We start from the raw sequence: 123,352 nt of genomic DNA on the forward strand, positions 1-123,352 counted from the left end.
GAGATTTTCGCGATCGTATGTTTGATTTTGGTGTCGATGCTGGTACTAAATTGTCTTAGGAGAACAGTTTAACCGATCGGTTAAAGGTTTAACACTCATGCTTGATATTCCACATTAAGTCCAATCAACATTTTATTCTGATGAATACACAATTCACTTAAACACAGGAACTTTTAACGGCATTTGGAGTGACATGGCCACCGAAAAACAAAAATAACTATGCAGTATGGGTTTTGCTTGTTGTTGAAGGTCGTATGGTGACCTATATTTGTTAACTTCTACGTCATTTGGTCTCTGGAACAGAGTTGTTTCATTGGCAATCATACCACATCTTCTTATTTTTATATTAGGTACAATTTTAATATCTAAATTCTTAGGTCACGACGACAACTTTCCGTTCATAGATCTTGGGCAGGATGTGATAATCGAAAATATTAGGCAATGATGTCACGTAACATTGCAGCAATGTCACGTTTTCATGTCCATTCGCTTCAATTTAATCAATGAAATGGACGGGACTTTATCCATACATCAGAAAAGCTATCGCAACATTTTATAGGCGTAAAAATAGTTTTACTAACTATCTAATCTTCAATTTTAAGGTGTTAGTGAATGGTATGAATTTGAATAAAATAATTAATATGCCTAAATTTTATTTGAAAATGAATGAACAAATATTTAAAGAAAAATATAAGTTAAAATTACACTTCAAATTGTTGTTTTTATGACTCATTAAAAAAGTATTTCACTTTTCATTTATTTGGTACTGTGAATTTTTAATGTTATTATATCAACATGTAGCCTACATGTATCAAAATAATGGAAACTGAAGTGAGGATGCGTCAAATATTTTTGCTTTGTACGTTTTCAGGACACAACAGTGAGCTCAAATACGCCTGAACGTAAAAAGGTGAACCCGACTTTCTTTTTCTATAAGATTATTGCCAATTTGAAGGATTTTGTACACAAAAACTATTGTAGGTGGTAGAGATGCAAATTAATGCTTTAAAAAGATCAATCTGTTATCTTTTTATGGAACTATTTTCAAATGGTATTTGCACCTACCATAATCCACTGTTTTCTGAAAAATTGTCTTTAATTTATAAAGCTTACAAATATCTCTTAGATCCATACTATAATTTGAGTATAAGCACGTATATAAGATGCAAAAAATCCTAAAGCAGTCATCTACATTTAGCCTTTTAAGGGCCGCCGAAACAGGTGTAAACAATTAAAATATACCAACTTTGCCATGTTTTGTCTTCTCAAATATAGAGTTCATTTCTTTTGTTTATTTTCAACTGGCTATCAGCCTGAGTCATATTACGATATTAATAAATATATTCACAAATAAAAAGATCAGTTGATAACTATATATGAATTAAAAGTAATATTAAATCCAGTCGACGTCGATAAACTATTCAATACCTTTTGGGGTTGTAATAGAAATAAGCATCCGTCAATGTGATTGCTTATTTATTATTAATTAATTACTCAAAGTAATACGCAAAAATGATAAATTAGAGTCAGAGTTTGGCACTTTTTCAATTAGATATTCTGTATTGGGAGAGTGTTGCGCTATCTGCACGTTAGTAACCTTTTGTGGTCGAAATGTGACCTTGTTCAAGGCCATGATTCTGAGCTTCTTTTGTTTAAACCCGAAATTTTCTTCGGAAAATGCCAGTGACAAGTCAGGAATATGACAGTTGTTTCCTGCTTGTTTCGTTGATTGATTGCGTTTATTTTATCAGTTTTTATTGACTTCCCTTTTTTGGATTCTACCTTGGAGTTTTTGTTATTTTTTTTTTGTATATCGGTAGTATATTACAAATATCTCGATCTCCATCCTGATTGATCAATTTTGTAGAACTTATGCTTTTGTATTATCCAAATTGATTTGTTTTTTAATTCTTCCTCGATCTGCATACATATATGCATAAGATGTTAAGCAGACACAAATAAAGACTTATGTCTCTACTGAATAAAAAATGTATTATCACAAATCCTGAACTCGAATGATAATTCAAAAAGGGGAAGTCCATAAAATCAGACAGAACCAAATGATCGACTATATCAACCAATTGAACGAATGGAAAACAACTGTCATATTCCTTACTTGGTACAGGCATTGTCCGAAGAAAATAGTGGGTTCAACCTGTTTGTATTGCTAGCTAAACCTCCCACTTGTATGACAGTCGTATATTGTTGAGATGACTTGAGAATTGTACACTTCATACGCGGGTGAAGTTGGTGTAGCGCTGCTAAGGTGAGAAAAATTTATAATTTCAAAATGGAAATCGTCTCGTTTGTCATAGATTCTGGTACTGAGATGACCGCCGGAGTCAAATTCGAGGTAAATGTCTTAAATTGAGGAGGATGAAGCTGTGTCTGTGGTTTCTTAAATCTCTAGTTCTGGAAGATATATTAATGGGACTCAATCTGAAAAGTTTTGATTGATAATGGAGAGAACATCATCAATATGTATATACATGTATGTGAATGAACTCATCATACATAACAGGCTTAAAATTTTGAACGCCAGACCCGAGTTTCGTCTACAAAAGACTCATCTGTGACGCTCGAATTAAAAAAGTTTAAAAAAAAGGTGAAATAAAGTACGATGTTGAAGAGCATTGAGGACCCAAAGTTCCGAAAGGTTTTGTCAAAGACAGTTAAGGTAATCTATTCCTGGGGTAGAAAATCCTTAGTATTTCGAAAAATTAAAAGTTTTGTAAACAGAGAATTTGTTATTATGACCAGATCAATGATACTTCATGTCAACTCAAAAATGTTAACTATTGGGGTGATAATACCCCCAGGCAGGAAACCTCCACCAGCAGTGGCATCGACCCAGTGGTTGTAGAAAAACTCATCATAGACACCAGGCTACACGCTACACGCGCGTTTTTGTCTACAGAAGACCCATAAGTGACGCTCGAATCAAAAAAGTTTAAAAGGCCAAATAAAGTACGATATTGAATACCATGCAGGACCCAAAATTCCGAAAGGTTTTGCAAAATACAGCTAATGTAATCTATTTCTGGGGCAGATAATCCTTAGCATTTCAAAGATTCAAAGTTAATTAAATGATCTAGCTTCTCTGAGATATTCTTGTTTTTACAACGTCACTATCTTAAAGATGTTCATAAGACATTAGTCTGTCTGATATTAGTATACGTTTACAAAGATGTTTATGTGTTTAAATATATCTTTTCGTAAGGCCTTCAATTGTATCTATTTCGCCAAAACAAAATAGGCGTGAAATCGTCATTTTAGATTAATAACGTTATTTTTCTACATATGTATGACGTCATAGTGACATTTCTGAGTTTACTTTTGTATGAAATTAACCTGTAAAAAGTATCCACACACTTCATTATAAATGTGTGTCCGCTTATACAACGAAACCACAAATCTAAATTTTAGAAAACTTTCTCGGAATATATATGTGTTTTGTGTACTATTGTTTGTCTGTTGTTCTTTTTCTTTTTTAGCCATAGCGTTATCTTTTTTTTTTAAACTTATGAGTTTGAATGTCCCTTTGGTATCTTTCGCCTCTCTTTCACCATATAATACCATTGTACACCTCTTATTTTTTTTAACTGAATTATTTTGGATCGAACTGTTCCCTTAGACATTGATGAATTTTGTCATTGCTTTATCTGTGAGACCCATTTTATATACGCAACTTCTCCTTTCTTGTGCTTTACGTTAGCATATTATGGATTTTGACATTGCTTTCCTGAAGGGTATATGCATTTTGTATCCGCACTTCCTCCTTAACCCTTATTAGAATTTATTGAAACTTTCTCAGAAACTTCACTGTATAATGCTTTTATTCGTCTCTTATTTTGTTTTCCTTTATCCGAATTCAAGCAAATGATAAGACATTGCTTTATTTAGGGGTAGGGTATCATTTTGTGAGTTATGTTCTCATAAATTGTAGTTATAGTGTCCTTAAGTTTGTCATATTGCTGGTACCTGGGCTGTGCAGGTTTATTGTGTTTTACATTTATGACATGTGATCTGGATAGGCAAAATAAAGTTTTACCTCGCCATTTGCTGTACCTGTACCAAGTCAGGATATCTGGTTCCCCTATTGTTCGATGTGTTTTTCTAATTTTGCGGGAGGAGGAGGGGGTAAATGTTGGTGGTTGTTGTGGCCTGGTTAACTTTCAAATACTTTTTCATTCTGGTTATCCTTTTAATGTATAATTCTATGTGCATAATAATTAAGACCACGAGACCATGCGTGAAATATTTTAATTATAAGGTTCTGGACAAATATAAAAGAAAGTTACTATTTTTTGTCTAGTCGTCGGGTTTCAACAAACCATTTTGTACGCTGCTTGCTCATTCTACAAAATAAAAGACAAGTTATTATGTTTTGATCGATATGTATAAATATAAGTGTAACCCAAGGCTACAGAAAATTGCATGTGTGATATAATCATTTGATCTTTATTTCAGTGTATATTACTTCCAGGATTAAACATATATTATATCAAATAGTGTATACTTATTTCAAATAAGGAATTAGGTCATATAGTATAAATGCCTTATAGGTACAATTTTATCGAGACAACGTTTTCATTGGTTTGTCTTTTCCTATATTTATATTGTACTGTATGTTTAATAAAATGAATTATGACATGACTCTTGTTCGTTTTTCTCGAATTATTTTTATGTATATGAAGATAAAGAGATGTGGTATGATTGCCAATGAGACAATTATCCACCCACAAAGTTGAAATGAAGAGGTTGTGTGTATATTTTAATTTTAACTTCTTTGTAAAAGAGAGACGAAAGATACCAAAGGGACAGTCAAATTCATAGATCGAAAACAAACTGACAACGCCATGGCCAAAAATAAAAAGACAAACAGACAAATAATAGTACAGATGACACAACATAGAAAAGTAAAGACTAAGCAACACGAACCCCACCAAAAACTGGAGGTGGTCTCAGGTGCTCCGGAAGGGTAAGCAGATCCTGCTCCACATGTGGCACCCGTCATGTTGCTTATATTATAACAAATCCGGTAAATAGTCTAATTCGGTAGGTCACATTCGTGAAAAGGGAAGGGTATTGTAGTTACAACATAAGGAACATATCCGATATCATCTGTGAAACGGTTATTCCATAACGGTCAACTAACTCGTGATGGCGTCCGTAAACGAAGGGATGATTTCAAGTTCACCATTTGGAACTCTTTGTTCTTGCAAGGTTTTGTTGGAATAAACTATCTAAAAGGTCAAATTTTATACCTTGTTCCACCAGTGTTCTTCAAAGGTTTATTTAGCGTCGTATTATGTTATTTTATATGTTTACTCAATCATATTTACTCTGTTGAACCTTATATTTTATTAGATGAAGACTGATTTATCTTACATATTCAAAAAATAATATATTTCAAAGTTAAATGATATCATATGCAGTGATTAACAACTGTGGTTAACATAGTCACATTTGAAATAAACTCAATAACATAGAAATTGAAATAAAAGTGTTTAGAACATTTGAAAGGATTTTTTTCACTTTGGTTTCGGGAGTTAATATAAAAACTCATATAGGATGAACATTAGTAGTCAGCTTGTAAAAGTAAAAGCTGGAAGCTGCAACAACTACTTGAAAAGCTCAAATTACCTATCTACTTGCAGCCGCCGGATGTTCCTGCTGATCCATTGTCATTGCTTGCTGTGCCTTGTTCATAAGGTTTCACACCATTGTAATTACCACTGCAAAATTAAGGGAGTGTATTTTTAAATTCGTTTGAACTATATGATTCAGAAGTCGATCAAGAAAAATCCATTTACATTATATGCACATGCGTTTATTAAGTTACTTGTGAAATGACTGGAATAAAATTGAGAATGGAAATGGGGAATGTGTCAAAGAGACAACAACCCGACCACAGAACAGACAACAGCAGAAGGCCACCAACAGGTCTTCAATGCAGCGAGAAATTCCCGCACCCGGAGGCGTCCTTCAGCTGGCCCCTAAAGTCTATTTGTATAGCAAGACAGTATCCAGTTTAGCTCTTACAAAATATTCGTATCCTGCTAATGCCAATCTAATGACCTCATCAACTGGTGTCCATAGCAAGACCTGCTTATAAAGTCACATTATAGAACTGAACGTTCTCGACTTTCATTTGATTGAGAACGTGTCATGTTTAACGTCAAAAATTTGTTTGACATGGTACATAATCTGAAATAAGTTCTTGAAACAAACATATTAAAATGTTATTACTCACAAATATATACCATATTTCAATCCAAGGTAAAGATCAACAAATCTTTCAAATGAAATGATGGATGGTAGTTACTGTGAATAGAAATATTGTGCAGAAATTAAATGAAAGAAATAATAAAACTCCATTCGGAGTACAGTCCCAATTTCATGACCCTCTGTCAACGTTCTAACTGATACCGTACTCCTATTGGAAGTGGTAAATATGGCAAATGTTAAGTGATGCAAATTTTGTAACTAATGTAATATAACAAAGTTCCGCTATTGAAAAGTCTTACTTTCTTGTAATCAGAAACAGACAAAATAGTTTTAAAGAAAGAAAACAAAATACAACTATTACAGATCTTTTTTTATGTTTTTTAACACTTAATGTAATGTAAAAGATATTAATTATATATCTATGTAAATTATTAGCTTATTTGAACGTAAAAACTCACCCTGGTCCATAGTTGCATACTAAGAATTTGACATTCAGTTCTTAAAGTAAGATGGTAAATTATTCATAGTAGCACAACTTCCTACGGCACATCCAAGCTTGGTACTGTCAGCCCAGACAACCTGTTGACGAAATATTATAAAAAGATATTATGAAAAGATTGATCGAATCAATTAGCGCAACATAGTAGCCCCATATATGCCCTTTTGAGGGCGAGACGAAATTGATAAGCTTTTGATATGCGATGCCTAAAAAAAAATGGCATAACCTGCCGATTGCAGCACTCTCATAAAACATGTCTGGAATTTAACATCATATTTGACTTATCATGTAAAATCAAACCAAAGATAGCCCGTTAATTTCTCTGCATGGGCATGTATGGTACTAATACCTTTTGGAATTCTGTGTCCGAAACGATTTTCTGATTTGGCCGTCCTCGGTGGACAAAGTATGGTACAAGAAAAGAAGCGTGACATTTTCTTACACTTTGTAATGATACACTTGAAGTCTCGAATTAAAAAGATAGTTAGAGTTTTTATGATTAACCATGGCTGAATTCCTTTACAGCATGCCTTCTGACCTTCTTTTATGCAAATTCAACATTTTTTAACCGTAATGTTATTTATCTGAAGAAGTCAATAGCACCTAGGTTGTGTCTGAAAAAGTAATGATTCGGTGAATGTCTTTTTTTTATACTTTCAAAGAAATGGAGCAGCAAATCCCGACGAAGACGCAACAGGCAATAGATATCAGCAACTAAAACAATAACTTTTCTTGTGATTGTCACATATTTCTAAAAGAGAGGCGAAATATACTAGAGGGATATTCAAACTCATAAGTCGAATATAAACTGACAACGCCATGGCAAAAAAAGAAAAAGACCAACAGACAAACAATAGTACACAAAACATAACATAGAAAACTAAAGACGAACCCCACCAAAGACTGGGGGTAAGTCTTTAATCTTTACCTATTAGTTCAATAGTAAAACCCAGTTCAATGCCTTTAACGTGCAACATAATATCACAATTGCTTCGTTCCTTGAATGGTAGGAATACAAATTTATTGATACTTAATATTCTCACCTGTGTATAGTGTCCACACACTCCACTGCATGAATTAGACGCATAATCGTAGTCTTTCTTTTCATTGACCCATGATGCAACACCGCTGTCCAAATATCCATAAGAACCTATCAAAACATTTATTAATATATTAAACTGATGAATATGAATCTGTTTACTGTTGGCAACTGTATGTTACCCATTGTATGTTACCCTCTGTATGTTACCCTCTGTGTTTTGGTTATTTGTGTCTTTGGGTTACTGTCTAATAAATGTATACTCGTGAGGAGGATACAGAAGTGTTATGAGGATGATCCGTCAGGTATTGAGAGTCTACTTTCAGGGACACATGTTCGGTGGTATTAATATAGAATTTTACTCCGATTTCATTTAGCACGACACGGGTTTCTCTTATATTTTTTTTTTCAACGGTCACTCTCGACTACATCAATCGAATCAGACAGTGTTTTGATTGTTTGCAGCAATATTAACCGCACATCATTTGTCATAAACTTTAATTTCATAAAGTTCTGTCTTTGAATTTTGAATTTCCGATTGATAAATAAAAGCATTGATTCAAATATGACAGATAAGTCACATACCTTCATAAATAAGTTTTCAATAAAGAAGAATGTATCATTATAAGGCGACGATTTTACCCCTTGAATATAAATATCAAAATGTGATATAAATCTTACTATCAAGTAACAATATTCTTAATATGTTAACAAGATATATGCTTGTCAAATATTTGTATTCATATTTTAATATTTGATTTAATGCTGGAAACTTCTGGCTTTCTGGTTTAACTCAAAAATGCCAAAACGTTCTCATTTTGAGATATAGTCATTAATTCTTATACAACTATACTTTGAAAATGTCGACATAATAATAGTTTAAGTGCGAGACACAGTGGATAAGCGTTTGTACGATGATAATTGACTTACTTGTTGTAACGTAAATATTTTCACCGACGTAGTAGAAACTGCTTGCCTGTGATGACCTTGCACTGTTGTGACTCCAGACGCATTTATTAGCGTAAGTCTGAGCTACAGAAGCTAATTCATTGCTCCAGGTCTACAGAGAAAATGTTAAAAGGTAAAACAACCAATGTTTAATACAAATTAATTATTATAAAAAAATCAACGAAAATACTGGTGGAATGAAGTTATTGGTATACACATGCCTATATCAGGCTTTTATGTATGTAGATAAAGAATTGCACAATTTGTGCAAGTATGAATAAAATAAAATGTGGGGATAACATTAAGTTAAAAGTGAGTTCCTCTTTGGTTTGAGCATTTCCTAAACGTAAGTATTAGGTTTTGGATTTTAAATAGTTCTGTGTTAATTTCTACTTAATGCTACTAATTCTGTTTGTTCCTCCTGAAAGTTAAATTTGCATTTTAAATTTTAATGTAACTTTTGGATTAGTATTCATGTGAAAACAAACTTTGTTATTTACCTATTTCAATTAAACATCATATAGAAATAGGACCACAATAAACAATTTCCAGTCGTAATTTAATATGTTCCCGAATTTTGTGCGCATGACATGTGTTCTGTGGTCATCTAAATCAGGTATTCCACTAAAACCAATACTGAAAAGTCAAAATATAAAACACTTATGAACACCAAAACCAAAAATACTAATTTAAAACATCTAATGCCAACTGGAGATATCATATGGCAAAATCAAAGGTACTTTTATTTAAATCATTTGCACCACGTGACTTTGTCCCTTTTGATCAAATTACTTCCCTTAGCCCAAGATTGAAAATATAATTTATTATAGATTTGCGGATAATCCAGTCCTTTTCCGTCATATATCTAAAACTAATGTATCTTTAAAAACTTTCTTTGGCGGATATTTACAAAAATGCTGTGTAATTCTAAGGGAAAATGCTTAAAATTTGACTTTTTACGAAATGGGAAGGTTGAAATCATCATGTTTTTAAAAGAATTTGGCCGAAAACTTAAGAAAGCAGGTAAGTTAAAAGTTATTTAACTTTAAAATTCAACCTACAAGGTGTTTCCCTATAAAAGGCTATATGCGAACAAATCATGAACAATATCTTCTTGCATGTGTATTTCTGTTTCGAATCTTGATATTTCACGATTTAACGTCATTTTATTTGATCTTATATAGCAATTACACAATGGTTACGCTTCCGATTTTTAAACTAAAAAGGCCGAAAGATTTCAGAGTAGACAATGTCCATTTGTACACGGACAGAAGCCTAAAACATGTACAATTCACCTATATGCGAACAAATTGTTCATTCGACATAGGTACTTGCATATTGGCATTTTTATAAAAAGGGCTTATATAATCCTATTGTAATGGCTGCCGTCATGATAAGGCAAAATGGCCGCTATGCAAATTAGCAAATAACCCCAAATTTTGCCATATGTTCAGCCTTAGTAAGATTATGCAGTCAAAGTGTACTGAAGCACTGACTTCTTGTATCCGCGTGGACTGACATTCAACAAGCAGCGGTAAAGACCACGTGGTAGTAATATAAACGTGCGATACTTTTTTTTCTAGCGGTTATTGATTATTTATAATGAAGATTACATTTCTCATGTCAATTTCTAAAAAAAAGTAATTAAAAATTCTAAACTTCACAGGCACCAATTTATATTGTTTTATTATTATTTTCTTACCAATCACAATGTAAGGAAAAAGTCCTTTATATTATCATTGTCTGAAATTTGCTTTGTTAAGCCTGTAATGAAAGTCCTGGAAGTAACATAATGGGGATCCTATGTTCAAACGTCAGTGTCATCAAAATTAAGGTTCTGTCTGTATAGTAAGTATTCAATATACATCAACAACTTTGTCAAACCTTCATGGAAGTTTAAGAAACTTGGGCAGAAGATTTTATTTGATTAAAAGACTGTATCCAGAGTTTTTTCTTCATCATTATTAAGTATTTTACTGATAAGTGGACTATAATAGTTTTTCTTGGCAGTTGACATTTAGATACAGTGTAAGGTTTTTTGACATCAATAACTTTATCAAACCTTCATAGAATTCTTAAAAACTTCGAAAGATATCTCTTCGTGATAAAAATACATTTTCCAGAGCAAAAGCAGACTTAATTTATTTTTCAGTTAAAATTTACACATATATGTCTGGATTTAATTTTAACTGCATCAAAAACTTTATATCATGGAATTTTTACAAAACTTAAACAGAATTTTTTTTACTGATAAATGAACTTATTTTTTGGCAGTCAGTATTAGACTTTTACGTTTACAGTAGCAATCACAGACGATATACAGGGTTCTGTGGAGCCCACTCCAAATATTTTTGGTTTAATTTTTCAGCCAAAAATCGAGACATACCAAAAAATTTTAGTTTTTATTAATTTGGGCAATATACATCCAGGCTCCTTAAGTCTCTAGTTATCCTCAGTAGGAACTGATTACCCTTCAGGAGCACCTGAGTTCATCCCTAAATTTTTGTCTATTCTGAGACTATTGCAGAATGAGGGACACTAGGATTACTATCTGGCGCATTAATTATTTGTATAAAGCTTTATATATCAGAAGGAAGAAGACCTGGATGCTTCATACCTTGAATGCAGATACAAAGTTTCTGTATGTCAAATGTCTATTCTCCTTGACCTCATTTTCATCGTTCAGCAACTGCTTGAAAAAACCCAACTTTATTATGAGTAACAGGATAACTATATTTGGTATATAGGGTCCTTGCAAGGTCAACATGTCCGTCAGACAGGGTTCATGGATCAGTGATGAAGGTTAAGTTTTCATGGTCAAGTCTGCATCTCATATATTATAAGCAATAGGTCAACTATTTAGGGTATAGAATGATTGTAATGTATGCTTGGCTGACTGCCAGGTTTCATCTGACCTTGAACTCATATTCATGGTTCATTTGCCAATTTCAAATTTTTGTAGTTTGGTCGGTTTCTCAGACACTATAAGCAAAAGGTCAACTACATTTGGTGTATGGAAAGACAGCAAGGTGTACATGTCTGTCTGGCAGGGTTCATCTAACCTTGACCTCATTTTATGGTTCATAAGTCAATGTTAATATTTAAGGGTTATGGCTGTTTTTCAGATACTATAAGCTATATGTCAACTATATTTGATGTATGGAACAATTTCATGTGTACATGTTGTCTGGTGTGTTTCATCTAACCTTGACCTCATTTTTATGGTTCATTGGTTCAATGTATTAAATCCATTCTCAGGAACTTCCTGAAATTTGGTATCGGATAGCAAGTGAGCATGCTATACTGTGTGATGCCTTTTCGTATTCATCCCTCATCACAACCAAATACTTATTAATTTATTTCTAATATATTCTTGCACATAATAGCCATGTATGAAATTTTTTTCATCACATTTTTCTCTTGAACTAAGAATCAGAGTAACATAAAATCTAATATCAAGCTTTGTTTGAGTATGGTATACTGTGTGATGTGTTTTCACATCCATCACCCATCAAATTAGTGTTATCGTCTTGAATATGCATGAAATATTTGCCACTGGACGTTAAGCAACCAACAATCAATCAATCAATCAAATTAGTGTTAACAGAATTCTTATAGCGGGGATATCATTTGTGAGCAATAGCTCATAGTTCAACTTGTATATCCTTAAATGAAAAATTTAAATTAGTTTAATAAGAGTGCACAAGCTGAAATGTCTCAGCTATTTAACTGATCCTGATTGAATTGATGTTGAAAGTCTTTAAGATAAAGGCTTTACTACAAGTATCACATAAACTTAACATTATCAATGATCAATGTAAATAAGGTCAAGGTAAGATGAAACCTGCCAATCAAACATGTACCCCTTACAATCCTTTAATACACCAAATCCAAATATAGATTACCTATAGCTTTTAGTAACTGAGAAACAGACCAAACATGAAAACTTAACATTGACCAATGAATCATGAAAATGAGGCCAAGGTCAGATAAAATCTGCAAGTTGGATTTGCAGTTGTACACCTTACAATCATTCAATAAACCAAATACAGTTGATCTATTGCTTATAGTATCAAAGATCAGGAAACAGTATTAAGATCTTTGAATATTGTTTTTATCAGTAGTAACATTGATTTTGTTTCTGTTAAATTGACACATAACTAAATATGTATTGCTATACAATTATGCAAACTTATGGTTCTTCATCCTGTCGGTATTTTTTTATTTTGGCATTGCACAAGGTTATGTTTTTTCTCAGACTGTTTATGATCTCATTACACTATATCTGTTGGTTGTGTTGTGTACTGATTCATACTTTGGTCTGGGAGAACATGAGTTATTTATTAGTTGTTATTAATTTGAAAAAGCTTTCAATAACTGTGAGTACTTTGAGATCAGTACTCTGTGTCTTTTGTCTTTATACTAGTTGTTTTTTTTGTGCTTCCAACTGATTTTTACAGTTTATTCTTATGTTCTGTTATACCACTGTCCCAGGTTAGCATATGGTTGAGAGATCACAAACATGATTAACCTCACATCATTCAATATGTGCCTGTAATTCAGTGGTTGTCTTTAAAATATTGTATTTTTCTTATTGTTTTTTCATAAATCAGGTCCTTGGTTGTTTCACATTTTTTCATTTTGGGGCTTTTGATAGCTGACTAAACAGTATGGGTTTTGATAGCTGACTAAACAGTATGGGTTTTGATAGCTGACTAAACAGTATGGGTTTTGATCATTGTTGAAGTTGTACAGTTACCTATAGTTACTTGCTGAAATCCATACCATTTTAGCTCTTGTGGATAGTTGTCTCATTCACAATCATACAACATCTCCTTATTTTATCATATAATATAAAAAAAAAAAAAAACACCATTTACCATGCAAACGATTAAAAATAAATATTAAAACATTTAATGATCAAATAATTTATGTTTTAACAATTAAAATTAACATGCAACAGTCAGTATAAGTTGAACTGTAAACAATGTCAACTATTCATAACCATTTTTGTCTGGTGGTGGCTAACGTTTTCTATTTCACTGAAATCTGAACAAGTGCTTCATATTCTTTGCATATAAGAATGGTTCAGATAAAGAAACAAAACAGCTTGTCCTTTAATATTAGGCTGTTTATAAATTTTAAACCACTGGTGTAAATTTGGAACCATGTGGAACATTTCAAAAATTGATAACTGTCAAAACTAATCACTGTGTATTGATTTGAATCTTAACTTTTTTCTGTATACTGAAATCACATTCAGAGTCACTACTAGATGTTTCAGAATCACTTGTATCATTATCATAAGCACCGAGTCCTGGTAAAACACCAATAATTTTGGCCCTTTGATTCAACAACTGCTCCCTTGCAATGGTATTTATTGCCCCTGTATTGCTACTGGATTCAGGTTCTTTATCTGAAATAATAAGATAAATAGTAATGATAAATGGCATTTAATAGAAAAGCTACAGTGAACTTAAGCATGTTTCCCTTACTCAATACAGCACATGGATACAGGAATTTGATGATGGAAGTAAACGAAGATAGACAATTTTTATCCATTGTGAAAACAGTATTTAAAATAAAATGCTCCGCTGGGCGCAGCTTGATACGACCGCAGAGGTCGAAACCCTGAACAGTTGGGGCAAGTATGGACACAACATTCAAGTTTGATACAGCTCTGAATTTGGATTGTGATTAAATATTTGACACAACATAGGTTTCTGACACAGAATGAATGTGGTCTAAGAGCTTAAAATTTTTTAATTTACCTATTATGGTCCAATATCCAAAATCTAAATACATGGTTAGATTCAGCAGATCAAAGAATCCAAAGAATCCAATTTTTGATGAAATTAAACAAAGTTTAATTTTGGGGACACTTTTGACCTCAATGTGGACCAATTTGATAATGGGGCCCAAAAATCAAAATACATGGTTAGATTCAGCATATCAAAGAACCCCATATATTCAATTTTTGTTGAAATCAAACAAAGTTTCATTTTGGACCCCAATTTGAACCAACTTGAAAACTGGGCCCATAATCAAAAATCTAAATACATGTTTAGATTCAGCATATCAAAGAACCCCCATATATTCAATTTTTGTTAAAATCAAACTAAGTTTAATTTTGGACCCTTTGGACCTTAATGTAGACCAATTTGAAAACTGGACCCAAAATTAAAAATCTAAATACAGGGTTAGATTTGGCATATCAAAGAACCCCAATAATTCAATTTTTGATGAAATAAAACAAATTTAATTTTAGACCCTTTTGTCCTCAATATGAACCAATTTGATAGCGGGGCCCACAAATAAAAAATCTAAATACATGGTTAGATTCAGCATATCAAAGAACCCCATATATTCAATTTTTGTTGAAATCAAACAAAGTTTAATTTTGACCCCAATTTGGACCAACTTGAAAACTGGGCCCCAAAATCAAAAATCTAAATACATGTTTAGATTCAGCATATCAAAGAACCCCATATATTCAATTTTTGTTAAAATCAAACTAAGTTTAATTTTGGACCCTTTGGACCTTAATTTAGACCAATTTGAAAACTGGACCCAAAATTAAAAATCTAAATACAGGGTTAGATTTGGCATATCAAAGAACCCCAATAATTCAATTTTTGATGAAATAAAACAAAGTTTAATTTTGGACCCTTTTGACCTCAATATGAACAAATTTGATAGCGGGGCCCACAAATAAAAAATCTAAATACATGGTTAGATTCAGCATATCAAAGAACCCCATATATTCAATTTTGGTTGAAATCAAACAAAGTTTAATTTTGGACCCCAATTTGGACCAACTTGAAAACTGGGCCCGAAATCAAAAATCTAAATACATGTTTAGATTCAGCATATCAAAGAACCCCATATATTCAATTTTTGTTAAAATCAAACTAAGTTTAATTTTGGACCCTTTGGATCTTAATGTAGATCAATTTGAAAACTGGACCCAAAATTAAAAATCAAAATACACAGTCAGATTTGGCATAACAAATAAATAAATGTGGTCAAAGATTTTACAAATCTAATGGGCCATACTGTGGAATTAAAGATTACTTCTTGAAATTTTTCAATATTTGAAATTTGAAAAAAAAATAATATTTGAAGAATAATTCTTTTTAATTTCTGAAAACTGAAATGAGAAACAAGAGGCTCTCAAGAGCCTGAATCGCTCACCTGTATTTCAGAGGAGAAGATTTTTAAATGTTAGCAAACTTGATGAACAAATTGTGTAAAATTGTCTTTAAAGGGCAATAACTCCTAAAGGGGTCAATTGACAATTTTGGTCATATTAACTTTTTTGTAGATCTTACTTTGCTGAACATTATTGCGGCTTACAGTTTACATATATCTATAGTAATATTCAAAATAATAACAAAAAACTGCAAAACTTTGTTAAAACTACCAATTCGGTGGCAGCAACCCAACAATGGGTTGTTCGATTGTCTGATAATTTCAGGGTCGATTGATCATGACCAATTAAACAATTTTACCCCATGTCACATTTGCTCTAAAAGATTTAGTTTTTGAGATATAATCCAAAAACTGCATTTGACCCTTATGTTCTATTTTTAGCCATTATGGCCATGTTTGTCAATGGATACAAACTTCGGATACAATTTATAAACAAGATATCCTAAGGAACATTTAGTTAAAGTTTGAAGGTAATTGGCCCAGTAGTTTCAGAGGAGAAGATTTTTAAATGTAAGCAAACTTGATGAACAAATTGTGTAAAATTGTCTTTAAAGGGCAATAACTCCTTAAGGGGTCAATTGACAATTATGGTCATATTAACTTTTTTGTAGATCTTACTTTGCTGAACATTATTGCTGCTTACAGTTTTTATATATCTATAATAATATTCAAAATAATAACAAAAAACTGCAAAATTTTGTTAAAACTACCAATTCAGTGGCAGCAACCCAACAATGGGTTGTTCGATTCGTCTGAAAATTTCAGAACTGATAGGTCTTGACCAATTGAAAAATTTTACCCCATGTCAGATTTGCTCTAAAAGCTTTAGTTTTTGAGATATAAGCCAAAAACTGCATTTGACCCCTATGTTCTATTTTTACCCATGGCGGCCATGTTTGTCGATGGATCAAAACTTCGGATACAATTTATAAACTAGATACCCTAAGGAACATTTAGTTAAAGTTTGAAGGTATTTGGCCCAGTAGTTTTAGAGGAGAAGATTTTTGAAATAGTTTACGACGACGACGACGGACGCCAAGTGATGGCATAAGCTCACATGGGGCCCGAAGCCCGGTGAGCTAAAAATTGACCCCCACAATTTCTTTTTACCCCCCCCCCCCCCCCCCCCCCCTTCCCCCAAAAAATTCTTTCCCTCAAGATATGGTCATAATCTCAATTCAAATTTCCAATGGAATTTGCAACCATAATTACCCATTTAAATTTACCATATAGCTAACTTTATCTATTTTATAATAGAATTTAAAATATGGTGTCAAATCTTTCATATGTATTTTTTTGTAAAAAAAAAAGATGCAACATTTGCAGATATTTTTACTGGTCTTCCTTTATAAATATGCATTTCTTTAAACATAATTTAAAAGCAGTGTAAGGGAAGTAATCAAAACGTTGTATGTGGATTACCTCCCTTACACTGTTTTAAATTGTCTTAATTGTTCATTAACCATTACTTTATACATAATTTAAAAGCAGTGTAAGGGAGGTAATTCAAATGATGTATTTGATTTATCTCCCTTACACTGCTTTAAATTATGTTTTGTACTAAAGTATTTGTCCATATAAAAATGCTTGTTTTTTGCCCCTTTTTTTGCCCCTAATTCCTAAAATTTTGAGGTAATTACCCCCAAAATCAATCCCAGCATTCCCTTTGTCATATGGAACCTTGTGGTACAATGTCAGAGAGATCCATACACTAACACACAAGTTATGTCTGGAAGTTACAAAAATGCTTATTTTTGGCCCCTTTTTGGCCCCTAATTCCTTAACTGTTGGTACCATAACCCCTAAAATCAAGCCCAACCTTCCTTTTGTGGTATTGAACCTTATGGTAAAATTTCATAGAGATCCATTGACTTAAACTAAAGTTAGAGTGCGAAAACCAATGTGTCTTCGGACAACGACGACGACGACGACCAACGTCATGCTAATATACGATCGCAAAATTTTTTTGCGGTCGTATAAAAAAATCATTTATATTGTCTTTTTGACTTTGTATCATACCCACACACATCTTTATTTTGGTGTAAAATACATGAATGGCAAGGTCATGGTTTGCTGTGTGTGATGGTGTATCAATAATCGAAATTGAAATGAGAGGAAATTGCACAAATACTTTATGATCAATGCCTAAAGTGCCAAGAAAATGTTGTGTCATTGTCATGTTATGATGTGAATATAGTTGTAGTAAATTTACATTTAATTTATTGATCTTCACAATAGAGTTATGCACCTAAAAAAAGGTCATTCATGCTTTGGGTGGAAGCCTTTCCAAATGTAGTTATGTTTGTTTATGACTAATTTGTGTTTTTAGAACATGGCTTTATAGCAGCATACAGATATATCAGTGTAATAAATTGCACAATTTCTACTATTAATGTAAATAGTAATTTAATCAATTAACAGAAACCAGGCATGTCCTTGAGCGGACACCAAACATACTCTTGTTTTCGTGTGTTAGTCATAGGAAAGTAAACAATGTCTGGGCCTTTCAAAGCGTAGTATGCAGTATGGATTTTTCTCATAGTTGAAGGCTGTACAATGACAAATAATTGCTAATGTCAATGTAATATGAATTCTGGTGGATAGTTGTCTCATTGGCAGTAATACCACATCTTCTTTTTTTATATCCATTTACATTAAATTAAAAACATGATAATGATAAATGATTAAAGCATTAACTTTTCATTTAGTTATGTTATATCTGCATACGTCTGTACCTCTATATGTAGCTGATTTCTTCAAATGAGGCAAAGACATGATAGATTTAAAAAAAAAAACTTTTAGCCTATGTCACATTATTACTGTAGCTTGGTCTAAACAATACTCACTGTCAATACTTTTTCTTTTGTTACTATCTTCATTTTCACTTGTTCTGTAAAACATAAAAAGTTTTTTTCTATATAATTCAATAGTTAATATTTCACTGAATAAGTCATTCACTGTCTACCAGTATATTACTGAAATAAGCTGTTTACATATTATCTGCAATTTATGATTCCAGCATTAAACTAGTATAACAACAGGAACTATTATTACACAATATAAATACTAGCAAAAGTTTTAATACAGCATTGCCTTTTTTACAGGTTTCTAAACTGTATAATATAGCACAATAATGTGCATATGTGTACAATCATTCACATCATCACACACCTTCATTTTTAAATATCTAATTACAATATATATAATTATTGTATTGTTTGCATGCATGCGTTGTAAATATTCTACTGTTATAAATAGTCCATGGGAAAAGACTTTATAAGCATAAATCGTGTCTCATCCCTTTTGCATATCTAACCAAATATAATATATTTAAACTACTGCTTTTTTACCAGCGAGCCACTTGGTTTTGATTAAAACAAGTTCAGTTCTCCCATCTCTTTTTCTTTTCAATAAAGAGCTTCGCCATGAGCGCATGATATGCCTGTCACTTTTTCAATGAATAAAGTTCCATAACTCCTAAATGTCATATCAGAAACTTATAAAAACTAAAGGGAGCTTATTTAAAAACATATAAACCAGTCACCAAAGTTTCATGAAAACTGCTCAAAGCATTTTTGAGTTATTGTCTGAAAACTGGAAAAACTCCACTTTTTTATGAATTAAAGCCCAATACTCAAAAATGTAAAATCAGAAATTTTAAAAAATAGAACGGGAACTTATTCAATAGATATAAGCAATTCACCAAAGTTTAATAAAAATTATTTAAAGCATTTTTGAATTACTGGTATAGTAAAAAAACTGGAAAATCACCCATTTTATGAATAAAATCCCATAACTCGGGAACATAAAAACTTATATTGATAAAAATCGAAAGGGAGCTTAAATCAATAGAAAGAAGAATGTATACATAGAACACGGATGCCCATCTCGCACTTTCATTTTCTATGTTCAGTGGACCGTAAAATTGGGGTCTAAACTCTAATTTGGCATTAAAATTAGGAAGATCATATCATAGGGAACATGTGTACTAAGTTTCAAGTTGATTGGAATTCAACTTCATCAAAAACTACCTTGACCAAAAACTTTAACCTGAAGCGGGACAGACGGATGAACAGACAGATGAATAAACTGACGCACAGACCAAAAAACATAATGCCCCTAAGTGGGGCATAAAAACAATTCACCAAGGTTTCATGAAAATTGGTTAAAGTGTTTTTTTAGTAATTTAAAAATTGCATATTCATATGACCCCCTCTCCTTCCTTCAGGAACAGTGCATGGCTACTTCATTCTATTATAAATGATAATTTTTAATATAGTGCTGATGAAGTTTGTACCCCTTTCTCTTGACTGCCCCTGCCAAAAGTGATGTTTGTGATCTTTTATTTGTTTGTACAGCAGCTTTGGTAGACTTTTTCTCCTGTGATGATGAGGGTTGTACTGCAGATACTGAAGATTCCTGTAAAACAATGCAACTGATTTAGATTAAGCAAATACACAGTACAAAAATATCACTGATACCATCGTCTATGTAGAGAGGTAGTAACATATGTATGAATAAATGTGGATAGTGTCCACATGTGGAAACAGATGATGCCCCTGCTTGCATATCATAAAGTAATAAAGGGACATAACTGAAGAAAGGTCAAGTGACACTATGCTGTGTGTAAGTCTCATAACACTTGGTTGAGGCTAACTTAAGTAGAGAACAGAAACTAAAAATTCAGCAATTTTTCTATTTGTAAACACGCATAACTCTAGAACGGTTGTGTTTAAGTTTTTTAACATTTGGTTGATACAAACTAAAGTTAGAGAAAGGAAACGAAAAATTCAGCAATTTTTATGTTTATAAAGGGACATAACTCAAGAATGGTAAAAGTGTCGCCACCAAATTTCGTACTTAATCTGTATTATGTAGTAATAAGCATTGTGTATAAGTTTCATAACATTTGGTTGAGGCAAACTAAAGTTAGAAAACGGAAACAAAAAATGTGTACTTGATCTTAGTTTTGTGGTAATGAATATTGTGTATAGGTTTCATAATGTTTGGTTGGGGCAAACTTAAGTTACAGAATGGAAACTAAAAATTTTGCAATCTTTCGATTTATAAAGGGGCATAACTCAATACTGGTTAAAGTGACACTACCCAAATTCAACTTGATCTGTGTTTTATCAGTGGAAGTCAAAATTATACATTGCATTGTATAAAGCATTGATTGTAGTTGATTCAACTATAATCATGGACAAAGGAAGATAACTCCAATTTTAAAAATTAATTGATATTTAGAAGAAAATAAAATTCAGCAATTTTTCCATTTGTAAAGGGGCAAAACTCTAGAACGGTAAAAGTGACGCCACCAAAATTCAAACTTGATCTGTGTTTTGTGGTAATAAGCATTGTGTATAAGTTTCATAAAATTTGGTTGAGGCAAACTAAAGTTAGAGAACGGAAACCAATTTTGGGACGTACGTACGTACATACATACAGACGGACAAGGGTAAAACTTAATGCCCCCTCCGCTACAGCGGGGGCATAAAAATAGATTTTGCTTTATTTTCCTGAAACAAAAAAACATGTTGCAATACTTACATTTACATGAAACATGAATTTCAAACTTCGTTTATTGGTAAAATTAATCATTGTACATTTTAATGTCTACTAGTTTTAAATAATCAATAAAATGCTCCGCTCGGCGCAGCTTGATACAACCTCAGAGGTCGAACCCTGAACAGTTGGGGCAAGTATGGACACAAGATTCAAGCTTGATACAGCACTGAATTTGGATTGTGATTAAATATTTGACACAGCATAGGTCTCTGACTCAGAATGAATGTGGTCTAAGAACTTAAAAAATTTTAATTTACCTATTCAAACCATATCATTATTATTTGCTTTTATATATAAATCAGAAATAACCAATTTAAAATGGAAAATTTTAAAGGAAAAAAAATGAAAAAAAAATCCCCCCAAATTTTTTGAACCCCCTTATGATTCATCACCCCCAGACTCAATCCCAGCCTTCCCTTTGTGGTATGGTACCTTGCAGTACAATTTCAGAGAGATCCATACACTTGAATACAAGTTATTGTCTGGAAACTAGAAAAATGCTTGTTTTTTGGCCCCAAATTCCTAAACATTTAGGGCAATTACCCCCAATCTCAATTCAAGCTTTCCCTTTGTGATATGGAACCTTGTAGTACAATTTCAAAAAAGATCCATATACTTACACACAAGTTATTGTCTTGAAACTAGAAAAATGCTTGTGTTTTGCCCCTTTTTGGCCCCTTATTCCTAAAATTTTGAGGCAATTACCCCCAAAATCAATTCCAGCCTTCCCTTTGTGGTATGGTACCTTGCAGTACAATTTCAGAGAGATCCATACACTTGAACACAAGTAATTGTCTGGAAACTAGAAATATGCTTAATTTTGGCCACTTATTCCTAAACGTTTTGGGCAATTACCCCAAACTCAATTCCACAGCTTTCCATTTGTGATATGAAACCTTGTAGTACAATTTCAGAAAGATCCATACACTTACACACAAGTTATTGTCATGAAACTAGAAAAATGCTTGTGTTTTGCCCCTAATTCCTAAAATTTTGAGGCAATTACCCCCAAAATCAATCCCAGCATTCCCTTTGTGATATGGAACCTTGTGGTACAATGTCAGAGAGATCCATACACTAACATACAAGTTATGTCTGGAGGTTACAAAAATGCTTATTTTTGGCCCCTAATTCCTTAACTGTTGGTACCATAACCCCCAAAATCAATCCCAACCTTCCTTTTGTGGTATTGAACCTTTTGGTAAAATTTCATAGAGATCCATTCACTTAAACTAAAGTTAGAGTGCGAAAACTAATGTGTCTTCGGACGACAACAATGCCAACATCATACCAATATACGACCGCAAAATTTTTTTGCAGTCGTATAAAAAGGAAAATGTAGTTACTCCTCCTTGTTTTCTAAATACTTCATTAAAAAAATGTACATTTAGTGACATATGCTCAAAACCAGTTAAATTATCTCCCCTAAATTGAGCAACTTAAACCAAGTTATCTCCTCCTGACCAAGTTATTCATGAATAGTCCGTATTTCATTTTATTAATTAACTACACTGTTATTGGACTTAATACTTAATATGATGAAAACTGCCTATGCATTATAAAGGTGTCAACTCGGCCAATACAGAATAACTCGGCCAATATAGATTTTTTTTCTGTATTGGCCGAGTTCTGATCCGGCCAATACAGGATTTCGGAACGTCTCTAGTTTTTAGATCGAAAGTCACGATAAACACAAACTGAAAGTAAACAGTTGTTTGGAAGACGCAGTTTTCATTTACTCACCATAAACATGCTGAAACGTTCAGTATGGCAATATATTTCAGGCTAAAGACGGTCACATTCATTTAAAAAGCATTTTGAAAGCAGACGATGGAATTATTTCAGGTTTGGGGAACGAGTAGATTATCACAAAGTTCATTTCTTGTCGACCTCATAATTTCACGATGGTACAAATCGATTTAATGTTTACTTTCGCTTCTCATGTTTTGTAAACTGTCATTTATTTTTAAACCCGAACCAGGCATATGCATTCTGGAGGGGTGACCTGTAATTGTGCAAATCTTCGTTCTTTGGTCAGTTGGCTTATGGATAGTTGTATCATTTTCAACTCCAACATTATTTTTTTTTAAATATATTCAATTTGTTTCTACATAACACATGCAATGGCAGTACCTTTCCAATTACTATTTATGTGTTGTGTCTAAATTTAAATTATAACACTTTATAGTGACTGGAAAGGGTAGAAAAATTCATCAGATGAGAAAATGCTGAAGACACCTGGAAACGGCACCAGATCATTAGATATTGCATCTTATAAAAAGAAACTGAGATTTTGATAGTTCCACTTCAAGATAAAAATGTTTATCTCTTGTGAAATGAAATAAAAAAAATATTGTAACACTGTAGTTAATTAATAAAGATACTATTACGTGTATTTCTGTATTGGCCTTGTTATTGGTCCTCGGCCAGCTGTATTGGCCGTCAGCTTCGCCTCAGGCCAATACAGCAAGCCTCGGACCAATAACAAGGCCAATACAGAAATACTCACGTAATAATATCATAGAAATGTGTTGTGCATAAATGCTGACATTTAAATAAAGATTTATAAAAAATTGCCAATGAGACAACTCTCCACAAGAGACCAAATGACACAGAAATTAACAACTATAGGTCGCCGTACGGCCTTCATGCAATTATATTTTTAAGAAATAATAATAAATTCTCAGTTGTATCCCACTTACATATTATATGATCATATACTGTCAATTCAGAAATTTTTGCAATTTTTTATTATTGTGAAAATTGCCATGGGATAGGTTTAACAAACTGTAAATTAAGAAATTATTGCATGCGTTTATTATTGCAATTTGTGAAGTATGGTAAAAATAAAATGAGAGATTAATTAGTTTTCTGACACAGAATGAATGTCGTCCAAGCACTTAATAATTTGAAATAGGACATTTACCTATTAAAGACCAATATCCAAAGTCTAAATACACAGTTAGATTTGGCATATCAAAGAACCCCAATAATTCAATGTTTGATGAAATTAAACAAACTTCAATTTTGGACCCTTTGGACCTTAATGTTAACCAATTCAAAAATGGGGCCCAAATTCCAAAAATCTAAATACACGGTAAGATTCAGCATATTAAAGAACCACAAGAATTCAAGACTTTGAATTAAAACCCATTGAAATTGGTCAAGAAATAAGCAATTTATACAAGATATTAGAAAAGTATTGTTTTTGGTCCGTAATTCCTAAACGGTTAGGGCCATAACCCCCCATATGAATCCCAACCTTCTTTTTTTGGTTTGAAACCATGTGGTACAATTTCATACAGATTCATAGATTTATACTCAAGTTATTGTCTAGATACCAGAAAATCCTTGTTTTTGTCCCCTTTTTTGTCCCTATTTCCTAAATGGTTTAGGCCATAACCCCAAAATCAATTCCAACCTTCCTTTCGGGATAAAGAACCTTGTTGTACAATTGCATATAGATTCATATACTTATACAGAAGGTAATGTCCTGAAACAAGTAAAATGCTTGTTCTTTACCCCTTTTTGGCCCCTTGTTCCTAAACAGTTTTGACAATAACCCGTAAAATCAACCTCAACCTTCCTTTTGTGGTATGGAACCTTGTGGTACAATTTCAACAAGATCCATACACTTATACTCAAGTTATTGTCTGGAAACCAAATGTCTTTGGATGAGGACGAAGAGGCCATCACATTATACAGCCACAAAAACTGATCCCATAGATACTGAGATACAAACCTTTATTTCTTTGAATATAGATTTCTCTTCTTCAGACCTAGCCTTTTCTATCTCAATTTGTTTGTTTGACACAAATTCTAGGAAATGAGCTTCATCTTCATTTAACCCCTTTACACTGTTTTCTGCATGAAACAAATATAAAATGAACAAATTGAAAAACAAATGTGAAATTTCTTTTTTTAACAATTCAATATTTTAATGGAAAGAGCACAATATAGGCGTGATCCAATTACAGACAATAATATATTCAACAATAACATCTACTACAAATGAAACAAGCTTTCTGAGAGTATTGCATGGCAATACATAGTCCCCTACCGGGTAAAAATTCATTATACTGGAACAAAATGCTAATTTGTTATATAATTTGCCATGGTGTAAACAAAAAGTAAATATCATGTCAATATCTTCAAGCATGACTAAAAACAGTGTGGAAAACTGATTATATGAGTGATTTTTTCAAGTCAAAGGACCATAACTCTGCACAAAATTATTAGACCGAAACAAAAATTTGAACTTGATCTGTAACTTGTCATGATAAAACTATATACCAATCAATATCGTATAAGCATGATGAAAAAAACATTAGATATGATTAATAGTTCTCTAAAATTAGATATGATGTAATACAGTGTATATCTATTTTCAAATTATAATCAAATATAATTAATAGTTCCAAATATTTTTTCTTTCATTTGTAACAAATTAATATAGATTTGTAACTTATCTATAAAATGTCAACAACTTTTATCTACACAATGTAATGTATTGAAATATATACATAATAAAAATAGATTATTATCTAATTAAAGGATTTCTCTTCATAATTTTTTTTTTATATATATAGCATTCAGAAAATTAGTTTATACTAAATAACTAACAAACCTGCCAAAAAATTCTTCAAATAATTGAACAAAGAATGTCTTTTAAAAAATTAGTTATCTCCCTTTGTACAGAAATATGGTTTAACATAGTACTCTAACATTAGATGTGGTCCAGAGTTATGGTCCATAACTCTGGATTAAATCATCAGACCGGAACAAAATTTGAACTTGATCTATAACTTGTCATGATAATACTACCGGTATATACTATTGATGTTGTAATGTTTATGCCCTTTGGGGCCCATAATTGGAAATAAAAAAAAAAATATCTATATCTTATACTAAATATCAAATCAATATCTTCAAGAACGAAGAAAAAAGTGTGGAAAGCTGATTTGCCGGACTGACAGAAGGACAGACAGACAGACGGACGGAGTGCAAACCTAAAGTCCCCTTCTACTCCGTCGGTAGGGGACTAATAAAGATCAATGTTTTAACAAAACACAAACAAAACTACTAATGCATGGGGGGTTATTGTATTAACCTCAAGGACTCAAAGTATTATGATAAGGTACTTTTAAAACCTGCAATGTGTGGATGTAGCAAAACTACAGTGTTTTATCTAGACTACCGGTAATTTAGAATTGACTTACTGCTAGACTTTAAAAGTAATGCTTTGATTAAACACACTCTTTCTACTGTGTAAAAATTACTGCTGTGTATATTTATCATAGAAATTGTAAACAGAAATTAGCAATTGGCAAATGTGTTGTAAATTGACCAGACAACACTGATCAGATGCTGGACATTTTACTTCACAAGTGGAGGAAAAATTTGACTTCAGTTTGAACAAAGAAATCATTAATGAAAAATAATGTAAAAAATTCTTACATATCTAAAGAACAACTTTGATAGTGGGATCCCACGAAGCAACTAAGGGATAGTAATATAAGCCATCATGGAGAACCACTGCATCTAAACAAGTGAACTGTAACGCAAGTTTAGAAGCAATCAAACGACAAAGTTGTTTCATTTAAACAACAAAAGGTAGAAACTTAACTAATTCATCCCAAAACTCTAATAGGTTTTAAAGTTAGAGACCAGAATGAATTTTAGGGTTGATTTAGTTGAATGAAGTTTTTGACCATGTCCTTCAATGTATGGCATTCTTCCTTTATGCAACACATTTTCTAGTGGTGGTGAATAATGCTGCTTGGTTTCACTACCAATTTGAGAGTGGAAATAGTATTTGTACATATATATACACAGGGATGACTAACATGATTAAGTTGAACTAAGTTTGTGACCATAACTTACAATGTATGATTTTATTCCTTGCATGCAACACATTCTAGTATCTAACCTGATGATTTCAGATGATCTTACTTAGTGTCATTTAGTTAATTTTTTTTCAGATGATCTGAATTATTTCAGATTTCAGATAATCTTACTAAGTTTGTGTTGTTCTTCATATTCTTCATCCTTCTTCATCTTCTGTTCCTGAAGTTTATCATACAGAGACCTGTTATCTGCTTCTGGACATTCTGTTCAAAAATAACACAGATTAACAGACACAAATATTTCTCATGTTTGACGACAATTTTCCTAGATGCTTAATACTAGAGAGGGGTGTTTTCCAATGTAGAAATCAACACTTTATACTGTGAATTCAGAAATTATTGCGAGGTTTTTATTAATGCGAATAATGCGACTGAGTGAATATCGCAATAATAAGAACTTGCATTCTTTAATCTGATTCATAGATGTGTATAAAGATTTTCCGAAAATCGCAATAATTAATCTCACATTTTTGTCAGCTTTTGAAAAATCGCAATAATAAATGCACGCAAAAATTTCTGAATTTACAGTATTCAGGATTATGATCTATTTTTAAGTTATAGCTGCCATGTATGTTGATCAGAAGGAACATCTGACATAATTTTGAAACTAGACAACTTTGGTCCAGTAGTTCCATAGAATAGCTACCACCAGACCAGAGATGGTAAATGATGGACACAAAATAACCTTACACTGAGATAGGTGAAATGAAAAAAGAGATGTCGGGGTGATCTGTCAGTATACAACACAACAAAACAAAAATTAAAACATCATTATTTTTCTTCAAAAAGATTATATTTGACAAGATGGAAATAAAATAATATACCTATAGGATCGTCTGGTCTTCGTTTTTGTTCCCATTCTTCTTGTCTTTTTTTTCTTTTATCATCAACTTCAGATTGAGTGATAAACTTATTTGATAAATCAGACATTTTTTATTCTGAAATAAAAGAAATTTGTCACTTTTCAATAACACTAAAACCAGTAGTTCCCAAGGCTTTGAGAAATCAACTGGACGTTTGGTCCAATAAAACATTCGTCTTAACTGGACCAGCCTCTTTTTTACAGGACATTTACACATATGATTTGGACAAAATTGAAAATTTTACTGGTCATTTGGTCCAGTAATGCATATCACTTAACTGGACCAAACCAATTCTTACTGGCCTTTGTACAACATGTACAATGTCCAGCGACCTTGGGAATGACTGCTAAAAGATTAATGTCGGTGTACATTGTATTACAAAGATAATATGCTTTCCATCAAAATCAAAAAAAAATTCTAAGTACCGGGGTAGTTTTTATCATGGGCATGACTGCTGGAGGGAGTATTGAATATCTTTCAAACTTGATGGCATATCATTTTTTATAGTATAGTCTGTTAAATTTATTTGCAACCTTTTTGGAATCTGATTCATTTAAAGCTTGACATTTTGTTAAGATGTACCTATTCATTCATGCTATTGTTGATAAGGCTTATTCCTCTTTTGCATTGGCTGCCAATTTATAAAGAGACAAATATTCCTTTTTCATCTTAGAGCAAATTTCCAAGTTGCCAGGCAATATACAATTAACCTGTAGCTTGAAAAACTCTGTTATCCATACTTTTTTTCATGTGATTATACTTTTGAAAAAAAACCCATGATATACATCTGTCAGATGAGTACATTTTTGTCAAGAATAATTGCAAATAAGAGTTATCTACCTTATATCACTAAAATGAGTAAGTAAAATTCACTTGTTTGGGTAGTATTATATATATGGTAAATTTCTGCTAAAAAATAAATCTTTACTTAGTTTTATTTCTTCATTTGACCCTTTTTATTTTCAGCAACTGAGAACACTAAAATTTTGACCAAGAACAATTCTTTTTTATTGCATAACCTAAAAGTTGAAATATTGAAGTTTTCAGGAATAAAACTGCTCCTGTCTGGGAAATTCTAGTAAACTTGTATAAAGCATTTAAAATTGCATAAGCTCAGTCAAAATTTGGATATAATACAAAAATTCTATAAAAAAGGAGCTCAACATAAACACACTGTGTCCTATTTCTAGCTAAACCATGACATGATTATTCCTTTTCAACAATATTTATTTTTTTAAATATGCAACGTGTTTACAATTGCCAATAGATGTCCTATAGGAATAAAAAATGCTTCTTAAACAAGTAATTAATAAACGGGGAATGTGTCCATAGGACACAGATGATGCCCCTGCTTGCATATCATGTAAAATTATAAAGGGACATAATTGAAGAACGGTAAAAGTGACGCTACCCAAATCTGTACTTCATCTGAGTTTTGTGGTAATAAGTATTGTGTATAAGTTTTGGTTGAGGCAAACTTAAGTTAGAGAAAGGAAACTAAAAATTCAGCAATTTTTTCATTGTAAAGGGCATAAATCTAGAATAGTAACAGTGACGCCACCAAAATTCAAACATGATCTGTATTTTGTGGTAAAAAGCATTGTGTATAAGTTTCATAACATTTAATTGAGGTAAACTTAAGTTGGAGAAAAGAAACGAAAAATTCAGCAATTTTTCCATTTGTAAATGGGCATAACTCTGGAACAATTAAAGTGACACCACCAAAATTCACACTTGATCTGTTTTTTTTGTGGTAGTAAGCATTGTGTATAAGTTTAATTTCATAACATTTGGTTGAGGCAAACTAAAGTTAGAGAACGGAAACCAACTACGGACGGACAGACTGACGGATGTTCAGATGGACAAGGGTAAAACTTAATGCCCCCTCCACTACGGCGGGGGCATAAATCAAAGCATCGTCGATGTTGTGATCCAGCCATATTCATAGCTAGTCTGATATTCTTTCTGACCATATTTTTTCAATATTTTTTTCTCTTTTCATTTCCAATCTTACTGTTAAATTTTTATGTTATTGCCCACAGGTAGGGAATTTCGCAATATTGATGCAAATAATGATATATAATTGATATTTCAATTTTAGACTCTGTCAGATTTTTTTTTTATAAATATTTGCAATTTAATGGTATTGACATGAATGGAAAGGGAAATCGTCAAACAAGTAATATATTTTTTTATATGCCATCAATAATAACTGGCTTAATAATTTCCAGAAAGAGGCCTTGGAAATGCACTTTCTCAACAACAACAATGAAAAAAAATAATGACTATTTTTTATCTAAATTGGTGTTCATTTTTCATTAAGAAAAAAATACATTTCCTGTATTCAAATTCAAATGTACAAATACCTAATGCTGAGATATTTCCAATTACTGTTAAATGCAGTACAAACAAATAAATTTTATTACAGAAAATGCTCAGGTAAGAGTTATGCAATTTTGTTTATTGTTTCAACCAAATTTCTGATAATTGTAACTAATTAATTAGATCTTGATTATTGACTTATGTCAGATGATGACAATGATTTTACAAGTGAAATAAAATTTGCTTGCATTTTTATACATATTTTTACATTTTTTGTCTTTTCTTTGAAAAAAAACCATGCCTGATTAATCATTCAGCTAGCTAGCAAAATTAACAGAATATTTTAATGTAGTGTAGATCAAAATAAATAATACATTTGTAGGTTTACTATTGAGGTCAAGAACGTGTGTATTCAGTTAGGTGTGTAATAAATTGTGCCTATTTAATTATGTGACAGGTCAGAAGATATTAAATGTGGTGAATTAAGACTGGGGTTGTTTCCAATTAATACTTACACCTTTGAGTGTAATTATTTGAAAATCATGACAGTTTATAATCATACTGACTCTTACTTGCCTATGGAAAGAATTAGAGTACATTGTAATACCATTTCAAAAAATTGTGGGAATCAACTTAGATATATTAACACACATGTTGACCTAAATTTCATAGAACAAAAACTTACACAAGCATAAGATAATAATATAATACTTTCAAAATTGTTATCAACTGATTCAATTGATGTAAAAATACTTTTTCAAATTAATTCATAAATAGTAAATCATTATAAATTTTGATTTACAAAGGAACTATATGCAAGTGTATATCTAAAATAAAAGGGTTGTTCGACCAATCTTTTCTTAATTTAAGGGCAAATAACATGTCAAAAGTTGGCAGTTGATTATTAAAATGGTGTAGAAAGTTTCTGCAAGTCATAAAAACACATAATTAGTTTCATGACATGTCTTCAACTTAGTATTCTGCACCATCTCCAAAAACAGAGTGATCGCATAGATCCAGCATGGCTGAATTAATAAAATGCTCCGTTGCGGCGCAGCTTGATACGACCGCAGAGGTCGAACCCTGAACAGTTGGGGCAAGTATGGACACAACATTCAAGCTTGATACAGCACTGAATTTGGATTGTGATTAAATATTTGACACAGCATAGGTTTCTGACACAGAATGAATGTGGTCTAAGAACTTAAAAAATTTTAATTTACCTATTCAAACATTTTGTCAAACCATATCATTATTATTTGCTTTTATATATAAATCAGAAAAAACCAATTTAAAATGGAAAATTTTAAAGAAAAAAAAGGGGGAAAAAAAATCCCCCCCAATTTTTTGAACCCCCTTATGATTCATCACCCCCAAACTCAATCCCAGCCTTCCCTTTGTGGTATGGTACCTTGCAGTACAATTTCAGAGAGATCCATACAGTTGAACACAATTTATTGTCTGGAAACTAGAAAAATGCTTATTTTTGGCCCATTTTTGGCCCCTTATTCCTAAACGTTTTGGGCAATTACCCCCAAACTCAATCCCAGCTTTCCCTTTGTGATATGGAACCTTGTAGTACAATTTCAGAAAGATCCATACACTTACACACAAGTTATTGTCATGAAACTAGAAAAATCCTTGTTTTTTGCCCCTTTTTGGCCCCTAATTCCTAAACATTTTGAGGCAATTACCCCCAAAATCAATCCCAGCCTTCCCTTTGTGGTATGGTACCTTGCAGTACAATTTCAGAGAGATCCATACACTTGAACACAAGTTATTGTCTGGAAACTAGAAAAATGCTTATTTTTGGCCCCTTTTCGGCCCCTTATTCCTATACATTTTGGGCAATTACCCCCAAACTCAATCCCAGCTTTCACTTTGTGATATGGAACCTTGTAGTACAATTTCAGAAGATCCATACACTTACACACAAGTTATTGTCATTAAACTAGAAAAATCCTTGTTTTTTGCCCCTTTTTGGCCCCTAATTCCTAAAATTTTGAGGCAATTAACCCCAAAATCAATCCCAGCCTTCCCTTTGTGGTATGGTACCTTGCAGTACAATTTCAGAGAGATCCATACACTTGAACACAAGTTATTGTCTGGAAACTAGAAAAATGCTTATTTTTGGCCCCTTATTCCTAAACGTTTTGGGCAATTACCCCCAAACTCAATCCCAGCTTTCCCTTTGTGATATGGAACCTTGTAGTACAATTTCAGAAAGATCCATATTCTTACACACAAGTTATTGTCATGAAACTAGAAAAATCCTTGTTTTTTGCCCCTTTTTGGCCCCTAATTCCAAAAATTTTGAGGCAATTACCCCCAAAATCAATCCCAGCCTTCCCTTTGTGGTATGGTACCTTGCAGTACAATTTCAGAGAGATCCATACACTTGAACACAAGTAATTGTCTGGAAACTAGACAAATGCTTATTTTTGGCCCCTTTTGGGCCCCTTATTCCTAAACATTTTGGGCAATTACCCCCAAACTCAATTCCAGCTCTCCTTTAGTGATATGGAACCTTGTAGAACAATTTCAAAAAGATCCATACACTTACACACAAGTTATTATCATGAAACTAGAAAAATGCTTGTGTTTTGCCCCTTTTTTGGCCCCTAATTCCTAAACATTTTGAGGCAATTACCCCCAATCAATCCAAGCATTCCCTTTGTGATATGGAACCTTGTGGTACAATGTCAGAGAGATCCATACACTAACACACAAGTTATGTCTGGAAGTTACAAAAATGCTTATTTTTGGCCCCTTTTGGGCCCCTAATTCCTTAACTGTTGGTACCATAACCCCCAAAATCAATCCCAACCTTCCTTTTGTGGTATTGAACCTTATGGTAAAATTTCATAGAGATCCATTCACTTAAACTAAAGTTAGAGTGCGAAAACCAATGTGTCTTCGGACGACGACGCCGGACGACAACGACGACGAAGACGACGACGACAACGACGACGCCAACGTCATACCAATATACGACCACAAAATTTTGTTTGCGGTCGTATAAAAATCTCTTGTTTAAGTTATTCCACTGACTGTATATGTGAACTAAATTTTGACTATTTTTTGTTTTATCTTTTTTAAGCAATTATATATAACCACTGTTTTGTTTTATCATAACAGTGGCTATACTTAAAAAAGATATATCCCATTCAGTCAGGGTTAATACTTATTCAGTGTTTTTTTTTTATTTACTGGTACAGGTAAATTATTTTTGGAGGTAAAGTTATATCCCTTAGACATTCAGATTTTGTTTTACTTAAACAAGTAAATATAGTCTTATTTTCTTCTATTCTGGAATTTCTCTCTACTACTTTGCTCTAGTAGGCTGTGTATTTGTCTGTCATTAATCAGTCAGGGGTACTACTTAAACAAGTGATTTGAGAATCACTTCTTCAAGTGATTTTGGCTTTGAAATATTAAAAATGTTCACAAAATAGACACAGACTTTTTAAAATCACTGAAACAAGTAATTTGAGAAGTTAAAATGTAATCACTTCAACAAGTGTTTATAACATTTTCTTGATATTTTTCCCACAAGCTTGACTTTTTTATTGGTAAAAAGACAAGAATTCCATTGAAAAAAACAACTATGTACATGCAGAAATTGTCTTTTGCTTGATTAGCCTGTCCGTTTTTACAGTTTATTTAAAATATGCAAAAACTGGAATAATTTGTAGATCAGGACATAACCTTGAAGTAGATCATTATAACTCTAAAGAAAACCAATCAGGTTACCTAATATTGTTGACCTTTGTCTGATAGTAAAAGTAGTTAATGAATATTTGATTATAGAGAAATTCCCAAGGGTACTTTTAAAAGCTTTAGCACACTAACTCATGTCCAAGCGCACTGGTGAAACTGATATACAAAAGAAAGGGATAATTAGTTCTATGTAGGAAAATTATAGAAAAGTTTGTCACAATATGGAAAATCAATGAAATTAGCATTTGAAGATCAAAAGAAACACCAAAATCACTTAAATAGGTGAAAACAGAATTTATCAAATCACTGAAATAGGTGATAATGAAATCACCTCTTTAAATAGCACCCCTGACTGTTAATAGTTGTCTTTAATATTCTTACAAGCACAATTTCATGGACAATGAAAATCTCATTTGTCTAGATCTGCTATCTTTAAAATACTGTTCATTTACATGTACAAGCCTCAAGGGAGCAATTTTTTAAGGCCTTGCACAGTTACTTAATATTTGTGTGCAAAAGATTTCTTTTAGTTTTTGCAATAAAAAGTTGAACTCAAATTGAAAAATAATTAGCAAACCTGAAACCAGAAAAATATTGTTTAGGCATGTTTTGACCTCACAAAACTTCTGAATTTGAGGGGCTGTAAAAAAACATTATTTGTACATGTATAAGTAAAGGGTCCTCTTATTTTCAATAATAAAGAAGATTGAAGTCCATGAATATTCCAAAATTCATGGTTATGTTTTGTCAATATAATACCAGATAGACGTATTGTTCTCTGAGAAAAGTTTCTGCAAATAATGTAAATATGTGCCCTTATGTACTTAAAAGTTGTTTTAAAAAAAAAAATTGTTTATCACTTGAAATTTACACCTCATACATTGTCATAAAAAGGGATGGTCATTACTTTGAGGGGTTATCCCTTATTTGAGGGGTTGTTCTTAACCTGTAAAATGATAGGTGACGGTAACTGGCGTGATAATTATTTTTCACATGCCAAGCAACTTATTTTTTGGATTGCAAACGACTACTTGTCTTCCTTCAGAGCTTATTTAAGGTTCATCATAACCTTTTGGCTAATACATGTAATATGGCCGTATTTACACCAAAAAATTTAACTCTGAGTACAGACAAACCTGTGCACCTGGAAAAGTTTTAAGGCATGGCAGGAACTAGCTAATTTAACTTTAAATGCATTTTATGTTTCAGAAAACAATACATTTTTCTGGATTTTGCTTTTCATTTTTTTTAGTTCCTGCAGAGTAGCAGAAGGTGCCAAAAATATAAACTAAGTTTGGAAAGAGGTTTGAGAAGCTCCCCTCATATAATTGTTGTGAGTAGTAATGATTTAAATGGACAATACATGTAGATGGACAATAGACATCTTCAAACAATAGGTGATTTAAATATTTAAACTGTGTAACTGAGTGGACCGTTTTAAATACACCTTATCGCTATTTGTCCGCCATTACTGGACATCACAAAAGTTCCCGTATAATTTTGACGTCATAATAGAAAATATCTGACGCCACAATGGAAAAGTGATTGTTGTATGACGTCAAAAGTTCAAGCGGGACTGATTCTAGGGTCAAGCGGGACAGATTTCCAAATAGCGATAAGGTGTATTCAAATGAAACTTTGTGTGTTTGTTTATTTTGCTATCTTCTGCAGACTGGAAAAAAATGCACATCAAATACCAGGTAAGTTTTAAATTTTCTGAACCATAGACTTTATATATCTAGGTCCTGCCATGCCTTAAAACTTTCCTAGATGCATCAGTTTGTCTGTACCCATAGGCATAGTAGATTTTCTGGTGTAAAAACGGCCATATTTTTCAGTTCCTTTTGATGAACCTTAATTTTTCTCATACAAATACCAGTAATTATGCAATCTGTTATTCGCAATTGTATGAATATATTCTGCTTTCAACAAGTATGGGACCTTCTGCAAAAATAAGAGTCTCAAAATAATGTTGCTTTCTGTTCAGTGTCAATTTGTGTCTGATAAATATATTCCAATTTTACCCTGTTTAAAACGCTTATGTGACTTAAAAGAAATGTCTAAAATAATTGCTAAAATCCGATATCAAAAATTCTCCTCGTCTCATGCTTATTCATTTATAGTAGAATGTTTTGCTGAATGTCAGTTATACTGAAAATTTGGATTTTTATTTTATTATGTATTTTCTGATATGATTAGTTTTGGCATCATGAGAAAAAGCTGATGATTTGAAATCGGAACATACAACCAATGTTTTCTGCCTTTTGATAACATGGCAGAATGTGACACGAAAAACGATCCATTGGAGCCAAACGACTTCAGCGAAGATGGGAAGAATCGGACTAAAGTGTTTTGTGAAAGATGCTCATCTTTAGTTCTTTTACCAAAGAGTGCAATTTTCTGCAAATCTGAGGTATTGTTGACCTGTCATTGCCTGTTATTGTTAATACTAATAGTAACAGCATGAATAGTTAGCCAAATTCATTAACAGTGACACCCGGTTTGTTCGGTACCCGATAAAGATTAGATAACTAGGCCCATAACAAACTCGCCCTAAAACAAATTCGGCCTCACAAACTCGACCAATAGCTATCTCAGACTATAACCAAGTTTGTTCCTACATATTGCCATTATTGGGGATTATCTGCCAAATGGGTCATAATTTCCAATCTTTGTTTGGTTACACGCCATTATTCCGACAGCTCATTAGTCCGACAGCTCATTAGTCCGAAGCCCATTGTTCCCACAGCCCATTGGTCCGACCCATTAGTTCGACAATCTAATAATCTGACAGCCCAATAATCGACAACCCATTGCTCCGACCCATCAGTTCGACAATCTAATAATCTGACAGCCCAATAATCGACAACCCATTGCTCCGACATCCCAATAATCCTACAACCCATTAGTCAGACACTTAATAATAATTATTGCGCAGTATCAGGGTAAAAAATTTGTGTGTAGTAGTGTAGAGGTGTATTATTCAATTATGTATTTTTTGCCTTTTCGAATAGACAAAAATCGTTTATGTATTTACAGAATTCAAAAAAAGGATATACAGAACTATTTCCGTATGGATAGACTTTGAATTCCGTATATATATATACGGAATTATGACGTAACAATCCTTTGCATACGCACATACATGCTATACAGAATTTTGATTATGTATATATATGCAGAATTTGATTTGCTTTACACAGGGAATTATTTATACAGATTCTCATCAAACTATTTATTAACAAATTACACGGGGTCAGAATATGATTTGCTTTATAAAATACATCCCATTATTCCGACAGCTGACTAGTCCGATGGCAATATAATATATATTCTGCAGTGTACTCGTTAGCCCAAAATAGAAGGGTGCCTTGCCATTGGTGCCCTCAGCCGCGCCTTCTGCCCTGCCGCCTTGTTCCAAAACGCCCTTGTGCCGTTTCGGCAATGTACTATAAAACGTCATCAATCTTAACTTGTGAGTGACAAGCAGAAAGTCGCATAGACAAACTCGTCTATCAGATCGTTCTTCAACAAAGACTCAACTCGGTATATACATGATATACGTACTTGCCAATTTTTATACGACTGCAAAAATTAAAAATTTTTTGGTCGTATATTGGTATGACGTTGGCGTCGTCGTCGTCGTCCGGCGTCGTCGTCCGAAGACACATTGGTTTTCGCACTCTAACTTTAGTTTAAGTGAATGGATCTCTATGAAATTTTACCATAAGGTTCAATACCACGAAAGGAAGGTTGGGATTGATTTTGGGGGTTATGGTACCAACAGTTAAGGAATTAGGGGCCAAAAAGGGGCCAAAAATAAGCATTTTTGTAACTTCCAGACAATAACTTGTATGTAAGTGTATGGATCTCTCTGACATTGTACCACAAGGTTCCATATCACAAAGGGAAGGCTGTAATTGATTTTGGGGGTAATTGCCTCAAAATTTTAGGAATTAGGGGCCAAAAAAGGGGCAAAAAACAAGCATTTTTCTAGTTTCATGACAATAACTTGTGTGTAAGTGTTTGGATATTTCTGAAATTGTACTGCAAGGTTCCATATCACAAAGGGAAAGCTGGAATTGAGTTTGGGGGTAATTGCCCGAAACGTTTAGGAATTGGGGGCCAAAAAGGGGCCAAAAATAAGCATTTTTCTAGTTTCCAGACAATAACTTGTGTTCAAGTGTATGGATCTCTCTGAAATTGTACTGCAAGGTACCATACCACAAAGGGAAGGCTGGGATTGAGTTTGGGGGTGATGAATCATAAGGGGGTTCAAAAAATTTGGGGGGGGGATTTTTTTTTTTTCTTTTAAAATTTTCCATTTTAAGTTGGTTATTTCTGATTAATATTTAAAAGCAAATAATAATGATATGGTAGGAGATACACACCAAACAGGATGTGTAAATTATTATATAATAAGTATTGTGCAATAGCAAGAAATTTTCAATTGCACAGTATTGCACAATAGCAAGAAATCTTCAATTGCACAGTATTGCGCAATAGCAAGAAATCTTCAATTGCACAGTATTGTGCAATAGCAAGAAATATCCAATAGCACAATATTGCGCAATAGCAAGAAATTGTCAATTGTACAGTATTGCACAATAGCAAGAAATATTCAATTGCACAGTATTGTGCAAAAGAAGATACTTCGTATAAATTGCTTATTTCTTGATCAATTTCAATGGGGTTTTATTCTTGAATTCTTGGGGTTCTTTAATATGCTGAATCTAACTGTGTATTAAGTTTTTGGATTTTGGGCCCCGTTTTTAAATTGGTCCACATTGAGGTCCAAAGGGTCCAAAATTTAATTTTGTTTGATTTCATCAAAAATTGAATTATTGGGGTTCTTTGATATGCTGAATCTAACCGTGTATTAAGATTCTTAATTTTTGGTTCCGTCTTCAAATTGGTCTACATTAAGGTCCAAAGGGTCCAAAATTAAACTTAGTTTGATTTTAACAAAAATTGAATTTTTAGGGTTCTTTGATATGATGAATCTAAACATGTATTTAGATTTTTGATTATGGGCCCAGTTTTCAAGTTGGTCCAAATCGGGGTCCAAAATTAAACTTTGTTTGATTTCAACAAAAATTGAATATATGGGGTTCTTTGATATGCTGAATCTAACCATGTATTTAGATTTTTGATTTTTGGGCCCCGTTATCAACTTTGTCCACATTGAGGTCAAAAGGGTCCGAAATTAAACTTTGTTTGATTTCATCAAAAATTGAATTCTTGGGGTTCTTTGATATGCTGAATCTAACCATGTATTTAGATTTTCGATATTGGACCATAATAGGTGAATGTCCAATTTAAAATCTTTAAGTTCTTAGACCACATTCATTCTGTGTCAGAAACCTATGCTGTGTCAAATATTTAATCACAATCCAAATTCAGAGCTGTATCAAGCTTGAATGTTGTGTCCATACTTGCCCCAACTGTTCAGGGTTCGACCTCTGCGGTCGTATCAAGCTGTGCCCTGCGGAGCATTTTATTTAACTATTAAAATATAATATTTTTACCACTGACTGTTATTCGACGATCTTCTATTTTTTGGAAAGTATAATTACGTATTATGTGACCATTGGGATCATGACCTTTGACAGAACTAAACATAGCTACAAGAGCTTAAGATAACTTGATGTAGCTGTGGGACAACTCAATTTTGCATTTGTTGTGTCCATTTATATCCCAGATTCAGTACAATGTCATCACCTGACATGACTGGTCATCCTATAATCACAGATGTTGGTTCTGATAATTTTAGCAATATATTTAGTCCCTGGATCATTATTATTGTATATTTAAAGCTACGATAAGATTAAATCACTTAGTCTAGTGATTTATTTGTACTACTTAAATAGGTGATTATTAAAGAAAGACAACTCTTACTTCCAACATTTGTGAACAAATTTTACTTGAATCAGTGATTTAAAATCATTCATTTAAGTAAGTCCCCTGACTGCTGACCCATTTGGTAATGGCATCCAGAAGAGCCTTAAAGACCCAACCACACTGAGATCCTTGTTGCTACTTGCAGACACCCTACACACATATCTGCTCTTTCACTGGTCTTTCAACGTGGGATGTGAACCTTGCATTGGCATGGTAAAAACTACAGTAGACAAAACCATCAGGATGCTGGAAACCAGACAAACTCAAGATGGACCATGGAAGCTTAAGTACTCCTGATGTCATCAGATTTACAACTGACAACTTCATCAAGTTCCGACTTCAACACCCAAGTCAAAGAGCCATTCCTGACCAAATTGATCAACAACATCCAAGACAGATTTGTTGACACAGACGTCATTGACCAGCTTTCAGTCCTTGATTTGAGTGGTACACCTGATGAACTCCCAGCACTTTATGGGTCCAACGAGATGTTCAGCTTAGCAGACCACTTCTCCATGGACCCAGAAGAACTACAGACACAATGGCAAGACTTCATTCAACTACTGAACACCATGACAGCACAGGACAGGTGAGTGACTTAACTACTACAACTTCTTCACAATTCTACAGACACAGGACTCAAAGACATCTATCACTTGGTATACAGACTTCTAAGTGTGGCCACCATACTTCCACTTAGTACAGCAGAGGTGGAGATGGTATTCTCACAGGTGAAGCTTATTAAGACCAGTCACAAAAACAGCATGAAGACCAGTACATTAAACCAACTACTAAATGTAAAACTGGACTGCGATGACACAATGTTTGCTAGCATACTTCAACCTACAGTTACCCAGTTCTTTTAGGCCAAAGACAGAAGAATCAAATCTCTGTGTTAGGAAATTTATGAACAATGGCTTGACTTTTAATTAATTATTATGTTATATTGATGAAATGTTTGCATAGATAATTGTGTTTCATTGAACATTAGAACTTTAGAAATATAATGCATTAGAATATCTGAGATTTAAATGTATGTCTGGATGAGTGTCTAAGAGTGAAAGTTGCTTAAGTGTTAGTGCAATTGTTTAATAGTGCTGTATCTACATTCTGATTCATGTTTGATTATTTTTATTTGGTTATGTTTTTATTATTCATATGTTTTGATTCTAAAATGTTTGTGAGTTTTTAGTTTGATAGTAAGTTTATTTTGCCTCTTTTAGTTAACAATGATGTGATGTATGGATGTGTATTGCCATGTATTATGACAATGTATGAATGATTTATCTAATGCAAATGTTATAGAATAAATAATCAAAATAACAACTTATGCATCTTTATTGTCAACATATACAGTAAAAAAGCAATGTTAACTTGAGATAAAAAGCCAAGATGGATACACACAGAAATGTGGACAAAAAAAAAATGAGCAGTGCCTTTTCCTAACCTAAAAATGTGCCCTGCCCTCCATTGTCATCCATGAAACAGATATTCCGTAACCATATATTCTATATTAACAAGATGTTTTGCAAGTGATATATTGTGGTCTTTCCATACTCTCTTAAATAATCACCAGGTTGGGACCAATTTCACAAATAAATGGAATATATAGACATGATAGATTACCATCCAAAAATTAAAATTTTTGAAATATTAGCGAAAACATGAAAAATACTGAAAGGTATGTGCCTTCCTACGAAGTCCAAATAATTATGACATCTTGTAAAGCTATTTTTTATGCCCCCGCCGTAGCGGAGGGGGCATTAAGTTTTACCCTTGTCCGTCTGTACGTACGTCCCAAAATTGGTTTCCGTTCTCTAACTTTAGTTTGCCTCAACCAAATGTTATGAAACGTATACAACATGCTTATTACCACAAAACACAGATCCAGTTTGAATTTTGGTGGCGTCACTTAAACGTTCTAGAGTTATGCCCCTTTATAAATGGAAAAATTGCAAAATGTTTAGTTTCTTCTAAATATCAAGTAATTTTTTTTTAAAGGCAGTGCTTTAATGCCTTTCTAGTTGCCAGGTTAATCCTTCCTTCCGCGATATCCAACTTATCTACGTGGGGGGTCGTTAGGCTCCAAGTAGATCCGGAAATGTTGAATTCTCTCCTCTTCTTATTGTGATATAAAATGTTTTTTGTTTCATTTCATTTACATTGGGAAATAGAGAAACGATCATTGTGTTTTGTTAGTTTTAAAAACTTTTGATATATTTGTATTTTGCATTATAAGCAGTCAACCGATTGACAAACTAGAATTATTTGAATTCCGTGTGGAAAGAGCTCGGGTTGATTTCGAGTGTTATCTGCAATCTATATGTTTATAAATCATTTCAGTCGTTGATATAATAATTAAAGGTCGACTGAACATGAATTATATTGTACAATTTAAAGCGCATTTCTGTTTATGCACGTGAAACCCGTCTAACGTTATTGTTATTTCGCAGTTATATAAAGTAGCAAATTATCGTTCCTGAATAGGTGGCGCCGTGGTAGCCGATCCTGTTCCTCAACTTCCGGTTTCTGCACTGTGCAACTATTTCAGTTACATTTTTTAATTAACGATGCCAAGTACTTGTTGTTGTGTACCTGGATGTCATTTAAGAGGAGGACATGCATTTCCAAATGACTTAAAAAGAAGGAAAAGTTGGATCAACGCCATGGCCCATACGCAGATTGGACGAGAACACGATGAAATCGTGGAGTCCATCTCAATCAGCTGTTGTTTGCAAGGCACATTTTACTGAAAAAGACTACGTGCAGGAAACTATTCATGGTAAAACTCTATTTTCTTTCTGAAATATATAGTTATATATGTAATCGCCATGCGAATGAACCAAAGTCTGTTTACAACCGCAATTATCGTTTTAGAATAAAAGGGGGTGGTTAATTCAAGACGTCATAATTTTTTGGATTACGATTCAATGTGATCTGTTTGAGATTTTTTGGTGATTGCTACAATTATAATGATTTCTTACAAGAGGTATATCATACTGAGAATTATTTTAGCAGTAATTATGCTAATGTAGTAATGACAGGAATGCATAAGCTATGCCTCATAGACTTTCTTGAATAATATCAATGACAATGTTAACAGGAACAAAACAATGACATGCTCTCATCTATATTATAGTTATTTAGGTACAAACAATGTACGTTTGTTGCATAAGTCTCTCATTGTTTGTCCTTTGGATTTACATAACATACATTGAATCAGGCAAACATAGTTTTATCCAGATTGTAATGAATAAATCTAGTTAATATTTCGCCAGGTAATACAAAGTATACATTGCTAATGGAAGTTCATTTAATTATCAAAAAACTAATGTTTTATAACCTTTTTCAGGGCGCAAACCCACCATTCAGAGACTTAAGTCTACTGCCATTCCCAGCCTATTTTCCTGGACCAAGCAAGAGACTGAATCGTCCGCAAAAAGAAAAATCAGGGCAGTTTCCTGTGAAAACAAAAGAACTAAACTTGATGAATATTGTAGTAGAAATCTAGAGGAAAGTTTTGATTGTAAAGTTGGTTTTCCTGAAGAAGTCATTCATACTGCAGAAAGGATTTATGACTGTCCACCACCAACTGCCGAGCTAATGTTGAGCTTCACAGATGGAATTATGCAAACACCATCAATGCCTATGTTTTCAGCAGAGAATTTTGAAATGAAGACACGTGACACAGCCATGCATTTTTATACCGGTTTAGAGTTGTATACTAAATTTTTATTTGTTTTGACCACACTTGGTCCAGCAGCACATTGTTTGAGATACATATATTTTCAAATTGATAGGGTGTCAGTTGAAAATCAGTTTTTTTATGACTTTGATGAAATTGAGGCATTATACAACCAACTTTGAACTTTCTAGATTCTAGATTGAATCTAGTGTCAAGAATATTGTGTATACATGGATTGTTTTTATGTCTAAACAGTGGTGTGAGGCTAACACTTGGCCATCTAGTGGTTTAGTCAGGTATTTTTCACCATCCAACTTCAAATTAAAGTTTCCTACGACTTGGATTATTATTGACAGCACAGAATATCCCGTGATAAAACCTAAAGCTCCTAGAGCTCAGGCAACCTTTTCATCATATAAAAACAGAAACACTGAAAGTACTTGTATGTTCGACACCTGGTGGTTTAGTCAACTATGTCTCTAATGCATATGTTGGTTCTACCAGTGACTATGAAATAGTTGAAAGATGTAGAATAGTTCAATTATGTGATCCAGGTGACAGTGTGATGGCAGACAAAGGTTTAAATGTGCAAGATTTGTTTGCTAACTTTTTTCAAAAAAAGAAACCGAATTAGTTCCAAAACTCTTATACGGGATAGAAAAGTCTCCAATTAACATGTGCACATAGAGCGAATTATTGGACTTGGCAAAACATACAAAATTCTAATAATCCTATGAATGGAACTGAAACAAAACTTTCATCTGAAATAACATTTAGTTGTACTATGTTGTGTAATTTTAGAACTTGTATTGTGCCAAAGGATGCATAAATAAAAGTGACGCAATGAATTTTGTTCTGATATATATATATATTTATAATTACATGCACATGTAAATTGTAATGCATATAAAATAAGGAGATGTGGTATGATATTCAGTGAGTTTATCGAACTAAAGTGCATAAGAAATGGGTTTAAGCAGTTACAGGTGTTACTGTCACCGTACAATCTCCAACAATGAGAAAAACTTGTACCGTGTAAAACATTTCAGAGATCTTACCACTAAGTTTTGTTGTCTCACCTTGACTTTGGTGAATTGTTTATATCTGTTGATGTAAATATAAAAAAGAAGATGTGGTATGATTGCCAATGAGACAACTCTCCACAAGAGACCAAATGACACAGAAATTAACAGCTATAGGTCACAGTACGGCCTTCAACAATGAACAAAGCCCATACCGCACAATCAGGGCTCTATAAAAAGCCCCGAAATGACAATGTAAAACAATTTAAACAAGAAAACTAACGGCCTAATTTATGTACAAAAAATGTATGAATATAACAAATATGCAACACATAAACAAACAACAACCACTGAATTACAGGCTCCTGACTTGGGACAGGCACATACATGTACATACAGAATGTGTCGGGGTTAAACATGTTAGCGGGATCCCAACCCTCCCCCTAACCTGTGACAGTGGTGTAACAGTACAATATAAGAAAGAACTATAAAAATCAGTTGAAAGAGGCTTAACTCATCAGATGGATAAATACAAATACAAGTGGACGTGGTCGGGTAGTTGTACATCCAAACAACAAAAAGACACTAAGTACAGATCTGAGAGTACTCAAGTTACTGACAGCTAGTTCAAAGCCACTAACAACTGATAACAAAATCTTGCATCTAAGACTAAATTATCAATCCGTAAGCTCCCTTTAGAATTTTATAAATTTTAGATTTTACATTTCTGAGTTATGGGGTTTTATTCATTAAAAAAGGGGTGATTTTCCAGTTTTTGTCGAGCCTGCGACTTTTGTCGCAGAAAGCTCGACATAGGGATAGGGATGTGGCGACGGCGTTAGCTAACTTCTTAAAAGCTTTATATTTTAGAAGGTGGAAGACCTGGATGCTTCATACTTTGTATATGGATGCTTCATGTTACGAAGTTTCCGTCAGCCACATGTCCAATGTCCTTGACCTCATTTTCATGGTTCAGTGACTACTTGAAAAAAAAGTTAACATTTTTTGTAATGTTAAATTCTCTCTTATTATAAGTAGTAGGATAACTATATTTGGTATGTGCGTACCTTGCAAGGTCCTCATGCCCGTCAGACAGTTTTCACTTGACCTCGACCTCATTTCATGGATCAGTGAACAAGGTTAAGTTTTGGTGGTCAAGTCCATATCTCAGATACTATAAGCAATAGGTCAAGTATATTCGGTGTATGGAAGGACTGTAAGGCGTACATGTCCAACTGGCAGGTGTCATCTGACCTTGACCTCATTTTCATGGTTCAGTGGTTATAGTTAATTTTTTAGTGTTTTGGTCTGTTTTTCTTATACTGTATGCAATAGGTCTATTATATTTGGTGTATGGAATGATTGTAAGGTGTACATGTCTAGCTGGCAGGTCTCATTTGACCTTGACCTCATTTTCATGGTTCAGTGGTCAAAGTTAAGATTCATGAGTTTTGGTCTTTTTTTCTAATACTATATGCAATAGGTCAACTATATTTGGTGTATGGAAATATTTTATGATCTATATGTCAGTCGCGCAGGTTTTTTTTGACCTTGACTTCATTTTCACAGTTCATTGCTCAGTGTTAAGTTTTTGTGTTTTGGTCTGTTTTTCTTAAACTATAAGCAATAGGTCAACTATATTTGTTGTATGGAAGAATTGTTAGCTGTACATGCCTGCCTGGCATGGTTCATCTGACCTTGACCTCATTTTCATGGTTCATTGGTCAATGTTTAGTTTTCTTGGTTAATGTTAAGTTTATGTGACAGTTGTAATAAAGCTTTATATTTAGGACTATCAACATAATATCAGTGATTAGTAAAGAAGGCGAGACATTTCAGTGTGTGCACTCTTGTTGGACAACAACTCAAAAATGCTTTAAGCAGTTCGCATGAAACTTTGGTGAATTATTTATAGCTATTGATGTAATCTCCCTATAGATTTTCATAAATTTCAAATATGACATCGAGAAGAAATTGAACTTTATTTGTTTATAGTCTGGCAACAGATTTATTAAGTATTGCGCAACAGCACAGTGTATTGCACAACAGCAAGAAATCTTTAATTGAATATAAATTCAATTCATATAACCGATTTCAAGTTCTTTGACTACATTTATTCAGAAACTATAATATGTCAAATATTTAATTACAATCCAAATTCAGACCTGTATCAAGCTTGAATATTGTGTCCATTTTTGCCCCAACTGTTCAGGGTTGGACCTCTGCGGTTGTATCCAGCTGCGCTCGGCGAATCAGTTTATTTCTTAATTAAGAACTCCTTTTTTCATTCATAAATTACTTTAAACTTGGAAATATAATTTTGCTTGGAGTTATAGTTTCTTAAAAAAGTATTGTCATTGAAAGAGTTGACATGTTGCAATGTACATTTATTCTACATAGTTCTATGGTACCAAATCAAAAGTTTATATAAAAGAAAGAAGTCAAAGGTTTCCCATCATAGTTAAGTTACATGCATTTTTTTTGTACCTGAGGTCTTTGAATATAGATCATTATATAAATAAGGAGATGTGTTATGATTGCCAATGAAACAACTATCATCCATACTTAACAGTAACAAACCACATTTGCAGAGTTGAATAAAATACAGTTGATAACATTTACTTATTACTATAAAGAAAATGCCTAACTATTTTAAACAGTATTTGAATATCAATTATATGGTCATTTTTATAAACTTCCTGTTACAAAACTTTGAATTTTTCGAAAAACTAAGGATTTCTTATCCAAGGAATAGATTACCTTAGCCGTATTTGGCACAACTTTTTGGAATTTGGGGTCCTCAATGCTCTTCAACTTTGTACTTGTTTGGCTTTATAACTATTTTGATCTGAGCATCACTGATGAGTCTTATGTAGACGAAACGCGCGTCTGGCGTATTAAATTATAATCCTGGTACCTTTGATAACTAATTTGACTATAAACATAGATAAAAAAGGTACCGGTACAAACTGGACATAATGCACTAGTTCATAAACAAGTGAGAACAATCACCTTCATATAGTGCTCAGAATATGACATTCATATAACTTGTTCAATATCATTAGAGAACTCTAAATCTTAAATACTGAAAGCCACCTCTGATAAGTACACTGTACTATGCAAGATAATGATATAACTGGACTAAAAATACACACAACCTGTAATTAACTGCCTTTACAGCGCTTTCGCGCTTTGATTTAAATTGGAGTCCTAAGATTGTCCATGATTATTGTTGAATCAACTACAATCAATGCTTTATACAATGCAATGTTTAATTTTGACTTCCACTGATAAAACACAGATCAAGTTGAATTGGTTGGTGTCACTTTAACCATTATTGAGTTATGCCCCTTTATAAATCGAAAGATTGCAAAATTTTTAGTTTCCATTCTGTAACTTAAGTTTGCCCCAACCAAACATTATGAAATCTATATACAATATTCATTACCACAAAACTAAGTACAAATTTTTTGTTTCCGTTTTCTAACTTTAGTTTGCCTCAACCAAATGTTATGAAACTTATACACAATGCTTATTACTACATAATACAGATTAAGTACGAAATTTGGTGAGAACACTTTTACCATTCTTGAGTAATGTCCCTTTATAAACATTAAAATTGCTGAATTTTTCGTTTCCGTTCTCTAACTTTAGTTTGTCTCAACCAAATATTATAAAACTTATACACAACTGTTCTAGAGTTATGCGCATTTACAAATAGAAAAATTGCTGAATTTTTAGTTTCTGTTCTCTACTTAAGTTAGCCTCAACCAAATGTTATGAGACTTACACACAATGCTTATTACCACAAAACTCCGATCAAGTTCAAATTTGGATAGCATCACTTTTACCGTTCTTCAGTTATGTCCCTTTATAACTATATGCTATGCAAGCGGGGGCATCATCTGTGTCCACATGTGGACACTATCCACATTTATTTCTTTGTGTGTCACAGCAAAAAATGAAAATAGCCTTACAAGATGTCATAATTAATTGGACTTCGTAGGAAGGCATCACTGCAAAAAGATGAAGAAAAGCCTTACAAGATGTCATAATTATTTGGACTTCATAGGAAGGCATCACTGCAAAAAGATGAAGAAAAGCCTTACAAGATGTCATAATTATTTGGACTTCGTAGGAACGCATTACTGCAAAAAGATGAAGAAAAGCCTTACAAGATGTCATAATTATTTGGACTTCATAGGAAGGCATCACTGCAAAAAGATGAAGAAAAGCCTTACAAGATGTCATAATTATTTGGACTTCGTAGGAAGGCATTACTGCAAAAAGATGAAGAAAAGCCTTACAAGATGTCATAATTATTTGGACTTCATAGGAAGGCATCACTGCAAAAAGATGAAGAAAAGCCTTACAAGATGTCATAATTATTTGGACTTCATAGGAAGGCATCACTGCAAAAAGATGAAAAAAAGCCTTTCAAGATGTCATAATTATTTGGACTTCGTAGGAACACATCACTGCAAAAAGATGAAGAAAAGCCTTACAAGATGTCATAATTATTTGGACTTCATAGGAAGGCATCACTGCAAAAAGATGAAAAAAAGCCTTACAAGATGTCATAATTATTTGGACTTCGTAGGAAGGTATCACTGCAAAAAGATGAAGAAAAGCCTTACAAGATGTCATAATTATTTGGACTTCATAGGAAGGCATCACTGCAAAAAGACGAAGAAAAGTCTTACAAGATGTCATAATTATTTGGACTTTGTAGGAAGGCATTACTGCAAATGATAAAAAAAAAGCCTTACAAGATGTCATAACTTTTTGGACTTCGTAGGAAGGAATCACTGCAAAAAGATGAAAAAAAAGTCTTACAAGATGTCATAATTATTTGGACTTCGTAGGAAGGCATCACTGCAAAAAGATGAAAAAAAGCCTTACAAGATGTCATAATATGTGATCTTCCAACTGGTGCTTTTTCCCAGAAAAAATTGATATCACAAAGCAAATATCTGCATGTCACAATGTCCTATGACGTGTTGTCCCCCAAATGACCCCAGGTCAACCTGGCAGTTGATTCATAAAATAGAAATTGGAAACATCTATTAAAAATGTATATGGCAGGTGGGGATCCTCATAAATGGGTACTATTTCCAAAATCTGGCATCAATTTACAGTGATGCAAAATCAAATATTTGTATTTCATCATAATGGCTGTCAATCACACATGTCACAAATATTCATATAAATTATATAGCAACAACTTTCTCTTTAAGATCATAGTTCAAAGGAGAATATAAAGATAATGGCCTCCAAAAATCCTACTTTTTGAAAGCTATTATCTTCTATCCAAATGATATTTCAGTCATGGTGTCTTCTGGCAAAATGTTGTCATTTACCTGAATGTTTGAACCATGACAGCAAATATCTTGAAATCCAAAGTTTATATTTTTATCACTGAAAATTAATACCTGTTTTAGGGTATATAACTGATAAAATAGAATAATACCAATTTATGGGGATCTTCACCAACCTGTTTGGACTACATGTAGGTCAATCAGTCAGTCTCAGCTCTGATATGAACTCATGTAAGTCATAATCTTGAAGACTTGTGCAAGTCAAATTATACATTTTTACAAAGAAGTAATAGACAATGATAGATGCATACTGGTTTTCAAGTACAAAATGTAAATATATATTAATTACACATCCCATTTTTCACAATTTATCACAAAAACATGATACTTTCAAAAAATAGTTAGTTTCACTTGACTCTGTTTTTTAATAGACTCTAACATTCACATTTTTTGTTGATAAAAATGTGTGTGTGGACGGAAGTTTTTTTAATGTACATTGATGTAGATGCTCAACTTTTAAATATGGCTGCATGACCCATAAAGATAGGCATTTTAGATTTTTTTTTTTAACTTAACCTTTTAACAGTGTGTACAGAGGGGAAAAACTACCGTATAGTAGTAAAGAGAAACTGTAAACGACTAAAATGATCAGCAAAAATAGAGTTCTAGTTGTAGTAATTATATATTTGAGTATAATGTTGGAAAGTGGCCATTGTTGAAGTTGTACATAATTTCAGGTGAGCAACACAGTCTCTTTAGGGCCTCTAGTTTCAGTTTGTTCATTTGTTTTCGATGTTACAACACTGTCCCAGGTTAGGTGAAATGTTGAGTGCTCACAAAAATGTTTAACATGGCCATACTCCTCATGTGCCTGTCCCTGAAATTATGTAAAAAGCAGGAACATGTAATTCGGTGGTTGTCATTGGTTATGTCTGTCTATTTGCCATGTTTGTTTTTTGTAAATACTAGTGGAATTCTTTTAAATAAAACTGTTGGTTTTCTCGTTTGAAATCTTTCACATTTTGTCACGTCAGGCCTTTTATACAGTGTTGTAGCTGACTATATAGTATAGGTTTTGCTCATTCTTGAAGGCCTTATATGGTAGCCTTTAATTGTTTACATCCATGTCATTTGAACACTAGTTGTTACATTGGCAATCATACCTCATCTCTTTTTATTTATATCAAAGAATTTTTAAGAGTCATTTGTCTGAGTTTGGCTTAACTTTTGGTCAATTTTGATTTTTTAAGATCTTCAATATTTTCATTAGAATTTAAATTTTCAAATATATGACCTTCATGACCTTGAGCATCACTGATTTAAGAAACATTGATTGTTCAAATACGCTTCTGGAGCAGTCAATAGCAGTAGAATTGGTATTGTTAATGTTATTACTGTAAATTCAGAAATTATTGCGAGGTTTTTATTAATGCGAATAACACAACTACTTGAGTATCGCAATAATAAAAACTCGCATTCTGATATCAAATACATATATCTGTATGAAGCTTTTCCAAAATTCGCAATAGTTAAACTTGCATTATTGTTAATTTTTTAAAAATCACAATAATAAATGCATGCAATAATTTCAGAATTTACAGTATTAAGTATGTCCACTACATTTATATAACATGTTTGATTTGGACACCTTGTGAGGTTGCATGTTACAAATCTGACTCCATGTGTTGGACAAGTACAAAGTAGGCGTTTGAATATTAATATATCAAAACAAAATTGTAGTCTTTCCTTATCTTTTATACTTTACCATTTCCTGGTTTTCTTGTAGATTGACAATTATTGATATCCGATACATATTTCCTGAAAACTAAATAGAAAATTATAAATTTCTTTTTTATTTCAGTTCTTTATGCCACACATGAAGAAGAAGAAGGAAGGAATAGACTCGAATGGAGAGAAGTTATCAGAATTCTGGAAGGTTGGAGACATGTTTACATTTGAAAATGTTGGTTTCTGTAATACAGTAGACAATATTAAATATTTAGTTTGTGCCGATTGTGAAGTTGGACCAATAGGATGGCATGATATCAGTGACAAAACAGCGTACTACATAGCTCTAGATAGAGTAGTACACAAAGATTAGAAACCTGTGTAATTTGTTATATTTTTAACTCTTTTTTATTTTTATGTCATTGTACATGTGCAATTTGTTTACCTTTAAAAAAATATCATTCCTAATAAAACGTTATATCTTTTGACGGAAGTCTGGATTTCTCACACTGTAACTACCTACATTTGTATTTAACTACATTTGTCATATATATGTGGATTGTGATTACCTGAAGGTACTAAAATTAAGGTTGTAATTTTCACAACCAAAGAACCATCTTCAGGTGGTCTCATGGTAGCCTGATTGGTGGAGTGGAAGAAGTTGTGGATTTGATCTCAAACCAAAGACTTGAAAATTGGTATTTGCTGCTTCTCCACTTAGCACATGGCATTTAGGAGGAAGAGCACGAACTGATTGGTTGGGAATCAGAATAATGTATCCCAGTAGGGTGACATGTCTTCCTGCCGACTGTTACCTAGCATGCTAAAAATCTAGCTCAGGATGTCAGTCTAGTACAAAGCAGGGTTCATATTTTTACCATGTTTACAGGAATTGTTCTTGTCCTGATATGTATGTAATACTTGCCACTGGATGTTAATCACAATTCATACATCACTCTACAGACAAAATTGACCTTTGACTATTCTGACAGTTCTGTTCAAGTTACATTTGTATGTTGATAGAAATGTTTTGTGTATTTTGCTTTCAAAACTTTGGTCTCAATTTAGAAACGTTTCCCATGCACTGAAATTCTTGTCAAATATTTATATCACTACATTTACTGCTTGGTCTGCTTTAATGTTTGTGGAATGTGAGTCTTGGAGGCTAGTATCATAGGCCAAGTAGCCACTGTTTGGGTACATTTTTACTGGCATGATTCACATGATTCAGATACATTTTATATGAATTTGAAAAAAGTGTATTTATCTTCCCAAAATTTGTAAGGTTATTTTGGAGACCTGTGTTCTTTGGAGACCTGTGTTCTCTGAGATCTACTGTGGATTAATTAATTTTCGTTGATAACAATTTTCGTGGGTGAATGAAAAATAATGTTTTTTGTGGATATTTGAATTCGTAGATTTTGCCAATGTCTGTACAAGCCTAAAGAAAATTTAAACTTTCTTGATCATTTGAATTCCTGGTTAACCTTTATATGGTATATGTTAATGAGACAGCAAATCAACAACAGTGAAAAATCCAAAGATCTTCAACAAAACCCATCATATATGAGGTCCGGGTACACAGTTATCGTCCTTTGATTTTCGTTGTCCACGAATATAGTCCCTAGTGTGGACAGTGTGTTACTTGTCGATTTTTTTTATACCCCTTCCAAATTTATTTCTCCATGTTTTATGACTCAAATAGTAAGTAGGGGGGTGAAATGACACTGTAAAAAAATTTGGGTCATGAATTTTAAAGTAAAGTAGTGATTTGGTCCAGCTGAAAAATGTTAAAAATTAGCACTTCGGAAGCTGTCAAAAGATTTGAAGACCCCCTTAACATGAAATTGTCCATATTTTGAGTTAGAGCCGATGAAGTTTTCTATAATTTTGATATAATTTGTCCCAAAAGTAGTACAACACACTGTAAAAATATTATTGAGAAAGCGCAGGTGGGATTTTTTTAATTTTCATTTATTGTCTAAAAGAAATGCACTACGAAATAACTGTGTACTCGGACCTAAGAGGTGAAATCAGGAAATATAGAATCTGTACTTTGGCAACTTCCCTGAATGATTTGATGGTGTCAATTTATCAAATAGCATAAAACTAAAGGATTTAAACTTTTATTTGATAGAATTTCTGAAAAAATGACCAATTTTGGCATTTTATGGTCAAAATAAGCATTTCATACCTTTTTCAATTTTGATGCATAAGTGGCATTCTGACTTTCTATCTGACAGGTTTTTATGTGTCAATATTTGTATTTCTATGCTTCAATCCAGTTGTATTACTCATTTGTAAACTCTGAATCTACAGAAAAGAAGATTATCTCGGACAATATGTGCAAAATGTGTTGTATATATGATCCTCGTCTAACGCCCTGTTTGGATCAAGTTAAATGTGAGGAGCTTGGAACATAAAAGTTGAAGTCCATTATAAAGACCTCACTAAATTTGTATAAAAAGCACTTAATAATGTCCTTTGTACCTGTTTTATGTCACATAATATCTTACTTTTCTTCTGTAGGATAGCAAGTGGTTCAAATATAAGCCTGTTGAGACTAAAATTGCATGCATGTTTTTCACTAAAAAGTGAAAAATCTTTGTATCAGACCATACTGTCTGCAAAAAAAGTTGAATGCAAGAGTCTTTTTGTGCTCAGATTTATTGTATCATGTCACCTGAGTATAGAAATGATAGAAAAGACACAAAATTTTATTTCCTATAGCTTCAATATGCATTTTTAAATGTAAATATGTGATACGGCCTAAATTGACCCTAAATTATTTTCAGTCTTACTTGGCCTAAGACCCTTTTAAACTAATGTGATATGTTATTTGCAAGTTTTCTTTCCATTTAAAGTACATTTAATACATATGTAAGGATTATTTATAACCAAAAAGCTTTACAAATTTAAAATTGCTGGAAAATATTACATCTTCATGTAAGGCCCCCCTTCATTGGAAAACCTCCATTTTTAGCCACAGGCTCATATAAATTTGACTTTTTAATAACTATGATAAGTCTGATAAATCAAATGAGTACTCTGTTGCTTTTAATGCATAATATATTATATACTAAGGTATTTCAAAAGTATTTTTTTGCAATATTTTAATTTTTTAAGCCCCAAATGTTGATAGTTGAAAATTTTCAATTTTAACGTCTAAATTTAAGACGCAAAGTTGAATATAGAATTAGTCATAATGTCTATAATATATATCCTATTGCCATGAAACTTTGTAAGCAGTCTTATAATTTAATAAGCTTTAATCATACCAAGTTTTATTAAGATTGGTCAACTTTTTCTACCCTATTAGGTCCGGGTACACAGTTATCGTCCTTTGATTTTCGTTGTCCACGAATATAGTCCCTAGTGTGGACAGTGTGTTACTTGTCGATTTTTTTTATACCCCTTCCAAATTTATTTCTCCATGTTTTATGACTCAAATAGTAAGTAGGGGGGTGAAATGACACTGTAAAAAAATTTGGGTCATGAATTTTAAAGTAAAGTAGTGATTTGGTCCAGCTGAAAAATGTTAAAAATTAGCACTTCGGAAGCTGTCAAAAGATTTGAAGACCCCCTTAACATGAAATTGTCCATATTTTGAGTTAGAGCCGATGAAGTTTTCTATAATTTTGATATAATTTGTCCCAAAAGTAGTACAACACACTGTAAAAATATTATTGAGAAAGCGCAGGTGGGATTTTTTTAATTTTCATTTATTGTCTAAAAGAAATGCACTACGAAATAACTGTGTACTCGGACCATATGAGGGTCTGCATGGGGTTTTCAGAATAGAGAATAATGGACCAATACACGAACTACAAAAAAATAAAGAATAGAGAAAATAGGCCCATAAAAATAATAAAGAATAGAGAATAATGGACAAAAAATAAAGAAAAATGGCTTAAAAAAGTAAAGTATGCTGAATTAAGGGACCCCCCATTCAGACCCTCATTTATATAATTATTGCAAATCTGACTGAATCCTGAAATTATTTATCAGAGTATGAATAAGGTTAATAAATTTTTATTGATGTAGAAAACAAGTTGTGTGTAATACTTGGACTGATTTAGTGCTTGACTTATTGCATAGGGTCCTGTATATTAATGAAGATTGTACATTGACCTCAAGATGATTTCTTGTTTATTTTCTTGCCTGCAATAAATTACAGAATGCAAATAAACTCATTACAGATACCAGGATTAAAATTTCAGACATACATATATGCTAATCCGGAGACAATGATATAAACTATTTGTATATTTTTCTATAAATTTCAGAGGGTAGAATATTTTATATCTTATATACACATGCCTTAAATTTTTAAGTGTCCGTCTGGTCTTTGACCACATTTTCATGGTTCAGCCACTGTTTGAAAAACTATGATTTTTTCAGTTATTATGAGTAATAGGACAACTATTCATGCTATATGTGTCAGAAAGAACCATTGCAAGGTATGCATGAATGTCAGACAGGGTCCACCAGTCCTTGACCTGTGAAATTTCATTGGTAAATGATCTATGTTAATTTTAAGTGATTCTCAGATACTATTATGCAATAGGCCATCTATATTAGGTGTATGGAATGATTGTTATGTCTACATGTCTATCTGGCAGGATTCATCTGACCAAGACCTCATTTTCATGGTTCATTGTTAAACTTTTAGTTTGTGTTGTTGGGTCTGTTTCTCAAATACAGTTAGCAACTAGTCAACAATATTTGGTGTATGGAATGATTGTAAGGTCACTAAGGTGTCTTATCCTTTTGTGTATATTATTGTTCGAATTCTCAAATTGTTCATGGAAAGAAAAACGCAGGCACTTGAATGTATCTTTGTCTGAATTTGTACCACAACTTTATATCTTTGTTGAGATAAAATCATAATTACAAAACTAATAATTGCATTGCCCACTAAGTAGTAGAAAAGGTTGTGAATGGGAGAACAAAAGAGCACTAACCTTCTACAAGACGTTCATTGCTTCTACTTATTAAATAGGCAAAAGGACAAGTTGAGTTTAAGACAAGGATTGCTAATTTTTCTGTCTGAGGCTTTGTCCTAATATATCATGTTAGTCTGTATAATAAAAGCCAAGCCCTATATAGCTTGCTAAAATAGGCTAACCTTTGGCTTGTATCCTATTGAAAGGGAAAAATTAATCACATATTTTCACGAGAAATTAACCTGTGGGTTCTGGTAGGATACCCCTTAAGATCACAAGGTCACGTTTGAAAATTGCCCTATGTGACACCAGGTTATTTTTTAAATTTTAAAACAACAGCAATTAAAATAACAAATTTTTAAATATTTTTAAAGATCCCAGGTACTTTTAAAAGAGACATCAGGTCACAAGGGCAACCGCTAAACCTGTCGGGTTACATGTCAGATTTGACCATGTTGAAGCCACATCCTGTGTTGTGAACAGGAATGCCAGGTCAAAATGCACTTCAGGTGAGAGAAATGCCCCTGGCTTTTAACACTCTTGACCCTAGTTCAGGACTGACTGTCAGTAAGATTAAAGTTACCAAAAGGTCAAAAACCCACAGAAATTAGGAAAACAATGAGCACAACAAGGGACCTCAGTCATTTGCCATTTAATGTCACATTAGTAAAATGCTTTCAAACTTATGATTAATACTTTTGAGATGACTGTCTCAAACAAATTATATGTTTACAATAGCATGCAAGGCCACATATACAAATATAGCTCCCACAACTTTTGTTGTGTTGCAATTCACCATTTATAAAGCATACCCTCAAATGTGATTGGCTAACAATCTCCTAAACAACAGATATTTGACCAATGGTATAATGTTACTTTCATATATGTGTACAAACCTTTGGTTTTTTTTTTAAATGAGAAATTATAGAGACAAAAAGATGTCCAAGCAACAATTGACGCTGACTTTTGTAAAACATTTTAATTCTCAAAACCTTTGTATGCATGTTAACTATAATGAATAAATTATATCACAGAAATGAAAAAAAGTTAGTGGTATATGAAGAAACATGTAATGAATAAGTTAATATTAAAATGTATGTTAAAACATTGCACATGATTTGGTTGTAAAACATAAACATTCAAAATAATAATAAAGGTAGGAAAAAAAACATATAAAATCTATATCGCATATAGAAACAAGGTGTTATTATGTGTAAATTATTGGTATTTTTTTAGTGTAAAATTATACAAACAAAGTATATTACGTAATATTAATAGTATAAATAATAAGGACTAAAAAAATCTGGACTTCATTGATGGTTCCTTGAATATAGAAAAATGAAATTTAGCAACTGAATCCACTTGACAATTTTTTTTACAAACCCATTTTTCTATTTTTAGTACAAATTGTACAACTAAATATTTTGACCTTGTGGTACACCAAGTATAATATTTCACATCTTTATGTGATTGTTTGTGATAAAGATACATAGATGTTCTGATAACTTGTCCATTTAATATTTTATATGCACTACCTGAGTTTATGTATAATGCATCTATAAAATCGTCTATACTTATTTTGAATCAGGGTTAGAATGTTAAAAACATAATATAAGATTATTGTATTGAAATATGGCACACTTTACAATTATGTAGTACATAATGGCACAATAAAAATGACAATATGTAAATGATCAATTCAAAATGTCCAGTAAAAAGTTATTAATTTAATGTAATGACAAAATGATAGAAAAAGTTTAACACTACAAAAAATAAAATATACATAAACAGATTGTCAACAATAATCACCCATCAACTAACAACTTTAACAAACTTATGGTGACATCTAGTATAAGAAGATCTTCATCTACCACACTGAAATAACCATTTTTCATAAATACCGCTACATTGATATCCTGCTAAATCATACAATCTTACAATTTCATTTTCTTCTACACAGACAACACATACCGATACATTATATAAATATTAGTTACAATTTAATCAATCTGTCCCATACTCTACAACACGTCATTCTAATTGTCATGGGAGATAACCCTGTAAATAGTCAAATGCTGCCTTGATGTTTACACTTTAAAGATGTTATTTATATATCATCTGGAAGTGAAGGGAGCTCTGCATCTTTCGGTTCTGTTGCATCAATTCTAACACCTGAAACATAAAAGTACATTTGAATTAGATTGCAAGGATGTTTTTTATTTGCATATAGCACCCTAACAACCAAATTTCTTTCCCTATCTTAAGGAGAATTTAACCTCTCAGACATATTTGATGGGATTATATCTGTAAAGTTAAAGGTCAGGTAAACATTTACAACATATTTTTTACAGGTATATCTTTCATTCTGACTTACCAAAAACAAAATTTTTGAATCATTAAAAAAAATACATTATCAATGGCGCCTCATTGAATAATCCCTATTTAATTATATCAAGTTTATTCTTATCTTATACATGTTATGCATGTATTCCAATACTTTGTTAACAGAGAATGACTTTAAATTTGTTTGCTTGAAATAAAAATAATACTTACCTAAATATGTAGGAAATCTAGGACTCCCTGAGTTTGTATATTCCTGGAATTTGTATGTAATGATGGACCCAATTTTAGGTGGTTTTCTGTGGTCTTTGTCTGTCATACTAAAATAGTGTGAATACAGGTATTTTAAATTATTCACATGCACAATGTATGAAGGCATTGAAAACAAAATATAGAATCTATAAATCACAAATATATCACATTGAAAAAAGAATATTGTATAAACCAAGGTGTGAGAGTAACATAGAAATTACCAAATTCTTTCAAAATCAGGATGAAATTTCTCTTTTAAAAAATATATGTCTATATGGATTAAATTGTGTTCCTGGTTGCTGTCTCATTGACCTTTGTCAATCAACTGTCAACATTTACTCATACTTATAGGAAAATAGTACTCATTTCATCTGCCAATTACAGTTAACAAAAGAAAATATCATAGTTACCCAGATCCAACTTTAAAAACTTTTCCACATTCCATCTTGCATCTTAAAGCTCCAACAGCCCCTGTAAAACGACCTTTTCCAGGATCGTAACCAATGACAACTGCCTGAAAATTACAGAAATAATGAGTAAATATTATGAACATTTAGATATAATTAGTTTTTCATGTAACCACTATGTGTCTATTTGATTTAATACAAGTTGATGTAACTATAATCCAATAATTTGAATCCATTAATTATTTCTACACATTTATATATGCTAAATTTAGAAGTAGACTATTGTTCATTTGTTTCATGGCTATGTTTTGTTCATTTGTTTCATGGCTATGTTTTGTTCATTTGTTTCATGGCTATGTGTTGTTCATTTGTTTCATGGCTATGTGTTGTTCATTTGTTTCATGGCTATATGTGATGTTCATTTGTTCATGGCTATATGTGTTGAAAGTTGCTGTCTCACCAATATTCCTATTATTGTAAATAGATAAAATGACAACCAGTAATATCAAATAATTCACATCAACTAAACAATATAATATACCTCTGCATCATAAAATTTCTTGAGTTTGAGTAATGTTTTAGATCTACATCTCTCGTACACAGATCCTGGCTGTCTTATCATCAGACCTTCTCCTCCCAGTTTTATCATCTTTTTCAGATCATCCTCTAATTGTTGTTTACTGGTACATTTATACTGATCAACAAATTCAGCATACTGAGGCCTGGAAATATTAGCAACATTTTTGAAAGAATGTGTAATGTAGAAAATTATATAGATTTTTTTTTTTATTATATATATAAATTTCAGTAAATAATCATAAACATTTGTTTTTTTTTAATGCTTAAATTAGAAATTGTATACAAATGCAAAAAAATGGGATAAATAATTCCTATTACCGGTAATTGTTCGATTTAACACGATTAGTCCTTGCAATCCATGTTTATCACTTTTCAATCAGGCAAAGGGATTTTAAAGTTTTGTTAGGATCTACAATATTTTCTCTGTACTGTTCATTAGGTGGAAGCTGGAATTTTAGTTCAATTCAAATTCATAGTAACTTGTCCTTTACTATAATTGTTTTATACTTTAATGTGAAAACTTACTTATTTGTATCAAACCAATCTTTCACTGTCTTTGTTCTCTTTTCAAAAGTATCTTTCCCCATATTTGGTGAATCAAAAACCTATAAAAAATATGAACAATATTTGTCAAATGATATCTTAGAGCTACTTAAAAAGCAGCATTTATATATTCATGAAGGCACTACATATGAAATATGTATCAGTGATCAAGGTCTTAATGGCTTTCTTTAAGCCAATACTAAGTTGTACCTATTAATAACTTTCAATCTGTATATCACAGAATGCACTCTTTTATTGAACATATCGTTCAATAAAAGAGTGCATTCCACTTCATTTTAAATTCCCTAACTTTTTTTTGTGAAAGTCCTTGCTGATGATTTTTAAATTTCATGTACCTAACTTTAAAGTTAAATAATTACAATTTTCTAGCAAGTTTTATATCATATGTTAACTTGAATAAACATAAACAAAATAATAAACCTACACAGTATTTTATCTTATAATAAACCTGCACAGTATTTTATCTTATAATAAACCTGCACAGTATTTTATCTTATAATAAACCTACATAGTATTTTATCTTATAATAAACCTGCACAGTATTTTATCTTATAATAAACATACACAGTATTTTATCTTATAATAAACCTACACAGTATTTTATCTTATAATAAACCTGCACAGTATTTTATCTTATAATAAACATACACAGTATTTTATCTTATAATAAACCTACACAGTATTTTATCTTATTCCAGTCAGCACACTCAGCATTCTTCACAACTTTTATTGTCTGCTGAAATTTCTTTCGTCCTCCAAATAATTCACCATCTAAATGAAAGTCTTTTGGCAAATCCTAAAAATTGAATTACAGCGGTTAATTTTTTAAATAAAAAAAATTCCTTACATGTTGCTTCTTTACCAAGTTGAATGAAACAAAGTAAATGATAAGATTCAAGCACAAAGACGTGAAATAACAATTGCAAATATGTTGCACAAAAAAGAACCCTGTACCACCCGCTTAAATGATAAAAAATAATGTTGTCCATGAAATAGCAACCCACAAAAAATTAATGACATTGTGATAAATCTTCTGATATTTGGAAATAGTAAATTTTATTATTACCTTTGTAAACCATTTTGGTGCATAAAATGGGTTTCCTAGCCTTGAATAGAAACATCTGAAAAACAAAACAAAATAATAGTTATATATACATACTGGGTAATTCATTATATTTTATACAAGTTTATTTCAATATTTTACAGATTTTATCATCATTTAAGTTGGTTGTTGGTGAAATTTAATTTGGTTTCTAATTTTTTTTCTCAATTTCATAAATATTTTGTTTTTTGTACATTGTTGAAATTTGATTGTGGACAAAAGACAAGAAACTGACTAAAGAAATTAATATCTTACTTTCCATTCCAAAATGCTCTGACTCCATCCAACTTTTCACTTATCCACCATCCAACTGGATCACTACAATTTCTAAAGAGAAAAAATGTTTACTTTAAATTGGTCACAATTTGAAATTAGACTTAACAAATTCAATCAGGAATATACAAATCTGATTCCTTTATGGTATTAAATTTTCAGTAAAGCATTTAAATCATCTTAGAATCATAAAGAAAATACTTTGTTTCTTAATTGTTATTTTATGAACAATGCCTTTCCATACATGTATATGATTAAATGGAAATGTTTAGTATATTTCAATGAGAACTTAACAATCTAACATCACATAAGAAATATACTTATAAAGGTCAACATATACAATCCTATTAAAATGGTAGTAAGAATACAACACAAATTATCTCCCTTTTTGTAGTTGTAATATTTAATGACCTCTCTCATAATAATACTTACTTTGCTTCATATTTATGAGCCAGCAGAAGACTTATCGTTATATGTTGGAAACGTTGACTTGGTTCAACAGGTTTTCTTTTTTCCACAGGAAGTTGTCCAATTCTGGCCTTTTCAAAGTTATCACCAAGATATTCCCTCAAGTGTTTACATGTTCTCTTATTTGTAGCATTTTTCTGTATTTTCCATCCAATACATCTGTTAAAATAAGTAATCAGAGAGAAATTAAACCAGGTAACTTCATTAAAAATAAAATGAAAAGAGGCTATTACATGCATGTTTATGTGAAATTTATAACAACTTCAAATCTGTATGTTAAGATTCTCGGCAGAACTATCATGTAGATTTGATGAACACATTTTTAATAAAGAAAATAAACAAACTTTTTAGCTATGAGTTTTAATGCTTCAAAATTAAAATTTAGCTTTTTATCAGGTAAGCTTTGTTTTAAAAAAAAAAATTTCACATTTCTAACTTTTCAATTTACATCTTTACAATTCTACAAAAATTTGTAAGACTAGTGAATTTACATCTCTACAATTCGATTCCCACAACATGAACAGGTGAAAACTTACGTGCATGTGTAATCACTACCGAGCTTTTTCAGTCGGTAACCACCAGTTAAACTAACTTGAACTCCTTCCTCGAGTTTCTTTGCCGGTTTTGGACGGGAACTTTTTCTGCCATCACCAGGATGTCTGTACTGTTTACGATGGTTTGGATCTTTTCTGTAACATTCATCCCAATACTGACATTTAGGAATATATACATCTTCACTTGAACCTGAAGCAACAGCATCATCATCTTCATCCATCTTTGAATCACCACTTCCTGTTTCCTGTACAAAATAATTTATAGAATCTAATGTAAGCCTACTGTGTGGTCCACAGCATCGACAACAAAGTGATCTACGCACAGCATCTGCAACAAAGTGATCCATGCACAGCATCTACAACAAAGTGATCCTTGCACAGCATCTACAACAAAGTAATCCATGTACAGCATCTATAACAAAGTGATCCATGCACAGCATCTACAACAAAGTGATCCATGCACAGCATCTACAAAAAAGTGATCCATGCACAGCATCTACAACAAAGTGGTCCATGCACAGCATCTACAACAAAGTGATCCATGCACAGCATCTACAAAAAAGTGATCCATGCACAGCATCTACAACAAAGTGGTCCATGCACATTATCTACAACAAAGTGGTCCATGCACAACATCTACTATATTAAAGGGGTCCGGGGTCCACAACATCTAATATAAAGGGGTTCGGGGTCCATAATATCTAATATAATGATAATGTATTGGACACAGAAGATATCTTTAACATAGAAAGTTATTTCAAAACAAACAAACAAGGAATCTGATGTTCAGTAGTTGTCGTTTGTTGATGTGGTTCATAAGTGTTTCTCGTTTCTCATTTTTTATATAGATTAGACCGTTGGTTTTCCCGTTTGAATGGTTTTACACTAGTAATTTTTTGGGGCCCTTTATAGCTTACTGTTCGGTATGAGCCAAGGCTTCGTGTTGAAGACCGTACTGTGACCTATAATGGTTTACTTTTATAAATTTTGACTTGGATGGAGAGTTGTCTCATTGGCACTCATACCACATCTTCTTATATCTATTTACATTGAAAAATGTTACATAATGACTTATTTGAATAGAAATACAAAGAATGTTTATTGTTACTATATATAGCTATTCAACTTGATATTCAAATACAATATTCTACTTTTGATCCGATGATGTCTTTCGTCAATTCTATGGTTGACATTCAGCATCATTGGAAATGTTGAGTGCTTGTGTAAGATTTATAGCTATCAACAAATAGCAATTAGTATTGATGATTCACATCAAAACATAGTTGGATAGCTAATTAGCTGATTACAGGATCTAATTCTAAATCTACCTTTGCAACAGAAACAGTTTTAGATCGTAATTTCTTCACCGGTGGTGGTGATGGTTCATCATCTTCATCATCACTGATAGCATGTGTCCTATTTCTCTTTAATTTAGGTTTTGTCTCTATTGTTTCATCATCCATTAAGATATCTGTGTCACTTTTCTTTAATGTTGGTTTGCTGACTGTCTCATCTTTCATTTCTACATCTGTATAAAATGTAAATTTGTTTATAAAAAAAATGTTTTTATACTCTGACAGGGTAAGGAAATAACATATCACTAGAAACAAATGAAACTATGCATTCCACTGGGGTGTATTTCTTGTTTCCTTGGAAATGGATATCATGTTAAATCATAGATCAATAGAACAAATTTATACAAACTGACTGGTTAATATAAGGAGATTTACTTATGACAAGTCATCAATATTGGACAAGTGATAAAACCAGAATAATTCATATTCATTTAAAATTTAACTTGAAATGTTTAATGAACCCTAAATGTTTAATTGTATGTGTCAATATAATAAATATTATATATATTACTGTGGATTCATTATTATTTCGTTGGATACTAATTTTCGTGGGTTTCGTGGGAACAGGTGAACCACGAATTTAGAAGTTCAATGAATTACAATCATTCCATTTACGCAGACATTGGCAAAACCAAGAAATCAAATATCCACGAAAAATGCAAGTTTTCGTACCAACGAAAATAAATGAATCCACAGTATATACATAATATACATGATAATATACATGATATACACACCAGCATTTTTTTGTTTTGCTTCCTCTTTATCACCAGGATGGAGGTAATCTCTTTTGTGGGCAGGATCTTTTCTGAAACATTTCTCCCAGTATTTACATTTTTCCTTTTTATGTGGTGCCATCTCTATCCTGCAAAATATCATTTATATACTTTCGTTTTATAGATTTTAAAAACTGCTTTATATATTCAGATATTTGGGACAATAAGTTTTTATTGTAACATTTGGAACTGGTCACTGTACATGCTTCATTCTACAGCTGATATCAGCATATATTATATTGTGTGTGTTTGTGTGTACTTTAAGTTTTCATTTGATAAACGATTAACTGTTTAGTGATTAAATTGTTACATGTTATTGTCCTTAAAATAATTTTTCAATAGTTCAGATGTTTTAGTATACCGTGAGCTAGTGTTTTCTGTTTCACAGGGACGTCAATTATGCTTTCGTATGCAAAACTTGTCAGTTTTATAGAAAAAATAACATCATGTTTGTACATGTTGACAACGCCCACATTCTTTAATGGAAAAGTATAAGAGTAACTCGAAAGACCGGATATTTGTTATATTTTGGAAAAAGGAACCAAAACATCACAATATTCCGAATGTACTAGTTCGTCTTCTCCCAACTTCAAATTAGATTTCTCCCAACTTCAAATTATATTTCTCCCAACTTCTAACTCGTTTTCTCTCAACTTCAAACTCGGGTTTTCCCTCAAAATTAACACTCGTTTTCTCTAAACTTCAAATTTTTCATGTACTCTGTCAAATATTGCACCATTCTTACCCGAAATCCATTAATTATAAGTTTTATACAAAGGTAAAAAACAAAAGAATATTTTATTCGCCAATCGTACACTGTATATAGAATGTATAGCACAAATCTCCCTTTTTAGCTCACCGGGGCCCGAAGGGCCCCATGTGTGCTTATGCAATCACTTGGCGTCCGTCGTCGTCCGTCGTCTGTCGTCGTCTTCTGTCGTCGTAAACTATTTCAAAAATCTTCTCCTCTGAAACTACTGGGCCAAATACCTTCAAACTTTAACTAAATGTTCCTTAGGGTATCTAGTTTATAAATTGTATCCGGTGATTTGATCCATCGACAACATGGCCGTCATGGCTAAAAATAGACTATAGGGATCAAATGCAGTTTTTGGCTTATATCTCAAAAACTAAAGCTTTTGGAGCAAATCTGACATGGGTTAAAATTGTTCAATTGGTCAAGATCTATCAGCTCTGAAATTTTCAGACGAATCGAACAACCCATTGTTGGGTTGCTGCCACCGAATTGGTAGTTTTCACAAAATTTTGCAGTTTTTTGTTATTATTTTGAATATTATTATAGATATATATATAATGTTCAGCAAAGTAAGATCTACAATAAAGTTAATATGACAAAAATTGTCAATTGACCCCTTAAGGAGTTATTGCCCTTTAAAGACAATTTTACACAATTTGTTCATCAAGTTTGCTAACATTTAAAAATCTTCTCCTCTGAAATACAGGTGAGCGATTCAGGCTCTTGAGAGCCTCTTGTTAGCTCACATTGCCAAAAGGCCAAGTGAGCTTTTCTCATCACTTGGCGTCTTTCGTCCGTCTTCGTCGACTGTCGTCGTTATCGTCCGTCGTCCTTTACTCTGAAACTACTGTGCCAAATTCAACCAAACTTGGCCACAATCATCATTGGAGTATCTAGTTTTACAAATGTGTCCGATGACCCCGCCTGCCAACCAAGATGGCCGACATGGCTAATAATAGTACATAGGGGTAAAATGCAAGTTTTGCGTATTATTTTGAAAACCGCTATGAAAAGAGAAAATCTGACAAGGGCAAACATATTAAAAATGTTAAGCTCTACCTATTGTTTATTTAGATCAAAACTGTCAGACGACTTCTTGTAAAAGTTATTGCCCTTAGAGGATGCATTTTACCATTTTTAAAAATGTTTGCCTATTATCTCGAAATTATAATAGATAGATAGAAACTTTGAGTAGCAAAAATGATCAGCAAGGTAAGAGCTACAATATAAGTCAACATGGCCGAAATCTTCAGTCGACTCAGCCTTATTGGAGTGCACGTGACTGCCTTGTAATGACGATATTTATAATTTTTTTGCGTTTTTGCCTTATATCTTAAAAACTGTAATATAAAGATAGAAACTTTAAATAGGAAAAATGATCAGCAATACAAGATCCACAAATAAGCCATTATGGCCGAGATCTTCAGTAGACTCACTATTGGAGTTATTGCCGTTTAATGATTATTTTTAATGTTTTTTGTCTATTATCTTGAAAACTATAATAGATAAATAGAAACTTTAAACAGGAAAAATATCAGCAGGATATGATCTACAAATATGCCAACATGACTGTAATTGTCAGTTAACACTTAATAGGGTTATTCCCCTTTAATGATGATTTTTTACTAAAAAGTGGCCATTGTTGAAGATCCAGGTGAGCGACACAGGCTCTTAATTTAGAGCCTCTAGTTTCTATAAAATATTTACATGCGCATCCAAAAGTGGCAAAGTAATCAGTTTATTTATGGTGGCCGTGTAATTGCAGAAGATCAGGTTAACTGTCATAAGTGTCATATTAGAATTGGTGATAAAAAAAGATAGTCCATATATAAAAATAAGAAGATGTGGTATGATTGCCAATGAGACAACTCTCCACAAGAGACAAAATGAAACAGAAATTAACAACTATAGGTCACCGTACGGGTATCGACAATAAACAAAGCCCATACCACATATAGTCAGCTATAAATTGCCCGAAATGACAAATGTAAAACAATTCAAACGAGAAAACTAACGGCCTAATTTATGTACAAAATAATGAACAAAAACAAATATGTTACACAGCAACAATGACAACCACTGAATTACAGGCTCCTGACTTGGGACAGGCACATACAGACTCATCAGATGGATACAAATAGAAATACATCTAACAAAAACACAGAGTGGAAGTGGCAGGGTACTTATACACCCCTACAACAAAAAGACACTAAGTACAGATCTTAGAGTACTCACAGTTACTGACAGCTAGTTCAAAGCCAATAACAACTAATAAAAATGCGTCATATGTTTGTTTGTTTTTTTTTACTGGTTACTATGAATGATTGAATAAAAACAAATTGAAGTATGAGGGTGTGGATGGGGGTTTACAGAATAGAGAAAAAAGGGCAAAAAATATAAAGAATAGAGAAAATTGGACACAAAAAATCAAGAATAGAGAAAAATGAGGTGCTAAAATATAAAGAATAGAGAATAATGGGCAAGAAGTATAAAGAATAGAGAAAAATTATTTAAAAAATTAAGGAATACAGAAATGAATGACCCCCCCCCCCCCCCCCTCCTCCATACCCTCAAGCATTAGTTTTGATCGATAGTATAAATTTCATATCCTTTAAAAAAGAACCAAGCAGAGTATTTCCAGCATATTGTGATGGAGGCTAAATGTGCTCCTGTCAAACTGACACAGATTTTCTGTTAGTGTTGTGAATGATGAATTATCATTAACAGGTAAAATTGTTTATGAATTCTACAGATGAAAAGATTAGTGATTATGTGACTACCAGAAAATGGGTACCTCATGCATGTCTTTCTTATAACTGATGGAACAGGTTAAAAATATACATTAAAACCTGTCTAACCGACACGCCTTTGCAGGTATCATAAAAATTCAAAGTATCTTCAAACAAGTAGTGACTGCAAATCAGATCTGAAAACTGCTTACAGGGTACAACTCAGAAAACTGCTTACAGGGTACAACTCAGAAAACTGCTTACAGGGTACAACTCAGAAAACTGCTTACAGGGTACAACTCAGCATAATAAAATGAGAAGATACATAGGGGCAATAAACAAGAGGTTCTAAGGAGGTCTGTGTTTTTGTTTGATGTTTTTTCTGCTTTGTATCAATCTGATGGGTTAAGCCCTTTTAAACTGATTTTTATACTAGTAGTTTGTTCTTAAGTTGTACTGTTACACATCTGCCAAAGGTTTAACTCCAGTTAGGGGAGGGCTGGCGCCTTCAAAAATGTTAAACTCCGCCACATTCTAATGTGCCTGTTCCAAGTCAGGAACCTGTAGCTCAGTGGTTGTCGTTGGTTTATGTCTGTCATATTTGTTTTTCGTAAATTGTTTTGTTATAAATTAGGCCGTTAGTTTTCTCAACTGAATTGTTTTATATTGTTCTTGTCGGGGCCAGTTATATAGCGTAAGCCGACTATACGGTATGGGTTTTTTCTCATTGTTGAAGGCCGTACGGTTGCCTTCCTATAATTGCTCACATCCACTTCATTTGAACTTTAGGAGAGTTTCATTGGCAATGATACCACATCTTCTTATTTTTATATTGTATAACTCACCTAGGTCTATGTATCTTCAAAATGGGGCATTCCCCAACAATGTAGACTAGAATACAATTCATGACTAAAATCACTTTATTTTATCTTGTATTGCTGATATTTTTTTCTTTTTGATATCTCCATCTTCTAAAGAATATGTCCTAAACACAAACAAATCGTAAAAATAAAAATAAGTCATTAACGGGCAAACACTACTATAAGAAGACAGCTCAGTGTACTCTTCCAACTATGCTGACCTGTTTGCAGGTATTACCTTGCTGATAATGTCTGATCTTTTAATAATACTATTTGAAATAATAGGCAATACACAAAAAGTTGGCAAAATCATCATTCAAGGGCAAGAACTGACGATTTTGGCAATGTCAACCTACTTGCAGATCTTGTTTTGCTGATCATGTTAGCAATTCAAAGTTTTTCTATCTATTATAGTTTTCAAAATTAACTGCGAAGATGCAAAAAAAAAATGTAAAAATCACCATTACACTGCGATATCTCGGCTCCTGTTACTAGTTGACTGTTACTTTGGATACATTGAATTATTTGTAGATCTTGTCTTGCTGATCATTTTTGCTTTTTACGTTTCTCTCTATTTGTTATTAAAATGAAACAAAAAATGGTTACATTAGTAATTTAAGGGCAATAACTCCTTTAGAAGTTGTCTAAAAATTTTGATGTAAATGCACAGATCTCAACATTCTGAACAATTCTGCCAATGTCAGATTTTCTCTATAAATAGCGGGTTTCAGGATAATAGACAAAACCCCATGTTATATTTTTAGCCATTTCAGACATGTTGGTTGGCAGGATCAAACACATTTTTTAAATCATATACCCCAATGTTGATTGTGGCCAAACTTGCTTAAATTTGGCCCAGGGGGACGACAGTCATCATATGATAGACCAGGTGAGCTAAAAACTATAAGTCCAATAAACTATGATTTCGGCAAAACTTGGCTTAGTTGTAGATCATCTTTGCTATTTAAAGTGTTTATCGTTTGTAGTTTTCAAGATAATAGGAAAAAATGCACAAAATTGGTAAAAATCGACATTAAAGAGCAAGTACTCCAAAAAAGGTGTGAACTGACGACTTCAGCCTTCTTGACTTATATGAAGATCTTGTTTTGCTGATAATTTTGGCTATTTAAAGTGTCAATCTATCTTTTATAGTTTTCAAGATAATAGACAGAAACACAAAAATGGGTAAAACTCATCATTAAAGAGCAATTACTCCAATAAGGCGTCGGCTGACGATTTCTGCTATTTGAGTTATGTGTAGATCTTGTCTTGCTGTTTATATATTTATATATGCTTATTTAAGTTTCTATCTATTTCTATTATAAATTTAAGATACAAGACAAAGACCCCAAAAAAAAGAAATGGGTAAAAATCACCACTAAAGGTCAAAAACTCTATTAAGGAGTCATCAGATGATTTCTTCCATAAGACTTAATTGTAGATCTTGTCTTGCTGATAATTTTTGCTTATCTAAAATTCTACCGATATAGTATAATTTGTAAGACACAAGGCAAAAACGCCAAAAAATGGTTAAAATCATCATTAAAAACTCCCAATAAGGAGTTGTCTGACGATTTCAGCAATGTTGTCATATATGTAAATCTTTGTTTGATGATCATTTTTACTATTCAAAGTTTCCCTCTATCTATAATAGTGAAGATATAAGTCAAAAATGCAAAAAAATTATAAAAATCTTCATTTAATGGCAATAATTACTACAACAAATTGTCTGACAGATGTAAAAGACAATAGGTAGATAGATCCCAACATTTTCAACAATTCTACACTTGGTCAGATTTTCTCTATCTATAGCGGTTTTCAAGATAATAAACAAAACTTGCATTTTACCCAAATGTTCTAGTTTTAGCCATCGGACACCTTTTCATGGCCCAGCAACAAAGTTGTTGAGGCCATATAGTTTTACCCGTATCCATCATTCAGCAATGAACAGTTATAGACTTTTTTCTAAACGCCTTAACATATTGAGCTGAATTTTAGAATGTGAGTCTACTATAATGAGTTACAGATCGAGTTTACGTTTGGTTCCGCTCCGCTGCATGATTTTTGGAGAAATTATGGCCTTTGGACTTTGAAAATTTCATGAAAATAGCAGTTATACAGACTTTTTTCAATACACCTTCACATATTGAGCTGATTTTTAGAATGTGAGTCTGCTATGATGAGTCACAGATCGAGTTTAAGTTTGGTTCTGCTCCGCTAATTTTTGCTGAAACAACAGGCTTTGCACTTTGAACATTTTGTGAAAAAAACAGTTATACAGACTTTTTTCTGAAGGCCTTCACATTTTAAGCTGATTTTTAGAATGTGAGTCTACTATGATGAGTTACAGATCAAGTTTATGCTTGGTTCCGCTCCAATGAATTTTGCTGAAATTACAGGCTTTGGACTTTGAAAATTTTGTGAAAATACATTTGTAACAGTTATACACACTTTTTTCTAAACGCCTCCACATATTGAGCTGATTTTTAGTATGCAAGTCTACTATGATGATATACAGATTGATTTTAGTCTGATTTGTGCCGAATTTGTGGGCTTTTGACATTGAAAATTTCGTGAAAATAAAAGTTATACAGACTTTCATTCTCAAATTTCCACTCCTAAAAATGACTTCAAGCATTTTTTGCGAGCAGGGGCCAGTTTTTTCACTAGATACCCAAATGATGATTGTGGCCAACTTTGGTGAAATTTTGCCCAGTGGTTTCAGAGGAGAAGATTTTCGTAAAAGTTAACTGACGATGGACGCCCTATGATGAGAAAAGCTCACTTGGCACTTTGGGCTAGGTGAGCTAAAAACAGACAACACCATGTCCAAAAAGAGAAATGAGGAAAAGAAAATAGCAATATTAAACAAAACACTACACTGAATACTAAAGATAAAACAACAGGAACCTGACTTAAAACTGGTGGTGAACTTAGTGCTCAAGAAGGATAAGCAGTTCCTGATCCACTAGTGGCACCTGTCATGTGACTCATTACAAGTAAGATAAAATGCTCCGCAGGGCGCAGCTTGATACGACCGCAGAGGTCGAACCCTGAACAGTTGGGGGAAGTATGGACACAACATTCAAGCTTGATACAGCTTTGCATTTGGATTGTGATTAAATATTTGACACAGCATAGGTTTCTAACACAGAATGAATGTGGTCTAAGAACTTAAAAATTTTAAATTGGATATTCACCTATTATGGTCCAATATCCAAAATCTAAATACATGGTTAGATTCAGCATATCAAAGAACCCCAAGAATTCAATTTTTGATGAAATCAAACAAAGTTTAATTTTGGACCCTTTTGACCTCAATGTGGACAAAGTTGATAACGGGGCCCAAAAATCAAAAATCTAAATACATGGTTAGATTCAGCATATCAAAGAACCCCGTATATTCAATTTTTGTTGAAATCAAACAAAGTTTAATTTTGGACCCCGATTTGGACCAACTTGAAAACTGGGCCCATAATCAAAAATCTAAATACATGTTTAGATTCAGCATATCAAAGAACCCTAAGAATTCAATTTTTGTTAAAATCAAACTAAGTTTAATTTTGGACCCTTTGGACCTTAATGTAGACCAATTTGAAAAAACGGAACCAAAAATCAAGAATCTAAATACACGGTTAGATTCGGCATATCAAAGAACCCCAATAATTCAATTTTTGATGAAATCAAACAAAGTTTAATTTTGGACCCTTTTGACCTCAATGTGGACAAAGTTGATAACGGGGCCCAAAAATCAAAAATTGAAATACATGGTTAGATTCAGCATATCAAAGAACCCCATATATTCAATTTTTGTTGAAATCAAACAAAGTTTAATTTTGGACCCCGATTTGGACCAACTTGAAAACTGGGCCCATAATCAAAAATCTAAATACATGTTTAGATTCAGCATATCAAAGAACCCTAAGAATTCAATTTTTGTTAAAATCAAACTAAGTTTAATTTTGGACCCTTTGGACCTTAATGTAGACCAATTTGAAAACGGAACCAAAATTTAAGAATCTAAATACACGGTTAGATTCGGCATATCAAAGAACCCCAATAATTCAATTTTTGATGAAATCAAACAAAGTTTAATTTTGGACCCTTTGGACCTCAATGTGGACCAATTTAAAAACGGGGCCCAAAATCCAAAAACTAAATACACGGTTAGATTCAGCATATTAAAGAACCCCATGAAATAAAGAATAAAACCCCATTGAAATTGGTCAAGAAATAAGCAATTTATAGGAAGTATCTTCTTTTGCACAATCCTGTGCTATTAAATATTTCTTGCTATTGCGCAATACTGTACAATTGACAATTTCTTGCTATTGCGCAATATTGTGCTATTGGATATTTCTTGCTATTGCGCAATACTGTGCAATTGAAGATTTCTTGCTATTGCGCAATACTGTGCAATTGAAGATTTTTCTATTGTGCAATACTGTGCAATTGAAAATTTCTTGCTATTGCACAATACTTATTATATAATAATTTACACATCCTGTTTGGTGTGTATCTCCTACCATATCATTATTATTTGATTTTAAATATAAATCAGAAATAACCAACTTAAAATGGAAAATTTTAAAAGAAACAAAAAAGGAAAAAAAGAAAAAAAAGGGAAAAAAAATAAATCCCCCCCCCCAAATTTTTTGAACCCCTATTATGATTCATCACCCCCAAACTCAATCCCAGCCTTCCCTTTGTGGTATGGTACCTTGCAGTACAATTTCAGAGAGATCCATACACTTGAACACAAGTTATTGTCTGGAAACTAGAAAAAAATGTGTTTTTTGGCCCCTTTTTGGCCCCAAATTCCTAAACGTTTAGGGCAATTACCCCCAAACTCAAACCCAGCTTTCCCTTTGTGATATGGAACCTTGTAGTACAATTTAAGAAAGATCCATACACTTACACACAAGTTATTGTCATGAAACTAGAAAAATGCTTGTTTTTTGCCCCTTTTTTTGCCCCTAATTCCTAAAATTTGGAGGCAATTACCCCCAAAATCAATCCCAGCATTCCTTTAGTGATATGGAACCTTGTGGTACAATGTCAGAGAGATCCATACACTAACACACAAGTTATGTCTGGAAGTTACAAAAATGCTTATTTTTGGCCCCTTTTTGGCCCCTAATTCCTTTACTGTTATTACCATAACCCCCAAAATCAATCCCAACCTTCCTTTTGTGGTATTGAACCTTGTGGTAAAATTTCATAAAGATCCATTCACTTAAACTAAAGTTAGAGTGCGAAAACAAATGTGTCTTCGGACGACGCCGGACGACGACGACGACGACGCCAACGTCATACCAATATACGACCACAAAAATTTTTTTGCGGTCGTATAAAAATGATAAGAAGTCCCTTTCAGTGATGTCACAAATGTGGAGGGATTCTTAGGTACAACAAGTTGAATATATGTATGGTCATCAGTGATACAGATAATTCTTAATGGTATAATACTGTTCTAGACCAAATATCAAATTATTCCTTATTACTGAAGCTGAGATAAAATGAAAGACAGAAAAATTACATGCTCAGTAGGTATTAAGTAATGTCAAACAGTATGTGCTTGCCTGGCAGATCAAAAAATTGTTTATACGTTACAACTCAAAATAAAAGAGTTCTAGACAACATATCAATTCATACATTAACACAGAGGCAGAAAAATATACGGCAAAAGTTTGGAACTGATGTCAGTTGTGAGTGGGGGTATCATATGGTACTTTTTGGCTGAAAAATGACAAAAGTCATCATGAAAGACATTGCTTTATTTTCCCCATATCATAGGTATAATACAATTTATTACTTTGGTATAAACAAATCTGACATGATAAGAGCATTGCTTCATAAAAATAAAAACATATATTTTCATTGTTGGTCCCTCAATCACAGCTGCAATATTCAATGCATGTTGGTGTAAAATAATCTATGAACTATAAGGAATACAAAAATATCGGCAAGCAACATTTTATCCATTCAACAGATTTCAAAGCATTAAATTACTATTTGTAAAATGAGAAAAGTGTTGTTTCAAATATCAAAATGGATATAACTTTGATGTCTATGTTAAAACTCTTCCACTCACAATATTTTGCAGTTTTAAATTTATGGTTTAGAATATTAGCTCCCTGTCCCAATTATGCCCAGTGGACAGGGCATAATTTAAAAAAAATATATTTATCTACATAACCCCAAAGTACATGCTGGAAAATGGCCACAAACAAAAACATGTCAGAATATTATCAATCAAATGCATAAATAGGTAACCTGCGAAAAGGCGGTGTATTTTAATTTTTCAGATATAAACACATTGAAAAATTATAGCACATGATTGTTTCAACATCTCTTAAAAAAATATGAATCTTATAAGTGAGATATATTTTTCCAAAATGTTTTGTAGTAAAACTTGTGTTTTATAGTTTTTAGAGCAACATTGTGTTGGAGTTGTGTATTAACTGTCAGACCTAGTCCATATGGAATTTATTCATAATAGTACTAATCGTCCTTCCCTTAATAGTACTAATCGGCCTTCCCTTAATAGTACTAATCGTCCTTCCCTTAATAGTTCTAATTGGCCTCCCCTTAATAGTACTAATCGTCCTTCCCTTAATAGTACTAATCGGCCTTCCCTTAATAGTACTAATTGGCCTTCCCTTAATAATACTAATCGTCCTTCCCTTAATAGTACTAATCAGCCTTCCCTTAATAGTACTAATCGGCCTTCCCTTAATAGTACTAATTGGCCTTCCCTTAATAGTACTAATCGGCCTTCCCTTAATAGTACTAATCGGCCTTCCCTTAATAGTACTAATCGGCCTTCCCTTAATAGTACTAATTGGCCTTCCCTTAATAGTACTAATCGGCCTTCCCTTAATAGTACTAATCGGCCTTCCCTTAATAGTACTAATCGTCCTTCCCTTAATAGTACTAATCGGCCTTCCCTTAATAGTACTAATCGGCCTTCCCTTTGCCTATATCACACCTCTGATTACTGTGTTATTCTCATATCACAGCTATGGGAAGTGAGCAGACATTATTAGCACTGTCACAATGACTGAGGAGAAGTTATCAGCAATTATAAAATGTGTGAGGAGACATTATCAAGCTTACCTTCGTCAAGCTTAAAACTGTTTAAGGGAGGGGAAAAGGATCATTCATATAACAATTAACTGATTATAGTGATTTGTATGTAAAGATATTGTAAAAGTTAAGCCACTTGACATAATGTGAAGCTTTGTTGCTCATTCGCTATGCTCACTCATCAAATATGTTCACATTATAGCTTGCAGCTGATATTTTATGATATCAATGTGTAGAAAACCTGATAATTTATAGTATTCTATACATATAAGACTGCGGGAAATTTAGACCTTGACATATGGCAATAATTTTTATATGATTCACACATGTCACATGAATTCAAGTCACCATAAGTTATGAAAGCAGCCTGGTGTATCAGAAAATACCCTGTTGGAAAAAATCAATTCCTAAAGTACTGGTAACAAATCATAGTTAACAATTTCTATTTATACAAATCATATCCTAATCATCTCCCAATAAAAAGCTTATTTAATGTGATTTATACAATTTGTTTGAATTCTACATGCTGATTTCTAATATAATTCTTAAGCAAACATAAACAACCTAGCTACAATATTATATTGGCGTCCAGTGGCAAATATTTCATGTATATTCAGGACGACAAAATTATGAATTGTGAATCTATCCAAATTTCAACACTGTCATGCATAATCAAAAGACTCTAGTGTTATACTCTACAATAATGTAAATATTGCAAACAAATATTTATATTTATACAATAAGGTGAATGAATCGCAGTGGAAAACACATTTTTGCATAATTTGTAGTTAAACAAGTAAATTCAAAAGAAAACAATGGACCGGGTCATAGCAAGGCATAATTTGTAAACTCAAATTGAGGCACTTTTAAATTAGCAACACTAGAATGTATACATCAGGTTTTATGTAATTTTCAAGTGTAATAAAAACAAATGCAACATAATTTTATAAAGGATTTCAACACATATATCATTAATGATACAGTAACATTTAACAGATAAAACAATATTAACAGATAAAAAATAATTAATATTTAATCTCCATACTACAAACAGTTGAATGGATCAAATGTCTACTTCTTAAATCATTTACACAATATTTATTAAAATAAAATAAATTCAAATTCAAAGCATTCCCAAGAATTTGCAAGGAAATGTTACATATTTCAACATTTCGGGATATTTATGTTTTTTTAAAAATAAATGTTACATTTATCTTTTTAAAGTATTGGGGATGTTCTCAAGACCCAAGTTAACACAACACACATCAACTACCCTATATTTGTGCAGCATTAAATAACACACACAAGACAGTACAAATCACTAAATCTTTTTAAATCTTTTGAAACACCATCAAACATAAAACAACACTTTTGTGCCAAATACAAACAAAATGTATATGAAGGAGAAAGCAAACAAACAATGAATGTTTGTATACAATGCATAAACATGAATTAGAAAGCAATCTGACAATAAAAAAATTAATGAGGTTTAACTCTATTGAACAAAAATAAAATGCTCCACTGGGTGCAGCTTGATACAACTGCAGAGGTCGAACCCTGAACAGTTGGGGCAAGTTTGGACACAACATTCAAGCTTGATACAGCACTGAATTTGGATTGTGATTAAATATTTGACACAGCATAGGTTTCTGACACAGAATGAATGTGGTCTAAGAACTTAAAATTTTTTAATTGACCTATTCAAAACATATCATTATTATTTGCTTTTATATATAAATCAGAAATAACCAATTTAAAATGGAAAATTTAAAAGAAAAATAAGGAAAAAAAAAAAACCCAAAATTTTTTGAACCCCCTTATGATTCATCACCCCCAAACTCAATCCCAGCCTTCCCTTTGTGGTATGGTACCTTGCAGTACAATTTCAGAGAGATCCATACACTTGAACACAAGTTATTGTCTGGAAATTAGAAAAATGCTTGTTTTTTGGCCCCTTTTTGGCCCCAAATTCCAAAACGTTTAGGGCATTTACCCCCAAACTCAAACCCAGTTTTCCCTTTGTGATATGGAACCTTGTAGTACAATTTCATAAAGATCCATACACTTGAACACAAGTTATTGTCTGGAAACTAGAAAAATGCTTATTTTTTGCCCCTTTTTGGCCCTTTATTCCTAAACATTTTGGGCAATTACCCCCAAACTCACTTCAAGCTTTCCCTTTGTGATATTGAACCTTGAAGTACAATTTCAGAAAGATCCATACACTTACACACAAGTTATTGTCATGAAACTAGAAAAATGCTTGTTTTCTGCCCCTTTTTTTGCCCTCAATTCCTAAAATTTGGAGGCAATTACCCCCAAAATCAATCCCAGCATTCCCTTTGTGATATGGAACCTTGTGGTACAATGTCAGAGAGATCCATACACTAACACACAAGTTATGTCTGGAAGTTACAAAAATGATTATTTTTGGCCCCTTTTTGGCCTCTAATTCCTTAACTGTTGGTACCATAACCCCCAAAAATCAATCCCAACCTTCCTTTTGTGGTATTGAACCTTATGGTAAAATTTCATAGAGATCCATTCACTTAAACTAAAGTTAGAGTGCGAAAACCAATGCGTCTTTGGACAACGATGACGACGACGACGCCAACGTCATACCAATATACGAACGAAAAATTTGTTTGCAGTCGTATAAAAATATAGTATTTACCCGTCAACTAACCTACAAACAATTCATATATCAATGTTTTAATTGAATGAAATGAAAGCTAAATGAACCTTTATCTCATTCCCCTAATTACTGATAGTTTCTTTATTCTATATTTCATTTTAATAGAGATAATTTTGAATATTTACACCATGATGTCATTAAACATAATTACATATCCTGCATACAGCTTTTGTGGGAAAAATTTGGTTGATTAATTAGGGAATCACTGAAGCATGACTAGAGTGGACCCCCTCTTAGGCAGTCAGTGGGCCCTCCTTCTGAAAAATTCTGGATCCACCACTGTAAACAGAGGCCAAATGGGGAAAGACCACTCTCCTAAATTATTGAAAGCTATTATTTTGCATTAGCCATAACAGATATGGAACATCTATAATCACAAATAATAAGGAATCCAAAGTATTTTCTGACAGTCATAGGTTTAAAAGCAAATCAAAGGATATACAATAATTAAAATTTGCCGTCATTCAAAATCTTTCATGGATGAAGACAGAAGATGTAATTTACACCTATTTGATATAAAAATACATCTACATGATATACATAAAATTTAACATAAAAACAAAAACATAACAACTTCAAGTAAATGCTATTGTATGAGACAAAGACTTCAAATGTTGTAAACGAATAACACTAATTAATCTTCTTTAAAATAGCAATGAAAATAAATTGAAGTTTTCCCTTTGTAAAGATTATAATAAATTCAATATTCTATTATGGCACACCAATTTCGACTAGTAATTCATAATTACTACAATAACCCTATTGAATTTACAAATTTAGTATGTGTCGCTGTATTACATGTATTACAAGTATATTCATTTCTTATATAAAGACCATTTAGATCTTAAGAAAAAGCTAGTTTGCATTTCCAATAATAAAAACATTGATCTACACCTGTACATTACATTGATGAAACTTCAAAAATCCAACAGGTATTTGTGTTCTTGATTCAAATATATATATGTGATATTCAATAAATGATTCAATATTAAGAACAACATATCTTATTTTGATAGAATTGAATGGTAAAATAATGTTGCTGTTTTTGTTACCTCCCTTTTCATTCCTAATTTTTATTCATTAACTCCCTTTTATTTCCATTATTTTTGTTATCTCCCCTTCATTTCCAATTTTTAATGCTTATCTCACCCTTTATTTACAAAAATTGTCAATATCTTCCCTTTACATATCTATTCCATTTTGTTCTGAACAATAAACATGATAAAAAGAAAAGAAGAAGAAAGGTATACATCAATGAGACAGCAACCCAGAAACACATCTAACCAAAAGACATCTAAAGGTCAACATACAGTCTATCAAAGATCTACATGACATTTTTCAAAAATATAAAAACACATTTTTTTAGCAATGTGACACCCATAGATTTGACATAAATAATTGACTAGATTATGATTCAAAGCTTGGATTTGGAAGATAAATTACGATATATATAAACTTGTATAAATATAGATATATCTATTGACACTTGTAACATTCCACAAATCCAGAACTGTGGTGGAGCTTCTCGTACTATAAAATAACCAGTCTTAAAAACATCTCCACATGTCCAAAATCCTACCATCTTCTTACTGAAAAATAAGTAAAATCATATAACTGAATAATTGCAAACTATAATAGTAAAATATATATAACTTCCCACACTTCAATAATGAGTCATGTAGGTAGTTAATAGGAATTCATGATGCTTATTGTAATCTATGAAAATCTCAATATATCCATCATTTCCAGAAACTTTGTAATGGAATAAAAATAACTGAAGAACAGTAAAAGTGACGCTACCCAAATTTGAACTTGATCTGAGTTTTATGGTAATAAGCATTGTGTGTAAGTCTCATAACATTTGGTTGAGGCTAACTTAAGTAGAGAACAGAAACTAAATATTCAGCAATTTTTCTATTTGTAAACACGCATATCTCTAGAACGGTTGTGTATAAGTTTTATAACATTTGGTTGAGACAAACTAAAAAATTCAGCAATTTTTATGTTTATAAAGGGACATAACTCAAGAATGGTAAAAGTGTCGCCACCAAATTTCGTACTTAATCTGTATTATGTAGTAATAGGCATTGTGTATAAGTTTCATAACATTTGGTTGAGGCAAACTAAAGTTAGAAAACGGAAACAAAAAATTTGTACTTGATCTTAGTTTTGTGGTAATGAATATTGTGTATAGGTTTCATAATGTTTGGTTGGGGCAAACTTAAGTTACAGAATGGAAACTAAAAATTTTGCAATCTTTCGATTTATACAGGGGCATAACTCAATAATGGTTAAAGTGACACTACCCAAATTCAACTTGATCTGTGTTTTATCAGTGGAAGTCAAAATTAAACATTGCATTGTATAAAGCATTGATTGTAGTTGATTCAACTATAATCATGGACAAAGGAAGATAACTCCGATTCTAAAAATTACTAGATATTTAGAAGAAAATAAAAATTTTGTAATTTTTCCATTTATAAAGGGGCATAACTCTAAAACAGTTAAAATGACGCCACCAAAATTCAAACTTGATCTATGTTTTGTGGTAATAAGCATTGTGTATAAGTTTCATAACATTTGGTTGAGGCAAACTTAAGTTAAAGAACAGAAACTAAAAATTTTGCAATTTTTCCATTTATAAAGGGGCATAACTCTAGAACCGTTGAAGTGACGCCATCAAAATAATTCAAACTTGATCTGTGTTTTGCGGTAATAAGCATTGTGTATAAGTTTCATAACATTTGGTTGAGGCAAACTTAAGTTAGAGAACAGAAACTAAAAATTTTGCAATTTTTCCATTTATAAGGGGGCATAACTCTAGAATGGTTAAAGTGACGCCACCGAAATTCAAACTTGATCTGTGTTTTGTGGTAATAAGCATTGTGTATAAGTTTATAACATTTAGTTGAGGCAAACTCAAGTTAGACAACGGAAACCAATTTTGGGACGTACGGACGGACGTACGTACATACGTACAGACGGACAAGGGTAAAACTTAATGCCCCCACCGCTATGGCAGGGGCATAAAAATTGTTGCTACAAAGTTGTGTTGGAAGGCATTTATCAGGTTCTCTACCCAACTATTCTGGATATAGTTTGGATAGACAACTGTCTGCAGTTGAGGACTGTGTGTTGCCCACATTGAATTATACTTCTATAGATATAAGAAGATGTGGTATGAGTGCCAATGAGACAACTCTCCATCCAAGTCAAAATTTATAAAAGTAAACCATTATAGGTCACAGTACGGTCTTCAACACGGAGCCTTGGCTCACACCTAATCTACTCTATCTAATATTGAAAGTCAATTGCAATTAACCATCAGTTTTAGGCCCGAGGAGAGAGATCAGCAGTAATGAATTATGGGTTTAATGCTGTCATTTATTTATTTTTATAATATAAAATTAAGGACTATGCCAATGTATACACAGAATACCAATCACATTTAAATTTACTCAAATGAATGGTTTGACACTTTACTTTCATATTTACTATTTTAGTAGTTTTATCTTTAAATGAATATTTTTAATCAGAGTGCTTGTAAGCATTGCAAAATGAATGCAATCTTTACCCCCAAAATTGTACAGAAGGCCTTGTTGTGACCTATAATCTTTAAATACTTGACCATCATATCCATTCTATTGGTCTTTGATGGGGAGTTATCTTTTTGGATATCACACAGATCTACCTTTTTATAGAGATTTTTTTGTATTGTTTTTACCACTTTAAGTATTACAACTATATTTTCCACTTGTCTCAACTCATCAATCAGAAATATAAAGTAATTATTTTCCCTTCAGCAAACAAAATGGTATCATTCAGTACTGGCAGATTAAGAATGGTTCAAATTATTTTTTATACAAGAAATTTCAACGATTTCAACAGAAAATGTATAACGCTAATTACCAAACATACGTGTTTCTCGTTTCTCGTTTTTATATAGATTAGACCGTTGGTTTTTCCGTTTGATTGGTTTTACACTAGTAATTTTCTGGGGCCCTTTATAGCTTGCTGTTCGGTGTGAGCCAATGCTCCGTGTTGAAGGCCGTACCTTGACCTATAATGGTTTACTTTTATAAATTGTAACTTGGATGGAGAGTTGTCTCATTGGCACTCATACCACATCTTCCTATATCTATATCATAACTACTGCAAACTTGAGGCCAGTCTCATTAAAGTACTGGAACTCAGAACTGATATATAACACCACACTTATAATAAATCACTTCTGGCCTTACCTCATTCCCTGAGTGGATTTATTTGTAAAATTTCTATAAAACTGTGGTGCTCCTAACATTGCCTCTGCAAATACTGCTAAAAATCCTATTGTCTCAACAACATACATATTGTATAACAATAGGTATGTTATTAGTCCAAACAAACCAATAAATGCAAAGATAAACTCTACATAACTACTAAAGTCTGTCCACATCCAAAAGTAATCCCAATCAAAATCTGAAAGAAAAGAAATTAAAATCAATATCTCGTGCGAAATGAAATCACAATAGAAAGCAAAATAAAAAAGAAGGGGGAAACTTCAAAATAAATGAAATAATATCTAAAACAAACCTATATATATATATATATATATATAAGTCTAGAGATTTGCACAACGATACTAATATAAGATGGTATTATACGAAGATGTTGTTAATAAATCGTGTTGACAAATATTTCGGCTTAACAAATAGCCTTCTTCGGTGTCAGTTATTTTAACAGTAACAAATAGCCTTCTTCGGTGTCAGTTATTTTAACAGTATTGTTAAAATAACTGACACCGAAGAAGGCTATTTGTTAAGCCGAAATATTTGTCAACACGATTTATTAATAACATCTTCGTATAATACCATCTTATATTAGTATCGTTGTGCAAATCTCTAGACTTATATAATTTTTTTCCTTATCTGCACAGTATCGTCTATTCTAGACGATCCGGTACATAGTAAATTTGCTGGTTGGTCCTTTTTATAGACTTCTATATATATATATATATATATACATATAATAATATTAACAAGAAATCATTGATATGGAGAGAAAAAATGGAATATTCAGTGAAAACATGAATATCATAAACTTATTAAACTTACTGTCCATCTATGAAGATCTGTGTGACAACCCAGTTAAGGTGAATAGTAATTTTGTACGTCCAATCAGTTTGTTCTGTAACAAGATTACTGGACTTTTCTCTTTTGAATTGTTTTACATTTTGTCATGTCCAGGCCTTTTATAGATTACTATATGGCATGTGTTTTGCTCACTGTTGAAGGTTGTAAAGTGACCTATAGTAGTTTACATCTTTGTCATTTAGTCTCTGGAGGAAAGTTGTCTCATTGGCGATCAAACCATATCTTCTTATTTTTATAGTAACTATTCTTGAGCATTTCTGCAAAACATTTAATGGAGATCTAAGTTGATAAGACAGTTAATGTTAGTCACAGTTCAGTATTTCTAACAATTCAATAAATGAACAAATGAAAATTATGAACAAAATTTCTATTCTGATTTGACATTTATTTTTAACTCAAAATTATAAGCTGAGTATTGCTAATATCAATGATATACAAAAAGAAGCTTGGGCTGAGTGAATAATGTGATATAGTTGTAGTCTATGAATTACCATAAAAATATAGACTATATTACAATATAATGCACCACATACAAGCAATTAATTCTTTTGATTAAGGAAAAAAAGCATTGTTATGATGTCTGTGTGCACGACACATTTCTAACCACCAGTTACACAAATTGCAAAACAAGCTTATGGTGGTGTAGAATGGGTGGGTAAAACGGGTACCGATTTTGTGTAAATAACTTCTCCTACAGATCTCTAACAGCATCTTGAAACTTCACAAAAAAATTACATACATGTGGAAGTTGTGCACCTGCTATTATGGAATTGTTTGAGGTTTTTCTTCTTCTAATTTTGAAAGACAGTAACTTTTTGCGATCAACTCCTACATTTTTCAACCCAGATCCCTTAAACTTCACAGAAAGGTTACACACAAATTGACATTGTGCACCTGAAATTATGAATTAATTGAGGAAAGTTTTTCCAATTTTACATCTTCATATATTTAAATGTTCATCATAGACCATTCTCCATTGTTTAAGAACATTATGTACAATCTGGCCATTAATGTTTTTGGTCCATTTTTTAGTAACCTGCATCAGGTACTAGCATGACCAAAAGTTGGGAAGGACAACATTTAAACATTTGAGAGCTCAAAGATAACAGCCAAAAGACAACTTTCAAACTTGTGCATTTACAATGTCACAATGCTTATGTTGTTAAGTTACTGTTTGTTCAATGACATCATTTACAATGTCACAATGCTTATGTTGTTAAGTCACTGTTTGTTCAATGACATCATTTACAATGTCCCAATGCTTATGTTGTTAAGTCACTGTTGATTCAATGACATCATTTACACAGATTAGACTTGGGTCAACTGACAAAACTCATTCATAAAAAAAAACTCAAAGTTACTGTATATTCAGAAATTATTGCTAGCATTTTTTATTGCAATTTTTGAAGAATGAACACACATGCGAGAAAGCTACACACAGATATCAGAGTGCGAGCTCTTATTATTGCAATACCCATGGAGTCGTATTATTTGCATTTATAAAAACCTCACAATAACTTCTGAATTTACAGTGGTCTATAAGACAGAAACCAAATCCATATTGACATTCAGCAAGAACTTCCACAGTTCACAGAGATATATGTAAGAATTTGAGTGGAGAAAGTGACATTTAGACCTCATAATGATAGACAACATAAGATTCATGGAATATGTCAAGGAGACAGCATTACAAAATAATACAATAGAACTCTTTAATTCAGCAAACACAGCAACAGAGTCAGAGACCTAAAACTGACATGAACAAAAAGGTTAAAATCAATTATGGACAAAAAATTCATATTATTAGCAATAGAATCAGGAAATAAATGTTTAGTGAAAGAATCAATGTAGTCCCCATGCCAGTGATGCAATATCTATAGATTATGTGACAAAATGTTTGTTTCAATACTTAATTAAACTGAAAAGTCCATGCTTTGCTATGGGAATACCAATAAGTTGTTCAAATAAAAAATAAATAAATAAACCTATCTTACTGATGTGCATTAGGTGATATTAATACATTTTGATAAAGTGAAAAAATCAATATTCTACTTTTTGACACCCTAAATACCAGACAAAACATTTGTATTAAACACTTGACTGCAGACAGAGGTTTTTGTGCCATTTCCTTGAGGATTAAAATAAATGTTTGACACTAAAACATGTCTTCTAATTCTCAGATTTCTAAGAAACGAACTTTCATCCCTTTTTCACACTAAAAGTGATAGCAATATTTAAATTGCTCATCAAAACAACAGATTTTTCACATCATGGATGGAGCTACATAATCACATCACAAAATTGTTGATAAATCTATACATTCATTCAGATTCTATGCACAACAAATTTTACATTAGATTGTATTATTTTTAAAAAGCTAGAGGAAGGGAAGTGATATCTGAAATTTGTAAATAAACAAACTTCATCAAAAATGGACTACAAAGATTGTACCATTGCCATGTGTAGAATAATCTGTTATTTATTATTTTCATAACAATCTGCTTTGTTCAAAATCCTGCCCTACCTTGTTCAAGTATTCATATAAAGTGTGACTATGTGTATAAAATGCATGTACTGCAATCAGTTTATGAAATGAACTGACAAACAAAATTGTGATAAAGGAACTTTTTTTTTCAAGTGGATAAATGTAGCGAAGACATTTAATAGATTAAGACCAAATGACATCAGGAAAAATTGTTCTGTGCCTCATTTTGACTTCAAATCATGTCATGTATTAAAGGGCCTTTCATAGCTGACTACATGGTATGGGTTTTTCTCATTGTTGAAGGCCGTACCGTGACCTGTAGTTGCTGACATTCACGTCATTTGGTATCTGGTGAATAGTTGTCTCATTGGAATTAAACCACATCTCCTTATTTTTATAATAGTTAAACTAACCATAACTTTGTAAAGAAATCACTAAAATTGTAAACAGTATGTGCATATACAATCAGTCTTAAAAAAATCACCAGGAGCTGAGTAAACAGTAAAAATTATATTGTATACCAATATAAATTTGAAGCACACAGAACATATTTCAGGATTTACCTTCATTACGAACAGGTTATCAAATTATTTATTTAACATGACAAAAAAATACCAACACATATAGTCCAGAGACACTCACCATGACTAAATCATGTACATAAATGCACAGAAAATAACCTGTTGTGATAGGTACAAAGTCTGTGCTGCTTCTGAGAATTAGGAATTAAAGGACAAAAAATTGTTTGTAATTCATCTTTATTACATTTTTTTGTCTCCTTTTTTAAGGGGTTGCGACAGGTGCACCCCATCTTTACCCTAGAAACAAAGGTTAAGGAGGTACATGTATAGGAATGCTACAGTGTAATTATTGAAGGTAACAACATGTAGACAATGTACAGGCTAATTTGATTTTTATAAAACCTTGTATAAGTTAAACCATGACCAGAGGATGTCCTTATTAATTTTCTTAGTCAATGGTCATTCAAAAGGTTGAAAGGCCTGGGATCATGTCTCATAGCAGTGTGCTCACTAAGAGTGAGGGAGGTTATGGGATCCATCTCTGGTCTATTTATATGTGGTTTTATTATGATGCTGAATTAAGGTTTGGGTAGGCATGCATTGAAATATAGTTTTATATGCATCAGTTACTGTTGGTGTATCTGTTATTATGTATGTTTTACTTGTCAATTTCAGGTCTGAAAACTGTTATAAAGGATAATTTTTACATTGCCAGAATGAATCATAATTGCCAAAGCACAAAATGCTATTTTTTTCAGTTAAAAGTAGCATGCAAGTGAGCAGGAGGTACAACACTGAAAGCCATGCAAACATAAATTACGTACCAAAAAATGTGTGTTCAGGGGGAGCAACTCCATGATGTGGAATGTCTCCATTGTGTGTAAAATCTGTGGTAATGATTTTTATCATTAAAGTGTGAGTTATAACTTTTAATACTTGATGGAATTAGATTACATATTAAGAAATTATCCTTTTTTGTTGTTACATGTACCGGTAGTACAAATGTATAATGTTGTTGAATTTGAAGACATGAAGACACACATAATTGAACAAAATAATATTTATAAACAATACACATATATTCATTATCAATGTTTTTTCAATTTATGTATTTTTTGTAATTTCGGTTCATCATCATGCAAAGACTAAAAACAAGGGAAGAAAACAGGTATACAATAACTGTACAATAGTCAAATATCTATTTTTATGTCATTAAGGCCATAAAAAAGAATATTGTTTGCCCTACCCTACCTACCCAGAAAATATGTGCCTACTCAAAATCTTTTATTGTCTTGATGTGAAAAAGTTTTTTTTTAATCAGATAGGCATGAAGACTAAACAAAATCTGACACTTCAATTTCTCTTTGCCGAAAAAAAAAGAAGAAGAAAATGCCTACCTACCTACCGGTACCCACTGTCTCTACCTTTGGGTAGGGTTTGGGCAAACCAAAATATTTTTAGGTGTGGCCTAACCAGAAACATGTGACTTATGACTTTTTTTCTGTCTAGTAAAAGTAAGATTTATCATTTGGGGACATGTACAGTAAATGCACTATATTGTTATGAGAAATTTAAAAAGCAATTTTTACCTAATCAACCAAAATGAAAAGTGTACCAGAGTTTGACCTGATATGGGATAGACAGATGAACAGAGGAACAAATAAACAGGAAAACCGAATGCCCCTTCTATCTTAGGAAGGGCTTTACAACAACTCATACATTCAGTTTACTTGGTCTTAAATGACATTTTACTACATGCTTACACTGAAGGAATAACATGTGTTGAATGGCTGTTAAACAATTAAATAACACAATAAATATAGTCTGATGGATACCTTACCTGTAAATTTATGTTGCTTAGCAGCTATAATCTCTGTTTTTCTCCGAACGTGAACACAAAGATGAACTAAAGCCATCATTGCAAATAACATAATTATACTCTGTGCTAAAAGTGGTAATTCATAATGTTTGCCAAACCTGTAAATACATGTAGTAACAAAATTTGAATTGGAAAGTTTTTCAGTAATTTAAAGTTTAATTCTGCACAAATCAATTTTACATGTCTGGATATATACAATAACTGACATCATAAATACACATGTAACTTGTGACATTGTAAGTCAAAATAACATACACCCCTTTTTATTGTTTGGTTTCTGTCTCAGTGACACAAACGCACATTGTCTATAAACTATTTTAACATATATATTCAAGAATATCAATTTGAGTATGAATGGGGATGGGTTCAATTCAATATGATATCAAATGATATTACATGGCAGTGGTGGATCAAGAACTTTTCATAAGGGGGGCCCGCTGACTGACCTAAGGGGGGGCCCGCTCCAGTCATGCTTCATTGATTCCCTATATAATCAACCAAATTTTTCCCACAAAAGGGGGGGGCTCTGGAATAATACTTGCAAACTTTAATTCTGACACCATAATGAATATGACAATACATGTATAATAGTCAGTTGGGATGAACAATTTAAACTGATATTTAACTTTTGAATGATTTTTTACAAATGCATTTAACTACACTGTATAAGAAGATAAGCTTAAGAATGTCTGTTCTGAAAAACAGCAAACTTTTTATAACATTAAATCTTACGAGAATGTGAAAAGAAACAAGAATGTGTCCATAGTACACGGATCCCCCACTCACACCATCATTTTCTATGTTCAGTGGACTGTGAAATTTGGGTCGAAACTCTAATTTGACATTAAAATTAGAAAGATCATATCATAGGGAACATGTGTACTAAGTTTCAAGTTGATTAGACTTCAACTTCATCAAAAACTATCTTGACAAAAAACTTTAACCTGAAGCTGGACAGACGGATGAACGGACGCCGACGGATGAACAAACAGACACACAGACCGAAAAACATAATGCCCCTAGGTGGGGCATAAAAATAGAACTAAATTCTAATGTGATTGTATTTTAATGCTAGCTTATTATCATGATTATAGGGGTCTTAAAAAATGAAATATATTGTACTTAACTTAAATAAGCATGTTAAGTAATGAACTTTTCAGACTATGTACTGTATAATAATGAAACCGATGAATACCGGAAAAAGCCACACTTGTATGTTTCTGCTATAATTTGTTTTGTTAATGGAAGAAAACTAAAATATGAAACATTTTCCATTGCCATTACAACTGCATTATACATATATATGTCTGATAAGTTTGATGATATAGTTTAGTATATAAATTATGTTTCTACTTAGGAGGACTCTTAATCCTATACAAACCAAAACATTATCCTCAGTATGTTTGCTATTAAAAGTGTCAAACAGACAAAGGGAGAGAATCCATCTGCATTCCCTGATCTTTGAATGTCTCTGTATTGTGGAATAAATGGAACGACTCCACCAAAAATCATTGCTGCCGAACATCCCCAGCTGATAATGTTGAGAATGGTGAATTCTGGGAGCTGTATGCCTCCAAGGAGACCTGCTGCACTCAGTACCATATTGTCACTGCTCATGGTATGTCTGTGTTTTATATAAATTATTCTGATTCCTCATGAATTCATCTCTCAGTGGAAATAAACCTCTGAAAAACAACAATTCATGTAAGTCTACTACATGTAGCATTCATGTTATTTCATTGAAATATCTTAAGTATGATCAAACTGTGTATTACAGAAAGCCAAACCACAAATTAAGCTGATATCAAACAAGATATAAGTGAAGAACAACACACATACATGTCATATTCAGTTTCTACCATTTTTTTAATTTGAAAAAAAATTAAGGACACTATATAGGCTTTAACCATATATTTCCTTTGGGTCTTGCTAATAATTTGGGTTAAACAATATGTAGTAAAGTGGTAACCTTCAACATATAACAATTTGATCAGACCATGTTGTCTGATTTTCAAAATTTAGAACCATTTTGTTCATTTTGACGAACTCATGCCAATTAAATTAACTTGTAAACAAACTTATCTGTACCAATAAAAAGTTCTTGACCAAATCTCATGTTTTCCTTTTCTGTCAGTACCATTACATGGTCAATAAATCCATGAAATCTGTTCATAGTTTTAATTCACAGTTTATTTAAACATTTTAAATTTCTTATAGAATAGAGAATGGCATTGAACGTGGAATGTGTCAAAGAGATAACAACCCGGCCAAGGAGCAGGAAACAGCCTAAGGCCACTATTAAATGGGTCTTCAATGCAGCAAGAAAATCCTGTACCCCAAGGCAGGCTTCAGCTGGCCGCTAAACAATAATGTGTACTAGTTCAGTGAAATGGACACCACACTAAACCCTGAAACATTATGAACATACAAATGAACCAAAATTAAGAACAACACATAACTTACAAAGGCTAAGAGATTCCGGACTTGGAACAGGTGCAAAAATGTGGCTGGGTTTGTTCACATAGATAAACAGGGATGTTTATCAAGAACAAAAAAAGACATGTTACAGGATCTTATTTATTTCAGTCATCAACTTTATTGTAATGAAAAGTGATGAATAGGTAAACTGATTTATTATAGAATTATCAATATTATAGGGTTATTGCATGAATATTGGGGAATATTGTCCCAAGTAGAATTTTATATTGCACGAGCTTGCGAGTGCAATATATGTTCTACGAGGGACAATATTCCCCAATATTCATGCAATAACCCTTTTATTGTATCTGTGTATAGCAATATAATATCTGAAAGTAAAAATTGGTTTAAACTAAGATTTTGTCGTTGATGACGTCATAAATTTTGAAGATTTATTGCACTAGTGCAATATTAGAATTTATTGCACGCTAACTTTTGGTTACTTTCTGTGGAAAATATTATATTGCTATGCAGCTTTTTTTTTATTCTCTGGATTACACTGGGTCTTTTTTTAAATTTTAGTATGTTATGACCCATGGGTCTTAAATTTTTTACATAATTTAAGTCATTTCTGAGGAATTAATAAATCAGGGTCATCATGGTCATGTTATACAAAAATTTATATTCATCATGTTCATACCTGAAGCCATGGCAACGGTGATAAAGGTTTTGTTGCATTAACTACAAGAAATCTTATCAATGTGAAGGTTGTTGAAAAATAGGATCAACCATGCCAGATCTCTTCTTTCATTTAATTCAAGAGGCAGCAAATACTGACCAGCAGATGGGGAAATGTGAATGTCAATGAATGTAATGGAAAAAGAGCGAAAAAGGGAGGATTAGAAAGTATAATCCCTGTGAAGGCTAATATTATGTAAATTACATCATAAATGCAGGTGGTGAGGTAGAATTCAGTATATGAATCCCAGAACAGTTTCCAGTTAGATAAGTATCCAACTTTTGACTATTTAAGATATTTATTCAAAAATTGATAACAACACTTCAAAGAGTTTTTATTAAGCTGGTTGACATGTGCATTATTTGATAACCCTGCATACCAAGGTATCCAATCCAGGGGTCTCTAACAAAAGTCGGCACTATGGCATTGGTTCACCTTTATGGAGTTATAATTTTCAAAACTTGTTAGCCAGAGCTATTTCATTTCTTGACCTAAAATCTTCATTTATGATTTGGGGGCCTCGGTGGCCGAGTGGTCTAGGTAGTCTAACTGCTGTATCACTAGCCAGTCAACACTGAGGTTGTGAATTCGAACCCCGCTCGTGCAGGTGCTCTCGACTCCAATCTTAATTGACTAGGATTGTCAGTTTTCCTACCGAAGGTCAGTGGTTCTCTCTGGGCATTCCGATTTCCTCCACCTATTATATAATCAAAGTGATGGAAATCACTCATGGAAAGATTGGAAGAGTAGTTTGAATAATTTCAAATCATATTTAGGTATGGTGTGGACAAAAAAGAACATTAATAAAGCACTATTGCTGAAAATTGCATTAACTGCTGGTCTTTAGAAGGAAAAGCACTTTTCCAGTAGATAAAATGAGCTAAATGTGATTCAAATTGAATGATAGGGGGTCCCTTAATTTGCACAACAATTTCATTAAATTGCAGTTATATCTTTACCAAATGATGTTCCCCTTTACACATTTCACCTTTTACATTTTATCTTCTGAAACAAAACAAAAATGCATAGTCCAACAGATAGACTTGAAGCTAGGAACTTTATGGGTCAAAAAATTATCTAAAAAGGTTGTTTTGGGGCGTTTTGTAAGTTGAAACATAGGTATACTATTTTTCTCCTCTGAGAATTGCTTATTGATTTTGAAAACAAATATCATTATTATATGACATTGAAGATTAAAAGTTATAGAGTTACTTATTTTATTGAAATGAGAATTCTTTCTTGATTGCAAATATATATATACACTTCTTATATTCGAATGACTAAAATTGTTAAGACATTTGATGGGGAATAAACTAACAAAAAAATTGGTTTGTTCTGATTAAGAGTTTAAAAAATTAACTCAATGTGTCAAGCCAATCACTGATAAAAAAAGTGAACTAACCTAAATTGTTGATTAATTACAGATGATTATTTCAGATTTATCAAATAAATCATAGGCCTTACTTGAATACCTTTTATATATTTATCTAGATTTCATTTTTTTAAAGATCTGTTAATCCTTAATTATTCATTTATCTTTAAGACATAGTTTACAGAATCACTTTATGTAGTGTAGATCAAAAGTAATAGGCAATGAATAAATCTATCATCTATATATATCAAACATCAAACATCTAATATATACATTTGTGTATTCAATTATGAGGTCAAATATTTATGCATTGAGATGTATATTGAAGGGTCTGTATAATTATGTAAGACTGAGGTTGATTAGTAATGTCAATATGATTGGCATTTAAGGAGGTGGGGCATTGTAAATAAGGCCCCACCTTGTCTGATATTGTTTAGTGATCATGACAGTTGTCAATCATAGTAGTAATGGATCATTACTCAATTACCTAATCAAAATGATAAAAAAGCCTGCATATCAACACACTTTAAAGACATACATACTTGAATGAACTGCACCAAAAATATACTCAAATTTTTCACAGTTTATATGTGCATATGTGCACAGACATGAGAATCATAAGGAACTATATTTCAGTGTGTATACATTTTGTAGATTTAGTAGCTTACCTGTGCTTAGTTACTTGTTGTTCGGGAGGCCAGTGCCTTAGGAAAGATTTAGAACAAGTTCCAATCTTTCCAAAAACTGATCACCATGAAATAGCACAATAGTGTTGAAGTGGCATTAAACACCAATCAATCAATCATTTATGATTCATTCTAAAGAAAACATATCATGCATATAGATCTTTCAACATGTTGAAACATGTACAGTCTCAAGTACTAGAGGGTTCAACCAACTGTTCAAGTTTTTACTAGGAACTATCATCGGTAATTTTGTCTGAAGAAGCAAGTTGGAGACCTTGTTAGTGTTTAAGAAAATATAAATATATTAAAAAAAATCTGGTTTCACACTTGTGTTATATACTGTGAAAGTACTTAAATTTGTGGGTGTCAATTTTCATGGTTTGAGCAAAATTTACATGTTCGTGGGTTTTAAAATTCGTGGATTTTAGTTTTCTAAAAAAAAGGAATTGAAGAATTGAAGCCATTATATTTAGAAACAAAGGTTACAAATTGTCTTGATTGAAGGAAATTGCAAAGTAAAGATTTGAATTGTTGAACCTGGATAAATTGTAGTGATGACACTAATTAACCCGAGATAGAGCGATCAACAGATTAAAGAACATCAAAGGTGTCGATTAGACAATAAACATGTCACCTAAAGAAAACGGTTATATAAACAAATGATATAAATGTACCTTGAAATTTTAAATATGTACTATTCAAAAGCAAGCCCAGCATGAAATTTTTATCATAAAATTTATTTTATTTTAGAATGAAAAGATCAAAAGTTGTAAAGTTTAAGTTTTTAAAGATTAAATGGGTATAATCCTTCCTGCAGTTGTAGTTGATAGTCCGTTTGCCCTGTGATTACTAGTAAAGTAGTCTCAGATTAGCCGATATTCAATATATTCTCTAGATCATATCGTTAGTCAAACCTACATGGGGATCTTTCCATGTCTTGATTTTGACATTACAGTTGTTATATTTCGTTGGACACTTAAATTCGTGGATAAAGTCACCCAGGTAAACCGCGAAAATTGGTTCCCCACGAATAAAAGTACTTTCACCAGTATAGGGATCACTATGTCAAGAATTATAGGTTCCATAATGAGTGAGAATTGGATATCCCTTGATATCAACTTGAGTTATTTAATTTCAATTTAATTATAACAAGCCTGTGTCAAGTTTATTAATACATGTATTACTTTTTAAATTAAATAACGAGAGTTGATATCATGCAATATCCAATTTTCACGAGTTATTTAACCTATTCTCTCATGGTCAACACTCTCAATGTCTAAATAAAAAATTCTGCAAATCATTGATCTAGTCTTTTGCACATACCAGTATGCATGGTATGATGTCATATGTCCTTTTCTGGCGTCAAACTTTCATCCAAAAAGAAGATTTTCAGGTGAAAAGTGTGATATTTTCTATTCTATTAACAAATGATTAAAGAAATCACAAATGTCTGAGTTGCTATAAATGAAATGTACATCTTCTCAACCTTTGAAAGTCATCAATGACGTAACAAATAACCAATAGAAATGTCTTACTATCATCTCAGCCAATAAAAAAGGCAGTTTTCGTATCACCTTTTTGTATCATACTCTATGCAGTGTGATACAAGAAATATCTCTTCATGCAGGATATAGAGAACAGGCCGCAACCATAAGAGAAGGATAGTTAAACCGTAAATGAATCCTATTTAATTTTGAGATTTGGCTAAGTAAAATGAAGAGACCAAAAAGACACAAGATCTGAAATAAAATCATCAAAAAGATTTAACCCTCTTGCTGTTGAGTTTTTTTCTTGCTTTGTCGCGCCAAAAGCATCTTGACGTTTCATATCTGTGACGTTGCAAAACTTGTGCCTCAGTGTAGAACAGCTTTCCCTCCGTCCATAATTTTTCCCGTGTCAATGTAGCCGTAATTATGAAAAGCGATGTAAAAGTAATTTTATGTAAACTATTGCTCTAAGATTGTTATAAACGATGTTTTTAATAAAACATTATTCAAAAATACAACTTTTAACCTTGAAATATACGTTTTTTTTATCTTTCTTGTCTTTAAAAAAAAAATGAAAATAATATACCCATTGCTACTAGCTTTATAAGCGCTTTTGTTTTATCTTTGTCAAGTGAAATGCATAACTGATTCTTAACCACATCTAAAATACTAAAATATATGTATCCTTGTTATCCGATTAGCTAGAAAACCTTGTTATAATTGATAAATACTGTAAAAAAAATCTCTCAAATAATTATACAAACAAAACAACGGCACCCAATGAACATAAAAATAAAAACAATGTGTGTACAAATAAAAATAAATAAAATCTCTGAGCAGTCGATTCTATGAACTACTTCTTGTTGTAAAGTATCAAACGTTTCAGATTAAAATTTTCATTCCAATCCTTGTTTCGGTAGGCGAGGAAATAATTTTATAGACGTTATTATCCATATTCATTTTGTTTATTTTTTAATCATGTTTTTTATTATTTTGTTGACCACTTATTGCTCAAAATTTTAGAGAAATGTTTGAAAATACGAATTTAAAAAAAAAACAACAGAAAAACGAGGGAAGAAATTCTCTTAAATCAATTTCTATTGTCTACAAGCATGACAAGTGAATATGAATTAATAATAATTCATTTTCATTTTCTATGATGAAGTACACACTGTTTATTAATTGGCATACACGAAATATCATTTAAAATCTGTTGATTGATAAATTGTTCTCTTCTCAACGTTCAGTGGCAAGTATTTCATACAATTTTTAGGACGTCTGAAATTTAATGTACAATAAATCTGTTGCTCAGTGGGTCCTACAAAGTAAAAGATCTGTGATGAATGGCTGAAAATTGAGGTTGCCACTGGGAAAGGATATGTAGGATAGGAAAAAAAATCATTTGGGCACCTACTAATTCAACATCCCCATTTCGAATGAAAATAAAAATTTTTAGACTAGTGCTTCAATGATGAAACAGGTATAACATGTATTAAAATATCGTATGGCAATACAAGTATATTGGGGAAAATTTGTGTACTTTTACAAAAAAAATCTTCAAGAATTCAATTGCGGCATTTGAGCTGTACTGAAATTTTCCAGTTCTCTTAAATAAAGCGTGTATTGGATATATTGATATTTCGCGTAATCAAGTATAACAGTTTCCCTTTCTATGATCATTTATTAGGAATGCGATTATTATATGAGATATTCTGATTGAATGATGTATGAAAGTAAAACTGATGTTTAACAAATTTCTCGAAAGTATGCAACATTTTACATGAAAATGACGAACTAGATAATTAGTAAACACATTAAATAAGTTGGTATTATAGTACTAACAAGCTTATGATCCTGTATCATTTTTTGACATCTTTTTTAAGTACACAAATAATGCATTTATTTCAGTTTGCTTCATTCCCGCCAAAATCGCCCTTTTGGTGCCGTCTTTTGACATTGTCAGTTCCCCTCAGTACTGTGACGTTACCATGGGCCTTTGACGTTCTACACAATCAACAAGTTTTGTGTGTAGAAGCCATAAATGTCCCTTTTGGCAGCAAGAGGGTTAACCGAGGTTTCTGTTTAATTAGTCCAAATAATTATGACGTCTTGAAAGGCAGGAAGGCGTTAAGGCAAAAATATAAAATAGCGTTTCAAGATTTCATGATTATTTGGACTACTGTTTAAATTGAACAGTAGTCCAAATAATCATGAAGTCTTGAAAGGCTATTTTATATACATGTCATGTGTATGACTACGTGTATCGTGAATAATAATCATGTTTCTGATGACTGTTGCATGGGAATGTGGCATCTGTTTTGTTCCAGTTATTCATATTTATGTTCAGTATTAATCATGATATCTCTATTCAAGTTAATACCTTTTGTTAAAGACTTGTTGGAAAAGGATCAAAACTTGAGGAAAAATAAAACCGGAAGTCTTGTGTTGTTTTATTTTTTAGAAACTTCATAAAAATATGAGCGGAGTCAAAATCCGAACCCATACCCAAATAATAATTAATAATAAATAGAAAGTAAAACCCAGAATAAAGCACACTATCGTATAAATGAGTCATACTTAAGTCGTTGGATAATAAAAGAAAATCGACAAATGAAGATTTAAATGGCAAAATATGCGAAACCACGGACAAAATCCTCTCGATGACTCAGTAAATGATAATCAGACGAATAAGGCAAATATAATACTAACGACCAATTCCAATCTGTCTTATTTCTACGGAAGCCTTTTGGGGCCATGCCAATTTACTTTTTACGATTTGTTATAACAGATTATTAATTTGATATGACAGATTATTAATTTGATATAACAGATTATCAATTTGATATAACAAATTATCAATGGCATGGCCCTAAAAGGCTTCCGCATACACAAGAATTGCGGACAGCTCAGCTGGATGGCTTTATCAGCTACCACACAGAGAACCGTAATCATTGAAAATTTTTTTAACGTTATTGTCTATGGGGAATTATGACCACTAGCTAAATAAACGAGTACTATGTCTATTTTATAAATCTCATATAAAATTAATAAATTATAGAGATCTCACCAATTTTTTAGCTTTGAAATGGTGTAATAAAATTCACTTTATCTTGATATTTACTGGTGTCCCTATCATGTTGAACGTCGGGTTCTTTTTTGGTTGAGATATGTTAAATTACGAGGTATACATATTTTATAAAAATTCATATTAAATTCATTTTTTATTGTAAATCAAATTAACAAATTATACAGTATTGGCAAATAATTTTCCTATCAAATGGTATAAGAATCGTCATTTTAAAATAATGTTTACTGTTGTCCCTAAGCATTTGAAAGTGAAACTTCATTATTTATGAATACGATGTATATTCATTCAACTAAGATTGACCGTATTCAAAGACAAATTGGTCTTGTTATTTAGTTGAATTCTCATTTTTATGATGTGAACTTCTTTTCTAATTACATCCATCATTTTAAATATCTAGTTAGGTTTTAAACAATATATTAATTTCTATTATACCAAAGAGTTCTTTAAACATCAAAGTTTTAAAAGTAGTGTGGTTTTGTTGACATCTTGAAGAAAAATATGCAAAAAGTGTTGTTTTTTTTTTCGTTTTTTTAAAGGCTCTGTCTAATTAATCTTATTTTGATTTGAGTAATTATATTATTATTATCAAATATTTGAATACACAATTGCATGATTGTATTATTGAAAAAAAATGTCTACGAAATCTGAAAAACTAAATTGAAATAGAAAAGATGACAACGTGCAATTTTTAATGTTATTCAAAACATACAAAATTTTATACAAGTTTTGTATAATGAAAAGGTATAGGGAATATTATTCTTATCATTATAAGAAATGATCAGAGAAGTAAGTGCAAGTATTTTGAATGTATACAGTAAGATATCATAGCATCAAAATCATTGTTAGGATATGCTGTCTTTATGTTCTCCTTCATACATTAATCTTATTGTTTAGTACAAGGATGTATAGTAGTATTATAAAAAATCCTTGTTTAGTATATTCATAAAATGTCGTTTAATAATACAAATGACGAAAAACATCGAAGTCCTTTTTAAGAAAAGCTCCATAATTATCGAGATCAGCTAACATATAAACACGAATGTGTCAATATTTACATAGTATATTGTTTAAACGTCCCATGGTGCCACGGCAAATCCTTTCCGGTGCGGTATCACTATTCAATACCATATGTTACTATTTTATCTTATCATTGAAGTATTATATTGAAAATATAGTAGTCCATGCAAAAGAGATTGTTGGGAGACCCCCTTTTTTATTTTTTGCTGTTAATTTATAATTTGAAAATAGTCTTTTCACATCAACTTTTTACCTTGTCTTAAGTGTTCTAACTCTTATCAATGCGATTTAACAATAATAATTTATGTATGTTGCCCTCTATTCTTGTGTTTAAATGTTTAAGAGTATTCTACACATAAGAATATAGGGTAACACATATAAACTAATTTTATAAAGTAAAAAAAAATTGAGATACGGCTGAAATATGAACGAATATTTTCAAATAAGATTAATTACAACAAAAAAAATAATTATAAAATTAACTAGACAAAGTGATGCCCCGCACTTCACTCTGAAGTAACTGTATCATAACAAAGATAATGTAGAACTTTATCTGAGATCTAATTGTGTCTGGGAGAAACAAATGATGCCCCCGCAGATGCAAAGTTATTTTAAAATAACTTCAACTATCTCCCAAAAGAGCAAATATTAAACCCTGACCACATGCACACCTTCAATATATGTACAAACCACTAAACTTTAAGGAGAAAGTCTGCGGTTTTACTTACTGATATCTATGTCTAATTAAGGGTAGTGAATTATGTAAGTTTTATGTTCCTAGAGGACAGGAAAATATTACAATTTAATCCACAGGTGTTAATGAGTTTACGTGTTACCTAGATCAAATAAAATTCAGCATGGAGTATACATCTGGTTTATACAATGTCAATGTCGAATACATATGACCTACCCATATCAAATAAAATCTAAAATTGACAGTAAAAAAAATGTACATCTTGTCATATTTATGATATTGCCTTCTGTAGCTTTTATTTATATGTTTTATGAGATTTCAACCCTCCCTCTATACCTCTAGCCTATGTATAGAATAAACAAAACACAGCAATACGCACAGTAAAACTCAGTTTAAAAGAAGTCCGAGTCCGATGTCAGAATAGATAACAAAAGTCTTTTAAGACACTAAGCAAAATGGCAATGATACATGATAAATTAACTAAAGGACTACTACAGCAATAACTGACATGCCAGCTCCACACTTCAATTAAACTGATTGAAAGATTATGTATTCGTCATATTCATAAATTGTCTATCCTTTTCTAACCCGAATAATGTCAGTCGTTATATTCCGCCGATCTCCGTCTAATCTCCGATTGCTACATTAACGCCTGAATGCATTTATAGTTTGTATTGTTTTACATTTGTCATTATGGGGCCGTAAAAGCTTACTATGGAGTATAGGTTTTGCACATTGTTGAAGACCCTACAGCGATCTCTAGTTGTTTACTTCTATGTTATTTGGTGTCGGGTGGAGAGTCTAATCATTGGCAGTCATACCTTATTTTTATATAATGACATACATTATTGAATGGAGATTGTGGAATATTTAATAAATTTTATTAGACAATTTCTTCAATCAACAAAAGTATTTCTCTGGCAAGTTCAATATCACCAACACCAAGTGAAATTATGTCTTCTTCACAGTAAAGATAAGGCGCGTTACGAACGATTTCATTGATTGCTGAGTCGTTGAGATATGTGCAGCCTGGTGCATCCTCATCTTCAAGTATACTCAAAAAATCGAGCAAGTTCTCTTTCAGGAGAATGCTTTCATTGTCACTGATATGTCTGTGTAGATCAGCATCTTCATCTTGTAATTTATATTGTTGCTGTGTCGAGGCAATATTATGAATAAAGTCTAATCTATCACAAGACCCACATTCACAGTTTGCTTTGCAGAATGAGCAACATTTACAAGTCTTTGTTGTGCTGCGGTGTGGCTTATTGTCTAGACTAAAGTAGTCACTCAAAATTTCTTTGCAACATTTCACTTTCTTGCAAAAATCAACTACACTTTCTTTACACCTGCCTTTGGAAATGTCAAAACTTGAATAATACACAACTGACAATGCATGTCTTCCGTCTCGACCTGCTCGACCACTCTCCTGAGTGAATTGTTCTAGTCCACGAGGAGCACCCCAGTGGATAATCTGCTCAACATCTGCAATGTCAACACCCATTCCAAATGCAATTGTTGCAAACACAACACGTACTTTGCTATCTATCTTGGGAAATTCAGACATAACATGCACTTTGTTTGTTTCAGCTGTAGAACGATGAAACATGGCAATGCGTCTACTGTGAACATCATCTGCACTTTCTGAAAGTTCATAGAAAAAGTATTCATATAATGCTGCACATGAACTTATGTTACGACAATAGACAATGGTCTTTTTAGCCTTTCCTTCTTTCACCTTTATATCATCCAATATCCATTGCAAGTCGCTCATTTGCTTAGTGGTTTTCTTAACAACGTACGTTAAATTAGGTCTTTCAGGAAGCATCCATATTGTATCTGTCCTGTCTTGGTCCATGTTGAGTTTTTTCAGAATTTCAAGTTTCATTTCTTTGGTTGCAGTTGCTGTTAGAGCAACAAATGGTGTTTTCTCAGGAAAAATAGATCTCAACTCGTCTAGCATGGAATATTCTTGTCTGAATTCAGCACCCCTGAAAGGACAATTACAAATATTATCTACTGACTTCTGATCATGACATATCACAAAAAAAGTATAAAGGTAAACAAAAACTATATCTTTACAATTTTTACTAACCTGCCAAGATTAATAAAACTCATTTTTATGCCGCCACAAAAGACGGAAGTAAATGTTACAATAATGGTTGTTATGGCAACATTATCAATAAATAGATAGTGAAATAAAAAATTGTTAAGATAAAAAGAAAATAAAAGTAAGTTGAAAGTAAATAAACGGCAGTTAGCTGTATATCCCATTTTATTCAAATACACAGAAATCCTTTTCAGCTTTTTTTGTTTGAAGAATTTGATGTAAAAAAGTTAATCTCTAGTACTTTATTTGGCTTTTTAAACATTTTTTGATTCGAGCATCACTGATGAGTCTTTTGTAGACGAAAAGCGCGTCTGGTGTAAATATAAAATTTCAATCCTGGTACATGTATCTATGAGTTTATTTGAATAGTACTGAAATAGCCTTTTAAGGACCTTAATACTTTTAAGATGGCCCCAATTTAAATTAAATGACAAAAACAATAGAGGAAAATAATTCTGAAAATATTAAATTCTGGTGTCACTGTGTATACATGCAACTAGAAACTGTCCTCACCATTCAGTTATACAGTGGGCCTCATCTATGATTACAGCTTTTACAGCAGTGTTGAAATTTCCACTTGTAAGACTTCTTCTCCATAAACCTGGCAGGAGTGCAGCCTCAGGGGATGAAAAAACTATAGAGTAATCTCCTGCAGATATTCTATCAGCCACACCTGTAAAACAAAAATTTTGAACTTTAGCCAAAAAATGTACATACAACACATAAGGGAAATAAAAAATTTCAGAATGAAAAAATAACACAATAAAAATACATATTATATAATATATCTTATTTGCACAAACTCATTTTTTGTACATTAATTAGGCCGTTAGTTTTCTCGTTTGAATTGTTTTACATTGTCATTTTCGGGTCTTTTATAGCTGACTATTCGGTATGGGCTTTGCTCATTGTTGAAGGCAGTATGGTGACCTAGTTGTTAATTTCTGTATCATTTGGTCTCTTGTCGAGAGTTGTCTCATTGGTAATCATACCTCATCTTTTTATAATCATTAACAAGAAATGGTTGAGACCTGTTGCAAATATTAAAATAAATAAATAGTAATTGACATGAATGAAAAGTAACAGATTATTATATTGCTTTATAAAACTATCTTTTATAAATATATTTAAACACACAGGGACTCGGTTAGCAGATTAGGATTTTTCAGTATACAGATATGGATAGAAAACTGCACATTGCTAGAAAACAAAGAAATATCGATAGATTTTTCTGTATACGGATATGGATAGAAAACTGCACATTGCTAGAAAATAAAGAAATATCGATGTCATCGTCAAATATGTTAATAAAGTAATACAAATAGACAGGAAATACTAAAAAAAAATATAAAAAACATTGATTAACAAAATTTTAATCTGCTAACCGAGTCCCTGTGTTTAAACACTCTGATATGAAAGAGAAAGACAGTCTTGCCAGTCTTGGTAATAATGATGAGCTTTTGTTTACCAATTGAGGTATTTATATTAATTATTATGCATATCAGTTAACTTGGAAGTTCAGTTTCAATATTCATGATAAAATTTCAACATAATTTTTTTAAATATAATATCATTCTAGTAAATATTATGACTAATTTATGAGATAAAAAAAAACATCAACCTTCCCCCTTTTTTTAATGACGGATTCTCTAACTAATTAAGGCCAACCCTCTCAGTAAATCGAAATTACAATATATTAACCTTTATCTTTTTGACATTCTCCTACAACTGTGGCTGTTATACCCATGTCTTGAAGCTTTTTCATCTGATCTAACATGAGGGCTTGTAACGGTGATATAACCAGAATTGACGATTTCTTCGTTGTTGTCATCTCAAATAGCTCTGGTAAATGGAAGTAAATGCGGGATTTTCCATATCCAGTTGGCAATACAATGAAACAATCCTTGTTTTTCAGGATGGATTTGACAGAATCTAGTTGATTTTCTTTGAATATAAAGTCGTATCTATCTTGTATTATTTGAAGTGATTGGTCAGCATCCATGTTTGTTTTGAAATACCCGCATTAAAAGTTACAGGAAGTTGTAAGCGCGCAAAATCGAAAGGTTGAGTTCACTGATTGGTTCCCTCTTACAGGGAACGACTGACGAGATATTTGCACTGTATGCCTTCAAGCCCTCGATAGGCTATAGGCCGCTAGAGGGCGCAGAATTATTCGAGTTAATCCTTTTCCAGAATCACGTTAAAGAGTTAAATGCTTTTTTTTTTATATAAAACATAAAAGATAATACTCAAGCCTGCTTGAAAGCCTGCTTGATGTTGAAAGGATTTGTATATTGGATTTTCATCTAACCCAATTAAAAAGAAATTTACAAGGATAGATCAGTTTGCCTGCGGCTTTTATTGAACTTGTTAAAATCAGAAACACCGATGATAAATTATTTGGACTAACTTAAAGCTTCCGAAAAGGTCGTGTGTAGTATAAACAGGGTTACAAATTTCATACAATAAGAAAATTTACTAGATTAAAAAAGAAATTAAAAAAAGTATTGATCAAGAGATATACATATATTATAAATATAGGAAATATAATAACATGTAAACGTATCTCTTTTGAACCATCGTTAACAGAAAATATTCTTTCTACATCAGTCATAGGGCATGCAAAACTTTTCTTTTTTTAATTATTTCTTTCTTATCGGCAATTTCTTCATCATTCATCTGTGTATAGTGTACGCGGGGTTTCTTTCTTAAATCCAACTGCGTTCGGAATTATCGTATAACTGCTAATATCATAAATTACCCTATAGGCATAACGTCAAAGTGACATCTATTGGCGGGGTGTTCGTTTAGGGGAGTTATCTATTCTTATCTACTGGTCACCAGACGATGAGAACAAGATGGGAACCAGAATAGAAAAGTAACACGAGTTATCTCGCCTTGAAATGTCCGTAATTATTGTACATGTATATTTCTACCATGTTCGTCCCATCAGTTACAAAGAGAGAATTTTACAGAAAAAAAATCATGACAGAGATTCACAAGGAAAATGCCTACAGCGAAAATATCACCACAAGTAACGGAGTGGAAAACAACTGAAAACCCAATACAATGCTGCTGGACCGGACCACATCAAACCAAAAACGTTACACCAGCACACTAGAGAGTATTGATTTCTTTATTCTTATTTTCTTATGCATGTTCTCTATCCTTTATTCATTTTGCATTATTCTTTATTCTTTATATTTTAACACCCTATTATTTTTTATTTTTTATTCTTCATATTTTAATATTTTTTATTCTCTATTCTTTTTTTTTATCTTTTTTTTTATCTATTCTTTTTAATTTTTTTTTGCCCTTTATTCTGCGCTTTTTGCCCATTATTCTCTATTCTGAAAAAAAAAAAACAACAACATTAAGACCCTCGTACTACAAAGGTCAGAAATATATATATCAGCAAACTATAGATCAATAGCTCTAACATGAATCTGCTGTAAAATAATAGAACATATAATGTCACCAGTAACATATCATGAAAGACGCAGAGACAAATGGTAATCAATATCCTAAGATAAGACAAGATAAGAAGATAACAGTTTATTTTGATTCGGCATTTATCTCGAGAGAGCTTTATTTTGACCGAATATAAAAACACAAACAAAACTAATAACGACAAGCATTACATACACAAAATTTGGCATTTATATGTGAAAAAACTTGGTTTAACACGTCTAAGCTTTGTAGTATGATAAAAGTGTACCTACTAAGCAATTTGAAATAAGCACTAAGAACATTTAGAATAAAGGTAAAAATCGTGATAAAATTTGATACTTAAAAACAAAAACAAAAAATCATTAATAAGCACTAAAAAAAGGAATATGAGCCACTTTAAACATAATGAAAAATCTAAAATTGAAGACCTGTGTGATAATTAATAACTATATAAAATGAAGCACAAGCATTAAACTGTAAACAAATAGTGTTGGTCGAATGGGAAGCATCTGACAGAATGAACTGAAGGAAGACTGTCTTGTGTACCTCAAGAGTCAGTTTTAGAGGACCCAGTTTATTTCTATTTTTGTATTAACGACCTACCACAAGGCCTCGATCCACTCAACAGTATGACTTTTTGCAAATGATACTGTAGTCTAAATGTCCATTTCCCCAATAAACGACTGCCTTAAACTCCAAGAAGGTCTAGACAAACTTAGCAAAATGGGACAAACTTAAGAAACTCAAATGCAGCGTCCTAACAATCACAAACAATGAAAATTCCAATCAAGTGGAATTACAAAGCTTCACGGCAACACTCTTGAGCATGAAACATCAACTATATACCTCGGATGTACCATCGCAAGCGAGAACATATAAACATCAACTATATACCTCGGATGTACCATCGCTAGTGAGAACATATAAACATCAACTATATACCTCGGATGTACCATCGCAAGCGAGAACATATAAATATCAACTATATACCTCGGATGTACCATCGCAAGTGAGAACATATAAACATCAACTACATACCTCGGATGTACCATCGCAAGTGAGAACATATAAATATCAACTATATACCTCGGATGTACCATCGCAAGGGAGAACATATAAACATCTTACGGTGTTTATATATCTCAACTTGTACGATTCGCTCGTGTATGTAACAATGTTTTAGATTTTAACGAGAGAAACTTATGTATTACTGAAAAATTATTACACCAGGGTTTTCGATATCACAAACTAGTCAAAACATTTACTAAATTTTATCATCGGTATAAGGACATCATTCGTAAATATAGCTCAACATGCAGACTTCTTATACGTTCAGGTATTTCACATTCAATTTTTTATGGAAATATTCTTTATAAAGCACAAAAATGTCAGTATTCACCTCTGAAAACTAACAAAACCTTTAAATAGACTTATTAAGAAGGGATATAGTTACGATACTGTTGTCAGGTCATTAAAGATTGCATATTTTGGCGTTAATATTGATTTACTTATAGGGTCTTTGCATCGGCACTAAACACATTTATTTAAAAACCAGTTGTTGGCATGACACGGGTTATGTTCTTTTCATATATGTTATGATGGTATGATACTAAACCCCTAACGGGAAGGATTGTGCCTGATATTCATATGATGAAGACATAATCTTTCAATCAGTTTAATTGAAGTCTGGAGCTGGCATGTCAGTTAACTGCTAGTAGTCTGTTGTTATTTATGTATTATTGTCATTTTGTTTATTTTCTTTGGTTACATCTTCTGACATCAGACTCGGACTTCTCTTGAACTGAATTTTAATGTGCGTATTGTTATGCGTTTACTTTTCTACATTGGCTAGAGGTATAGGGGGAGGGTTGAGATCTCATAAACATGTTTAACCCCGCCGCATTTTTGCGCCTGTCCCAAGTCAGGAGCCTCTATCCTTTGTTAGTCTTGTATTATTTTTAATTTTAGTTTCTTGTGTACAATTTGGAGTTTAGTATGGCGTTCATTATCACTGAACTAGTATATATATTTGTTTAGGGGCCAGCTGAAGAACGCCTCCGGGTGCGGGAATTTCTCGCTGCATTGAAGACCTGTTAGTGACCTTCTGCTGTTGTCTGTTCTATGGTCGGGTTGTTGTCTCTTTGACACATTCCCCATTTCCATTCTCAATTTTATCAACTACATACCTCGGATGTACCATCGCAAGTGAGAACATATAAATATCAACTATATACCTCGGATGTACCATCGCAAGGGAGAACATATAAACATCTTACGGTGTTTATATATCTCAACTTGTACGATTCGCTCGTGTATGTAACAATGTTTTAGATTTTAACGAGAGAAACTTATGTATTACTGAAAAATTATTACACCAGGGTTTTCGATATCACAAACTAGTCAAAACATTTACTAAATTTTATCATCGGTATAAGGACATCATTCGTAAATATAGCTCAACATGCAGACTTCTTATACGTTCAGGTATTTCACATTCAATTTTTTATGGAAATATTCTTTATAAAGCACAAAAATGTCAGTATTCACCTCTGAAGCTAACAAAACCTTTAAATAGACTTATTAAGAAGGGATATAGTTACGATACTGTTGTCAGGTCATTAAAGATTGCATATTTTGGCGTTAATATTGATTTACTTATAGGGTCTTTGCATCGGCACTAAACACATTTATTTAAAAACCAGTTGTTGGCATGACACGGGTTATGTTCTTCTCATATATGTTATGATGGTATGATACTAAACCCCTAACGGGAAGGATTGTGCCTGATATTCATATGATGAAGACATAATCTTTCAATCAGTTTAATTGAAGTCTGGAGCTGGCATGTCAGTTAACTGCTAGTAGTCTGTTGCTATTTATGTATTATTGTCATTTTGTTTATTTTCTTTGGTTACATCTTCTGACATCAGACTCGGACTTCTCTTGAACTGAATTTTAATGTGCGTATTGTTATGCGTTTACTTTTCTACATTGGCTAGAGGTATAGGGGGAGGGTTGAGATCTCATAAACATGTTTAACCCCGCCGCATTTTTGCGCCTGTCCCAAGTCAGGAGCCTCTATCCTTTGTTACTCAATTTGGAGTTTAGTATGGCGTTCATTATCACTGAACTAGTATATATATTTGTTTAGGGGCCAGCTGAAGGACGCCTCCGGGTGCGGGAATTTCTCGCTGCATTGAAGACCTGTTAGTGACCTTCTGCTGTTGTCTGTTCTATGGTCGGGTTGTTGTCTCTTTGACACATTCCCCATTTCCATTCTCAATTTTATCAACTACATACCTCGGATGTACCATCGCAAGGGAGAACATATAAACATCAACTACATACCTCGGATGTACCATCGCAAGTGAGAACATATAAACATCAACTACATACCTCGGATGTACCATCGCAAGGGAGAACATATAAACATCAACTACATACCTCGGATGTACCATCGCAAGTGAGAACATATAAACATCAACTGTATACCTCGGATGTACCATCGCAAGGGAGAACATATAAACATCAACTACATACCTCTGATGTACCATCGCAAGTGAGAACAAGTGAGAACATATACCTCGGATGTACCATCGCAAGTGAGAACATATAAACATCAACTACATACCTCGGATGTACCATCGCAAGTGAGAACATATAAACATCAACTACATACCTCGGATGTACCATCACAAGTGAGAACATATAAACATCAACTATATACCTCGGATGTACCATCGCAAGTGAGAACATATAAACATCAACTACATACCTCGGATGTACCATCGCAAGTGAGAACATATAAACATCACAGATAAAGTCAACTGAAGCCTTAAATTGGTTTCCTTTACATCGGAACTTCCATATCAGCAGCAGAGCAACAATATTGTTTTTCCAGTTCTAATCATGCACAACATGCCAAAATATTCAACATGTTGAATATGGGCAGTATACGAAAGAAGAAATTATCTTAAAAAATGGAATAAAATACCGATATCCGATAAAACACATAAAACATAATATCAAGAAAGATTTATTAAAAGTCGGATGTAAATACAAAAAAAAAACCAAATCAACAGATTAAAAACAAAAAAACAACAGCAACTACAAAACAAACACCTAACACGCCCTCAAACGAACTGACGAAATTAAAACAAGGGAATCAAGCCATTGTCGAATTTGGAATTGATCGGAAATCTTTGATAGTCTCTATTAAATTTATTTGCAAATATTTTCTAAAATGGAAAGGTGGAATAATTGTATAGACACTTGACTGTATTTTGTTGAAGAACATATGTTGACCTCTAGAATATATATTATTTTTTGGGTGGTGTCTTTTGAATGCTGTTTCGTTGATGTTTGCCACCACGACTCCTATCATTCATTAACAAACTAAAACGTATCCGTAAATGAATGAACAAATAAACGAACAACGAAAAGACAAAAAAAAAACCCCAAAAAAATAAGAAATTTAGATAGGTAAAAACCGGCAACGATTCATAAAACTACAACAAGTATTCTGCTATTAAAGTAGCACAATTGATGTCCATATGAATTTCTATAACCTGTCAATAATTGCTCTACATTTCTTATGTCATTGAAATATTGAAGAGCAATCTGCCTTTTTATAGCTTGGTTGGTCATTATAAAAAAAACATGCATATTTCGATGAGGGAAATTTCGGGAAACTGATGTCATTGTTTTAAAAATTAAAATATGTCCTGCTATTCTGAAATATGGTAGCAACTATATTCAGAAATATGCAATGGGAAAAATTAAGAGTTCCTTCAATTTTAACAATGTTAGATCATCCTTTGATAGAATCATATCAATGATGTTACGAATATAAAAACATGCATTTATTTATTAAAACAATATTTTTAAATCCAAACAACTGTTCCAATTTGTTGTTAAGGTTTAAATTATTACTAACTGACATTATTTTTATAGGTATGCATTCTATTTGAACATAAATTTCAGAATAAATTGTCGTAAAAAACATAGCTGTCCTAATTATGAATGTTGTTAATATTAAAGAATACATATAAACTGAATATATGTAAAATGTGTAAGACTGAATGATTAGATAATGCCTAATCCTTCGTATACGGCCTAAAAAACAGTTTCATTTGTTAACCCAAATAAATAAAAATTATTACATTTTTATATAGTAACACCACTAACCCTACAGTAACTACAATGACACAAAAGTATCACCTTTGACAACACATTTCAAATTTTACTTTTATTAAGTACTGAACACAAAACAAAGAACACTAAGCAAAAGAAAAAGAAAAAAAAATACTTAAGGCTAAAAAATCCCAAATTATATAACATGACATCAATAACTTATCAAAGTACTGAAGTACTGAACATCGGATGACCGCAAGTTGTGGTGGATAGTCACAGGCACTTGTCTCAGAAAAATAAAATATCTCTTTACCTGAAAGTTAGATTAAGGTACATAGATTAATTTTTTTTTCTGAGACAAGTTCCTGTGTGGATGATGAATAAATGACAGAGAATTCAACCTCACCGTAATAATTATTATATTATAGTGACGTAATCATGGGACAATAGTTTGTTATCAGTATAATCTGGTTTGTTGTTAGCTATTATATTAATATTGTACAATAGTTATATATATAGCAGATCATCTTAATAACTCTACCGGCAAATTTTCATTCATTTATACCATACTTCTATTCTACTATTCTAATGATAGTGCAGTGCAAGTGCATGGTGGACACTAATAATTCGTTTTTCTAATAGGTTTGATTTTAGTAGGCATTCATATTTCTCCCGCTAATGAATATGTATTGATGAAACTAATATATAACAAGCTAAAGAGATATTCATCCGCAAACACAATTTTTCGGTACGTGTGCATAGATACTAATGATTTTTTTCACTTATATATATATATATTTCTCACGACAAAACATTTTCATATTATTTATTTATGTTCTTAAAAAATATTTTCATCAGTGTTCATTGAAGAAATGAATTTATAACAAGCGATAAGGAATGTTATTTTGCACTCGATAATATATTCGCGTATTTATACGAAATATACGTTCGAACGGTTATCAGTCAAAAACGCAAGTCACGTGGGTAGAAATGTCAGCGGCAACATAACACCGGAATGCCCTCAAGGACATCCACTGTAAGAATGGGCCATTCCAGTTAATGTCTGCTAAAGGGGGATGGATGGTCCTTTCTGAAGGGTGTAAAATTTATACATCTTAGGGGTGTAATTTTGAGTTTTTTCATCTAACACGTACAATTATACGCAAAAAACTTCTGATGGTCTTGCAGCAGTAAATAGTTTGCAAGGTAAAAATAATTACATCTTAGGGGTTACAAAAATGCCTATGTCAGATCTTAGGGGTGCTTTGGTATCTAGACAGTTTCGTATCATACATTATCTGGTATTGTATTTATGACTGAATCGAATTTTGTCCACAATACAGTGAATGGATATTTATACAAAAACACCACAGGCACTTGTCTAAGAACACAATTTCCTATATACCTTAATATAACAGGAAATTTTTTTCTGAGACAAGTGCCTGTGAAAAACACCTATGTTTTCCCGCCAATCAATGTATTATTACATTTGTTAAAACTCATTATAGAAAAAAATGTATTTGCGTTTGATTGGATGATATATAAACAAATAATAGATACAGCATTTATGTTTGAAATAATGACTAAAATATTTTTTCTGCATTTCAGCATATTTTTAAGACAAAATATTTTATCATGGCAGATACACAGGGACATTGAATTCATAATCATATGAAATTAAAGAATTTGTTTTATCTGGCAAACAAATTATTATAACCCTTTATTGAAGCTTACATAATTTAATTACATCTTTCTTGGATTTTAATGTCATTAAAGGTTAAAGATTTACAACCTGACGTTCTTGACCTTGAAAATACATTGGAAGGAAAATATTCTTTTATCTATCTCACAATGTCTTGTCCCTCACAGCATGCATTCTAATGATTTATAAGAGGTGCACTCAGAACCATTATCATAATTACAGCAGATAAGAAACACAAGTGACCGTATCAAATTAATACACAATTAAAGTGAAGTTATAGACAGGGCTAATGACAACCACTTGTTAGCATCCTTGCTGTTGTGGTTAGAGATATTAAGGATAGTCTGATGACTTGGAATGAAATTTTTTATCTGTAACCATGGTAACCAGACCATAGACCACAGATAAAAATCAACTAAAGAAGACACATGTATCATTCACATTTTAATTTGTATAAGAACACACTTTTGGAGATCTGCATAGAGTGAAAATTATTTGTGCTAGGAATACCCCGATGTATTTTTAGAATATAAATAAGTTTTAGATACCTGTTTTTTAGGAGAAATACTTATTTCAAAAATTTAGTTACAGAAATTAATAACTGAAAGCGACACAAAAATATGAAACTTTTCTTGAAGTAAGGAATTTCTTAAACTTTATGGTGTGTATTAAAGAATCTTGAACTGCCAATAAATCATATTAAATTTGATTTGTTATAGAATAAAGGGTTCCCCAGAAAACCATGTTTCTTTCCCGAAAATGTTGTTGCCAGTATGAAAGTGTAATGCCGACTGCCAAAAAAATGTACAAAACTTTTTTTCATGGTTAACCTCTTATCACCGAAGGAACTCTTGTCCATGTTTAAAAAAAATACCATGAAGATTAAAAAAAATTATTTAGGTTGTGAAATCTTATAATCACAGACTATACTTAAATGATAACTGCAAAATAAGCTATGCCAACTTGGTGGTAAAATTATGAAAGAATGATGGATAACATTCACATACTTCACAAGGTATCTCAGGAATATAGGATTGTTATGTCTTGTCATATATGAAAAATTTCTATGTTTTTAATTGTCTTTTTGTGAAAGACCTCGGATTGTATATCATTTTTCATTGCTAATACTCAAAATGTATCTGATGTTGCTTCCTTTGTTAAAAGAATGAATTTCCAAAATATGCTCGAGACACAGTCACTAGTTTCTAAAAAAAAAAAATATCAATAAACCTTTACAGGTAAACAAATAATTTCGCAACAAGTGCCTGCGGCCTGAGGTAAGCAAAATATGACTCAATATGTTCTTAATTTTTTTATTCCAGTTCAATAAAAAAAAAAATAGTCAATTTGTAAGATTAGTCATATTCCTTTTTTTATCATTTCTAACTACTTTTAGTAATATTGTTTAAAATTAAAATAGTCCTATTTTTAATTTCTGCATTGTAGTATTAAATCAATTGGAAAAAAAACTTGTATATTCTGTGTTTGTCAATTCAAAAGTCAGAAGACAGTTTGCCACTGGTTCTTGCCAATCTATTTTATGTAATGAAATATTTATGTATAAAAGTAATCCACAAAACAAAGCTGCATGGTCATTTTCTTATCCGATGAGTCATCTGGGATAGCATGATCATAGGACAACTCCTGCTGTGAAGACACATTAAAACAAGTGTAAACATGTGTGGCTGTATAGGTGTTTTACATTAACGAAAAGAGGAAATATCGACTATCAAAAGCTGTTATTTAACAAAGTTTTAAACTTCAGTGGATATTACATGTTCATTTGATTTCCCGTGGATCAGAGTGTTAGGAATAAATCTTTCCCCTGAAAATCAAAGCTAGCACTATATACATGGGGTTTTATGATTCATTCAAAAAGACATTATTGGAAATCTTTTTCAGTCAGCTGTAAGTGTACAAAAAGGGGGATTCTAAATGAGAATGTCTGATACTGCAGATATTTACACAGGTTGTTATTTGCAAATCTGCAGTATTCAATATAAAAAAGAAGATGTGGTATGATTGCCAAAGAGACAACTCTCCACAAAAGACCAAATGACACAGAAATTAACAACTATAGGTCACCGTACGGCCTTCAACAATGAGCAAAGCCCATACCGCATAGTCAGCTATAAAAGGCCCCGAAATGACAAATGTAAAACAATTCAAACGAGAAAACTAACGGCCTTATTTATCAACGGTACAAAAAATGAACGAAAAACAAATATTTAACACATCAACAAACGACAACCACTGAATTACAGGCTCCTGACTTGGGACAGGCACATACATAAAGAATGTGGCGGGGTTAAACATGTTAGCGGGATCCCAACCCTCCCCTAACCTGGGACAGTGGTGTAACAGTACAACATAAGAATTCAAGTATTTTTTAAGTCAGCTTAAAGAATGTTATTTGAATTTAGATATCGGATAGGAGAAGTTTAATACATCCTCTTAATTTTCATTCTATTTCTGATTTATGTCCATTGATAAGTGTTATTAATATTAAATGATTACAGATTGTCCACTCCTTTTCCATTCCCCACACATGCATGCACATGGAAAAACTTATATAATTTCAGTACTCAAAGATCTCTTTTCAATTAATAGATAATTATTGTGTTTGTCTTCCTCCCTTTATCCATGCAAAAGAAGGCAAATACAAATGCAGTATTCAGTTAATTTATTTAATATATCCTTTGTTAACATCCCTGCGACCCTAAAACAATTTCCTATTGACAATCCAGTGAAAACTATAGAATTATAATGTAATGAACCAGGCACAGTATTTTGTTTTGCCTTATGTCTGTAAATAGTTTCAATTGATACAAATATGAATAAAAGGTGGTGTGGGATAAACGTTAATATGACAGCAACCCAAAAAATATCTAGAAGTCAAAAGTTAAATAACAAAAATACAGAATACCGAGGAAAATTCAAAACGGAAAGTCCCTAATCCAATGGCAAAATCAAAAGCTCAAACACATTAAACGAATGGATAACAATTGTCATATTCCTGACTTGGTACTGGCATTTTCTTATGTAGAAAATTGTGGATTAAACCTGGTTGTATAGGTAGCTAAACCTCTCACTTGTATGACAGTCAACATACTATCTTCCATAATAGGCAGATGTTTAAACCGTATGCAAAGTTAACCCAAGTCCAAAAAAGAAGTTAATACATTTTTGCCTAATAACGAAGATACACTCACTAGTCATATATTATGTACTAAATGAAAGTTTACAAGGAATGGAAGGTAACTTCTGACAGGTTAAAGTGTCAGCAAAATTCTGATGGGTACACCCCTTGCAGTAAAAAATTCTGATAGGTCAATTTTTCCCATGAAAGTCCATCCACCCAATATGAACAGAAACTCTACATCTGATAGGTCTTAATTTTTAGATCTGATAGGTAGTTTTTCATGATGCTTTTTCTGATACGTATAAAAAAATTTCTCCCCATCCGTCCCCACCTGTCAGAAATTAACTGGAATGGCCCAATGTCAATAGTGTTACTAAATAGTGTCATTGGTTTTAACAGCATACACCAGTTTGTGAAAACTTGGTATATAATACATTATATTGTTAAAAAACATTGTTCAATAAGTATTATATTTCATAAATAATATGATGTTTCGGTTGTTAAACATGAAAAAAAAACACAAACAATGCTGATTGTCATAATATATTCAGTGGTGTTACTAAACTGGTCAATGGTGTTATTTTATTAAAGTGGTCTCACCATTGACAGTAACATCAATGACGTACAGGTGTATTTTTAGATTTAGTTGCAAAATAAGTGCCGAGTCCATTCCCCTATTTTATATGTTGTTCCTGGTGCATGTTTCTACAATCAATATCTTTTCAAAAATCAAAGTTTAGGAAATCTTTCGGAAAATGATTTTATAAGGGTACACCATGGACACTAATTTCACTTACGATATAGCTTTTACTTACTTTTAAAATTTTTTCACTAATTTTCAACAGAAGATTTTTTTTCAATTTCAGAATCTATTGACTTTCGTTTAAGACCACACGACGAAAATATACTACCCTACAATACAAGATACAGCACATTATCTTAAGAAAATGTTTTTCTTGAACCATGCATTCTCCCACCTGAAACATTGCTTGTCTCGCATCTCTATACTAATTTCCGAAATGAAAATGGTATTTAAGCCAGTAACTTGAAGGAAGTCTGGAACTCTCACAACACCTTACATCGACCAACTGAATGTTTAGTCCATGCAGCTTCTAACTTTGGTATTCAAATGCTATGACTTCATATTTAATGGAACAGCAATAGGAACAAAGATGGCTCCTTCTTATGCCAATATTTTATGGACGAATTAGAAGAGCAAATCCCCAATGCTTCTCTTTATCAATATCTCACTTGGTTCCGATTCATTGACGATATTGACATGAAGTGGGAGAATTCTGAACAAGACCTTAATCTATTCATTCACATGACCAATCCCTCAATTAAATAAGTCACTTATGAAATCTCTGCTTCTAAGATCACATCCCTTAGCACTGCTACTCAAGTGAAGGATTGAATCATATTTATAGATCTGCATTGCAAGTCCACAGACAAACAAAAATATATTTCTCCACTTAGTTGTCATCCAAAACACTGCACCAAGAGCATTCCCTACAGCTAGGCCATCAGAATAAAGCAGATTTGCGCCACCAATAATTCTGTGACAAAGCGATTACGCCTGAGAACATCGCGGTAAATTAAAAAAAATGGGGCGACATATGAAAATACATTGACAGAGGTTTCTCTCGTGCTAACACATCATCTAAGATGAACTTTTACAATACAAAGAGAAGAAGTTCAACAATATGCATGTGTGTTTGTGGATCACTACATTCAGATTATACGCATGATTAAACAAGGAACCTTTTGGTCTTTTTAATATATTCAAAAAACATTTCTTAAATTTCTTCATTTTACTCATATGTCAGATTTATACTACCAGATGTCTCAATCTCTAGATCCAACACAAGGTCATTTTTAACCAATTTAGACTATTCATAAGAATATGACGTACATTTATATATAAAGAATATTAAAAGAAGAAATGACACAGCGACAAGATGGATCTGAAACAATATTTTTTAAAGAGATCAAAATTTAGGAATGTAGCTGAACATGTAAATTGCGTTAACATTAAGATTATTTGTTTATCATGTTAAAGCAGTTTTAACATTAAAAAATTGATGTGAACTTACTCAAAACAAAAATAAGAAGATGTGGTATATTTGCTTCCACCACATCCTATACAGCATTCATTCATTAAAAAGAATATGTTGACATGTTTTCCGTCCGCATATACTTAAAGCAGGTATTTATTATTTAGAAATATTCATTGTACAATGTTTAACATTAAATTAATCCAGTCACCCCATAGGACAACTTGTCAAGCAATGCACTACTGCCTGTCATAACAAGTTAATATCTAACTAACATTAAGTTCAGAAGTAACAATAACTGCATTCAAATTTCGATGAATAATAAATGAAACTGAGCAATATACAACCATATTGATATCATCAAGGCGGATACCACTTCAGTAGATCTAAAAGATAAATGAAAAGATTACGTGATACTGAATATAGTGTTTCAAGTAAAAAAAACAGGTAATTTGATTGTTATAATCATGAACATTGTATGTCTTTTCATACAATAACTCTTTAATAGTTTACACACTGTTTCGTGTTCGAAATTGATAAAAAGATACAGTAACTGAATCAGTGTCCCATTTTATTTTACATTTTTCTTTAATGACACACCAGGCACACTAGAACGTTCATTAAACATCACATTACTATTATCATTTTTTCTGTTGACTATTTCTGCATGAGTTTCTGTCCAGAATACTTGCATCAAAATTTGTAAAAAAAAAAAAAATAAATGTCAATTTAGCAAATATTTGAGTTTGTTTTGTATATAATTCATGATAATATTAATGACATTAGGGAGAACTAAGATAAACACATGATAAGTATCAGAAGAGCAATAAAACATGTATTAACCTAACATATCCACCATTAATCTATCAACCTCGGTATTTGGCTTATCTTGTTATACTCAGGACAGCAAAATCGGCAACAGTTGAATATTGTTAAGAAATTTGTATGAGACGTTTGGTTGTATCGCTTATATATTTAATCAAGTTGAAAAGTCTCAGTAGCTATAAATGATGTCCATAAAGGGATAAAAAGGTAATAAAACATTGTTTTCAATACCAATCGAATTATAAAATATCTCTACTATTGTGTATGCCATACAAAATTAATCTGAAATAATGCTTTATTATCAAACAAAATCGTCAACAGTTGAATATTGTTAAGAGATCTTAAGAAATTTGTATGAGACGTCTGGTTGTATCGCTTATAAATTGATCTGAAATAAAGCTTTATTATCAAACAATCGTCAAATATTTGGGATGTAATTATATATTCTTAATTGTTCTTACAAATACGCAATGGGAAATTTAAGGCGCTCGTAACAGGATATAATTCTCCTCATACAATGTTTTAATTCTTCTTTTGTTCTTTACCATGACGTGATTATAAACCCAGTCAAAATATAACTTTTTCGTGTTACATAAGTTATTTTTCGAGAATTTCGTCGTCAGGTTGTCAATAACGTCGATGTTGACAATTTTATAACTGAAACTATTTTTCAGTCGCACGTACTGTAAATTAAGTTATTTGAAATGAAAGAAGGTGGATTATTTGGCTTGTAGTTGTAACACATGGTTAAATATTTTAGAGATAGGATTCCAACCTAAAAATACATTTTTGGGACTTGATGCATCCTGTTCATTATTTATTTACTTCTTCTTGACTATATTTATCAAGTGGCGACAGTGCGTCCTGTAGTAGCGAGCACTTTCAACCTGTTTTTAAGGTGGTACCTAACACTACAGGGAGATAACTCTGTAAAAATCAGCTAAACGTTTTAATTACTTTGTATTGTTAAAGGAAATATTAAGCTTCTCAATGATCAAAATTAGTGTCTGTCAAACTGCTATATAACCAATGAAATTTTTCTGATAAAGTGGTTGGTTCAAATTTTTTGAAATTTTTATATTTTTGTCAAAGGGTCAAAGTAAACATTTTGTCAAAATTTTATGAAAATTAAACGAGCCAATTTAATATTAGTCAAGGTGTTGGGTACCACCTTAAATTATATCTTTTTTATTTTATTCCCTGTATCAAATTAGTATTTCACCTGTTGGTATCTGTACTGTGTTTTTTATCTCGAGTGTTAGTTTAAAAATTTACGACATATAGTCTAGCTAGTAAAAAGGGGTGCGGGGTGCAACCATTGCATAAAACAGTTAAACTATTCTAATCCAACCACATTGTGTGCCTGTAACAAGTCAGGCAAACTGAAGTTGTTCGTTACTGTTTGTCTTTGTTTATATGTCTGAGTTTCGGAGGAGTTGGTGTTGATGGTTGGTGTGGTTTATTGCACTGTTGTATAAACAAATGGAAGTTTTTAACGACCTTGACTGGCTATACAGCCCTTGCACGGTTGGACTGTTGTATATTCGGGACACCTCGGTATATCTAACAATCTTGGGTAGCGGAATCTGCCGAAGTTTGCCGATTGTACTGTTGTACGATATATTTTCACGTAATTTATGGTGTCAGTATTGCTGTATTGACATATTCAGCCTATAATTTCTGCTGAATCATATTTGTTTTGACTGTTTGTATGCCCTCAGTTGACATTAATTGGTCAATAAATAAAGTTCCATATCTGATATCTATCTCATTGGTATTTGTATTAAAATGCCTTTGAAACTAAGAGTCCACCACTTACTTTTGACCTGAATATGATAAAACAGATAACAAGATCACATACATTTAAAAAAATAAATATTAGTAATCGGTATGTAATCAGAACCAAAAGACAACAGACTGGAATCTGAAAATTGTCAACAGACGTCCTAGTTTACATACATAAGATTACAAAAAAAAATTTAGAATGTTCACAAACAGTATTAAGCACTAAAAAATATTATTTACATAATAAATTCTTATTTTAAACAGTCTACTGAGCTCTTTTCTTTTTGATAAACAACTATTTAGAATTATTGAAGAGTATCAGAAGTAAACAAGTCTGAAATACATACAAGAGTTGGTACCAGCATTGTTGAAAAGTTACATAACAACTTCTGACACTACTAAATTCGATTTGTCTTACAAAACCTGATACCTATATGATAAACTAGCCACAGAATCAAATTAGTTTTCAGACATCGATTTTATGTTGTTTTTTACTGCAGCTACTAAAAAGGTGTAAAGTAATCTAACTATCAGATTGGATTAATGAATATGACTCTGTGTCCTGGATTTCAGAAGTACACGAGTTTGAGTCGTAAGGTACATGTAGTATGGGTGTCTTTTGCCATCTTGGATTTTAAAATAGCAGAACACAGTAGATCAAGATTTTCACTCAAGTCAGAAATTTTATTGATCTTTTAAAAGCAAGTGTTAGTCCGGATATTTAATTATAGAAAAGAGTGTTTAGTCACTCAACAGTAGACGCCATATTGTCGTCAGCACGTTTGTTATTGTTTTCGTGTGTAAAAGCCATTCATTGACAGGAAAGGGAAAGAATTGGCCGGGACCTTAAAAGAGTTACCGTAAATTTTCATAGGAATGGAGAAAAATATCTGACATTCCAAGAATATTGCAACAGCCTAGGCCTAAAATATCTAGCATTATCAGAAGTTTTGAAAATACTGGGTTAATAGAGAATCGTCCGAGGTCAAGGAGGCCTCGAACCATGTTGGAGAGGGACTTCCGCAAGCGGGAAATGGTGGTAAACTATATAAGAGAACCCCGCTTGCTGACATAACTGCAAAGCTTTATGAATAAAGGAATGTGCAAGTGTCTAAACGTACCGTATGACAACGTTTGAGGAATCATGGATCTTTTACAGGAGTGTACAGAAAGACGTTAAACATTGGATTAGATATGTGGACATCCGTTTCAATGACAGTTTGGCGTCCATAGAGTCTTAAAAGTGGACTATACCTGGGACTATTATACTAATAACTAGTATAATAGTCCCAGATTATACATTGCATCGTGGTTAATTGCACAATTAAAAGATTTTTTAAAAAGCTTGTACTAAAAAAAGTAACAGCTTTTCTGAAAAGATTACCGTTTCAAATCTGATGGAAAATTTTGGACATTTAGGCATTGCAATTTTTTCATTCAGAATAGTTACTGCTGCATATACATTGCAGTGGGGTTACAAAACAAGGAAAATAAAAACAGCTGATACAACTTTCGAGGTTTTATTTTTTTCGGGGTGATGTATTTAATAATCCTTCGAAAGAAGTCAATTTCGAAATCACCAACGATTTAACCCTTTTCTCATTTTGATTACGATTATGAACCATTACATATGCCGGTGTTCTGGTTTTACTATGTGGTGCTCATTTTTCATCAGACATACATAATTTATTTACTTTTTGTCGTTTTGTTTGTGTAAGATAAGTTTGAACACTTTCCCCTGTACCTGTTTCTGTATTGACTTCAGAGATTGGTGTTTGATCATTAAAGAGTGCAATCTGGGTTTATCTTTAAAAACTAGAAGGTAAAAAAGAAATGTGTTGTGTATATTATAGTTACCATGTTTCCATATTCCATACTGAATTTTCGTTACCCCCAACTTGAATACAACTTTTAATCACCTATGT

General features: G+C 32.3%; 7 protein-coding genes across 11 annotated transcripts; 2 read left to right on the top strand and 5 right to left on the bottom strand.

The window, feature by feature from the left end:
* Positions 1-4,246: 4,246 nt before the first annotated feature.
* LOC127701822 (GLIPR1-like protein 1) lies at positions 4,247-10,607 on the bottom strand. The gene is made up of 7 exons (XM_052205789.1): positions 10,602-10,607; positions 8,700-8,829; positions 7,774-7,880; positions 6,750-6,810; positions 6,690-6,708; positions 5,647-5,738; positions 4,247-4,358 (listed from the first exon to the last, which is right to left on the bottom strand). Exons 1-6 carry the CDS (start codon positions 10,605-10,607, stop codon positions 5,651-5,653), a joined length of 411 nt encoding a protein of 136 aa, XP_052061749.1. The 3' UTR covers positions 4,247-4,358; positions 5,647-5,650.
* A 3,008-nt stretch (positions 10,608-13,615) lies between these two features.
* On the bottom strand, positions 13,616-36,326 carry LOC127701604 (PSME3-interacting protein-like). Its single transcript, XM_052205563.1, has 7 exons — positions 36,185-36,326; positions 28,228-28,341; positions 27,515-27,607; positions 25,240-25,361; positions 20,227-20,348; positions 18,776-18,819; positions 13,616-14,133 (listed from the first exon to the last, which is right to left on the bottom strand). Exons 2-7 carry the CDS (start codon positions 28,331-28,333, stop codon positions 13,925-13,927), a joined length of 696 nt encoding a protein of 231 aa, XP_052061523.1. The 5' UTR covers positions 28,334-28,341; positions 36,185-36,326; the 3' UTR covers positions 13,616-13,924.
* Positions 32,897-119,180, bottom strand: LOC127701603 (solute carrier family 66 member 2-like). 4 transcript variants are annotated; one of them, XR_007982123.1, is made up of 7 exons: positions 98,808-98,894; positions 91,107-91,410; positions 89,687-89,823; positions 88,671-88,733; positions 83,950-84,166; positions 79,047-81,297; positions 32,897-33,115 (listed from the first exon to the last, which is right to left on the bottom strand). XR_007982123.1 is itself a non-coding variant. In XM_052205561.1 (6 exons), the coding sequence occupies exons 2-6, from the start codon at positions 91,340-91,342 to the stop codon at positions 81,123-81,125; spliced, it is 828 nt and encodes a 275-aa protein (XP_052061521.1). In that variant the 5' UTR covers positions 91,343-91,410; positions 118,857-119,180; the 3' UTR covers positions 75,687-81,122. The 4 variants fall into 4 exon arrangements, 3 of the variants coding, with proteins under 3 accessions (XP_052061521.1, XP_052061520.1, XP_052061522.1); XM_052205561.1 differs by lacking the exons at positions 32,897-33,115; positions 98,808-98,894 and adding an exon at positions 118,857-119,180 and having other exon boundaries at positions 75,687-81,297; XM_052205560.1 differs by lacking the exon at positions 32,897-33,115 and having other exon boundaries at positions 75,687-81,297.
* LOC127701612 (guanine nucleotide exchange factor MSS4-like) lies at positions 36,548-52,447 on the top strand. Its single transcript, XM_052205578.1, has 2 exons — positions 36,548-36,721; positions 52,096-52,447. Exons 1-2 carry the CDS (start codon positions 36,581-36,583, stop codon positions 52,333-52,335), a joined length of 381 nt encoding a protein of 126 aa, XP_052061538.1. The 5' UTR covers positions 36,548-36,580; the 3' UTR covers positions 52,336-52,447.
* LOC127701607 (uncharacterized) lies at positions 42,514-44,742 on the top strand. The gene is made up of 2 exons (XM_052205566.1): positions 42,514-42,991; positions 43,562-44,742. The coding sequence occupies exons 1-2, from the start codon at positions 42,907-42,909 to the stop codon at positions 44,074-44,076; spliced, it is 600 nt and encodes a 199-aa protein (XP_052061526.1). The 5' UTR covers positions 42,514-42,906; the 3' UTR covers positions 44,077-44,742.
* LOC127701598 (uncharacterized) lies at positions 57,545-66,050 on the bottom strand. The gene is made up of 13 exons (XM_052205551.1): positions 65,940-66,050; positions 65,540-65,667; positions 64,776-64,975; positions 63,430-63,692; positions 62,858-63,052; positions 62,408-62,479; positions 62,117-62,171; positions 61,727-61,846; positions 61,012-61,091; positions 60,449-60,629; positions 59,911-60,014; positions 59,462-59,568; positions 57,545-59,080 (listed from the first exon to the last, which is right to left on the bottom strand). Exons 2-13 carry the CDS (start codon positions 65,658-65,660, stop codon positions 59,016-59,018), a joined length of 1,563 nt encoding a protein of 520 aa, XP_052061511.1. The 5' UTR covers positions 65,661-65,667; positions 65,940-66,050; the 3' UTR covers positions 57,545-59,015.
* LOC127701600 (uncharacterized) lies at positions 102,096-105,266 on the bottom strand. Of its 2 annotated transcripts, XM_052205555.1 has the most exons (3): positions 105,038-105,266; positions 103,850-104,009; positions 102,096-103,217 (listed from the first exon to the last, which is right to left on the bottom strand). In XM_052205555.1, the coding sequence occupies exons 1-3, from the start codon at positions 105,165-105,167 to the stop codon at positions 102,110-102,112; spliced, it is 1,398 nt and encodes a 465-aa protein (XP_052061515.1). In that variant the 5' UTR covers positions 105,168-105,266; the 3' UTR covers positions 102,096-102,109. The 2 variants fall into 2 exon arrangements, with proteins under 2 accessions (XP_052061515.1, XP_052061516.1); XM_052205556.1 differs by lacking the exon at positions 102,096-103,217 and having other exon boundaries at positions 103,691-104,009.
* Positions 119,181-123,352: the final 4,172 nt, after the last annotated feature.

This window comes from Mytilus californianus, unplaced genomic scaffold (genome assembly GCF_021869535.1).
Source record: "Mytilus californianus isolate M0D057914Y unplaced genomic scaffold, xbMytCali1.0.p SCAF_5, whole genome shotgun sequence".
NCBI lineage: Eukaryota > Metazoa > Mollusca > Bivalvia > Mytilida > Mytilidae > Mytilus > Mytilus californianus.

Coding starts and splice junctions, on each gene's coding strand:
- LOC127701822 (XM_052205789.1), bottom strand. Junction 7,881..8,699: donor AAATATTTACGTTACAACAA/GTAAGTCAATTA, acceptor ATGTTTTGATAG/GTTCTTATGGATATTTGGAC. Junction 6,811..7,773: donor TGTGTGGACACTATACACAG/GTGAGAATATTA, acceptor TTTCGTCAACAG/GTTGTCTGGGCTGACAGTAC.
- LOC127701604 (XM_052205563.1), bottom strand. CDS start 28,333: ATGTCTGATTTATCAAATAAGTTTATCACTCAATCTGAAGTTGATGAT. Junction 27,608..28,227: donor AAGACCAGACGATCCTATAG/GTATATTATTTT, acceptor ATTTTTGAACAG/AATGTCCAGAAGCAGATAAC. Junction 20,349..25,239: donor CTATATTCAAAGAAATAAAG/GTTTGTATCTCA, acceptor ATTGTTTTACAG/GAATCTTCAGTATCTGCAGT.
- LOC127701612 (XM_052205578.1), top strand. CDS start 36,581: ATGGCAGAATGTGACACGAAAAACGATCCATTGGAGCCAAACGACTTC. Junction 36,722..52,095: donor CAATTTTCTGCAAATCTGAG/GTATTGTTGACC, acceptor TTTTTATTTCAG/TTCTTTATGCCACACATGAA.
- LOC127701607 (XM_052205566.1), top strand. CDS start 42,907: ATGAAATCGTGGAGTCCATCTCAATCAGCTGTTGTTTGCAAGGCACAT. Junction 42,992..43,561: donor CGTGCAGGAAACTATTCATG/GTAAAACTCTAT, acceptor AACCTTTTTCAG/GGCGCAAACCCACCATTCAG.
- LOC127701598 (XM_052205551.1), bottom strand. CDS start 65,660: ATGGCACCACATAAAAAGGAAAAATGTAAATACTGGGAGAAATGTTTC. Junction 62,172..62,407: donor AGAGCATTTTGGAATGGAAA/GTAAGATATTAA, acceptor TTTGTTTTTCAG/ATGTTTCTATTCAAGGCTAG. Junction 60,015..60,448: donor AGAAATTTTATGATGCAGAG/GTATATTATATT, acceptor TGTAATTTTCAG/GCAGTTGTCATTGGTTACGA.
- LOC127701603 (XM_052205561.1), bottom strand. CDS start 91,342: ATGAGCAGTGACAATATGGTACTGAGTGCAGCAGGTCTCCTTGGAGGC. Junction 89,824..91,106: donor ATACTGAGGATAATGTTTTG/GTTTGTATAGGA, acceptor ATGTATTTACAG/GTTTGGCAAACATTATGAAT. Junction 84,167..88,670: donor CCCTGAACACACATTTTTTG/GTACGTAATTTA, acceptor CTTTTCTTTCAG/ATTTTGATTGGGATTACTTT.
- LOC127701600 (XM_052205555.1), bottom strand. CDS start 105,167: ATGACAACAACGAAGAAATCGTCAATTCTGGTTATATCACCGTTACAA. Junction 104,010..105,037: donor AGAATGTCAAAAAGATAAAG/GTTAATATATTG, acceptor TTTGTTTTACAG/GTGTGGCTGATAGAATATCT. Junction 103,218..103,849: donor GCCCACTGTATAACTGAATG/GTGAGGACAGTT, acceptor TTGTCCTTTCAG/GGGTGCTGAATTCAGACAAG.